The sequence below is a fragment of the Cupressus sempervirens genome, chromosome 1 (genome assembly GCF_028749045.1).
Source record: "Cupressus sempervirens isolate cs-2001-9-10 chromosome 1, ASM2874904v1, whole genome shotgun sequence".
Classification (NCBI taxonomy): Eukaryota; Viridiplantae; Streptophyta; class Pinopsida; order Cupressales; family Cupressaceae; genus Cupressus; species Cupressus sempervirens.
This window is the reverse complement of record NC_143118.1, coordinates 696,112,658-696,256,836: the sequence shown is the minus strand read 5'-3', so window position 1 is coordinate 696,256,836 and position 144,179 is coordinate 696,112,658. Positions and strand designations below refer to the sequence as shown.

General features: G+C 35.9%; 1 protein-coding gene and 1 pseudogene across 2 annotated transcripts; one reads left to right on the top strand and one right to left on the bottom strand.

Annotated features, from left to right (window-relative positions):
- The first annotated feature begins 31,365 nt into the window (after positions 1-31,365).
- LOC149579850 (small nuclear ribonucleoprotein SmD1a-like) lies at positions 31,366-87,706 on the top strand. Of its 2 annotated transcripts, none has more exons than XM_089787299.1 (4): positions 31,366-31,726; positions 31,885-31,961; positions 87,090-87,281; positions 87,371-87,706. In XM_089787299.1, the coding sequence occupies exons 1-4, from the start codon at positions 31,713-31,715 to the stop codon at positions 87,430-87,432; spliced, it is 345 nt and encodes a 114-aa protein (XP_089643425.1). In that variant the 5' UTR covers positions 31,366-31,712; the 3' UTR covers positions 87,433-87,706. The 2 variants fall into 2 exon arrangements, with proteins under 2 accessions (XP_089643425.1, XP_089643436.1); XM_089787310.1 differs by having other exon boundaries at positions 31,369-31,759.
- Positions 84,743-85,391, bottom strand: LOC149579851 (putative inositol oxygenase pseudogene; annotated as a pseudogene).
- Positions 87,707-144,179: the final 56,473 nt, after the last annotated feature.

Sequence of the window (144,179 nt, the reverse complement as noted above, 5' to 3'; positions counted from 1 at the left end):
CTCATGTATCTTGGTGGACTATACTTTCTAACAATTGGTATCAGAGCGTTAGGTCCTTGAAGGAAAATCTTAACAATTTAAGGAGATTAATGGAGAGTCATTTTAGAAAATAAAGTCCTAAGTTTGATGGAGTTAACTACAATAGTTGGAAAGAGAAGTTGAAGACGTGTCTGCTATTCATGGGTCCATGATATTGGTTGATCACTAAAAATGGGAAGATTGTAGTTGAAGAAAACAAGCTTGAAGAATGTACTGAAGCTAAAAGAGATTTGTTCATGTGTAACATGCTTGCTAGAGAAGAACTTTTGTCATCTCTTCTTTGAAATGAGTACAATTGGGTAAAATCCTTGAGGTTATCTTGTGAAATTTGGAAAGCTTTGGAATCTACTTTTGAAGCTAATAAACATGCTAAAAGGATTAGACTATATAATTGGATATGTTTATTTCAAGAAGCTAAAATGATAGAAGATGAATCTCTAAGAAGTTATATTGTTAGAATATCATAAATTATTGTAGGAATCAAGGCTTGTGAAGGAACTAAGGAAGAAGATAAGATTATATGGAAAATCTTGAAAACTTTGACATCACCATTCAAGCAGACATCGTAGATGATTGAGCAAGTGATAACTTGTGCTGAGAAGTACTCTAGAGAGACTTTTTTGAAGATTGGAAGCAACATAAATAAGTTTGAGATAGTATGGAGATTTTCCTAGAGTGGAGACTACCTTAAGCACAGTGAGTGTTTGACCTACTCTATCTAGGAGTGCAAGCACTAGTGGAGATTTTACTAGCAACAATAGATTAAGATCTGAAGAAGATAAAAATATTGAAGAAGGAATCACCAAGTTGTGAGAAGAGAACCAAATAGTAAGAAAACCTTTAAATGTTGGACTTGTCATGAATTTAGTCATTGTGCTTCTAAATACTCTAAAAGAGTAAAGAAGTACAAAAAGAATTTCAAGTCTAGAAAACCTAGAGAATGTTTGCATGCAAATGATGATGATGATGAACTAGATGAAAGAGTTATGAGTGAAAGTGATGATGAGGTAGGATTTGTTGCTATAAAAGAAGAAAGCCCTAAAAAAGAAGTTAGAGAAGAGAGAGCCCTAGTGTCACAAGTTGAGAAGAAATCTAATTAGATCATATATAGTGGTTGTTCACATCACATTACTAGTGATATGAATAAATGTGTTGAGTTCAACAATTGTAATGGAGGAATTGTTAGAGTTGGAAACAATGTGGCTTGTCATATGAAGGGAATATGATGTATAATTCTTGATGGTAAAAGTAACACAAATGATGTGTATGTTATTGATGGACTAAAACATAATCTTCTAAGTGTTGGGTAGCTAGTTGATAAGGGATATCAATTATAGTTCACAGAGAAGACATGTATCATCAATGATAAGAATTGTAAGATGATTGGCACTGGTACAAGATCAAGAAGTAATGTTTTTCAGCTAAATCCTATAGAAATGACATGCCTAGTTGCTAAGGTTGACAACAGTTGGTTATGACATTAAAAGGTTTTGTCAAAAAAAATTTGATAATATTATGAAAATAAGCACTAGATTTGCAATAAGAGATTTGCCTAAAATTGTGAAGCCTACTACTGTTGTATGCAAGGAATGTGTTATGGGTAAACAAAAGAAAAGATCTTTTCCTAGCAAGAAGTTTACTACACTAACGAAGTTGGAGATCGTTCACATAGATTTGAGTGGTCCCACAAAGACAAGAGGATTTTGTGGTGAAAGGTATTTCATCATTCTTATTAGTGATTTTACTAGGATGATGTGGGTAGCATTTCTTAAAGAAAAGTTTGAAGCATTTGAGAAGTTTAATTTGTTCAAAAATAGAGTTGAAAATGAACCTGATTGAAGATTAAATGTCTAAGATTTGATAGAGGTGGAGAATTTACTTCAAATGAGTTTAAGACTTTTTGTGAAGTAAATGGTATTAAAAGACAACTTTTAGCTCCTAAAACATATTAGAAGAATGGTATAGTTGAAAGAATAAACATGTCTATAATAGGATAAAAAAGAGCTATGATGTTTGAAAATAATGTATCAACGACACTCTAGAGAGAAGCAATTAATACAACATTGTATACAATGAATAGAGTACATATAAAAAAAGGTACAAATAAGACTCCTTATGAATTATGGTTTGGACATGCACCATCACTGAAGTATTTTAGAATTTTTTGAAGCAAGTGTTACATTAAGAGAGATGATGATATTGGTAAGTTTGATTCAAGAAGCGATGAAGGTATGTTCCTTGGTAATTCATTGAAAAGAAAAGCCTATAGATGTTTTAATCAGAGGACTAAGACTATTTTCAAGAAAGAATACTCAATTACAATTTTGATGAAGAAGCTAATCCTAAACTAACCACGAAAATGTTGAATTATTTTATGAAACTAAAAATGATTTGCATAAGAAGATTCAAGTTGTGGAATAGAGAGAGGAACCAAGATCTGAACCAAGAACATAAGCAAGAGTTGAAACAACAACACCAAATAATAATTTGACAAAGAATCACCCTATTGAACAAATTATTGTAAGCAAAGACAAAGGAGTCTTGAAAAGAAACAAGGTAAATGAAGAGTTGTGTCTAATTTCTCAAGTATAGCCTAAAAGAACATATAAAGCTAGCAAATATGACTTATGGATTCAAGCTATGAGAGAAGAGTTAGATCAAATTGAGAAGAATGATACGTGGGAATTGATTCCTAGACCTAAGGACAATGACATTGTAGGAACTAAATTGCATTTTCAAAAATAAAATGAATGAACAAGGTGGCATTGTGAGAAATAAAGCAAGGCTAGTTTGCAAAAGATATTCTCAACAAGAAGGTATTGATTATGAGGAAAGATTCACACTAGTTGCTATAATAGAAGCAGTCAAAATGTTTTTGGTTTATGCACCTAACAAGAAATTCAAAGTGTATCATATCGATGTGAAGTCAACATTTATGAATGTAGAACTTGAAGAAGTTCACATTGAGTAGCCTGAAGGATTTCCTTTGACAAAATAAGTATATATGGTATGTAAGTTGAAGAAAGCATTGTATGGTTTGAAGAAAGCACCTAGAGCTTGGTATGCGAGGTTGGATAAATATTTTGCAAAATTGGTATTTGCTAAAGGTACTACAAACAATAACTTGTATTTGAAATAAATCAAGAATGCTTTGTTGGTTATTAAAGTATTTGTGGATGATACTACTTTGGAGAATATGATAGAGCTTGGTATGCGAGGTTGGATAAATATTTTGCAAAATTGGGATTTGCTAAAGGTACTACAAACAATAACTTGTATTTGAAATAAATCAAGAATGCTTTGTTGGTTATTAAAGTATTTGTGGATGATACTACTTTGGAGAATATGATGAAGCAAGTGAATCTTTTGCTAATGAAATGAAAAAAAAAATTGAGATGAGCATGGTTGGTGAGATGAAGTATTTCTTGGTTTTACATATTATATAGAATAATGAAGGTATTTTCATTTCTTAGACTAAGTATTTGAAAGATTTGGTTTGGAAAGTTGGGCGAATGCACCAAGTTGTGGTGCAAAAAAGATGTCACTTTTTTTCTTCTTCAAAATTTACAATAGCACGTATGCACTATAGCACGCATGCACTATGGCCTGGGTATAGGCTTGTTAAGCCTAGGCCATAGCACCTGTGTGCTATGGAAACATGGATTTCTCAATAGTGCATGCGCACTATGAAAAAATGGATTTCTCAATAGCGCATATGCACTATTGGAAATCACATACAAAATAGAAACCCCATCCTCTCTCTCTGCATCCTATCCCGTACTCTTTTCCTCCTCCCTCTCCCCCCCACTCCCTCTCTCTCCCTCCCTCTATCATCCACCACTCTATGTCCCCCCCCCTTTCTCTCTCTCTTTATTAACATCCTATCCCACATACTCTTTGAACCCCCATTCCCCCCCCCCTCTCTCTCTCTCTCTCTCTCTCTCTCTCTCTCTCTCTCTCTCTCTCTCTCTCTCTCTCTCTCTCTCTCTCCCCCCTTCCCTCTCTATTCCCCTCTCTCCATTTCTCCCTCCCTCTCTCCCTACTTCATCCCCCCCTCTCTCTCCCTCCCTCCCTCCCTCCCTCCCTACCCCATCCTCTCTCTCTTTCTTTGCATCCTATCTCATACTCTTTCCCTCATCCCCCCTCTCTCTCTCACCTCTCTCTCTCTCTCCCACCCTCTCACATCCCCTACTATGTGTCTCTGCCTCTCTTTCTATGCATTGTATCCCATATACCCTTTGATCCCCCATCCTCTACTCCCTCTCTCTCTCTCTCTCCCCCTATCCCACTCTCATCCCCTACTCTGTGTCCCTCTCTCTCTTTCTATGCATCCTATTCCATGCACTCTTTGAACCCCCATCCTCTACTCCCTATCAATCTCACACTCTCTCTTTCCTATCCACTACTCTCTCTCTCTCTCTCTCTCCCCATCCCCTACTCTATGTCCCTCTCTCTTTCTATGAATCCTATCCCATGTACACTTTGAACTCCCATCCCCTACTCTCTCTCTCTCTCTCTCTCTCTCTCTCTCGCTCCTTCCCTCCCTTGCTCCCTCCCTCCTTCCCTCTCCATTTCTCCCTCCCTCCCTCCCTACCCCATCCTCTCTCTCTCTCTCTCTCTCTCTCTCTCTCTCTCTCTCTCTCTCTCTCTCTCTTCCTCTCCCTCTCTCTCTCCCCCTCCCTCCCTCTCCCTCTATCATCCAATACTTTATCGCTCTATCTCTCTCTCCCCCCTCTCTCCTTACCCCCATCCTCTCTCTCTTTCTTTGCATCCTATCTCGTACTCTTTCCCTCATCCCCCCCCCTCTCTCTCTCTCTCTCTCTCTCTCTCTCTCTCTCTCTCTCTCTCTCTCTCTCTCTCTCCCCCTCTCCCAACCCCTAATCTGTGTCCCTTTCTCTCTTTCTATTAATCCTATCACGTGTACTCTTTGAACTCCCATCCTCTACTCCCTATCAATCTCTCTCTCTCTCTCTCTCTCTCTCTCTCCCCCTCTCCCTCATTCTCTCTCCCCCCCTCTCTATCTCCCTCTCCCTCTCCCTCTCCCTTCCTCTCTCTCCCACTCCCTCTATCATCCAATACTTTGTGTGTGTGTGCCGGCATCCTATTCCATGTATGCTTTGAACCACCATTCCTCTCTATCTCTCTCTCACCTCTCTATCTCTCTATCCCAATCCCACCCTCTCACATCCCCTACTGTGTGTCTCTCCCTCTCTTTCTATGCATCGTATCCCATGTACCCTTTGATCCCCCATCCTCTACTCCCTATCAATCTCTCTCTCTCTTTCTCGCCTCTCTATCTCTCTATCCCAATCCCACCCTCTCGCATCCCCTACTATGTGTCCCTCCCTCTCTTTCTATACATCGTATCCCATGTACCCTTTGATCTCGCATCCTCTACTCCCTCTCTCTCTCTCTCTCTCTCTCTCTCTCCCTCCCCCCCCTCTATGCCACTCCCATCCCCTACTCTGTGTCCCTCTCTCTTTCTATGCATCCTATTCCATATACTCTTTGAACTACCATTCATCTTTCTCTCTCTCCCTCCCTCCCTCTGTCTCTCCCCATTTCTCCCTCCCTACCCCATCCTCTCTCTCTCTCTCTCTCTCTCTCTCTCTCTCTCTCTCTCTATGTCCCTCTCTCTTTCTATGCATCCTATTCCACGTACACTTTGAACTCCCATCCTGTTCTCTCTCTCTCTCTCTCTCTCTCTCTCTCTCTCTCTCTCTCTCTCTCTCTCTCTCTCCCCCCCCCCCCCCATTCCCTTCTGTCTTTCTATTATTCTTTGTCACTCTACATCATATCCCCTACTCTCTCCCCAACCTCTAATCTCTCTCTCACTCTTTACCCTCTCTACCTCTCTCCTTCTCTCTCTCTCCTTATACATCCTCTCTATTAAAATTGAAGGCTTAAATAGTGCGTACACATTATTTAAGTCTTCAATTTAAAAAAGGTTTAAATAGCGCATACGCACTATTTAAGCCTTGAATTTAAAAATGGTTTGAATAGCACACTAGCACTATGGCACGTACGCACTATCTAAAGCATTGGATACTTTTAAGTCTAAGGCTTGAATTTTCCTTCGGGATCCAACCCAAAAGGTTTGGAGGCTCTAAACTAGTCTGAGACATGTTTTGCAGCAAACATACAAAAATGCTTTTTTTTTCTTCTGTGCTCTCCTTCAAGTTTTCCTGTAGTTGAGAATCGATAAAATCAGGTTACATAGTATTATAGATCTTTGTGTTAGCATATATAACCGTATAATTTATTTCAAATTTATATTATTTCAAGCCTTTCAACTATAATTTCTTTTGAATGTATGTCCAATTTCTCTCAAAAACCAACATGTGCTAATTGGGGCGTAGATTTTAGCTCGTTCATTGAATTTTGCAAAAAGTTCATTTTTTTAAAACTAGACTCCATTCTACACACTTTGAAAAAAAGAATTTTTTAATTTTGGATTAGTTTTCAATAATTTATAGGGGAAGCACACATATATTTCACGTTTTTGGGATGTGTCCACTTACAAAATTCATAAATAAAAAATAGGCATTATAAAATTACCTGAAAATATTGGGATAAACTACACGGTGTTAGGTAACTTTTGACCAGAGCAATTAAAGAATTTCAAAATGAAAGTTAAAATTTTAGGGGTGCCACACTTTGCACTATGTTATGTTTTTTCTAAAAAAATAGTACCTCTTTTTGTGGCCCCCTTTTTTGAGGGCCTAAAACTAAACCATTTTGAAAAAAAAAAGCAGTTTAGAAACTAGATTCAAAGGACTGCTACTTTTGTTTTTGTTACATCTTAAAATTTTGAGCGTAACTATCTTCACACTCCTGTCGAAGTTCAAAAATTGTTGATTTCAAAAAAAGGTGTTCGCTTATACCCCCCTTTTGGCATCACAACTTGGTGCACTTACCCAATTGTAAACCTGTTGGTACACCTGTGGTAATTGGTCATAAATTATCTAGCAAATATGAGACACCTACTATTGAGCATAAGAAGTACAAATTCATGATTGGAAGTTTGTAATATTTGACTCATACAAGATCAAACATAGCTAATGTAGTTGACATTATTGCAAGATTTCGAGTTGATCCCAAAGAAGCACATTATGCAGCAATAAAAGGGATTTTCATATATTTGAAGGGTTCACTTGATTTTGGGTTTTGGTATAATAGATAAAATGACTTTATGTGCATATATTGATGTGGATTTCGCAAGCATTACGGATAACAGAAAGAGTACAATTGGTGGAGCATTTTTCTTAGGAGGAAGATTAGTTTCTTGGATAAGAAAGAAATAACATTGCATTTCACAAAGTACAACAAAAGTAGACTATGTAGCAACAACAAATAATTGCAATCAAATAAAATGGGTGCAATAAATGTTGATGGATATTGGAGTTGAGTTTACTAAACCTATGTCATACATTGTGATAACACAAGTACAATAAGTATCTCTAGGAATCATGTATTACATTCTAAGACAAAGCACATATCTATTTAGTATCATGTTTCAAGACAGAAGGTTGTAGAGAAAGATATTAGACTAGAGTATGTTAGTACAAAGGAACAAATAGTAGATATATTTACAAAGCCTTTATCGAAGGATACATCTGAGTGTTTTAGAGGTATGCTTGGGGTTATGCCCCTGCCTACTTCAGAGTAGATGATGCAGAGATTGCATCAATCCAATGGTACAAAGTACTATTATTTATTTGGATTGAATGTTGATGCTTCCTATATGGTGGAGTATATGTGTTTAAACAAAGTAATGAAGGACTCTTGGTAATTGGTATTTCAATAGTGTCTTTGGACACTTGAGCTTGATGAAGATATTTTTGCAGTAGATTGACATAATGATGCATTTATCATTGATGTTAATGGGGGAGAGTCGTACATGAAAAACATTTAATGGAGAGAGTATTGATGTCAATGGGGGAGAGATGTTTCTATGAATGATTAATTTTATAGATGAAGAGGATTTGAAAAGAAGATAACTACAACAATGGAGCAATTACAATAGAGTGATATGTTTGGAATTCTTGGAACTTAGATGTTTTCCATCTACGTTGTCATCAATGCCAAAGGGGAAGATTGTTAGCATGAATGTTGATGATATTCCTACAGGGGAGTATCTTAGCATTGTTGAAAACACTTGAGAGTTTGTTATAGTGGTTACATGTTGTATTCATGGCAGTATTTGTCATTGATGTCAACATATTGAGAAGACTGACAACGTAGCAGACAAATATTGAATTAACACCAAAAAAGGATTGAAGATAAGGTCAAGTGCAGTTGAGAACATGTCATATAGAGTGTCCTGATGCTATGGCTAAGAGTGCATGCAGAAATTTGAAGACTGGTAACTATTATTCAAGATTTACATAAGATAGTATACAAACAGAGTTCCTAAGAAGTGGTTTTTGGTAATAAGAGTATATCTCCTAACTAGGATAAAATCTGGCTATGCGCACTTGCATAAAGATAGAAAACAACTTGGTGATGATGTCAGTGAGCGTGATAAGTCTGAGGCCGTATATTTGAAATATTTGTGAAGATTGTGAGCCGACAGTGTTATGTAATTATGAAAAGATATAAGTAATGTGTATTGTTTTATCTTAATGTGGTCCTCTTGTAAATTAGGAAAGCCTCAAGGTCATCTCAATGGATTAATTTGAGGACTTGGTATAAAGGAAATTTATTTTCCTTGTGATTAATAAACTTGTAAGTATTGTGTTGAAGAGAGAAAGCAAATTGTAAATGTGAATTGTATGCGAGTAAGACATCTAAGGAATTATTGTGATGCAAGTTTGTGGATATGGTATTGAGATGTGAGAAGTATTTGGTGTAGCAGATGCACAATGGATGAGCACAGTGATCACATTCAGCAGAGAGTGGTAGTGGATAGTTGTTCATTTTCTATTATTCTGAAAGCAATAATACAGAGGCCAGTTGGACAGTGAGTTTGGTGACCTTTCCCTTGAAGCTGTTTGGATAGTGGGTCCTTTTGCCTTGTACAACTCCTAATAGGGTTGGAATATCTTGGTGGAGTTTACTTTCTAACATGCTCTTAATCGAGCTCGCTTCAAAAGAATGAAAAAGTGACAACATGTTACTTGGTGGTTTTTTTTCCTTCCAAATTGGGTTTCTACAATAAATCCTAATGTCATGCTTGTGTGGATGTTGTTTTCATGTGTTATTCTATTTATTGTTATATGTTTTTGTAATTCAGCTAACACTAAAATAAAGAGTTGGGTGATGATATGAATAAGTTGAAATATAGATGATTAGCTATATTTGACGAAGTGGATTTATGAGATTGATTAAGTTGTTTGAAGTTATTAAAATTTGAATTGATACATCTAGACCCGAGGATATCTGATTCATCCCCACCCCCCCTAGTTATTCTAATCATTCTAACAACTGATATTAGAGCTTTGGTTCTTGCAAGGAAAGTTTGAAGGGATTCAAGATAAAGATCAAGATGTATAAGAGAGAGGTAACCAAGCTGAACAAAGAGAACTTCCCAACAAGACAATGCTTGATGAGATTGCATCTATTTGGCATTGGAGATTATGCATTATACTACCTGGATAATTAATACATAGAAGTACCTAGACCCATGACAATTGAGCAAATAAAAGAGAAGCAGGAGCATAATCAAATGATGATAGGTCTAACAGCTTCCCTAAGTTATGTTGAGTTTGGTAATGTGAAGAATTGCACCACTACAAAGAAAATGTGGGATAAGTTAACACAAATTCATGGAGGAGATAGAAATATGTTAAGGGCTAAAGCTGAAAGCTTGAGAGGCAAGTTTGATGACATGAGAATGAAAGAAAGAAAAACTATTGCTCAGTATTGTGGTCAAATCAAAAAAGTGGTGGATACAATTAGAGGTTCTCAAGGTGACATAACTAAAGAGACTAAAATCAATAAGGTATTCATAATTTTACTTCCTGTTTATGCTATCTGCAATACAAGAACTGAGATGTACACTTGGTAATGACCTAACTTTAGATAGTCTAGTTGGTAGACTCACTGCATTTGAGTTGTCAAAATTTGATAATTATACGCCTTCTAGTGTTGAATGTTATTTCATGTCTCAACTAACCCTTGATGGATCTAAAAGGAAAACAAGTTCAAAGAGTAAGCTTGTGAACAGTGATAGTGAATCAAATGATGATCTTAAAGATCTAGGAGCATTAATAGCAAGAAGATTACCAAGAGGAGAATACAAATACAAAGATAAACTTCCTATAATTTGCTTTACATGCAATAAAGTTGGTCAAACTATTGCAAGGTGTCCTGATAGAGATGGAAAGGAGGAAATTATAAACAACAGATACCAAGGAAGGAGAGACAACATGGACAACGAATGTAACAAAGACTACAAAGGAAAAAGTAAGAAATCTTGTTATATTGCTAAAGAAGATGGTTCTGAAAGTGATTCTGATGAACATGACAAAGAAGTTGTTTATGTTGCAATGAAAGATGAATATGATGAAGATGAAAAGATTGAGAAAACTACTCTATTTCACATGTTAGCAAGAATGATAAATGAACAATTGATAGTGTTTTTTCACATCATATGACTAGTGATACAAGTAATCTTGAAAAACTAGAACACTATAACGAAAGTTGTGATAAGTCTAAAAATAATGCACCATGTTATGTGAAAGGTAAAAAAATTATCATGCCGAATATCAAGATTAAATGTGATAATTCATATTGGGTTGATGGACTAAAATAAAATATGTTAAGTGTGGCACATCTGAATAGTTCAGATTACCAAGTTGAATTTTAAAATAAGAAGGCAAAAATATATGATGCTAATGGTGAACTGATTGGAAGCAAAGAGAAAACAAGAGGTAACTTGTTCTATCTAGGCCTATCTAAAAATGCAAGTTTATTTGCACAATTTAAAGATGTTTGGTTATGGCATAAGAGGTTGTGTCACGTGATCTTTGATAATTTGGTAAATATTAGTAAGATAAAAAGAGTAAGAGGATTACCAAGATTTGATAAAAATTGATAAAGTGATGTACAAACAATGTAAAATGGGAAAAATGGTAAAGTCTAGTTTCAAGAGCAAGACCTATTGTTCTGATGACATTTTGGAGTTAGTTCATACTAATTTATGTGCTCCTATTGGAGTGCAAAGTTATTATTTTGATAATTACTTTATCTTATTTGTTGATGATTTCTCTAGAATGATGGTTATGATGTTTCTCAAAGAAAAATCTAATGCTTTTCAAATGTTTAAGTGGTATTTGGCTAGAGTTGAAAAGGAAATAGGTAAAAATATGAAATGCTTGAGATCAAATAGAGGAGGTGAATTTAGATCAGAGAAGTTCAATACATTTTGCAATGACAAAGGAATCAAAAGATAAATGTTTGCACCAAGGACTCCACCACAAAATGGGATAGCAAAAAGAAGAAATAGATGAATCATGGACTGTGCAAGAACATTGATGATGGAGAATAATGTTTCACAAAAGTATTGGAGAGAAGTTGTAAGTACTATTATTTATACACTTAACTGAGTTCAAGTCAAGAAACGTACAAACAAAACCCCTTTTGAACTGTGGTATGGCTATGCACCTAATGTCAATGGGTAAAGGCACAAACTTATGTCACCCTTTGGGATATCTTGAGGGGTTACGACTGAAAGGGTTTCAGTCATAACCCTATCAGTCGCACGTATGTGGCGCTTTCCCGAGTCGACGTGGCAACAAAAATTACAACTGAAACCCTTTTGACCAAAAGGGTTATAATTGAAATGGTACAAGGCAATATATTTGCCAAAATCACTTTTGGGAGGTCATTTTCACTATTGTAGTTTCTGAATTTTGTGGAGTGGATTAGGGTGTTCCGACTGTAAGTGGTAGGTGGTTTTTTTTTTTGGTTTTGTTAAGTTGTTTTTAGTTATTACATGTTAGTATTAGTTGAATTAACTGTATTTTAAGCATTTTACTAGTTAGTTATTTAGATTAATTAATTTTTTTGTATAGTTAAATCATGTGTTAGATAGAGTACAAAGTATGCACATTAGCAAATTAAATCTAAAGTCAATTTTAATTTAATTAACCATAGGTATCGATTTTACATCTAGATAACTATTATATTTTTAAATTAATATCTACTTAATCATAGATATAGATTTTACATCAAACTTAGAAAACTCAAGTTTAGACCTAGATAACTAAATTAATTACATTTCATAAAACATTAGCAAAGTAAACCTATATAGTTACTACATTTTTAAGGTATCTAGAACTAACATGTAGTGAAACATTAGGTAGAACTGAACTAGAATAACTTCTAGTTGTTCAAACTTGGAAACTTAAAATTTAACCAATTTAAAAATAAATTAAAATTAAAAAAATAATTAAAAACTAATAATAATAATAAATAAAATAAATTTTTTTAAAAATATATATTATATATAATTATATATATATGAAACTTAGACCTATAGCTAGAAATTAGTTACATTTTAGAAAATATTAACATAGTAACCCTATGTACTTTAACATGTAGTCAAAAATTAGGTAGAAAGTTAACTAGAATAACTTTGTTTCAAAAAAAATAAAATTATCACACATACATGTGCATATTTTTTGTTCACATACATGCGCTATACATCAAGTTGATACATATATATACATATACATATACATATACATATATATACATATACATACACATACACATATACATATACATATATAACATGTGTGTTAAATAAAATGGTCTATGTTTTTTAGTTATTCAACTTTGTACATGGGTAAAAGCACAAACTTGTGTCACCCTTTGGGATATCTTGAGGGGTGACAACTGAAAGGGTTTCGGTCGTAACCCTATCAGTTGTACATACTTGGCACTTTCTTGGGTCGATGTGGCAGCCAAGGTTATGGCCGAAACCCTTTCAATCAAAAGGGTTACGACTGAAATGATACAAGGTAATATATATACGCCAAAATCACTTTTGGAAGGTCATTTTTACTGTTGTGGTTTCCAAATTTTGTGGAGTGGGTTAGTGTGTTTTGGTCATAAGTGGTAGGTGTTTTTTAGTTTTATTTTTGTTTATTTTTGTTTGTTTTGTTAATTTATTTTTAGTTATTACATGTTAGTATTAGTTAAATTAATTGTGTTTTAAGTGTTTTACAAGTTATTTATATTAGTTAAATTTTTTATATCGTTAAATCATATGTTAGATAGAGTACAAAGTATGTACATTAGAAAATTAAATCTAAAGTCAATTTTAATTTAATAAACCATAGGTATACATTTTACATCTCGATAACTATAGTATTTTTTAATTAAATATCTACTTAATCATAGATATAGATTTTACATCAAACTTAGAAAACTCAAGTTTAGACCTAGATAACTAAATTAATTACATTTCAAAAACCATTAACATAGTAAACCTATATAGTTATTAATATATATCGAACATTTTAAAGATATCTAGAACTAACATGTAGTGAAACATTAGGTAGAACTAAACTAGAATAACTTCTAGTTGTTCAAACTTGGAAACTTAAAATTTAACCTATATATATATATATATATATATATAAAACAAGCCTACATCTACATGAGACTTAGTAAACTTGTTCAGGCCTATAGCTAGAAATTAGGTTACATTTTAGAAAATATTAACATAGTAAACCTATGTACTTTAACATGTAGTCAAAAATTAGGTAGGAAGTCAACTAGAATAACTTTGTTTCAAATTATTTTTTTATCACACATACATGTGCATTTTTTTGTTTACATACATGAGCTATACATCAAGTTGATATATATAACATGTGTGTTAAATAAAATGGTCTATATTTTTAGTTGTTCAACTTTGTACATATATATACATACATGTTTTATATTAAATTTAACTTATATCATCATTGCATATCATATATTATGGCATCTAATACTGGTGGTGCACCTACATCCTTAGGGGAGGCTAGCGTTTAGGGAGGCAGTCGTAGTGTTCAGTATGGTACAACATGTAGATCGACATCATCTACTGAGGAGAGAGAGCATTTATTTAGAGATACAGTTGATAGGCTATCTCATGCTATTGACCTCCTAGATTCTACACGTTTAGCTTCTATCACCCTCCCTAATAGGGAGAAGATTATTGCCATGAGAGACGAGTTGTGTTGTATGATTCAGACGATTGATTCATACAACCCATATGATGATATTAGTACTAAGACTTTTTACTCTTCTCTTTATTGTAGCGTCACTGGCACTATGAAGTATAGACAGATTGATACAGAGGTCTCCATCACTATGGTGAAGAGCATGTTTCCATTTTATATAGATAGGTCTAGGGTTAGAGGTTATTCAACTATGAAGTGTATAGATCAGCTTGTTGCACCATTTATATATCCTCGTTGGTTAGCTGCACATCATAGGTGGCCACAGAAGGATGAGTTTCCTCTCTATTTCTACAAATGGTTGTTTGCAGAATTTCATTCACATCATGATGTGGATTATATAGATTTTCTAGGTCATGCTGGACAGGGCCTCGGTAGACTATCATAGAGATTTAGACCTGTGGACACCCCTGTGCCCATTAATTAATAAGCAATGGTGGATCCAAACCTTTTGGTCATGTCGAGAGCTCCATAAATGGTTGTTGCAGGTATAACTATTCCAGATGATATAGTAAGGACTCAGATCTATTCTAGCATTGCCACGGTTGCTACACAGTTATAGGAAATGTCTTCAAATCGATGTGGTAGATATATATTACAATCTCATGGTACCATTCCGACAGCCACATCCTCTAGCACATGAGTTGATAATGTGATGGGATAGTAGATATACCATCTCCACTAGATGTTTCTGCTATATTAGATATGGATGCATTGCATCGTATGGCATCCTATTTAGCATATGATCTTCTTGGTTCATATTAGGCATTATCAATAGTCATAGGGATTCCTCTTAGTGACATTCGTAGATAGATCAACCATATTCTCTCATGCACAATAGGATCACAGGGTCACAAAGACAGAAGGATATTCCTGCACCTTCTACAACACTTGCTCCTACACAGGGCTCTATAACACCCCCCCCCCCCCCCCCCAATCTACTCAGGATCATGTAGCGCCTCCTACAAAACCCCCTCATACCTAGACCCCCACGGTACGATGACATCTATTTACCACTATACTTTCAAATGAGACAATCAACTTGGACTAGGTTGTTTTATCACTACATGATTAAGATATTAGTAAGATTGGTAGAGCATTACATGATGCTACAATAAATATACTTATATGTTTAAATTTATTTGTTACTGTAAAATTACACTTATAATTTTAACGTACTTGAGCTTAAATAGATGTAGCTAGAGACATACATATATTCTTGATTCAATCTAACTTGTGTACATACATGTGTGCTATAGGGTCTTAGTGACAATATGTTGCATTTTGGCAATCTTTAGACCACGACAGATCCTACATGACATGAGTCATAGGTATGTTACAATTTATATATATTTGATATATACATGTGATATAATCTATGTACGCAATTTTATACCTCTAGATTTAAAATAAATTTATTTCATTTGACACAGGGTTCAAACCTAGATCATAGAGCCTTCTGGGGTCATGGATTAGGAGGAAGTGTGGTTGATCTACATGTATATGTAGTGAGCTTGTCTTATTTTAGATGTCTATTTCACTGATGTTGAGACATTTTATATGGTATTTTAGATACATTTTACATGGGTACTGTTACCTTTCGCTCACCCGCCAAAGGTTTAAATTTTAAATGCTCAACTCGTCTAACGGCTAGCCGTGGAAATATTATTTTTTATGCCAAGATCGGACCTTATGATGTATTTTGCAGCCCGCAGGATCTTCTCTGTCAAATTTCAGCAAGATCGACGGTCGGCGCGATCTCGTCATTAGAGATGCACGGGAAATAGCGTCAGCGACATCACGCCCAATTGACGCGTGTCTGGTGGGTCCGGCGAGCGGGCTACAACGAAGGGCGGGTCGGGAAAGTTTTTCAGCGCCACAGGCGCTATGTCGCTATCGCACGCCGGCCGAAAAATCTCCATGGCGACATAGCGCCTGACGGAGATGCTCATGTTGGAGGGCGACACGTTTCCATGGACCGAAAGTTTCAAAACACGGCAAGGCGCCATGGCGCCAATGGAAAACCAATGCATTTTTCGATGGCGAGATAGCGCCCAATCGGAAAATCCACCATGGCGAGGAAGGGTCAGGCAAATGGGTCCCGTCGGTACTCTGCAACGCAATTTGCCAGCCCGGCGTCAAGATGGCGAATCAGATGTAGCCACGTATTCATCAGTGGGGTCAAGGCGATACGGACCCTCCGAGTTGGTGCTTTGTCAGACCAAGGAGGTGTCTCATTGGGCCAATAAAGAGCGACCACGTCCTCCAAGTCAGAGTTCAGTCAGCGTCACCGGTACATGGAAGGGTAAGATCTCCACCGTCAGATCAATCCAGATCAGCGGATGGCGCCATCTCGCTATGGCAAAGATGCACGGGTTTTAACATGGCGACATAGCGACCATCCGCCACGTGTCGGCGAGAATCAGGTCTTACCCATCGGCGTCAGGAGAACGAATCAAATGTCGACACGCGTTCAGCAAGCCCAGTAGTTTCGAGAGGAATGACGAGTCTTCACGATCGTCGGATCCGCAGGGATCTACGGTTGGCGCTATCTCGCCATCGAGAATTGCCCGAGAGTTAACGTTAGCGACATAGCGCCCAAGCGCCACGTGTCTTGATGGAACCAGGTTTCACGCAGCTGGCGTGGTAAGGATTAAGCGATCGTCAAACCAATAGGGAAGTGCCACATGTGCCGCGGGCCCAGTGACTTACAAGGGAAGGGAGTTGCGGAACTCCATGATCGTTGGATCGAGGCCGATCGACGGTAGGTGCCATCGCGCTATGGCGAAGATGTGCGAAGGTTATGTTGGCGACATAGCGCCCGGTCGAAAAGTGTGACGGCAAGCAAGTTTACGACGGGCCAATTTTGCGGTGGGAAGAGGTCAGGCAGTCGAAAAGTTTAGAAATGCTGGTGGGGCGCCATGGCGCCATCGAAAAACTCACGAGTTTTTCATTGGCGACATAGCGCCCAAACGAAAAACAGATCATGACAGACTCTCAGGCCTGGTGGGACCGAAGGACGGAACAGGTGGGATGAGCTATCTAACGTCGTGGCCTCGTGATTGGTTAGGGTGGTACCTCATCTACCACGGTGGCATTTCAGAATATGCCACGTTTGCATCAAAGGGTGAGATGGCAGTTGGGCGCTATCTCGCTATGGGAAGGTTGCCTCAATTTCCCCATAGCGACATAGCGCCTTAGTACCATGTGCCAGGTCAGTGGGGCCAAGTGTTAGGGAATTCACCAGAATGGCGCTACGTCAGGCCAATGAAGGACTGCCACATATGCCAGATCAGAACATAGACATGAGGTGGCACTAGATCTTCAACGCAACCAGCACGTTGAAGGGGCGAGTTCTACACCGTCAGATCTGCGAAGATCAGCGGCGGGCGCTATCTCGCCATGGAGAAACCGCACGAATTTTGTGATAGCGAGTTAGCGCCCATGCGCCATGTGTCCTCGTGGGCCTGGATTTGGATGCGCAGTTAACATCACAGTTACGATTGACAGTTAAGTTGCCAAGTCAATGATACAGTCTGGTTGGGGCATCGCAGTCACAGTTTGGTACCACCACAGATAGAGATAACTGTTGGGCGCTATGTCGCTATTAGGAACTTCAAGGCATGGTGCCCATAGTGACATAGCGCCCAGTCAAACATAAAGGTGTGGTCAGCACATGAAGAGGACTGCCAAGGTGGCAAAGGGGAGGAAAGTGATTTCCCCACGTGGCCTTTTTTGACCTTGCTGTTTCGTGAACCAGAAAGGATAGAAATCATTTATTTATTTTGTCGTGGATATGATTTCATAATCAATTGCCACCAACTCAGAGTGAATATCAGGTGCAGAGGGACACTCCATCTATCCAGTTGATCCATCTACCATGTCAGGGAATGTTGTGGCGTCGTTTCTATCTTCTCCAGGCTCTTTCTCAGAAAGATATGAGATTTCTTGGTATGCAAGCCAGGATTCAATTAGATCTTCGATTGGATTCTCAAGATGGAAAGTTAATGCCAGTAGGTAAGAAGTGAGTGTGACACAGAAATCTTTAATTATGGCTGATCTATAAAGGCAATTTGGTGACTTGTTCTTAGGGTCGACTCTTCCTGATCTTCTCTGCTACTGCTTGTAGACTTGCAGCGTAGAATCCCTGTGTCTCTGAGCTACATAGCATCCTGTGTCATTCTCTTTAGTGGTCAATGTGTATGTGCTTCATTTTGCCTCTCATTGATGCATTATTGAGATTAGCGGTCCACATACTGTACCTATCTTTGGCCTATTGGATAATATACAAGTGAAATCTTCTTTTCCTGGTGTCATTCAGTTGGTTTTCTGATCTGTATGTGATTATTGATCGATATAAGTCTGGACGTGTATGACTTTTGTATGTTACCCTAGTTTTGTAGTGCATATATGGGCAGGAACGAGTCTGAACACTCTATTTTGGTGCATCACCGCCTTAGATTAGACTAGGTAGATTTGCTTTAACGCTCTCTTTCTCCCTTTCCCTTCCGAGAATAGATAGGTGTGCCCTGACAGTAAGAGGAAGCCGGCCTTCTCTGGAGACTCAACCTCGTAGTTCAAGTCCCACAGCTTGGAGGTTGTTTCTATGTTTCACTAGGTTGTCCTCGCGCACAGGCCTTGGACAAGGGTGCAAACCTAAGTGACGACAGGTACATCATTTCATAGATGTGTTATTTTGTAGATGTACATGTTATGTTCATGTTTATGTTCACATGTTCATGTTGAATGTATCTTATTTATGCATACAAAGGAAGGACATCATCTCTCAAACATTCTTTGACATATTTTCACATTTGAAAATTCCTGCTTGAATGTTTGAAATAATTCATTTTGTGTTATATCTATAAAATGTTTTGGATGTTCAATTTTTGCTCCTATCTCTTGATCTTTAATTTGAATAGTATCACATCTATTGGAAGAAACACGAGAGGATGTGGTCTAAAATTCAATAACTTGTCTTTTTACATCTTCAGAAATTCTTTCTTTTCAAGGAACTCTACAAATATTCACCCAATTATTCTCAATGTTTTCATCTAACATATTTCTCCTCCTAATGTATTTTTGAACAATTCTTCTAGATATAGGTAGTAAATCAGAAATCACACGTACTTGTTTTCTATGTGTCAACTTTATACTAGATATAGTAGTCATCAACGCTCTATGTGCAGTGCTCAAATCACCTCCTCAAGTTGTGTTGTCAATTTTGTTATATGCAGTTTGAAAATTTTCAAGTATTGTTTTATTAACATTATGCGTATGGTTTTTCCTATTATCAATACCCAACAACTCCAAAACAGGTCTCATATATTTTCTCCTAAATAATTTGACAAATAATTGTGTCTTTCCACATATACTTTTATTTTTTAAATATTCATCCCACATGTTTTGGAAATGCCCTTCAGCAATGTTCTCTTTTATCATATGATTAGATGGAATTTAACTAAAAAGTAGGTCCTCATCCAAATCCATCAAATTTCCTACACTTAATAAATTGTTTCTATCATTAGAACTACCAATTTGTTCATCTTCTTGAATCTCATCATCTTCATGAATCTTGTCCTCTTCATGAATCTCATCTTTTTCATGAACTTTAGTAGGTTGGTTTTGATTACGTTTTGTATGACCTTTCATTTTGTCATCTCTAGTTCTATCATATTTCTTTGATCTAGCCTTTTTATTACCCATTGAATACTTTGATCTATAGAAAAATATTTTAATTTAGATTCCACTAGAAATATAATTCAATGCTTCAATATAGAGTATAAAAATAACTAGGTGAAATAATATACCTTATTGACGATTCTTTGTAGTTGTCATTAAACTCCACGAAACAATTGATAAATATGACTTCAACAAATATTTATTTCTAAATATGCTACTTTATATTTCATAATTTGTACTATATTTATTATAAAATGAAAAAAAAAATTATATGAAACCACCAATATGATTGCTACTGGTTTTTTTGGGTCGATACGACTGAAACTATTACGACCAAAACTATTACGGCCAAAAGTGTTTCAACTGTAACTATCTATGTGGCATCCTAAGTGGCAGCCACATAAGCAAAAATGCAACTTCTCCAAACTTTTCACTTTCAAGGCTGATTTCTCCATACAAAATGAAGTTTCTTCAAAAACTAAAAATACCTTTTTGTAGATGTTGGAGTCAAGATTATGGTCATATAAATTTTGTAGTATTTTAAGTAGTTATAGTATGTTATAATTTTAAAATATTACAAGTAGGTATTTTAAGATTTAAGAAGATGTGTGTTCAAAAAAGAAAAGAAAAATAGTAAATAATGTTCAAAAAATAAAAAAATTATGTGTACCTCTAGAGGAGAGAGCCATTTTCAAGGATATGTAATTTAAAAATAAATAAATGTAGATTTGATAAGAAAAGTTTGGCAGAAAAACAAAATTGTCAATTTCTGATAAGTTCGACTTTGATCACTTATAACTTGAAAAATATAAGTCCAAAATCAATTTTTTCTTTTTTGTCCACTAGGTATATGTGTCAACTATAACATATTACAAAATGAGACCAAAGTATGATTGTTTGCATATATTTGTTTGATAGGAACGAAACTCTATATTTTCAACATTTTTAAAAAATTAGAAAATATACTTTAAAAATCAAATAAATGATAAAATTTTCACTAATTTTTTAAAATAAAACTTGTAGGCATAAACTTCATCCAATTTTACAAATTTATTAGTTTACACCATCTTCATATTCTAAACACAAATGCCCCTTTTATGTCATTAAAGTTGAACACTTTAAGTTCTCATATCCATTTCCTTTATAAAAGGTGACACAGGTTTGTACTTTTACCCCAATTATTTCAACAATTGTGGAAGCAAGTATTAGATATTGAAAGATTCAAGAAAATGAAAACTTGATGCAAAGAGTGATGGAGGTATATTCCTAGGATATTCCACTAAAAGCAAGACATACAAGTGTATGCATTATAACAATAACAAAATTGTGGAAAGTGTGAACGTTAGAGTTGATGAATTTGCAGAAAAAAATGAAGAAGATTGGAAAAAGGAGCCCGAAGATCACAAAAAATTTGTATGAACAAGAGATAGAGGAAGTTGAGTTACATCAAGAAACACCTAGAGAAAATGAGAAAGTTGGACCAAGTGATATACAACAAGAAGGAAGATCTGAATTTGTTTTAGCAAAATATGTGAGAAGAAACTGTACACCTGATCATACCATTGCAAACAAAGATTTGGGAGTTATGACAAGAAGCAAGTTGAAGAATGATACATGTCTACTATGTGAGTTTGAGCCTAAAATTGTTAAAGAAGCATTGGAGAATGAAGATTGGATTAAAGTGATGAATGGGGAAATTGATCAAATAAAGAAGAAAAAAACATGGACATTGGTACACAAGCCAAAGGATGAAGATGTGATTGGAACCAAGTGGGTATTCATAAACAAGTTGAATGAGAAAGGTGAAGTCACAAGGAACAAATCAAGATTAGTTTGCAAGGGATATGCACAATAGGAAGGAATCGACTATGGAGAGACATTTTCTCCAGTTGGAAGGAGTACGAACATTACTTGTATATGCTTCTTACAAAGGATTCAAGGTATATCATCAAATGGATGTCAAATCTGTATTTTTTAATGGAACCTTGGAAGAAGAAGTCTACATTGAACAACTTAATTTATTGAACCTGATAAGAAGGACATGGCATGTAAAATGCATAGAGAATTGTACGATTTCAAAAAGCCTCTAGAGCATGGTATGAAAGGTTACTTGCCTATTTGGTGAAAATTGGTTTTGTATGAACTAATGATAATAACAATATGTACTTGAAAAGTGAATATGAGGATATGATATTGTTAGCTAAATATTTGTTGATGATATCATATTTGGAGGACAAGATTTGATGTGCAAATAATTTGCTAATGAGATGAAGAAAGAACTTGAGATGTCAATGTTTAGAAAGATAAAAGTCTTTGTTGATTTGCAAGCTTATTGGATGAGGATATGTATATACATTACATAATCAAATTATATCAAGGAGATATTGAAAACCTTTAGAATAGAAGATTCAAGACCAATTGGAACACCTATGACTACTGGACACAAACTCTCAAAGAATGATGATTTTGCTAAAGTTAATCAGACATTGTAGAGGTCAATGATTGGAAAATTGCAATATGTTGTTCATAGAAGACTTGACCTTGCATTCATTGTTGAAATTGTTGTAAGATTTTATGCTAATCCTTGGGAGAATCACATGATAGCTGTGAAAAGGATATTGAGATATCTTAAAGGAACATAAGACTATGGTTTATGGTATAAGAAGAGTGACAAGTTTGAACTAAAAGTTTACACAGATGTTGATTGGGCTGGAAACATTGATGATAGAAAGAGTACAAGTGGAGGTGCTTTCTTTCTAGGTAGCAAATTGATTTCATGGACAAGAAGCAAAATTGTATTTCACAATCCATTACAGAAGCTAAATATGCTGCAACAATAGTTAATTGTTCAAACATAGTGTGGATCAATCAATTGTTGAAAGGTATGAAGGAAGAGATTACTGAACCTATGGTGATGTATTGTGTTAACAAAAGTGCTATATATACTATTATACACACAAAAGCAAAACACATTGCAATCAAGTATCATTACTTAAGGGAACTTGTGCAAGACAAATAAGTAAGATTCAAATATGTGAATACAAAGGAACATATAGTTGATATATTCACTAAGACACACCTAAGGATTCATATGTGTATCTAAGAGGTAAGTTAGGGGTCATTCCACTGTCTAAAGCAAACTATGAAGAGATGCAACAATGCATCAATTATTATGATCAAAATATTACAGATTGATGCAAGAGATCATTTAGGAGCTACCTAAAGATGTGGAAAAAATGTCTTTGGCATTGTTTTCAAAGAGGGAGATGTTGTGCCAAGTTACCATCCAATACTAGTTACAAGTATAGGGAGATGAATGTCAAGTTACCATCCAATATGAGAGATATGTCAAAGAGGGAGCCAATACAGTTGGTATTACAATTCGTGTTAGGATGAAGAATCTCAATTGGTATCTTAGAGGAAGAAGTGTAAAGAAGAAAAGAGGGAGCATATCAGAGATCTACATGAATGAGAATCAGAATGAAACTAAGGATATTAATGAACATTTGATATAGATCACAGAGGGAGATGACAGTGAAAAATCTAGAGAACACTTTTGGCCATTGCATGGTAACTAAAGGTGTTGCCATCAATGCCAAAGAGGGTAATTGTTGGAACTATAATTGGAATAATTGTTATGTTGTCATTGATGTCAAACCTTACTAGTAAGACATTTGCTAATAGTGTAGAGTGCCTCATAATCAGCATCATGATATGTCATACACCTAGGCACATGTCCACCAGATATGGGTTATCCTCCATTAAGCACGGAAGTAAGTGCGGTGATGAGAGGATAAGCCTACAAGGGTGTGACACACAAATTAGTGTTGTAGACACCATGTGCTAAAATAGAATTGCGTACTCCTGGGTTGTCAACACGACAACTCAAAAAGGTGCGCAAACTCCTAAGTGTTTCACAAAATAAAATAATAAAATAATAAAATAATGACCTAAGTAAACTTAAGTAAGTGTAAATAGTGAATACGTATTTACACCAACACCCCCCCTTAAGTGCAACTTAGGGGAATGCACTTAAGCTTATGAAAACTGGTATGAAATGAATAATGGGTCCTGACTACTAGGGCATGTGAGGTGCCCATGTACATAATGAAAATGAAATCTCTTGTAAAGCGGAGAAAGAGGGAAAACCTCATGGAAAAAACCCTCCCCCAAAAAGAGAGATGAATAGGGATGTATGGATGGATGGAGTAATCAAGAGCCCCCCATTACGAGAGACATCCAGTATATACAAAAGTGAAGAATGAGAGAAGGAAGAGAGACATAATAGGCTCCCCCCCCGCAAAAGAAGAATGCCAGGCAGTGAAAGCTGCTCCAAGAAAGAAGTTGGTCCAAGAATGCAGAATGGTGTTCCTCCCCTTAGGAAGAAACAATGCCAAAGGTACAATCCTGAAGATGTATGCTGGCCCTAAAACCTGCTCAAGTATCCTTGTGCTAATGCTCACCCCTTCCAACTGTGTTAAAAAGAATGAATGCAGATCTGGCAAAGATGTATATTGAACCTGTTCCAATGAACCATTTGTCTCCTCAACTGACAAAGAGACCTTCTCCAATTGATGTTCATAAGGATCCATAATCACACCAACCTGTAAAGATTGATCATGTAGAGAATGGACATGAGGGTCAGAGTGAGCCCTCGCAACAACTGTAGAAGGATCACCTTCGTCAATGAGAAGATGCAAGTCCTCAATTTTGTCTCCCAAGTCAACTGAAGCTGGAGCTAGAAGACAAGATGTACCATGTAGTGTTGGACCTTTCACTGTGGCTATATAAGCACGTGGACTAAACTGATGATGTGACCTCTCACTGCAACTGTTGATAGAACCCCACGTGTCTAAATCTATTGAAGCATTATAGCTGGTGTCACTATGAGTTTCCACTGTCTATGAAGTGTAGAGAGGATTAGAGGATAAGCTAGGTGAACTTTCCTCAAAGTGAACATCCTTCGACACAAAAATGTCATGAGTCTTTGGATCCATAAGTCTGTAAGCCTTAACATTGTCTTCATATCTGATGAAAGTACAAGGCCTGGGTGATAGTGCCTTACAACCCCTAGAAGATAGGTTAGCCCATGTTGGACAACTGAAGACTCTTAGGTGACTCACAACTAGTTTCTACCGCACCACGCCTCAAAAGGAGTCTTCCCGTCTAAGGCATTATGAGGAGACCTATTAAGTATGTGAGTAGCATTGCTAATGGCTTCAACTTCAAGTGTAGGATTGATAGGCTTGGCTTTTATCATGCAACTTGCCATGGGTTTGAGAGTCCTAATCCTCGTAGCTACAACATCTATCTTGTGCGGACTGAATGTTGGTGGATTCTAAAGATCAATTCCCTAAAGTCTGCAAAAGTCCTTAAGTCTTCTGTCTACATATTTGTTTTTACTGTCCACCCTTAGTACCTTGATGGCTTTCCTTGACTTGTGCTCAACATGAGTCTTAAAGTCTTGAAGCTTATGAACCACTTCATTCTTGTGATGAAGGAAGTAGACCCAAGCGAATCTTGAAAAGTCATCAACAAATGTGACAATGTAGCGGCCTTGGCTAACTGAAGTCACTGCAAAGGGTTATGCTAAAACCATGTGAACCAACTGAAGAACAACTAGAGCTCTAGAAGACTTCGCTTTATCGTACTTCTTCTTGAGATTCATATCCACTGAACGTGATCAACATTCTGCCTTAGAAAATTTAATTTTATGTAGACCTTTGACCATATGTTTTGAGCAAAGTTGCTGAAGATGGCAGAAGTCAAGGTGACCAAACCACTCATGCCATAAGTTGATGTGTGAAGTAGAGTGAGTCAACAAGGCTTGAGAAGGTGACTTAGGCACAAAGTGGGAGAAGGAATAAAGCCTCTTGTCATCATTGAATTTTCCCACTACAACCAATGAATCATGTCTTAGACTTCGCACCATCACTGAATCTGGAAGGAACTCAACTTTATGACCATCTCCAAGGTGAGTGATTTGGTAAACTGATAGGAGATTAGAGCTAAGGTTTGGAATGTAGAGAACATCTTTGAATTCCCCATTTTCCATTTCCATATGTCCTTTCCCTTTAACTTCCATTTTGGTATCATCTCCCATGAAGATGTGTGGTACCTTTGACTGCTTTAATGAAGAAAAATCTCCCTTTGAAGAACCCATGTGATAGGAGGCACCTAAGTCAAGTATCCATTCCGAAGAAGAACTTGTGTTGGCCATAAGTGCTTGCCATTTACCCTTTGAAGAGGTTGGAGTTGAATCATTGGAAGTACTTGGCACTTGAATCTTGTTCTTCTTGAGTAGGTTTTCTAACTCATCGATTATTTTCATCTCGTAATGATGCTCATCATGATTTGGCTTTTTGCAGTATGCACAAAAAAGTTTGTCTTTCTTTTCATTACTTCCCTTCTTGTTGGAAGAAGAACTGCCTTGCTATGAGGAGGATTGTTGTGTCTCAGATTATGATTTCTGCTTCCACTGCTTCTTGTTGTTGTTGCTTTTCCCTCCATGACTTGATTGGTGCTCATCACTAGCCACCAAGGCTTTGGTCTCTGATGACATGAGAAGTCATAAATCCATCAAGTGAGATTGTTCAACAATCAACATATCTATAAATGCATCAAATGTAGGCTTCTAGTAAGTAGATCCCATTATCAACCTATGAGTATTACAACTCGAAACAAAGGAAGCGTACTCTGAAGGTAGCCTCTTCAGGAAGTGATGAATCAACTTATCATCCTTCATGGGATTTCCACAATCTTTAAGAAGTGCCCTATACTTATTTGCTTTGTTGATGTAATCTTGAATTGTGTCACAGTTCTTTGGATCCAAGAGAAGTAGACCGTCTTCAAGTTGAAATCCCTTTTCTTCATCCACCTTACCATACAATGATTTAAGTTTATCCCAAGCTGCTTTGGATTCTGTATAATTGGTAATGTGAAAGAAGAGATTTGCATGAACATAACTCTTGATAGTTCCTAAAGTTTGTTGGTCTTGTCTTTTCCATTCAATGAGTTATTTAGCATCAATAGGTTAGGTAATTGTACCATCAACATAAAGACTATATCCTTTTTCCATTAATCTACTCTATGCAATATCTTTCCATATAGAATAGTTGTGTGAAGTTAAAGGCAGACATTTAAAACCCATGATGTAGAAAATGAAAAGAGCACAAAAGAGAGACACAAGAACATAGTACACCCCCCCCCTTTTCACTCAATCAAAAGACCCCCCCAAAAAAGATGCTTTTGGCACTTTATAAGTAGTGTGTTTACAATGGGCCACTTGTCAAAATGAACAAAGTGGACTTTCTAATTTTGCTTTTACAATAGCCTTATGAGGCTCAAATATGTCACTAAGCACTGTATCTTAGATTTACAACAATTATGAAAAGTAATCAAAGATTTACAATGCAAAAGAAGCCCTAGTTCTGAAAGTGAGAATTTTGTCCACCCAATCCTAGAATCTAACTTTAGATCTAAAAAGTAGACGAAAAAATATGCACTTTCAAAAAAAATGAAACCTAAAAAAGTGAACAAATGTGCCCGTACAAAGCGTTTGAATTTGCAAAATGTAGGATTATGCAGATACAATCACCAACAAATGTAATTTCTACAAAATCTGTGCACCAAAACTAGAAAACAACACCACCACAAATTTTTTTTGGAAATCCTACCCAATTTCAAAAAAATTGCACTTGAATTGGAGTCCAGATGTCCAAGTTATGGGCTCGCAAAGTCAGGCTGCCAATTTGAAAAGCAATCTGGAGAGGGGTCTGGAAGAAAAACTATGAGCTTAAATTTGACGGTCAAATGACCGTCACAGTAGTTAAAAAGGCCTGGGAATGACTGTTAGACAGTCGTCAAATTTAACTTAGTGCATGGATGACGTCAGCGAAAAAACACCAATTCGAGTGACGTGGTAGGCTAATGTGGCTGTATAGACGTATGGATATAGGCATGGAAAAATCGTACGACAGGTGGCACAAAATGTTCGAATTCCACGTGGCATGTGGCAGTTCCAAAGTGCAATTGGATGAGTCCACGTGTCAAAAGTTGTTCACGTGGTCGCTTGTGTGGAATGCTTTGAACTCACCGCATATCCAAGGTAGATTGGTGTCCGTTGAGTTGGAAATGTGGAAGTTATGCAGGAGAGGACGCATGTCCTGTATTATGGACGCCACAGGACGCGGGCAGGAAGTTTCAAATGGTGTCGGGAAACTTGAAATCCACGGTGCTCGGAATAGAGTCTTCAACCACTAGTTTTTATGTAGTTGCCGACGAACTGGAAAATGTGGCCGAAAATGCAATAGCAGTTGCCGCCAAACTCTGTGTGTTGAATAATTGAGGTTTAATCATAAAAAATCGTGCATCGACATCGAGATTTATAAAACAGTGCCAGATTTCCTACAATGTGCGTGGGCCATGGGAAAATCTCTGTCGCCAAGGTAGATTGCGTGTTAGAAACTTATCAACACCAATGGTGTTCAAATTTGATTAATCCTACATGGGTGGGAAGTCTGCACCTGCGAGTGTATAAAACAGATACACTGTAGCTTTTAAAACAAAGAGGCCGCCGGGTTGTAGGAGGAAGTGGCCGCCAGTGAGTCTGGTACTCTAGTAAAGGTGTTCGGTCTGCCGAAAAATGTATAGTTCGAAGCTAGACTTTGCATTGCAGATTTAAAATTTTTCTCCTACAAACAAATAATATTGTGCAGGACTGAGATCTGATAGCTCGGTTCTACAAAAAAAATTCTCTGTCGAGAATTTTTTTTCACAAATTCTGATGAAATTGTAGAGAAATAAAAAATACAAAATATAGATCTGAAAATGAATTAATAAGATCTACAAATGACCATACCTAAACTGCAAATTGGGGCCTTTGGGATCTAATTTGCAATTTTTTTTTGCCTCGCGGTCGACTTTGGGCCAAGGTAGCGAGTTTATAATCGATCTTCATCGAATCAACATGCTGAATGCAATGGCTAGGTTAGATATGGCTTTGGATGCTCCCAATTTTTGGAGTACTCCGGATTTGGGCTGAGGTGCTAAAGTAATAGTGGTCTTGAATGGCTATGTGATGAGAAAATCTCCAAGCTCTGATACCATGTAAGAATTTGCCTAAGGGCAAAATTCACCCAGGAACTAAGAACTCAAACACAAGCACAACTGTAGACCAGAAAGAGAGTATGATCAGAATGATGATATATTTATTCAATATGCATTGTATAAGTACACTAGGAGTGCCTGTATATAAAGGCCTTTGAGATACATCTAGAATGCCTCGTAATCGGCATCATGATATGTCATACAACTAGGCATATGGCTACCAGATATAAGTTATCCTCCATTAAGCACGGAAGTAAGTGCAGTGATGAGAGGATAAGCCTACAAGGGTGTGACACACAAATCAGTGTTGTAGACACCATGTGCTAAAATAGAGTTGCGTATCATGTGTTGTCAACATGACAACTCAAAAAGGTGCTCAAACTCCTAAGTGTCTCACAAAATAAAATAATAAAATAATGCAAAATAATAAAATAATGCATTAAACCTAAGTAAACTTAAGTAAGTGTAAATAGTGAATACGTATTTACACCAACAATTTTGAAGACCTCTAACAAGGTCGCTCCTTATTGGGTAATTAAATCCTTTAACAGGGTCACACCTAACATTGCATTTTGTAACCTTTAACATGGTTGGCTCTTAATGGAACTTACTTTAGAAGAGTGAAAAAGTGGTAGCATCTTACTTGGTGGTTTTTTCCAAATTAGGTTTCCACATTAAATCTCGGTGTCATAATTGTGTGAACGCTATTTTCATGTGTTGTGCTATTTACTATTATATGTTTCTGCAATTCAACTAACACTAAAACATAGAGTTGTGTGATGATATGAATAAGTTGAATTACCAATGATTAGCTCTATTGACCAAGTGGACTTATGAGATTGATTAAGTTGTTTGAAGTTGTTAAAAGTTGAATCGGTATATCTGGACTAAGGATAACTAATTCACCCCCACTCGCTCCCCACCCACTCTTAATTATTTTAATCATTCTAACAAGCTCAAGAGATGAGAAGTTAAAGATAGAGGGGTAAAGAAGGTGAAGAGATAAGTAATAAAAATTTGGGACAGATAAAGCTATATATATATATATATATATATATATCAAATAAAGCTATTTAGTTTTTTTTAAAATTAATTTAAATAATATAATCAATATCATGATTATATATAATAATTTTTAATACATAAAATATATAATAAATATAGTTTTGTAAATTTAACATCTTCTATTAATAATATTTTTAGTATTTAAATCATACAAGCAATCCAATAATGAGTTATTGGTTGTTACTACGGAGAACTCAGAGAAATGATCTAATGACTACAAACAATGCAATATCTACTATTTATAATGAGTACTTAAAGGCTAGTAAAATTAATTTATTTTCAAATTTTATTTCTCTCCAAATTTACTTTTACTTATCTCCCCATCTTGGTGAACTTCCTATATATTTTCCTCTTCTTTCTTATCTATTCTCTATCTTTTGCTCCCCACTATTCTTCTATCCATATTCCTTCCTAACTCTCTTTATTAAAAAGATAAATCAAGAGGAAGAGCCTAGTTTTGTAGACCATTTAAAAGTTTTTTTTGTTGATTAGTAACAATTTTTTTTTTTGATTGAAACATTGGGATCACATCTGGGGGACCCCATCCCCTTGGTAGAACATTAGATTTCCAATATCCATTATGCAGACAATACACAAAAGCCTAATTTGCTCTATATTCACACCGAATCAAACCTCGATCCTAGATCGTCAACAACGAAGCCATATATATCTCCTTATATCTCCCCAATAAATCCCTTATCTCTATGATCTCCTCATATCTCGCATCAACTCCCTTATATCTCCCGATACCTACCTTATCGCTCCAATCTCCTTATATGTCCCTCGTCTCCCATTATTGACAGCTAAGAGTGCAGTTTGAGCGGTGTGTAGGATCTGTGAACTAGAGAATCAAATGACTACACCTCCACGAGAAAACACCATGGGTGGACAGGTTGGCAATAGGTCCACCACACATCAACACCGACTCAACCTTGTTCACAAGGCACAAAACACACAACAATGCACGCTATCGAATAAATGCACACGGGCATCAACACCCTCAGAAACGCAAGAAAGAAGAACACCGCCAAAATTCGAAACAAAGACTTCATACTACCGAAGCTCATGACATTACCATCATACTGCGGGTCATCCCCGACCATTTAAAAGTTTTATTAATGTTTAAATCCTTCCATTTAATTTTTTTACTAAGACATATTTAGATATTTCAAAAGAGACTAATAAATAATTTGAAACTCTCACACTCTATACAAATTTCTTCCTTAAAAAATCCAAATTTTCTTCTTGACTTACCTCCAATATATTTTGGAACCTAGGCCTTGCACACCAAGGTCGGTTTGCAAGTTTTTATTGCTTTTCATCGGGTAGTTGGTTCCGGTTCGGCTGAATCCTCCGCGGCTCCGTCCCGGCCATTTTTCCTATCTTTATTCGGATCACTTCCACAGTTGTGGAAAGGAATTTTGGTGAAAACTACATTTCGCCATTCCAGTTATCATAATAGCGAAACTTCTGCGTAAATATAGGGAATGCCCCTGCCTTGCAATTGTCTGTATCATTGATTTATTAGATAAGTTGTTCTAACTACTTATGAGCGTCTTTACATTTGGAGTTTATACCTGCATCGTTAGAACAACATCAGCTGCTTAAGAACTCTTGCAGAGCGTCGTAACATTTGCAACCATGAAGCTTGTACGGTATGCTCAAGGATACTAGAGGCTTCATTCTTTGTGGGTTTCTTTTTCCTCATTTTATCGGGGAAAAAATGATTTTGACGTGGTCACTTATATGCATCATTCACTGTCTATTTATATGCATCTGATCGTCCCGTTTCATTTGGATTCCATTTTTGTAGGTTTCTAATGAAGTTGAACAATGAAACAGTCAACATTGAACTCAAGAATGGAACTGTAGTCCATGGGACCATTACAGGTTTGATTCCCAATCCTTTGCTTCTTTTTTAGGATATGCTGTAGAGGTTGAATTATTTTGACTTGCTGAGATATAGGGTTTAGGATTTAGCAACAAACGCACGATATTTTTTGGGCCATTTTAGGGTTCAGGATTTAGCAACGAATCTTTGAGAAAACTATGGAAATTTGCAAAAATTGCTAAAAATTGGTCTTAAATCTTATTCATTATATGCTAAAAGGAGTTAGAGTTGATTGGAAATGGTATGGTTTGTGTAAACTTGGATGCATTTAATACAAGACAAAATGGTTTTAGAACAAGAGAGAATCTTGAAAACTTACTTGTGAATCCGAATTTGCTTGAAAAAACTCTTTGAATCCACTCCAAATCCACTCCAAATTGATTTAGATGGCTGCAAATGTTGGCTTTTTCCTCCTAAAGCTTCCTGCCCTTTCAAAAATTGCTCTACTAATGAAAGAAACCAATAATGGGTGCTTGCTGGGCCATCACAGCCCAGGGCCATCACAGTCCAATATACTGGTGCGAGTGATATTCTATCAGAATCCGTGATAAGATCATCAAATATCACCAATATTTTGCAGATATATGGGTGATAACTTGGCGATAAATTGCTAAATCATAGGCAGCAATATCTTGGGGTCAATTATTGCCTGGCCTAATTTTTCGCAATAAGAAAATTTATCGCCTATATATCAGCAATACGTTGATCTATGACTACAGGCCACAATGGAGGTAGTGCTTAACCTAATTTTAGAATTTAGGTTCTGTTTTCTAAAACTCTATTACTTTCATGATTTTACAGAGACGTGCCCATGTGTTAATGTTTTATAGCATTGTTCAGATAAAACATAGAATGTAAACCTAAAAGACATCTCCTTGACTAAAATGATATTTATAATTATGTAGATATATTAAATATATTAATATATATATATATACACACATATATTTGTATATATATATACACACACATATATTTGTATATATATACACACACACATATATTTGTATATATATATATATATATATATATATATACATAATTGTATATATATATACACATATATTTGCATATATATATATACATATATTTGTATAGATATATACACATATATTTGCATATATATATACATATATTTGAAAATATATATATATATATATATATATATATATATATGTATGTATATATATATATATATATGTATATATATAATCTATAATCACATCAAGTTCCTTGTATATTAATAAGGCTTATCATTCATTTATTATTATCTACCTTGTCTAATGAGTGGTATTATCTTGTGTTATACCGATAGGTTTTGTTTGAGGAGATGTGCCTCTTTGGAAAGTATAGGTTCATGTATTTTAACCATATATTTAAAGGGAGTAAGAACCCTTCTTTGAAACACACATAATATCAAAGTGCTATTACGAAGTGGGGTTCTAAGTGTAAGGTTTTAGTTCATACAAAAATCTAAATTTATAAATCTAATCAAACTTAACATGGTATTAGAGCCGGTCTAAGAGACGATTCAAATTAGATTTATTTAATCGGTGCACTCAAACATTAGTAAACCCTACTTATCAAAATGATAAGCGGAATGAGGATTAAAGATAGACTCGAAGGTGCTTCAAATTTTGAAGCATGGAAATTGTGTATAATGATGATATTAAGAAAACAAAAGTTAACAATGATTGTGGAAAATCCTCTGAAAAATAAGAAGATTGATGAATGGGAAACTAACAACACTAAAGCAATGGAATTATTAGTTGATGGAGTAAAAGATCATCTACTACCTATTATCACAAAATTAGACTCTACATATGATATGTTCAAAGCTCTAGAAGACATTTTTGAGATCAACAACACTAGCAGGATTCTCACTTTAAAAAATCAACTCAATAATATAAAAATGAAGAAAGGAGAGTCCATCACATCATACTTTATGAGGATAACAGAGTTAAGAAACCAACTATTAACAATTGGTCACAACTTTGATAGCAAAGAGTTAATTATGGTATCATTAAATGGGCTTTCTTTTTCATGGGAAAACTTTAGACAAGGAATAGGTGCTCGTTCTGAACCCCCAAAATTTGATCGACTAAAAGCTGATTGCATTCAAGAAGAGTGTAATAAAAAAATTAAAGGAATTGACACAGAGTCCACAAATGAAGACATTCAAGCTCTCACCGCAAACTTAAAAAGGAAAAAGGGAAAGAATGATAAACAACCATTCAAGAATCAAAACGATTTTTCTCATGTACAATGTTTTAGATGTGACAAATATGGTCACACTGCAGCAAGATGTCCTAACATAATCAAACATCAAGCTTCTTTTGCTGAAATCAGAAATTCAAACTTGGATTCAGAGAATCTTCCATTCTAAAAGAACCTCAAAGATTTTGTAAAATTCTAGAGTAAGAGGGAGTTCTTTATTATTTGCACCAAGCCTCTAGCAAAGTAAAATTGGATCACTTCCAAAGTAAACTTGGTATGCTGAAATTAATGAGAAGAGTCTCAGGATATTTATTGTATTGTTGAATTACTTATTAATAAAAGTTATTTCATATGGGCCCTCTGTACATCATGAGGAAGTGACGATTTCCAAATGATTATCACTTGTATTTGTAGGAGTTATTGAAAGGTGACGATCTTACAATAACTTAATTTTCTATTATGATGGATGTCTTACGATGTCTATGCAGATCATGATAGATTATGGTGACTGTTTATATGGTACGCATTATGAGAATGTGTGTGCACATACCTTATAAACATTTTTGAGTACTTGGGTGAATGTTATGCAAATTGATGTTCAAGAGGCCATTACTCATAGTACTTGGTGAATATCTTGCAAACTGGACATTCAGGAGGCCATTACTCAAAGGCACCTAGTGAATGTCAAATTAGTTGACATTCAAATGTTGAATGAGTCGACACTCAAATATCAAACGAGTTGGCATTCAATAAACTGGGAAGTCAAATGAGTTGACATTCCAAAAACCATTTTTACATTAAGATAATATGTTATTCATATTGTGTATGAATCATGTTGAATGAGTCGACATTCAAATATCAGATGAGTTGATATTCAAAGTCAAATGAGTTGACATTTGCCAAATGAGTTGGCATTCAATAAACTGGGAAGTCAAATGAGTTGACATTCCAGAAACCATTTTTACATTAAGATAATATGTTATTCATATTGTGTGTGAATCATGTTTAGCCTCTCTAGCTAAGAGGTAGTGTTAATGTTTTATAGCATCAGTCAGATAAAACATAGAATGTAAACCTAAAGGACATCTCTTTCACTAAAATGATATATATATATATATATATATATATATATATATATATATATATTTGTGTGTGTGTGTGTGTATATATATATATATATACATACACACTAATATATATTAATATATAAAATAATCTATAATCACATCAAGTTTCTTGTATATTAATAAGGCTTATCATTCATTTATTATTATCTACCTTGTCTAATGAGCGGTATTATCTTGTGTTATACCGATAGGTTTTGTTTGATGAGATGTGCCTTTTTGGAAAGTATAGGTTCACGTATTTTAACCATATATTTAAGGGGAGCAAGAACCCTTCTTTGAAACACACATAATATCAAAGTGCTATTACAAAGTGGGGTTCTAAGTGTAAGGTTTTAATTCATACAAAAATCTAAATTTATAAATCTAATCAAACTTCAACATCATGGGGATCTGGGTGTTGTTTCAGAGATGGGATCTATATTCCTGACTGACATGTATGTTATTCCTGTTGGTTCTTGTTTGGTATATGTTTCTATCTGTTAGCAAATTGTACTACAAAAATAAAGTTGTGGACTTGAGTCTGAGGCAACATATCGTCAAAATGATTGTGTAATAAAGTTGGGCATGTGGGCCCATTGTTTTGATTGTGCTGATGATGTGAGAATAAGTACACTACTTGCTGATCGTGCAAGCCAATAAACAAATGGTATCCAAGGTGAAATATACATAAATGTCAACAAGTGGCACATTTAGTGAGGCAATGTGGAAATAATGGTTAAGGGTGGAAGCAATGAATTGAGGTGGAATGCATGTGTGAAGAAGCAGAAGCAATGAATTGAGGTGGAATGCATGTGTGAAGAAGCACACTTTGCTAAGTGTCAAGTAATTATTATGAATATGTTTGGGAGTGATCGGGTATATTTGGCCAAATGCTTGGATGCAAATGATAATTTTTGGAGATTTAGCCTTTAACATACATTTTTGATTCCCTTCACTTATAAGAGAAAAAATCTCAAGGAAAACTCAAAAAGCTTCAAAAGCGCATTTTACTTCATCTTTTCCTTGTCCAACTTGCAAAGGGGAAATTTATTTTGGACAAGAAAAAACTAAAAGCGCAAACCATTTATAGGTTTAGAATGTGACGAATCTGTGAATTTGAGGCCACTTGGCCTGGACAGTAGTGCTGGCTGCCAACTGTGCAAGCTTTGTCTTCTTGCATAAAGATCAGAGAAAAACAGATTGCTGCCAACTGTGCAATTTTATCTTTGTGCAGAAAATTAGATATTTGTTTTGTATCTTCTACCAACTTCTAGAAAGGGACCAAATTAGTTTGTTTACTTGCTTTGCAGTGCAAACCCTTGTAACACTTTCTAGAAAGGGGTCAAATCAGATTGTTTACTTGCATTGCGCGATAAGTTAATGAATCAACCCAAGTAGTTATATATACTACTATGTTTTTTGTTATGCTGAACACGTCTAGGTGAAGGGAGGAAACTCAGACAAATCACCTCTGCTGGATGAAGGTGTAATGCCCCCTTATTGGGACTCCCCTAATTTTTGCCCTAGAATTACAAATTGTTTTGAAATAAGAATTGTTAAGACAGAGATGTAAGCTTACCAATAAAAATGTCTTTTAGCAAGGTATATCCTGAGTAGGTTGGTAATCACCAAAAGGGAATAAGTGCATATATACAGCTGAGTACATATTGTTATTGTAACATAATTTGGGTTTAGCATTATAAATTGATGATACAAAAGATATACCCTAACTTAGAGATTAGATAACAATTTCCAATGCATATGAATAAAATTACTTATGGCATCTAATGTCTAATGGACTATCCTTCACAAATAGTGCCTTTGCCTTTATATGATGTAACCCATCCCCTTTCCACTGTAGGTCTTACTCCTTTACCTTGGTACGATGTAATCCATGTCTATTCCACCACTAACCTTATTCCTTGCCTTTTTATGATGTAGAATGGTCCTTTCCATTGTAGGCCTCACCTATGTTGTGAGGTATTAATCTAACTTGAGCTGAAAATATAAATACTCTGAGTACATTCAAAACAAGTAAATGGTTGTTTGTTGACAAAGGAATGAGTTTGCATCCTCTTGTCTTGCAAATATGGAGCAGTGCCCATAGTCTTCCTTCAAGAACATTTAGATCTCTTTGTAAAAGTTTTCTGCCCTGTTTATAATAAATAAAACAATGGTAATTGCTGTCCAAACAAATTGCCATATTTTCTTGGCAAATACTAATCGCCACTTCTCATTATTAATCACTGCTAATCATTAAATAATGAATTGATGCATGGAATGTTATAATCATGGTCCTAACAATTTCTTTGTTGTTGCATGTTTCTTAATCTCTAGTATGTAATAATTATACCTATCTCTCACCACTTTGTTCACAAATAATTTATGCATTCATAGATATTAATTTTGCCATTAGAATCATTGTTTTCAATCCATAGAAACTTAGTCTCTTAAGTAGTTAACATCAAAGTCCCCTATATATGAGTCATTTATAATTTTTTTGTATGAAACTTCAACATGATCAACTCCTTCGATGACAAGTACATCCTTTAACTCGACAAGTTCACAAAGATTGCTCTTTTCCATGCAATTAGGAAATTCGTGCAACTATTTAGCTTTCTTTGCTATTACATCCTTAAGAATTTTGAATTTATTTATGTTGACTCTTCTTTGGATTTCCAGCATGAATTGATCGAATGCGTCTAGGGATGACAAATCCCCAAATTTGAGAATAGCCTCCCATCCAGTGTGAACCGATGAAGCTTGCCTTGATATATCCCTTGAATGATCACTTGATGCTCATCGCTTGTTTAATACACTATCTATCTAATGGCAATGATCGATAATTTATAATTAGCTATTGCTTCCCTTGATGTAATGTTATGCAGTGATTGTATTTTTGATCTCCTTAATGGATCTTATTGGATTGTCTTTTATATTTCTTTGCTTGGTGATTGATTATTTGTGTATGTCTTCTATGTCACTGACAATTTGATATTAATCTTTCTTAAAATATCTTTGCTTCTAATCTAATTTTTTTCTTTTGCATCCTCCTTGTCCATTGAATGAATGATTACAAATTTCTTTTATTCCATGCACCTGAGTAAGGAGTCACGAAGGGAAATACGTGTTTTGTGACTCTTGTAATTGCAACATTTCCTTGCAATTGTATCCTTTATGATCAACTGCTAATCTCCAATTTGTTATATTGGGCCACTTAATTCTATTAGAATATTGTTATGTTTCTTTAATGGTCATCTTAGTATTTAGTTTTTAGATAACATAGAAATTGTTCTATTAACTTTTTTGAAAGTCTCTATTTCTTTCTTAGTTATTCTCTATGTAAAGGAGACTATGTCTCCATTTGTAATTAGTAGTTTATTAATAATATACTATTGTAACATGGCATTAAAGTGAGTTGATGAGCTTCTTTAAGATTTGGCAAGCTTTAAGGCAAGAGCCTACAACGCAATGGTAAATTATGAGCCTCTCATCGGAGAGGTCTTGGGTTTGAATCTACTCTAGATTAACACACAATAATAATTAATCTTAACAATAATAATAAATGAATAATACATAATCTAGGCTTCGGCCTACCTATAAAAAAAAGATTTGGCAATTTTTAAAAGAAAAAATTGTAGCCCTTTTTGTCCTATAATTTATTCCAGAAATTTTTAATCTTTTTTACAAAAAACAATTTTGTAAATTTGTTGGCATATTCACAGATTTTTTTTTGGCTGAAAATTGCGAACCTGGTCGAAGGTTTTGGTTGCACGATTTCTTGGTTTGAGCAAAGGTCTGCAAATTTCGTGGATTGCATGTACTTGCATGTGCTGTTCTACCATGCAAAGTCTGGTGTTTTGTCTCTTGAAGGTTTTTATGTAGGGTTTTATAAAATTTTCCCTTAAAAATCTATTGGTGGGTTTACAATTTTGTCTCGAAAAAGAATTATTGGTGGGTTTTCATAATTTTTTCCCATAAAAGTTTCAAGAAAGGTTTTCATTATTTTTTCTTGAAAATATTTTTTCGCCCCAAATTTTTTTATGTTTAGTTCTTGATTTTATCGTCAATAATTGTTTCTAGGTTTTGTAATTTGCAAGTGGCATGAGATTCCTTCGAGGGTTTTTACTAATTTTTTTGGGGAAAATGATGATTTGTAATCTTGGGTTTGGCCATTTTTTCTTAAAAAATGGTGTCTTTTTGTGGTCTGTTTTGGGTCATCATGCTCATCTGCATAAGTTTGGATGATTGCTGATTTTTTTTCTTCAAATATTGTCACTTTTTGTAACTTTTTTGGGGTGTCATGGTCATCTGCAAAAGTTTGGAGGGTTTGCCTATTTTTCCTCAAAATGTTGGCAGCTATTTTCTATGTGTGTTTGGCTATAGGGAGGGACAACTTTGTTATCCAACATCAGGTTGGACGTTTTGTGATGATTACAGGTCAATGGTTTTGCAGATTTTGAGAGGGTTAGTGGCAGACTCATCTTAGCGGTAGAGTTAGTGACAAGCTCTTGTCTTTTTGTTGCAAGGCATTCTGAAGAAGGGGGCAACCTTCTTGTTTTTTTGGACGGATTTGGCTTCTCTTGATCAATGACATTCTATATATCTAGTGAGGGTCACAACATTAGCAAAATGTTTTGAAGAATAAATAACCGCAAGACATGTATAGTCTTCTGCAGGGTAGTTAGACAATTACCATTAAGTGAGGGTGTTATAATATTGTAATGTTTCTATAATTGTCATCTTAGTTAATGTTTAGTTTTTAAACTATTTTATTCCAAGTTTTTGGAAGAGGGGGACAAGGAAATGGGTTTGGAGATGATTTTTTTTCCCCAAAGTAGGGTATGACAATAGGGATAGCTGTAATGTCCCTTCTATTGTAGTTAGTTTGGAATGAGTAATGCCTGTAAAAGACATGTTAGAGTAAAATAATAACAATTCTAACTATAATATTCTACTCTAGACCTTAAGAATGTCTCCAAATTAGGTTTGCTAACCCTTAGTTATTCCATCGTCTTCTCTGGAGTGTACCCCTTAAGGTTTCTTTTTGGATGGGACATCTTCTATCCAAGAGCATTCACATATGCATATGTTGACATCATTAAAATATTCCAGCCATTATATTGTTCTCATCTAGCCATTTACATCCTTTCGCACTATCACTATCAACCATTTATATGAGGGTTATACTTACCTTTCGCACTGGCACTATGAGGCTAGCCACTTATACGAGGTTTGTATTGACTTCTTGCATTAACACTATTAGCCATTTATACGAGGGTTGTACTAACCTCAGGATTGACACTTAGGATTCTACTAATCACAGCTTAGCCATTTATATAGAGATGATCCCAATCCCTACACTTGCACTCAACTATTTATATAGAGTTGAGTACAAGCCCTACACTGGCACTATGAGAATTTGATCTATTATTTCTGCATATTCAATTAATGAACATAATTTCAAATTTAAATGACCATTAAATATCATTATTTTTGAATTAATTTAAATTTCCATGTATATGTGCTTATATATACATACGTGCGCGCACATACACACATATGCAAATATATTTATATAGGCGATCATGTATTTATTGACATATTATATAATAATGTAAATACAACTTTGATTATATAACATGCCTTATACACATACTTTTATAATGCCTCTACTACCTTTTAGAGCTGCTTTTCTTCTTTTCTTCTCATGTTAAATATATGTCAAGAGGTATGCAATTATATCTATTTTGCTATCTTATTCTATTTCCTCCTTTTGATACAATTCTCCTTCTTTGTTTCTTATTCAATGGTAATTTATAAATCTTGTTTCATTTTTCATCAATGTCCTCATGAAAAGTCACAACTCTTCATAATCACAATCCTTTTGAAAAGTCATAACACTTCATATTTACAAAATTTTCAAAGAGAACCATTCATAGTTACAAGCTTTTCAAAGTGTAATGCTCCGCCTGGAGATCCTTGGAAACAAGGATGAAATACAAGCCAAGATTTTTTTTTTTTACAAGTATGAATACACATGACAACATCATACAGGGATCACAAAGATTGCAACAGAAGACTTCACCCCAATCCCGGCAACCAACGAATCTCTAAATGCCACTACCAAACTGACACACACAACCAAAGCCAACAACGACAATGCACATGATGAGGGCTCAAGAAACGACCACTCATCAACAAAACACCAAGCTGGAGTAGAATGCAGAAATTTGGAATTTGGCCAAGCCTAAAATTTGAAGCCTTGAAAATTGGCTAAGTTTGGATTTCTGAAGCCCTGAAATTTCCTAGAATCCTTAACTTGTCTCCGAGAGGTCTGAAACCTATCTGAAAAGATTTGTCGCATATATTAAAATATATCCTAAGTATAAATTAAATATTTAAACGATATATTTTAAACCCCTAGGAAATCTGTTTTGGACTAGGAAGGTGTAAAAACCAAAAGGGTGTCCAAAACCAACTTCCGAACTTTCATCCGACAAGCCTAGGTAGCCCTTGTTTCTCGCGCGAGAAAGAAAACTGGTCTCGAGTTTCGTGCGAGATCTTTCACCGCTGCGCGCGAGAAAGTGCGCAGCTTTGCGCGAGGACTACTGAGCATCGTGCGAGGTCTTTCACTCTCGCGCAAGGATTCCCTGCGCATCTTGTGAAGATTTACATTCTCGCGTGAAGAAGTGTATTCTCTCACGCGAAGAAATACATTCTCGCGCGAGGAACTACCTTCCCACGCGAGAAAACAAATCAGCGCGACAACAAAACGCAAACGAAAAGCTTAAAAACAAGGAAACCTCCACACCGGGGAGTACCGGATCCACGCAAATCGAGGAATGAACACTCGAGAGCAACAATAGAAAGGAAAGAGGAACATCTAACCATCTAAACCAAAACAGTAATGAACATATTGAAAACAGTATCGCAGTGAACATAAGCAACATTGCAATGAATTGAACAAACAAACTAAGCACGCGGTTCCTCCCAACCGTCAATAGCATCATAAGACCATCGTGGGTCCTAGCCATCCCCCACGTGTAACATCCCAAGCCACCGACCAAATCGTCAATACTTTTGTAATAGGGACATCACTACTAAAACATGCAACAATATAAGCATAAGGAAATCTAACATGCTAGTAGCAAAGCATAAGATAATCCTACAGTAGATAACATCACTTATCACATGCTAAACATCAATAAGCAATAGATATGCTACTATAGCAATTCACATCATCTAATCATATGCTAAACATCATAATATGGGAATGTGTCAAATGAACTAACATCATCTAAACATGATATCCAAGCATTCCAATGAAAGCATAAATCACAAGAAAGCATACTCCGGAACCCGAAGTACCAAGTGAAAACATCTAGCAACGGTCGCACTAGGACAAAAGATCATCTCTATACATTGGTCCCTAGCAGTGGTGAAGGTAGTTACGCCTCCCAACCACGTGGAACCCGTAGGTCCACACCCGCCGTGCTGATGGAGATAAAGATCCAACCACAAACACAAATAAAGTACAACATCCATGGCTAACACTCATGCTAGACAATATGATGGCTGAACCAAGAACCTAAGACAATGCAAGGAGTAAAGGTCCTGGTTAGACACTCAAAAGGCTACTAAGTAGGGGCTGACATCCTGGAGATTCGCTTGGCATCCAAAAGCCCAAGCTCGGATCACGTGTGGCAACACTCTCAAGGGACTCCCTTGGAACCATTACAAGAATGAAGATCTTTTCATTATCTTATGTTTTATTAACACTAATAGATTTTAATTTAGTTAACTTCCTATCCTTCGTCAACCTTCGGCGCCATAAACACCGAGCTGCGAGGTAGAAGCCCCCTCCAGATGCTACCCTACCCTACCCATGCTCATCCTACGACAAGTGCCCGTGGGCATGCATACTCCCATCCCAACCCCAATGATCAGAACTTCCAGAAAAGACATGGAAGGTCGAGACCCGCAAGTCCTCCGACAAACGTATGCGCACATACTCGTGTGTGGCGCACCACCATCACGAAGATCATAACACAAGGACAGGATGAGAACACAATGCAAAGAAAACACCCAACCGAAAGCAACACAGGAAGGACGGATTCTACATGAATCCCAAAGCCAACAAAACCATACATCATGAAATCACTCAACCGACCTCAATCTGGGGGAATGGATTCTACATGAATCCCAATGATGCAACAAGACCAAAAGTCATGAACTCACTCCACCGGCCTCAATCCGAGAGTGTGGATTCTACACGAATCCTAGCGCTCATGAAATAAAATCAAAGGTCTGAAAGAAACAATAACACTAGGTATGAAATCACTCAACCAAATGCAACGTCGGGAGTACGGATGCAACACGCATCCCAATGCAACATAAAAATGCAGAAGTGGTTTGATTGATATCCAAACAGATCATCCAAGTCCATGACCCACATTGTGTCGGGAAAATTTGAGAAAATAGGGCGGCATGCAAAACGAGGTAAAAATCTCAAATTTTAGAAAAATTCCAAAATTAAAACCCATTTGGCCTTTGGGTTCAAAAATCCCAAAAATCCAAAAATAAATGGAATCGGACACCGTATGCAAAAATGGTCAGCATAACGGCCCAAAAACCCAAACCCTCATCCCGAAAAACAGGGAAATCTTTGTAGCCGCCCAACTGGGTAGAACTAACATACAGAAACAGAGGGGAACACTAGTTCTCAGCCTCCAAACAAATGACTACCAAAAACAGAAGCAGAAACGAAGCAGAAACAATAAAACAGAAAAGGCCTACCTCACAGCCAAAAGGGCAAAACGGGAATTTGAACCATAAAATAAATATCCCGCAGAAGTAGCTGAAAATCGTGGCAATCCAAGGTTTCTCCGAGCTGGATCCAACGAGCCCAACCTCGTGACGATTCCACGCCCGTAGCTCCCACAACGAACAAAACAATAAATCCTCATGAAGAGGATTTTGGGTTTTACTCACCAACTTTCTAATTCAAAAGTGATAAGTGAGGAATTAAATTCCTTTTTGGATACTTATTCACACTTTTCGGGTAAATAATCGATTAGGGCATTTAACCAACCAACCTAGTTAAACTCCGAATTGACCCAAACGAAAACGGACTATTCCTATAAATAGGAATTCATCTATGGCAAAGCTGCCAGGAATTAAAATAAATCAATTAAAAAGCCCGAAAACCCAAAAACACAGAAATCTCCTTAATGACTTTCGCGACAATGCGAACGTCTAAATGCACAGACACGCTTACTGGTCTAATCACATAATGCAAATGAGTTCGGATTTAATAATCACCGAAAGGTTTAAATTAAACATTTAATTAAGGATACGTCGACCATATAAGGATGACATTGGTAAAATATGAAAGGCTGAATCACTAACTCCATGTGCCACTGCCAGGGATATAAATCCTGCACACTAAACAACACGATCAAGTGCAATTGCATATAATAACATAGCCGAAGCAATAAATGCATTAAATCACCTAATTTAACCATTTATTTAATTATATTAAAATAATCTATTTACATCACTCACGTTCGCATAAAGCATAACAACGCAGGAATGAAGTAAATAACCATAGCATTAAATCCATCACCTAATATAATCAGAGGTATGTCCAAATACTAGATAACCAGAGATCATCATAAAACACATTGTCATCTCAAAATGGCATCGTCATGCAATATGATCAACTGAACAACATAGCAGTCTAAAATCTATGATACTGGAATCAAGGTGAAACATTTGACCCTGAGGGCATCTCAAATGTAAAGCATTACACAAGAACAGATATCCAAAGAATCCAACATGAACAATCCATTCTAATTACTTAAGCATTTAATAATGATTGTATAAACAACATTAAAAAGGCACTTAAAACACATAAGCGAACATAGCCATAAACATGACTAACCATTGCTACAGGAACCTAGTCCAGTGTAGCATGTTAATAGTACATAGTGCAATCTTTGCACACATCTCAAGATAATCACGGAACAACCTCATGATACCAAATCGATCCTGGTAACCACTGGCACAAACCTCAGTGAACCATAAATCACATCATAATCTCATAGATCAGTCAAAAGCATAATCAAAGCAACTGATACAAAAACATAAATCCAAACACCTCGACGGTGTAGACCACTCAGGGTCACAATCATGATCCATCACAACAAAAGATCAACAAGGTTGCATCCATCAGGATGACTTACAGAAGTCAAATGAGAGAGGCACTACACAAAGAGTCACATGCTTTCACCATTTCAACGTTTTGAAAACGTCCCTTATTTTGTTCTCATTCTTTTTTTCTTCCGTTAATCCTTCTTTTTTCCCTATCCTCTCTTCTTTTTCCTTTTCCTTCCAAACGAACTCCCCTTCCTTTTATATCTTAAGTTAAATGAGTTACATCTCTTGATTATATATCTCTTGACTTTTCATTAGACTTAGTTAATTTATATTAGTCTATATTTTATTATTTATATACTTATTTATTTTATATTTATATTTATTTATTATTAAATCCCATTTAAAAAGGTACCATACTTTCTGCAATATTCTCTCTTGTAGTTAGTTTTATTTATTCATTCATTCATTGTAATTTTTTATTGTTAGTTGTTGTAAATCTTATATTATTGATAATATTAATTTTCTTTTTTTTTGATCAATGAACGACCAAGGCCTTGATAAATTTTATTAAACTTAAAAAGGAATACAATAGCTGAACTCCGTTCAAACGGGCACTGGTAGGAAAGAACGGAGAAGAAAACCTCCAGTCTAGCCCGGGACAGATGTCCTATATTATTACAGATTGAAAGGGGCATACCCCAGTGAGTATATCAAATATTTACAAAGTATGAGGGAACGATACCCTTATGAACATTTACATCAAAATTGCATCATGTAGAATTAGTTGAGCTTTGTTTGTTTAGGGGACGAGCATTTCCCTTACGTAGATAATCTTCCACAACGAGTAGGCCTTCTTCTAAGAGAACTCAAATATCACGTTAGCCTTCAAAATAAACCAAATTATATAATATCTGCCATACTGGCTTTCCTATGAGGTGTGATTACCAAGCCTTAGGAGTCGCACTAAAACAATGAAAAATTTCTAACTAAACTAAACCTAAGAAACTTCAATGAATATCAAAGAACTAACCCCTATAAAAATCAAAACACCTAAATTGATCAAATCATATTAGACAGGAACTAAGAGACCAAAACTAATTAACATAAGGGCCACAAGATATCAACCCATATTCAGAGATCGAATGACCAAACAGGATAAAATAGAGTAGAATGAAACAAGAAACTAACTCTATCTAAGATAAATACATAACTGCCTATTATCCATAACAGTTAAAGGAGAAGAATTGACCTTTCTACCATAACCATACTTCCTAACCTCCATTTGCTGCATCGAATCTAATTGACAGATAAGACACCATCCTGTAACTATATGTCCATTACATATGAGATTAGTACATTGCTATAAGCATCTGTAAACTTGGAGCTTGAAACAAAGTACTAGACACTAAGAGAACCAAAATTAACCCTGGACGATATGTACAAAACCAAAACAGCATAGTATTAGCCCAAGAGCTAAAAGTGGACGACAGAGGGCTAAAACAACTTCCATGACACCCTACCTCGGGAAAACCATGACAACATTAGGAATGTCATTAGGGTTTCCAGCTTGAAAGTTGGTGGGAAGTTCAAATTTAGCTTTGAGCCTGCTAGTCTTCTCCTCATTAAGAATGCAAAAGATCAAGGCCTCCAAATTTTTGAACGAAACCCTCGGATGGATGTACGCATTGAAGACATTGAGGTATTCTGTGAGCCAATCCCTATTGGCTTCTGTCACTATGCCCCTCTAGTGCAGGAGAAACCGGATACTCGCCTCCATTTTTGGCCATTGAATGCAAAAGGCGAGGCTCTCCAAGATAATAAGGGAAGGACGACAATAGGACATGTCTAGCCTAGGGGAGCTTGGGGGATACACCATATATTTTTCAGGAAGCGGAATTTCTTGCTATCAATGCTCCTAACCACATGCTCCAAACCCTTTCTCCATGTTAATAATATTTTCTTATCTAATTATTATTAAAATTCTACCTTAAAATGGGGACATGACAATCACTATATAAAATGTAGGGAAAATTTAAACTATATAGGGAAATTTTAAATATTCATATGAAATCATGGATAGAGCATGCTTATATACATTATAAAACTTTAACCTTAGTTACCGATTCGGGCATGTGACTCAGATCCGTGGATTTGCGATTTGTTTTTTCCCAATTAGGATTCATGAGTGTGTGTGTATATATATATATATATAGTTTTAGAACTATGTATATATCTTTCAGTTTTTAGTATATATAATGCATAAAAGGGTCATTTTAAGATTAGAAAGCAAAACAAATATTTTAAAAAGTCATATTAAATAACTTAGACCCACTTAAAATCGTCGATCCTTGAGGATTCATGGTTGGATTCGTGCAAATTTGGGCAGGATCCTTGTTTTACACAGTGGATTCATCCGGATTCGTGGGCCATGAATTCAGATGAATCCACTGTGTAAAACAAGGATCCTGCCTGTATCTGCACGAATGCCACAAATCCGGATGAATCCACTCTGTAAAACAAGGATCCTGCCCGAATCTGCACGAATCCAGGCACAAATCCGAATCTAGATTGAATCTGAATCCAGATCCAGCCTCTAGGGCACGAATCCGGTAACTAAGACTTTAACACATAATTTTTATGTTGAATAATTTAAATTGAGAGTTTGCTTGAGAGTCAAAGTTAAACACGTTATCAAATTCAAGCATTGATTTGTTGGGCAGCCATGGGGACATGTTTCTAGATTTTTTTCAAGTTTTTAGGACATCCCCATTTCTTGGACGAGTCGAATAATGTTGGAACTGCATCTTTATTTTTAATTTTGATAGATAATGGGCTGAAGCCTAAGTTATTTATTATTTACATGTTTGTAGATTTTTTTCAAGTTTTTAGGACATCCCCATTTCTTGGATGAGTCAAATAATGTTGGAACTGCATCTTTATTTTTAATTTTGATAGATAATGGGCTGAAGCCCAAGTTATTTATTATTATGTATTGAGATTAATTATTATTATGTGTTATAGTTGAGTATACTCGAACCCAAGACCTCCCAGATGCGAGGCTCACAATTTACCGTTGTGTTATAGGCTATTGCTTGTTAGAAATGCATCTTTGGGTAACATTGTTTTATATAAAATGGAAATTTCCTTGTTAGCTTTTTAGAAAGTTTCTATTTCTTTCTTAGTTATTCTGTATATAAAGAGACTGCGTCTCCATTTGTAATTACTTGTTTATGAATAATCAAATACTGTGACACATGCATGTTAATAGGTTGTCAACACTTAATATTGTTCTTCACCTAGAGTCGTCTCTTTTGGTTGATGTGTTATGAAATTATATTATTTGTTATTATTTACTCACTTATTCATTTTTATATTATTGTTTATTAGCATTATGTTATTATTAATTATTATTTATATTACAATTTAATTTAAATGTTTAATTATAATAATATTTTTTTTATCTTTTATATAATTATAATGGTATTTTATTATGTAATTCTATTATTGTTATTTATCTTTAACCCTAATTAGTGAGGGGACATTAAAAAAGGGACAAAACCTCCACGAATCACCTCTTCTGTTTGGGTGAAGGGATGAAACCCTACACATCACCTCTATTGCCTGAATGAAGCGATGAAATCCCCACAAATCACCTCTAATAATATTGTAGTTCAAACACAATACTGAGTTTTATACAATTTCTAAGTTCAACTGTTGTTGTTAAGAGAATATATGTCAGCTTTCTATGAATAAATCGGTTCCAAAAATTGCACCATCTAGTGAATCTATGTAAGCATTGTTGCTTTTTTGGATGATCTATAAGAAATTTGGAGTTTAGTTGGTGCAGGAGCATCCTAGGGTTTTACTCCAAGCCCTAGTTAATTTTCATGCTCGTGATTGAGGAGTGGATCACATCGAATAAGTACATTGAGGGCCTCAGGCTCATTTATATGATATTCGCAAGTTCGCAGCCAAACAAGCAGTTTAGTTCTTTAATCATGTGAAGTTGCGCAAACAGTTAAGTCTTTGGTTCGCATGATCACAGCAGTCAGTAAGATGTAGCATGGAAGACGTGCGAAGTGGCGAAATAGGTTAGAACAGAGGTTAGTGCATGATCGCGATCTTCAAAGGTTAACATCAAATGAGACATGCGAAAACAATTAAAATGGAAGCTAAGTGCATGTTCGCAACTTGAAAAGACTAACAACTTAGGAAGCCTGCGAAGTAGCGATAAACAAAAAAGAAACTATTTTGCATCGTCGCAAGCAGAAAATGTTAAGTTAGGCCAGTAGCAGCGAAATAGCGATCAAAAGGCAAAGAGACAATTCGCAACCTCACAGCACGTAAGAGTCAAGGCAGGATAACCGTGGTGAAGATGCGCTTAAGGCATTGCAACATTGGAAGGTTGAAATGCTAGTTAAGGAAAGCAGTAGCAAAGTCGCACAAGTCAATTTTCGCATGATCGCAAGGTCAAGTAAACAGTCAAATGAGAGTGATACGAAGTCGCGACCATTGTTTGTAGCATCGCAACGATGAAGTAGACAGTTAGAGGATAAGTTGCAAAGGTGCGAAAACATTAAGAAGACAGCCAAGCGTAGCATCGCAACTTGGAATGCAATCAAAGTAGAAAGAGGTGTGATGGAGCAATAAGGACTTGTTTGCAATGTCGCAGCCGGAAAAGTTAAAAGAGAAAAAGAGAATACATAGAGTCAGAAAAGGACACGTCATCCATGAAGCAGTTACAAACGAAGAAAGAATTTGTAGAGTTGAAGAAGATGGTTGAAGCCAAATCTTGATGATTTGTTGAACGAGCTGGCATGAAGGTAAAAGCTGAAGGTCCTCGGATGGCATAGGGAGTTAGAGAGTTGGAGAATTAGTGGTGGAAGAATTGTAGAAGCTAGCAGAGCGTAAATTTCAGTAGATAGAGTTTTCTTGAATGTAATGTAATTTTCAAAATTCAATTGAAGATATTTCCAGTGTGTTAATCAATTTTAGTCTGCAATTTGTTTTTTGTTGGTAGAGCTTAGTAGAGTAGAATTTTTTTACGTAGGAGTAGCTCAATAAATGGATTCTTCTTGATCTTTGTGTTCAATCAAATGGACTATTGGAATCAAGAAGAATCCTCTGTACATATGTTCTTTTCTTTTATGTTTGTGCGTGTGGTGGAGCTAGCTCTGAGTTCAAGCAAGGCCTAGGCGAGCAAGGCATGTCTCAGTTAGGAAACTTGCAGAGAGAGGAGAAGAGAGTAGAGAGAGCATGATTGATCTTTATCAGTCATGAGAAGAAATTGTGGTTTGATAGTAATTTCGTTGGGTATGAAGCCTTGAGAAAGGGAAGAGATTAGTTCCTCTAGTACTAGGGTCAGGTAGTAACCCTAGGGGCTCAAGAGTGAGTCTAAGGAGTTCTAGAAGAGAGTAGAACCCAGGGTGGAAGGCGACCCTCCCCATCAGATTGGTATCAGAGCCATAAGATTTGTGGCTTGTGTGGTATGCTGTATATTCTAGATTCAAGCGGGTCTTCAAAGATGGTGACCAATGCTGAATTGGCTAAGGAAGTAGATGAACAAAAGAAACTCCTAGAAGAGAAGACCAGGATCCTTGATGAGGCCATAGAGGAGATGAAAGACAAGTTAAAGGAGATGGAAGATGCCGCCGAAGCAAAAGAAGATGAATACCTTACCAAAGGTAAGGAGGAGGTAGATTTGGAGGATGAAATACCTGAGCCAGATCCTCCACTTGGTGAAGGAGAACCATTCATCAGAGCCCTCAAGGCATTTGGAGGAAAGAGCCTAGAAAATGTCTCATTGTTCCATGGCAAGATGGACACTCAGGTAGTCCTAGAATGGATAGATAGTATGGAAAACTACTTTGAATGTGAAGGGACAATAGAGGCACAAAATGTGAGATTTGCAAAATTTAGATTGAAAGGACAAGCATTAACTTGGTGGAATTTGGTGCAAGAGGAGAGGGAAAGTGAAGGGAAGAAACCAATAGCCAGTTGGTGTTGGCAAAGATAAAAGAGACCTATTCGCTAGAGGATTATGAGATTCAGTTACACAAGCATAGGCAAAATCTCAAGTAGAAGGATCTTGATGTGGCTACCTATACTGAGGAGTTTCAAAAGTTGGCTCTAAGGTCGAGGGTACAAGAGGCAGAGAGCATCGAGGTGGCAAGGTATCTAAATGGCCTTAAGTGGTCTATTCAAGATGAATTGAGTTTGTTTAGTCTCACCACATTGCAAAGCTGTTTTCAAATGGCTAGGAAAGTGGAAGATAAGTTGAAAAAAAAAGGAGACTCAAGTTCCAAGAACAGAGGCAGAGGCAGAGACTTCAGAGGAGGCTCAAGAGGAGGTTCTAATGGAAGGACTAATGAGCAAAGAAACTATGGAGATTCCAAGTGGAATGAACAAACTAGTGAAAATAGTCAGAGAGGTGGCTCTAATAGAGGAAGAGGACCCAATAATAGTGGCAGAGGTAGAAATGGGAACAACAATAGCAGAGGCTCACACTTTAGCAATATGAAATGTTACAACTGTGGCAAGTTGGGCCATCTTGCCTACAAATATCCTGAGAAGGCATCAACATCATCCTATGGAGAGAAAAAAATCAACTACATCCAAGAGGAGAACAATCCCAGAGTAGGTGAAGTGGATCTTGATGTAGAAAAAAGTGAGAACCTCATGTTGAGGAGAGTCCTAGTTAAAGGCCCTGTAAAGGAGGAACCCAAGAAGAGAAGAGCATTATTTAGAAACACTTGCAAAATATCAGGCAAGGTGTGCAAGGTGATTATAGACTCAAGTCTATTGACAATGTCATGTCAGAGGAAGCACTACAAAAACTTGGATTAGCAAAAATGCCACGTGTGTCCTTATAGAGTGACTTGGTTGAACAAAGGGTAGAACATCCTAGTGAATGAACAAGTATGAGCAAATATCACTATTGGAAAGTATCAAGACAAGATCTTATGTGACGTACTCCCCATGGATGCTTGTCATTTGTTGTTGGGAAGACCTCAACAGTATGACAGGGAGGCAGGACATCATGGGAAGGAGAATAAATATTCTTTCAAGAAGGATGGAGTCACTTATAGGATACAGTCCATAGTGGAAGAAGAAAAGACAGAGAAGGCTACTGCCAAAATACTTTTGGTGAGTGGGAAAGAATTCCTAAAAGACCTGAAAGAAGAAGTTGGGTTTGTTGTCATGCTGAAGCCCAAAGAAGAAGAGGTGAAGAAACGTAATGTTTTACCAAAGGAGGTACAAGCTTTGTTGGATTAGTTTAGGGATATCATTAGTGATGGTACACCATCCACACTACTCCCACACAGAGCAATAAGTCATCAGATAAACTTTGTGCCAGGAGCGTCATTGCCAAACAAAGCTGCTTACAAGATGACTCTTGAACAAAACAAGGAGATTGCCAAGCAGATTCAAGAACTGCTAGATTGATCAAAGAGAGCATTAGTCCATGTGTAGTACCAGTTGTGCTAGCACCAAAGAAAGGAGGTAATTGGAGATTCTATACTGATTCTAGAGCAATAAATAAGATAACCATAAGATACAGGTTTCCTATTCCTAGAATAGAAGATTTGATGGATTGTTTAGGTAGTGCACAATATTTTTCCAAGATTGATTTAAAAAATGGGTACTACCAAATTAGAATGAAGGAAGGTGATGAGTGGAAGACAACCTACAAAACCACTGAAGGGTTATATGAATGGTTGGTCATGCCATTTGGTCTCTCAAATGCACCAAGCACATTTATGAGACTAATGAATGAAGTATTGGAACATTATATAGGTAATTTTGTGGTAGTTTACCTTGATGACATTCTAGTTTACAGCAAGAGTAAGGAAGAGCACCTCAAACATTTGGAAATTGTTTTGAGAAGGTTGCAAGAAGAAAAGCTGACCATTAACCTTGAGAAATGTGAGTTCATGAAAGAAGAACTAGTCTACCTTGGATTTGTGGTGTCACAGGGTAGTTTGAAGATGGATGAAGACAAGGTCAAAGCAATTTTAACTTGGCCTATACCAAAGACAGGTACAACTGTCAGAAGTTTTCATGGTTTGGCACAGTTTTATAAGAAGTTCATCAAGAGCTTCAGTGAGATATGTAGTCCTATTATGGATACTAGTAATGAAGACAAAGTTTGTGTGGACGAAAAGGGCGGATGAAGGATTTGAAAGATTGAAGAAAGAGGTAGCTACTAAACCTATCTTGGTGCTACCTAGCTTTGAGAAACTATTTACAGTGGAGTGTGATGCAAGCAACATTGCTGTTGGAGCAGTTTTAAGTCATGAAGGAAGACCTGTTGCATTTTTAAGTGAAAGATGAATGAAGCCAAATCAAGGTATTCTTCTTATGATCTTGAATTGTATGCATTAGTGCAAGCACTTAGAAAATGGAGACATTATTGTTGCCCAAGGAATTTGTGGTCTTCACAGACAATTAGGCCTTAAGCTTCATCAATTCACACAAGAAACTAAGTTTGAGGCACAAAAAATGGATGGAATTTTTGCAGTCCTATACTTTCACTATTAAGCACAGGAAGGGTATCAGTAACAAAGTAGCAGATGCTTTAAGCAAAAGATTGCTGACAGTACAGGAGATTCAATTGAAAAGCATTGGAGTAGAGGAATTCAAAGATCTTTTGACCTTGAGGCCACTTGTCCTAGACGACAGTGCTGGCTGCCAACTATGCAAGCTTTGTCGTCATGCAAAAAGATAAGAGAAAAATCATATTGTTGCTATTTGTGGAATTTTATCTTCTTGCAAATTTTTTTTTTTTTTGTATCTATTATTTATTTTTGTTTTGTATCTTCTACCAATTTCTAGGAAGGGGCCAAATCAGATAGTTTACTTGGCTTGTACGGAAAGTTAATGAATCCTTCTACTGTCTTCTAGAATGGGGCAGAATTAGATTGTTTAGTTGCCTTGCACAACAAGTTAACAAATCACTCTAAGTGTGTGTATATATAGACACACTAAGATTCCGATGCATCTGGGTTTTGGGCAGATGGGGTTGCTGATGCACAATGATGCGCGGATGCTTTTGGAGCCTGCACGGATTGGAACAGGAAGCGCATTCCCTTCTTGTGGATGTGCACGGGATGCTTGGGAAAGCATCCAGAGAGAATCAGGAGAGCATCCGTGCGAATCTGCAGAGCATCCGACTTGTTTGAGTGTGTAGTCACTTAAGTGACTTAATAAACCATGTGTTTAATAACTATTTTTATTATATTTTTTCTCCTTTTTGCCCCAAAACCCTAAAACGGCCCTAATATAGGCAATTCATTGCTCATTCTTCTCATTTGTGAATCTTGAGCCTTGACTCTTGATTGATCAACATTGAACCATGAACTATTTTTTGATTTTGTAATTTGAATTGCATTGTAATCTTGAACTTGAGTAATTTACTAATTAGACATTACTGTTATTTCAATTTGAATATGCTAATTCTATGGAATGGTTTATTTTTATATATCTTGTATTTCTTTGCATGCATAAATTATAGTGTGTATATATATATATATATTAAAAAATATATATATTTATATATAGACGCACCCAAACGCTTCCATGCATCCGCACAACAGCACCCCGCACCAGCACCAGCGTCAGCATCTGAACCAGCATTGGTAACTTAGTATATACATATGTCATATATGCATACATACTTTGCTATGTTTTTTTGTTATGCTGAATATGGTTGTTGCTATTGAGTATGTTTGGGTGAAGGGACGAAACCCCCACGAATTACCTCAGCTATTTTGCTGAAGGGGTGAAAACCCCACGAATAACCTCTGCTGTTTGGGTGAAGGGATGAGACCCCTATGAATCACCTTTGCTGTTTGGTTGAAGGGATGAAACCCTCACAAATCACCTCTACTGTTGTAGTTCGAACTCAATATTGAGTTTTGTGAATCTGTAAGCTCAATTGCTGCTGTGAAAATAATTAATGTCAGTTTTTTATGAATAAATCGATTTCATAATTTTTGCAGCTTTTTAGTGATTTTTTGAAAGCACAATTGAATGTTTGAATGATTTAAATGAAATTTGAATTTTAGTAGAAGTGAATGTTTATTTCTTTAATCTATATTGTGTAAGCAGTATGTTTTTGAATTTTATTGAGAAAAACAGAGATTTTTTTGTTTTTGAAAAGTGGCTTCTTTAATTAATTAATTTTTTCGTACAAGGTGACTATTATTTGTACTCTAGTCCTTTTTAAAGCAAGGGAGAGCTAAGATGTTTCTTTGCCTTTATGAAGAGAGCTTTTCTAGATGGAGTTGTTGAGGGAAATACCTTGGCAAAGAAGGAAGCTACCATTTGAAAAGTTGAATTACTATTTTAAAAGATATGTTGAGTAAGAAGGAGGTTACCATTTGAAAAGTTGAATTACTATTTTAAAAGATATGTTGAGTATCAAGAGATATCACTTCTTTGTGATGAAGTACACAATATTGCAAGCAATAAATGTTGAGGTGGTGCCCACTCATCTCTAGCCAATTAAGCAATTCCAAGAAGACATGTCCAAGTTCATCCAAATTAACTTATACACAAGTAGATATGTGGAAGTCATTTAATGCAATGCTACAATTAATTTTCTTATTGGTTCATTCTGTTGGCAGTGTGCTAGCATTCCTCATAGGGCTTGTTGGTTTAGCCACCTCCTGTGGATTCTATAACTATAGTGGCTGTATTGGGCATTGAAAGGTTGATATTTTGGTCTAATGATAATCATTACTTATAACACATTCTTGAAAGGATATGTACTTAAAATTTGTAATCTCCTAATTAGGGTTTTTATTGAATAATGTTGGTTGTTGATTTAGAATCAATGTGGGCCCTTCATTGTAATTGGGAAGCTTATATAAACGCTTGGCCTTCACATCTGTAAATCAAATAGTATTAGGAGCAAGCAAGTAGTAGTAGCATCAGGAAGAGGAGATCATAGATTGGTGCCAACATTCTGTTGAAATTAATATACAATTTTCATTGCAGATAAGGTGGAGTTTTATGTGTTGTTTCAACATCATTATGTTGAATTTAATATACTTTTCATTGCAGATAAGGTGGAATTTTGTGTGTTGTTACAACATTATTATGTTGAAGTTAATATACAATTTTCATTGCAGATATGGTGGAATTTTGTGTATTTTTTCAGCATTTTGCATGGTTTCTACTTCTGAAAGTTTATTCAATGTTCAGTGGTTTTAATGGAGAAATGTGGAGATGCTTGATGAATTCCTTGTTTCATACTATTTGTGGTTTGTTGATTAGAAATTCAAGTGTATGGTTGGTCTGAACCCACTTCAGTGCTAGTTAGATTGTGGATGTTCATTTGGATTGTGCCAACATTGGGTATTTGGGTGAATGTCACAATATGAAAATCCTTTGTTACCTTTGGAGATTGCACCAAATCTGTGTAGTTGTTTCCTTATGGAGAAAGGAAGCTTCTCAAGGAATCCATGTGTGAAAACATATCCACTCATCAGTTTACTTAGGTTTTAGATAAGATTTCAACAAATCCTCATCTTTTTTGAAATCTGATTTAGTTTTGTGTTCCAAACGCTTTGAGGGAAAAGAGTTGTAGATATCCAGGAACAATTATGTAAGTCCTTTTGTGAGTTACCAACAATATCACATCAATTCACTAAGTCTATATCCCACAAAAGTCACATGTTCACAGTGTAAACCTTGGGATTGTCTTATCACACAATTTCACAGTGTTTAGCATTTTAGGTTTCCTTATTCAAGAGAGGATAGAATACTTTTTATTTTGTTTGTGTTAATGAATGTCACAAAACATGCATCAATGGGACCCATCATGTCTCTTCCTCCGAATTCTAATATATTTATGGAGTATTACTGTGTTATTAAGTCTATGAATATAATCTGGGGTCTAATCCTAAGTGTATATATGGATATTTTGATATTTGTGTATATTGTTATGACTGCAGGATTCAAGTCTCAAGGTCCATCATCGTAGAGCATTTTAACTAGTGAGATGTGTTACCCATGAATGGTCCACATTTGTTTTTACATATGGTCATTACTAAGAGGTAAGTGTTGAACGAGATTAGTGCCTTTAAGAGGTTCCTTTTTCAATTTAATCTCTCTCGGTCTCCTTGTTAAGTCCTTCGGTTGAACAGACCTGCGAACTTGAACATTGAACACCTTGTTCGGTGTTCAAGGTTCAAGGTTCACCGGACACCTTGGTCATTTTAAGGAGGTCAGTCGTGTTTGGAAACTAAAACTCAGCGCTAGGATGAAACATGAACATTGAACACACTTGTTCATTTGTTCATGTTCAAAGTTCAAAAGCTCGTTTTTTCAGGGCAAGTCATGAGAGTAGTTTCCAATATTTTGCAACCTTGAATGTGAACGTTAAACAGCTTGATAGTTCAATCGTTTATGTTCACCCAGTCATAAAGGTGAGCACTTCTGACGCCATGTGTCTTTTAGGCAGCTCAACAGCTACGCAGGTCGCCAAATCTACGGAGAAGATCCGCATTAATGAGGAGTTAAGGTTAATAATTAAAAGGTATGTGGCGGTGCGTGCAGAACTTGGGTGAGTAGTTAATGATCGTAACTTCTGTCTTGTCACTAGTCGTGTCATCCGTATGAATCATTCAAGTCCAGGCTTTACATTTTAAAAAGCAACCTGCCTTGTTTTCATTCCCTACAATTTCTGCTTTTGGGTTAATGGTTTGTCTCGTCTGGGCTTGCGCGGCAATAGTTTGAGTTTTAGCTTCCTGGAATTTTGCATACATTAAGTCTAGTGAGTTCTTAGTCCTTCGCTTTTAAGGTGTCTTTCCTTCTGCATTTCTTTTAAGCTTTTTTTTGTATCTTTCGTTTCGATTTAACCCTCTCATGGCTACCCTTTTCCGTCCAAAGCTCCCTAACAAAATTAGAGTCCGTAATAAGTAGCGTTCTCCTTGACATGGAAGACACCTTCCTTGCCAATGAAGACACAAACAAACTGCTAGCTAGGTTCGCAAATCCGCCACCCGATTCCATATCCCAAAAAGTCATAGATAGCGGTCTATTGCAGGGGTTCGCATTCCTAGAGGCTTTCCCTTGTCCTGAGTTAGTCCTAGCTTGTAGGGATAGATACGATGCTACTGAGAAATGTATTCACACTTTTAATGGTGAAGTCGTGGTATACGTGAGCAGGGTTGCTGTTATGGGCACTCTGAGAATCCCTCCTAGGTAAGTGTATGAAGATTGGACCATCAGTTCCTCCTATGCTCAATTTTCCACCAATGTTAGAGAACTGAACAACAATATCGTCAAGAGTTGGGTTTTCAAGTCTGAAAGAGGAGGTTCTCATCTTGCTAAATCTTTGACCAGAGAGCATATGATCCCGGAGATTAAAGATGTTATCACATTGCTAAATAGGGTAAAAGGAAATCCTCATGCCTTCTATTGGGAAAATTGGATGTATTTCTTTGTTTAGACTATCCTAGGGGAAGATAAATTCATTGATTAGGCGGATATGATAGCAACTAGGTTGTAGGAAGAGCTCTCCCAATCCTTTGGAACCATCGACTTTTACATGACCTCTTAGTTGTTCTACATCCTGGCGTGTGGCAAAGAGTGGAAAGGCCTTCCACATTCAGATTGGAACCCAAGTATGCCCATCTATGAATACTACCCCCTCTTACAGAAGAGCAAAAGCCTTGACGGTTTCAAGATATTATAGGGCACATTCCTAGCCAAAATGGTGTTCGAGTTACAAGGGAGAGAAAATATGAGATTGACTAAAGAGGCCACTCGATTGATATTTATGCTAGTTACTTCGCCCAATTTCCACGGTTCACATATCTCAGAGTTGGAGGTTATGAAGGTAAACCATTGAGACTTCCCCGTTATTGTCTAGACCGTATGGTGTTAATTGAAGTGTGCAGGCAGTTGGCTGAGGTTGAAAAAAGTTGTAAGGTGAGGAAAGGTTCAGGATATAATTTTCTCGTTGAGTTTGGGCATTACAAGTGTAAAACCATTCAAGACGCTCTCAAACTCAAAACAGAGATCCAAGTCCCTGAACTTGCTAACCTACTCCCCTAGGTTAAGTTTCGACAGCCAGGAATTTTCCATGAAGTTTTCTGAAGTTACTTCTTCTATTGCACATGTTCCCCATTTAGAGGATTTTTGTGCCAATAGTCAAACCAATTTTGAAGTCAGGAGAAAGCTCTGGTCTAGGTTAACTCTTGCACAAATTAAGGAATTTAATCTCCCATTTGATACTTCAGGGGTGATCGAGAAGGATGAAGAAGTAGTAGACCCTGTCTACATTGAGAAGGTTGAAGCCTATCCCTTACCAGAAATTGATTGGTTAGTTCCCGAAAAAGACGATTTACATGCGAGAACTTCACTTGTCTTAGCCCGAACAGGGCAATAGCTCACAAACCAAAGGCATTCAAGAATAAGGGCTTGTGATGTTCAAAGGATTCAAGCTTGTTCAAGTTCACCTGTGATTGTTTCTAGTTCTAACCAAATTGTTATTTCACCCATTGCAGGTAAGTCGAGGCGTAGGGCTGAACCTAAATACCTTGTTCAAGGTTCAGTTCACCTCCCTGTGTCTGTCAAGTGGACACGTTCTTGCAGTCGAAGGAAATAGGAACAATCAAAGAAACAGAGCGTGTCCTGCGATGAAACTGCGGCTATAGAGTTGGACGTGGTGGAAGATCAAGAAGAAACATGGGAATCTCTCACTAGTGGAATGGAGTAGGCTGGTCAGCAAGTCATAGAAGGCACTATCACATCAGGTGCTATGGCTCTCAGTCCTACGCCCGCACTGCAGACCCCTCCCCCTAAGGATAATCATCCGGTTCCTAATTGGTTCGAATTGTCTGTGAGCAAGAAGAGAAGTTTAGTACCAGCAACCCTTCCAGTTGGAGACATGGTCAGCAAATGTCTGGGAAAGACCCCTAAAACCAAAAAGCCCAAGATAGAGACCTTATTGAACATCGATGACGAAACAGGGCAGTGGGTGGCTGAGGTGATGAAACCAACAACTGGGAAAAGCATAGAGGAGATTTAGCCTTAGGCCTATACCACAGAGAAATCCATCCTCGGTCCTGCTTCAAGGGCTATTGACATGAAAATCTGGAGCGCAGGGAACTCGCGGATCTCCTAGGGAATATGGAAAGACCAGAGGGACAAGCAAGAAATGAAGCAATCCCTGCGGAAGATTCAAAATGGGACATTACCCTAAAATGGCAACATACATTTTTTAATGGCCTTAATGTGCATTTCCTGTGCTAATATATTTAAGAAGCATTTGTATTCCATTCAGTCCCTAGAGTAAGAAGTGTAATAACATGGTTTCTATCTTTGTGCACTCCGCCTCTTGTAAGGCCATCAAACTAGCTGGTTCTAAGCTTAACAATGAGTGTTTGAGTTGATGGACATAGAAATAATGGCAGCACACTGCTGCAATGGCTACAGTCCAAACTCACTTCAAATGATATGTTTTTGAACATATAGCACAATGTTGAGTGTTTGTGGCAACCCAGGCACAACAGCTTTGAAAGCTTGGGCCAGCTTCAACACCCGAGTGACCTCTAGAGAAGGCTGGTTACTATCTTCTCTATTCTAGTCTTAATTCTTAATGAACATCTCCTAAGAAAAAGTGTATAAAAACAAAAGAGCGGTTGCCTCAATATAGAGATTAGAAAACTCCGTAAAGAAAACTAGAAAACACAAGAACACAGCGTACAGAAAACGTAGAACCACAAGCTCAACTAACATCTCATATTGTAATTGTGAGGAGGAGGTTCTGGGGGCTCCGATGTGCACTTGTGCTGTCCGGAGATTTTACTCAATCACAATAATGTGACTCTAGTGGAGGGCAAATAGAAGGTGTAGGTCTTTAGATATGACTATTGGATGCCTGCAGAGCATGCTTAACCTCTGCAAGGAAATTGGGACTGAAAACGGGCAGAAAAATAAGGTCTAGGGCACCTAATACTTCTTTGTAGAGCACACCCTTTCGAAAAGTGTAAATGTACATTTATGCTCCACTCAAAATGCAGAGGTTTATCTATAGCCATCGATTTTACAAGGAGAACCAAACCTTATAGTAAGTTGATAGAGGCCTCTACAGAATGATTCCCACTTGACATTCTATGTGCTCCATGTTATTTTACTGAAATCCCAGGGAATTGAAATATTCACTACGCAGATTACAACAATGTTTACTTTCTATTTGCATGAAGCTTTCCAACTTTCTGTAGACTACTTGTGTTTGAGAATTTGTGGTAGCATTGGAAACCTATACCATGAAGTCTGACATTTCTCCCTATAAGAAAAATGGCAGTACCAGAAGCTAACAATTTTATCTATGAATAAGAATGCTTCAGTCTTCTATTTCGTTCAATACACATTACGTATTTATAGGATTTCCATATCCTATTTTATAGGAAACTCCCTAAACAACATTTGTAATTATATTTAGTTGTTTTATTAAACAACTCAATATTTGTACCACTAATATAATAAGGCTATAAGCTTTTAAACAAACTTTAAACAAACCTAAGAGATATTGTAATATATGCACCCTATAAATGATGCAATATTCCTTGCATCATTCTCTAAATGCGGAAAGTGGACAAACAATACTTTATGACTGCACTCAGTAATGCATCATATGTATGAGTAGGGACTGTCATCTAATCCTGACAAGTGATAGTGGAACTAGTTTCACTATGCTCACTATACTTTCATCCAAGGAATAGGGCAAATACATGTTCCCAATGGAATCGAGGATAGGGACTAATACATGTACCCAAGGTAGTACATCATGTTCAGATAGGTACAAACACATCTATTCAAAATCAAGGTTTTGAACATTGAGACACACATCTGCTCACAACAATTATGATTGGGGACAAACATGGTCAATCATGATCACCAACTCCTGTGACTTGGGACAAACACTTCTAATCACTGACACCATCTTATGAATGGGGACAAACACATATATTCACACACAACCAAGATTTGTGGCTGGGGACATGCACATCCAACCAAAAACACAAAGTTTGAGGACAAACACATCTATTCACACACAACCAAGAGCTGTTATTGGGGACATACACATCCAACCACGAATACAAAGTTTGAGAACACCATGTCCTCATTGTCGTATTTGTAGCCACCATTATAGATCATTGCCACTTTGATCACATATGATATGAGATGAGTGTCGCTGCCACATGCATAGTGATCCTGACTTTAGTCATTTTGGCACAGATAGTTTTGTCACTAATGCAATTTCACTACCGCTTTGGTAGTGATTGGCTAGAGATCATTGAATGTCCAAATGCGTGCGATTTTTCTGTTCATAATAGGCTCTCGTGGTAGGATGATTTACGGAAAACCTCCTTGGGGACTTGCATGGTATAATTTTAATGTTTTTGAATGATTTTGCCTTTAAGCTTCTAGATTCTACTTCTTTTGAGAATTTAAAAAATAGTAAAAAGATCAAGGGTTGAGGAAGATATTTCTAGTTGTCAACTAGACCTATGAAATAATCCTACAAAATTTGAAGACAAGGCTGCAAAAAACTGGAATTTGAAACTTATTCTTGCTTCGACAAATTCAACTTCACAAGAATGATGCAATCTTCTAATGTGTTCTAAGGATTTTCATATCACAAATAAACTACAACATTTGAACAATAAATATAGTAATAGAAATTAAGCATTCTATCACAAATTCAAACTGACTTTTCACAATAGTTGAAAATCATCCAACAATCAAAAGTATGAACATTTTAATCTCACAATAATTGTTTCATTGAATCCTTCATTCAATTTAACAACTTGAAAATAAAATCTACTCTAAGTGAGACGAGAAACCATGCAATTTGCAAAAGATATTTAAGTCACCAACAATTGAACAATGAATTTACTTAAGTGTTTATGCAACATTCTCTTCGAATCTCTCCTTCACAAATGAGAAAGGGTGGTCTTATATAGGAGTTCAAAAATAGACGAAGGACTCAGATCAAACTTTTTGATGTTTGGTAGCTTCAGTCGGATAAACCTATGAATATATATAATTATATATGAGATATGATTTATATATGTGTGTTCATTATATATGAGATATAAGTTTATCATTATATGGGAGACATTAATAGTATTTTATATATATATATATATATATATATATATATATATATATATATTGATAGGTATATATATTTATATAGAACTATAATTAAATTTGTTATTATATTTATTATCTAATTAACAAATAGACATGTCCCAAATAGACATGTCCGATGAAGGGACATGTCGCTTCATAGCTTATGCTTATTATAAATAAGAGTTTGCTGCCATTTGGAACACACATACCTAACATGGCAGTGCTTAGTACATTTGCAACATCCTCCAAAAATCAACATGGTATCAAAGCAAATTCGAACACTTGGGATAACAATTCAAGCAAACTGATTTTTTAAAATCTCCATTATCAGTTAATTAAATTATTTCTTGGAGATTATGAAAGACGCTTTCAGTATGGAGAAATCATTATTAAGGCTAGAGTTCAAATAATTGAATTGTCTGTTTACAAGAATCATGGATTTAAAATATGCCACCTTATGTTATTGAGTCTAGATTAGAGAGAAAGTATTTGATTTTGGGATTCCATCGTGACTAGAACATACAGATTGAAGCATTTGTGATATTTATGATCTCTAAGAAGAATCATTGAATTCAATCCCATAAGGTTGACAATTGACATACGATGTTCTTCATTAGCTTTGGCGACTCATCTCATCGACTTGGTATTCTTAGCTATCAAGTCTGTGCACCCACCTTTAACCACGTGGTGAGTGATTGGAGACTAACTAGCTTCGACTCAATTTTTTTCCTCTTTAGCGGTAACATGGAAGAATGCTTGTCTCAAATACGAGAAATGATATTACTCTGTGTCCTTGGACCACATTGTTGTTTTTGTGAGGACTAGCTTTTTGCATGGCTACTTCAAATTTAGTCTCATTTCATGGGGATGATGTCATCTTTTTTATATTTTTGTTTGCATTGCTGATTTATCAAGAATGTTGCTTTCGATGGGGATGATGTCTTTTGATGTTGGAGAAGTCGTTAGTCATCATCTTGAGTCGGGATGTGTATAGAAGCTTGCAAGTTTTAAAAAATCTCTAGCTTGCAATTCAAGTTGACAATGAGACATACATCATGAAACATGGAGGCACCGTGATGAATGATTTTTATAGACTCATAGATTAATCTACAACTTTGTGTAGTTCACACATAGGTAGCAGTGAAACTACTGTCGTATTGCCAAGGATGCAATTTTTGGGTCGCATGACTATAGTAGGAATAAATATATAGGTGGGCGATAAATTAAAAGTTTATAAATGATAATCTCTTTAGATTATCAAACACATGAATTTACACAAAATAGAAAAGCTGGCGGGGATAAGAAGTGATTTTTTGGTTGGACTTGCAATAAATTTCAAGCAAATGACGTGGAGTGTAGTATGAAAGGTGGTACGAGCGGAGCCCAACTAGTAATTATTGTCGGGTCCCATTATGAGAAAACACATAACTTGGCAAGTGGTTTATGAGAATTTGGCGCCCTCTCTCCCCTACTCTCTTCTGTATTTACATTGGCGAGCTTGAGTCCTTCCTCCGCAACTGCTCACTTCCTGATGATGGCTGCTACCTACACCAGATTTTGATATCCCTTTTGCTCTTTGTCGATGATGCAGGTCTCTTCTCTTCTCTTATCTTATCTTATAGTCAATATTGTTTGAAGTCACTATGCTCCGTGATAGCACGATCCAGTAACTGCTTCCGCATCGGTACTCATCTACTCAGCTCATTACTGCCTTTTTCACACCATTATCTCCTTTGCGTGGGGTGAAAAGGCCTTCTAGCTCCACTAGATCTACTAGGCATTCTAGATGCATCAGGTCTCGGACCAGCTATTTGCATCAGTGACACTCCTCTACTAGTGGCCACTTACAAGGCAGGGCCTTTACTTATTGACATACTTATCATTCAGTGATTGACTTCTTTTCGTCTAGAAAGGACTCCTAGTCTCTTTCTTGGCCTCCTCTCTGGTTCTTTGTTTGCTTTATCTTGTTGTTGTTGTATTTTTCCCCGGACACCTTTGTGTGCTCCTACTGTTGTCAGCCTCATTGTTGTAATTATTCAGTCCCATACACCCTTTGTTGGTCTTTTGTTGGACATTAATATCATTATCTTATCTTATCTTATCTTGGCTTCCTCCCCAGAGGGGTCTAGAGGCTACTTGTTGGGTTGGCCTCTTGTTTTTCGCGGCAACTTGTCATGGATCTTGGCAAGACTCAGGTGATGGTCTTCATCTATTTCAAGACTTCACACTTACATTTCTACTTTTAGGGGGATGAGATTGAGATTACTTCCTCATGTACGTATTTGGGGGTTAAGCTCTTTGGATCCCATTTCAATCTGAGACTGCCATGCAGCCCTGGGTCAATTTGGGGCTTGTTTCCTTAGCTATGCTAGAGAGATGATGCTTCAGACATCACTTTCACGATACCAGGATAAAGATGTCCCTTCTGGAATCTTTGGTTAGATCGATTTTCCTTTACAACTCAATTATTTGGGGGTCCTCTCTCCTTTAGTCTGATTGGGCTTCGGTGTAGAGTCCAAGCCTTCTTTCTTCGACACATAATCGGATGTCATCGGTTCACCCCCCCCTAGTATCATCTTGGCTGAGTTTGGTGCCCATCCTCTCAGGCTTGTGACTATGTTTGATTTGGTTTGGTACCTCCATCGACTTTGGGTTTTTGTGGATTCCTCTGAGGGTCGCCATAGATATTCTTACCTAGCCTATTACTCTTTCAAGGCCGTTGCGGGGTTCAATTTGGCTGGCAGAGCTTGCTCTTGGTTTTCCCAAGTCTCTGCTCTTCTTGGTTCAATTAGGATCTCGATGGATTGCCTTTCCCCCTTTTAGTTCTCTCTAGATGCTCCCACTCACCTTCTTCCCTCTCGGTAGGAGCTAAATGAGCATGTTAGGACCGACATCTACAAACAATGTATCATCATGTCGTGGAAAAACCCTGGCGGGGGGGGGGGGGGGGACTTTGCTTGAGGATGACTTTTTATGCTGAGCACTATATGGATCTCCAGGACGGGGTCATTGTGCACCCTCTACATCTCCTTGGGATCCTTTCAGGTGGGCTCTCATCGATTACGTGTATATATTGATCATCTGATTGAGAGAGAGGTTAAAACTTGCCGTTTCTGCTCACTTGGGATGGTGCAGACGGAGACCCATTTTATCTTTTGTTGCCCTATTTATTATGAGATTTAGGGGAGGTTCTACTGCTTTTTTAGGGTGTGCAAGAGCCTATCCTCCTTTAGTTACACCGACCAATGATGCCTTGCCCTCTACCTCTAGGAGGTCACGCAATTACATGATCACGCCCTCGAGCTTTAGTCCCTGCTGAGATAGGCTTCAAACCAGCTCATCACCTCTTTCTTCACCCTCGGGTCCCTTGCCTAGGGAGTGAGGAGGTCGCTCGACCTTTCCTCGGGTCATACTAGACCTATGAGATATCACAGAGTGTTCACTCAGCATCATCACCTCACCTCTAGTGGTTTCTTGAGACGGTTTGGGGCTACCACACACCTCCGACTTAGACTGTATCCTTCAGTTCTGGACTACTTCTCACTTGTGAGGAGTTCCTAGATTCTCTTGCTCTTCTGTCTTTTCACTTTTCTGTTTTGTTGTTCTTTCTGCAAACACCATTTGATGCTCCCTCTATTGGCTATGGCCTTATTTGTACGCTTTTTTAGTCCCTTCGACCCATTTGTGGTCTCTTATTGGACATTAATAAATTTATCGTATCTTATCTACAAGTTCCTTATGTCGATCCCTTTTGCTTTCTTCTAGAATTTTCATGTATAGGCAGACTTGATCATGCCTTGAGGAACTTCCTTCTTGAGAAAACTTGGATATGAGACAAGTAATTTTCCAACATTCAGTGCCTTCCCAAATAAGTCATGTTGATGTGTGTTTTGTGACCTACCAATAGTAGAATAAAATATTGAGATATCCTATCCTCTTTTGATCACAATCGCGTGTATGCTAAGATTGTGAAAGATCAACAATTGATTCCAAGGTTCCTTTTTGGCCAGTTCTTTACTATGGAAAAGCTCAATGGTTGATGTGATGCATTAATACCAGGAGGGGCATTATATTATTTTTCTCAAGTTGACTTCAAACAATATTGACTATTGGAGCTTTCAAATGACATTGCAATAAGAGTTCTTTTTATGGGGGTTTTCAAAAATATGTAGAAACTTGAAGAGAGTAGTAGGTGGAGGAATTCTATTCTACCCTTCAGAACTAGAAAGATGAACACTGCTACAATGAAGTCTACCAAATTGTGTTTTGCCAAATTCAACAACTACACAAAGTTGGTCCAATTTTCAAGGGGCGTGCAAAAGATTCTCATATCCTGATGAACACCATCATAATGACCAATATGCATCAAAGACAGAAGTATCCACATAAAGGCTTAGAACAAATCTTACACAGTTCTTAAGAATAATTTACAAACAAAAGGTATGAGCAAGGTGACTTTACCAACAATATTATCAACCATATTCATCAAAACACTTGAAAGCAAATCTATTCTAAGTGAGGGAACAAAGAGAACATGCAAGCACTACATTAAGAAATCACCAAACTTCAATGACAACTTTATTAGCTTAGTAGCTCTTAAGCAATAAGCTCCTTTATTGCATGGGCAAAATCCTCAATTTTTTAACAACCAGCTTCTTAGAGGCATGCTCCAGATCCAATTTTGTCACATTGTATTCATCTACAACAATTTGGTCCTTAGTTTTGTTGAGTGTCCTTAGTCAGGGCTACCTCTCACCTGCACCTCTTGGCAATACGCTTCCCTTTTCCTTGTTTAACATTTTCTGGCAAAATTTACCCCTCTTTGATTCACTCTTGATGACTACCTTGGTATAGCATTGCACAACGACAAACAACCCATCTATTTATAAGTTATGCTATCTTCAGACACCTTCAATATGCTAATTTGATGCTTAACCCACCATTTGGCAAGTTTCCCAATTGATGTAGATATTGAATCAGGTTTCGTTAATTCCTTCTTGGACCAATCATACGGTTTAATGCTCCTCTCTTCCACCTCATATCTGGTTTGGATCACGATTATATCTTCCTCAACTTGATTTGGTACTTGGGTGATTTTGCACGCTTTGATCATGTTGAGTGACAATCTAGAAAACATACTCCTTTTGATCTAGTACTCTTCTACAATGTTGGCCCAAAAGTCTTCAAGCTGTACATTGTGTTGGTATTTTACACAAGACACCACTTTGATCCAATTGTAGGGATCATAAACCACTCTTGTCAGTTAAAGCGCCCAATGATAGAAATGGAGCTCATCTGCTGATTTTTTGTTTGCCTATAGGTGGGGGCACATTTCAACTTCATCTCCTATGGCGATTGGGAATCCAAGTTCCAACTTTCTCTCTCTTTTGAATCTTATCATATATGCATACATGAGTAGTGGGGCCTCTTTGGAGGATTCAAGTGTCCGCAATTTATTGATCAGCACCTATGAGTGCATAAATACCATGAAAACAAATTTCCTTCTTTGCAACATTTTCCTTTGTTGCCATGAAATGACACTCCTAAGCGTATGTGAAAGTGAGAGGTAGATTTTGTACCTCTAGTTGCACTTGAAGGTACACCCAAGTTTTCAAAAATTTATCTATGCTTTCAAGAAGTCTTTGGTGTGTATACTACTATGTACTGAATTGAAAGATTCCATAATTTGAAGAGCATGTCAATGGCTTTCATTGTAAAGTATGACAAAGATTTCAAATATTTGCATCAAATTTAAGTGTTCTCTCCCTTTACTGATTTGCGCATATTGTTGCATTCCAAACATAATGATTTCCTCACTTCTAATGCAACCTTGGCCTTTGATTTTCGAGTGCCTTTTAGTTTCTCATTGAACATGTGATATAAATTGAGCTCCATTAGTGGACTCTGCCTTGTTTATGGAACCCACGCTGATTAGTATATTAGCTCTTGAAGATAAATTTTCATGTTTTCAAGCTTTTTTGGTGATTAGCTTGACCAACATTTCACTATTGATGCTCTCTTGTCTGGACTCGCCTTGCATAGCTCTCCCATCTTGGTTCATTGCATTGCTTTCCCAACTTGGCTCATTGCATTCGCTCTCAATGTTGGAGCTCACCCAACGATTTTACATGCACCCCTATATAAGTTATTTGATCAGTTCTCAAACCTTCGTAGAAATGAGCAATGCACTGTGCTCTGATCCCATCTCAATATTTTCCACTCTTTGAGTTACCCTTTTTCTTTTTTATCTTGTTTTGGGATATCCATTTTCTCATTCCTGATCAATGTTCACTTGTCCTACTAGAAATAGCAAGTCTGTTCAAAAGTGGAATTATGGCAATTTGAGTCTTACTAAAAACAAATGATTTTAAAAAATAGGACACCCTAAAGATAGGAACCACTTCATAACTCAAAATTAAGCCAATTAGAAACCTACTTAAAATATAAATTCCTAAAAAATAGTAACCTCACCAAGTGACCTGAAATTTCTCTGGCTCGTAATTGAAAGGGCTTTCAACTCAATACTTCTCCAAAATCACAATTCTTAATCAGTAAAGTTGTTAAAATGGAAGCATTAAAAAGGATGGGATCCAAATGATAAGGTTGTAGCTTCTGTCGGATTGATTTTGACATGAGATATGTTACATCTCAATTTTCGACCCAATTTAAAATGTTCATATAGCCGTTGAGGTTCACATAAAGTTAGTTGACAGTTAAATTTGTTATAATCCTGCAAAATGGTAAGATGGTTAGTCGTGATAATTTCATATGAAGATAACATGCTAGATGATTATTTATCATGAATTCATGGAATTAAAAAGGCGTTTAGCTGTTATGATTAATAATTTGTTATAGTAATATGATTTAATTGCGGAGAATTTCCTTGCAGGGAGCATGTCAAAGGGGTGGAAGTATTGTCAGAAAAGAATTGGGCACAGGAGCATCACCATCACTGGGCAAATGGGTATAAATTGTGAATCACCATGGTCAACGACCTAGCGACTGCATAACAGGATACACACATTAGACACGCATGAGCTATTAAGTAAACATTTAAAATATTAATCATTTAAACTTAATTAATGCGTACCTCAAATGGCTTTTGGTTGACTTTTCCACCACATCATTATAATACATATTTATGTACATAGACAGATATAAATTAAAGGTGACATCATAGTATTATTTTTATATAAGATTTTATTTATTTAATACGTACATTTGAATGCATGTACAAGAAGATAAAATAAATTTTCCAAGATGAAACATGTATTTAGATGTACATATTTAAAAGGTACGACCTTGGGTAAACATTTACTATGTACCATCTTAATAAAAATATATTTACGTGCAAGTAAATAAATTTGATTATAATATTTTTTGATTCATATCCTTCAAATTCTTTTCTTTGATTATTCAATTCTTTACTTGAAACTGAAATGCACACTTGGCATATTATATCGGCGTCCAAGAAGGCAAAACCTTTTCTTTATGAGTTACGGCTTCTTGGGAGCCTTGGAGAAATCGAATGCCTCTATATATTTGGGAGCCGTGAGAAACCGAGGACATGAATTGATTTTCTCTCCCCATTCTATTTTCGACTTATCTTTGTAATATTTGTCACGTCTGTACCTTCTCTTTTCTACCTCTGCTGAAAGTTGTGATTATTAATCACTTAGAGCTGTGCATTTGGAATTTCTCCAGTGGAAGAACTAGATTGTTAGCACCCAGCCAAGGCTCTTCCTTCTTTCAACAACCAGTTTATGTGATCGACTTTCCATAATCGATTGATATGTATATATATTTTCCTTATCAATTTATTACTGCATTTATACTTCAGCAGTAAGGTATATTTCCATGAAAAACTGAACTTCATCTTGTTTGGTGTCACTGAATAGTTTCTCAGTAAGCCAGTTATTCCCTTGCTAAGCCAAGATCAATTGTTCATGTCAAGTCTATAAATCTTTAATTCTTATTGCTGTATGACAGAATCGAATTGTAATGCAGCAAGTCTTAATATTATTTTCCTCAAGTTATAAAAGCTGATTATATATAGGAACATGTAATTTTCATACACTAGTTGAGTATCAGCAGAATGAGTTGGTTTACTCTGAGATATAAACACCTCAGACTCACCTGACTGTATGGCCAAGGAAAAGGGTGAAGAGGTAAGAGAGAGGAATCTGTAATAGCATAGAAAACAAAATCATATGTGACATAACAATTATTTATTATTTAAAAGGAATCATTTAATAGCTCATGCATGTCTAATTTATTCTTTGTTGTCAAGTCGAGTGGTGTGATTAAATACCAGGATGCTCAATGGCTAACAAGGTGTTCCATGTCTATTCCGGGTAGGGAGGGCCTTTCTAGTTAAAGAAAGTGTGGGGATAAGCTTAAGGTCCGTGGTTGGGAGGTTAAACCCCATGACAATGTTTCCCCTCTCTACGAGATGTCATGACGTGCATCAGATAAAGATAAGTTGAGCATTCAAACATTTATTGGTAATAGGTATTATTACTTTTATGATATTTATACAAGTAGAAGATATGATGGATTAATTTATATCGTTGAATTTAGTTATTTCTTTTAATGAAAGCGACCTTTCTCGTCAATGTAATTGGTAACCATTTAGATCGGTTGACCTTCCAACTGAATATAGAATATGCTTATAGGCTTGTTGTTTCAGTGTTTCATTTATAAGAATAATGATTATGAGTATATCTTGTAATCTTATGTTATTACCACAATTAGCAATAGGAAGAAAATGAATGGAACAAAGGTATTTAATGCCCTAAATGATACAATGATATTTGATGTCCTAAATGATACAGTGGTATCTGATGCCCCAAATGATACAGTGGTATCTGACGCCCCAAATGATACAGTGGTATCTGATGCCCTAAATGATCCAATGATAATAGATGCCTAAATGATCCAATAATAATATATGCCTTAAATGATATAAGTGGTATTCAATGCTCTAAATGATACAGTGGTATCTGACGCCCCAAATGATATAGTGGTATCTGATGCCCAAAATGATCCAATAGTAATGGATGCCCTAATTGATACAGTGGTATCTGATGCCCTAAATAATCCAATAGTAATGGATGCCCTAATTGATATAGTGGTATTTGATGGTAATTGTCAATTGATTTTGATATAGTGGTATTGCATGATAATCGTCATTTGATCCTAAGTGGTATTTGTGGATTAACCTGGGTGTTTGTAGAAGCATCCCTAGATTGATTTTGATTTCAAATTCCATAGTATGTAGATTTTAATGTCCATAGTAAATTCATTGATGGTGTTTTCAATTGTTAACTATGAAATTTTCATTTAATTGACTATAACTGTTAATCTCATTCACTTGAACGTAACTGATACAACTCTCTTCCTATGAAAATGAAGTAATAACTGTATTTCTTTGATATGTTAGTTGTTAGTTAACCCCCGGGAAAAGTGGTTGTTACAAGATACCTTATTGATGGTAAATAATCTTTAAGATAAATATCTTTTATGTATATATATATATATATATATATATATATATATATATATATATATATATATATATATATATATATTATATGTAATATAATATATTATATATATTATACATTATACATTGTTATATAATAATATAATAATGTATATTTTATAATAATATATTACATATATGGTTAACATATTAATATTACATATATGCTTAAGATGAATTACATATATGGTTATTTATATTACTATTATATTAATATGTTAACTAGCATTGTTTAACCGTAGAGACATGTCTCCTCCTCTCATATTTATAAGCCTTCATTTGCATTTGGAACATAGTCAATACAATGGCAATTGTTAGTACATTTGTAGCCATCTTAGAATTCAACTTGGTATCAGAGCAGGCTCCCTACTAGGCCTGTCAGATTTTAGAGATATTTCATGGTTAATGGAAAGGGATGAAAATTGTTTTGGTCTGGTTAATTGAACATGAGGAATAGTTTCAAGCAAAATGCTTCTGTAACATATATATTTCTAATCAAAGAAGATATGCTGAATGCATGAATTAAAGATATACTTATTGATAGCATTCCCAATATATGTAGGTGGAAGACATAGTTACAGCGAACAGTGTATGTGTATTGCAGATAGGATAAGTTCCAGATCTGTAGTGAACTGTAAATAAAATTGAAATGATACACAAAAATTGGTGTAATCGATGAAAAATATGATTTAAAGGAGGAGGTTGAAAAATGCATTCAGAGTTTCTTGTCGAATTACAGAGTTAAACATGAACACAGACCAGTATAATCATATTGACGTTGGCATCAAACATTTAGAAAGTAACGTGTTTCATAAAATGTACCAAATGCAATGTGTCATAAACTGTATCAAACACTCGGGAGTTAAGGTGGCATGCAGTCAAACAGGGCATCGGACGGATAACATTGACCAGAGCACAAAGATCATATTTAGAGAATGTCTCAAGTCTCGATCGATTCATCCGAGTGCATGACGAGATCACAATTTTGACACAAAATGGACCCAGCATCTGCCAATAACGAAGTTGAGAAAACAAAATAGATCGTTAACTGAGAAAGAGAAGTGTTAGCAAGTGGGTTACATGCCACACAGGAACGATATTTCTTGAAGTATAGGAAGGATCGAACGAAGGAAGAAATCGATATCGGTTTATGCAGCCAGTCACATGGCATCTATTTAACCATATTACTACGAAGAGAACTACAAATAGAGGGAAAGCATAAGTGTAGGAGGATCAAATCATCACCAAGACTGGGAAATTAATTTCTAGGCTGAACAGACATCAATCCCCTCTCACAAACTATGGTAAGTTAAATAAATAAGGTAATATACTTTGTTAAATAAGGTAATATATGAATGTCATTCTTATTATTTATTTTAAATATTTTATTAAACAAGGTATGATATATATTTCAAATTCTTGTTTCCATTATTATTAATTATTTGAAGATGTTGTTGTATAGTTGCATATATATAAAAATGTATATTTATATATATATATTTGAGATAGGGATTAACTTAAAGTCATTTATGATTAATAATTAATTAGATTATTTCTTAGTATGGTTACAACGTTTTTAGATAATTGGTGTAATCAAAGGAAAATTTATACAATATTATTATCGAAAAGATAATTTTAATCTATTTAAATGGAATATATGTATATACTATATATGTTAAAATTACAGATTTTATCTATGTTTTATTGAAAAGATCTTATTTTGAGAATTGCACAAGTCTCTCTCTTATTTGTATTTCAATATTTTTTATAAGAGCTACGTGCTTTGATCTTTTCCTTCCAGAACTTTATTACAGGAAAAAGAGGAAGATTGAGAATCAGAGGGAGGTTGATATTTCAGGTAACCTTGAAAGAGAGGGAGAAGACTGAGGATGTTATTTAGTTAATCTTCAGTGATCTCAGTCTTATTGATTAAGAGGGAGTATGACACTTCTTTGAAGGCATTGCGGGAGCTTAGAAGATTAATATTCAGAGGGAGTCTAGAAATACATGTGTGTGACTGCATGATTTTGATGGGCCTACTCTTGAGTGCATCATGAGTAAGTTTTGAGTTATCACTAGAAAATCAAAAGATTGATATCAGACTTAGAATGAGTGTGACAGGAATCCTTGGGGGAAGAGAGTCTCTAATGGAGTAACCACTAGACTTGACTTCCCAAGATCATTGTTCAGAGGGAGAATATTTTCTTTGAGGTGCAATCCTTTGTGAATGATATCTTCTCTACGAGGAGAAGTTCTAAGTGAAACTCCTTGTAATGCATTCTTCTCAGTGAGAGGAAATTAAGGTGAAAACCTTTGTACCACCCTCTGGCTGGGTTCATGGTGGTTACTACTTTAAATATGATATGTAATGAAAGGTGACGATCTTTCATTGACATATATAAACAAAAGGTAACCATTATCAGATGATGATCTTATAAATGGTAGACTTGTTATCATGACAAACTTCATTAAGTTGTTGTCCCAGAGTGCTGAAAATCATGATAACAAACTGACATAAGGTAACCATTGTAAGGTGGCGATCTTATAAATGGTAGACCTGTTATCATGGTTCTTTGGGCCGGATTTTGCCGGACACCATGATAACCAACTTCTTATGGTTGTTTGGGCCGGATCTTGCCGGACACCATAGTTACTACTATAGACCGCACTTAAGGTGGGGTTTTAAAAGTTATGAAAATTGCTTCAATTGTGTGTTATGAAAGGTAAGAAATTTAGCTTCATAGTGAATTGAATATCATATTGAGATGATATCTCTTCTTATTCTTGAGAACATAATGTGTTCTATAAATCCTCCCTAGCTAAGAGGGAGTGTTAAGGTTGTAGCCTTAGGCAGATTGATTTTGACATTAGATACCTTATTGATGGTAAATAATTTTGGATAAATATCTTATATATATATATATATATATATATATATATATATATATATATATATATATATAGATATATGTAATATAATATATATTATACATTATGCATTATTATATAATAATATAATTATGTATATTATATATTATTATATAATAATATATTACATATATGCTTAAGATGAGTTACATATATGGTTGTTTATATTACTATTATATTAATATGTTAACTAGTGTTGTTTAATTGTAAAGACATGTCTCCTTTCATATTTATAAGCTTTCATTTGCATTTGGAGCACAATCAATACAATGGAAATTGTTAGTACATTTGCAGCCATCTTAGAATTCAACACCAAAGACATCATTTTTTACTTAAATCAATAGAAACTCGAGAAATTGACAAAAGAGTTGCCGAGAAACCAAACCTAATAAGGGCCAAGCGAACTGAAGAAGGCACGGGGTCCCATTTCTGATGGGTGATGTGTGGAAAAGTCACAACAGGTCGGAGTTCAATTGGCAATGAGGATTCTTCCAAATCTTAATGTAGGGTTGAGAATTTCCAAGCTTGACAAGGTGAACTTGGTGTTGACTTTGGGTATTTTGAGTTTGGAGGGCATAATACATACATAAAATTTAACAATTAAGTATAATTGTATAAGTCACATGTTTTTGTTTCTTATATATATATATAGTTAAAATGTTTGAGAGTGGTTTCATATCTCTAGGAGTTATAGTGGGAATTCTAGATTTGACAAATTTTTAAAATCTTTCAGACAAGCAAACTTCAGTAATCAACATGCTTCCATGAGTGTTCTTCCCTATGGCTTTTCTCGACTTTTCCTGACTTTTCCAAGATTTCTAATAAACTTGATATTGGAACAAGTATTTTCCAAGAGTTTTCATAACTTTTAGTTTTCCTGTATTGGAATCAAGAATCTTCACAACTTTCCATTCTTTTTCCATGAAACCCTAGATGAATTTGGCGTTGAAAACAAGAATTTTACGCTAGGGTGATTTCTCACTTTTCATATCTCTAGGAGTTATAGTGGGAATTCTAGATTTGACAAATTTCTAAAATCTTTCAGATAGGCAAACTTCAGTAATCAACATGCTTCCATGAGTGTTCTTCCCTATGGCTTTTCCTGAGTTTTCCTAACTTTTCCAAGATTTCTAATAAACTTGATATTGGAACAAGTATTTTCCTAGAGTTTTCATATCTTTTAGTTTTCCTGTATTGGAATCAAGAATCTTCACAACTTTGTCATGTCCCCTTTTTCAAATAATTAAAAATAATTAACTTTGCTAAGGTAGGCAGGCTCCAAAAAGGTGAAGTTTCGGCAAAAGGGGCTAATTTTTGGAAACCAATGGACTAATAAATAAAAATTATTATTAAATTATATTTTATTAACCCCTCTTGGACGTGAGTTAGGGTTATGCCCTCTTTTAAGGGGTTTTGAAGGCATTTTGGGCTCATTCAGGAACCTGATTTTTGCTCATTTCTTTGTTGTTCTTCAGAGGCTGCCAAACTTGTGGAGAAGGAGACCCAAGAACGGGAGTTTGCAGGGTTCCAAGAAGGCTAAGGACGGGAGTTTGAAGCCATTCCATGTGCATGCTCATACAGAGTTTGCCTTTGTGTTGAACAGTGTAGATTTGTGAGTTTTCGGGTGTGTTTTTTGTAAGAGTTTGGTGTTTCAGGTTGAGTATTTCATATCAGTTTGGGTTGCTGCTGTATTTCAGACTTTAAGATGTTAAAATAGAGCTGAATATATGTATTTGGCTATGATTATACTTCTGTGATAGATTATTAGTGTTTTTGTGGTGTTTCCGGCTATTTTGTGTTGTTTTCGGGAGCTCGGTGAGCATTGTTTTTGTCCTCCGTTTGAGAGCTGTAGTGTAAATGTTATATACAGATCTGGAAATGTCATTTTGTAAGCTGTTATGTTGCTGAAATTTTTATAAAAATGTCCACTTTCAAATTTATTAATAATATGTGAAGCTGTGAGTTTTTGGCACTATTTTCGGCATACCCGATTTGGGGTTTATTGAGAAATTGGTGGATCTTTGAAATATTGGTTGTTTGATCTTAAAGATCTGATTAGAGGCTTGAAATATCATATAAAATCAGAAAAGGGACATTTCAGTGGTATCAGAGTTATGCTCTTGCCAGCCTAAGGGTTTGTAAAAGTTTGCATGTTAGTTTTGACAACTACCCAAATCTTGCATGTCATAATTTATGGTTGCATGTTGCTTCTAATCAGTTGCATGTCAAAATTTATGGTCGCATGCAATTAAGTGAAAGAGAAAAAAGATATTTGCAGTGAGAAAAGAATAAAGAAATTTTGATCAAACCTCCAGTTGAAAGTAAAAGTACAAAATCCAAGTAAGGGAAAAGTATGGCTGATCCAGATGAGATGGCAAAGAAATTCTTCCAAGACATCCAAAATACTCAGAAGCAAACAGTGGATAGTTTGGCAAAAACTAGAGAGGCTTTGCAAATATTGACAGAAAAACTACAAGGAGTTACATCTATTAATGAGAAAGGGAGCACTTCAGAGGAGTCAAGAAATCTGAAATTCACACAATCTTAATCAACCAAAACTATTTTCTTGCCTGCAGATGAGCCACCAGTACCGAATCCAACTATTAATCCCATGGAAGAGGTTACAGGTAACTTGATTGCATTAAGAGCTACTTACAATGGCTTAGATGATGACTTTCGCAGTTCGGTTCCTTTTAGAGAATATGTGGATATGATGAACACTTTGATGCCCAAAAAAGAGAACAGGAGGGAGCATGACATAAGTGGAAGAGAGCTCAAAAATAAAATAAGCAAGTTTACAGCACCTACTTTTGATGGAACAAATAAAATTTCAGCTAGAGCATGGCTACAAAAATTACAGACTTTCTTCACACTTAACCCCATGGAGAGTGATGCTCTTCAATTTGCAAGTCTACACTTGGAAGATGCAGCCTATGATTGGTGGTATCACGGAATGACTACTCAAGGTCATGATCAGGTAACTACATTTGATGATTTCAGTCAAAATTGATAGATAGATTTGACCTCAAGGATGATGAAGAGTACTTTAAAGAACTATCAAAGTCGAAGCAAACCAAATCAGTTAATGAGTATATAGAAGAGTTTCAAAAAGTGGCTGTTATGGTACCTGATATGAGTGAAAAGAGGATTGTTTATTTTTTTCTTGATGGTTTAGAAGATTCTGTTAAGGGTTTGGTTAAGGCTTTCTCACCCTCAACCTTACAGGAAGCTATCAAAAGAAGCTTGCAATTTGAAACTTGCGTGCGTATGAAACCAGTCACTAATCAAAAACCCCCAAATCTTTGGCAACATAAGGGAAATTTTCAAAAAAAGACTTTCCCAACACTACCACCAAAAGATGTGATAAATTTGGCAAAAACGAAGGTAGATGAAGAGACTAGGAGTGAATTACGAAGGAAAAAGCTTTGTTTTACTTGTAGAGAACCATGGGTTTCAGGACACAGATGTTTCGGGAAAGGTCAAGTGCACTATATTGAAGTTGCTTCAGAATCTGATTCAGATGAGCATGAAGAATTTCATGACACTAAGGAGGAGGTAGAAGAAGAGAAAGAAAAAGAAATCAGCAAGGATGACACTTTAGCAGCATTATCAGGAGTCCCAAGATACCATCCCTTTCGAATTCGAGGGGTACTAGCAGGGCAAAGGTTGACAATTCTTCTTGATAGTGGGGCAACTCACAACTTTATTGATGAGGGATTTGTCATGAAAAGAGGGCTTAAAGTAGAAGATTTTGAGGGATTCAATGTTACTGTAGCTGATGGATTCACTATGCCTTGCACACGAGTGGTGAAACAACTCAAGATGACCTTAGAAGATTATGAGTTATGTGATGACTTTTGTGTGGTTGGTATTGGGGAGACAGATCTTGTATTAGGTGTTCAATGGTTGCACTCTATTGGAGGCTATTACATGAACCATCAAACTATGGAGTTTAAATTTCATTCCAATGGGAAAGAAGTCATATTAAGAGGCTTATCGAATGGAGCACCTAAGGCGGTCTCTGCAAAGAGGATGGAGAGGACTTTTCGAAGAGGACAAGTAGCATGGGCACCAGGAGTCATAATCCATCCAACAAGCTCTCCAAAGAATCGAGGTAATTTCCATTTTGAAATTCAAAATATTCTTGATAAGCATAGTATAGTTTTCAATGACTTGCCTCCAAGATTACCACCAGATAGAGGTTTTGAGCATGTTATAGAGTTAGAACAGGGTGCCAAACCAGTTATAACAACCCCATACCGTCATCCAAGAGGTTATAAGGAAGAAATTGAAAAAACTATTAAAGAACTCCTGGACATGGGATTCATAAGGCCTAGCTCTAGTCCGTTTGCATCATCTGTGGTACTTGTCAAGAAGAAGGATGGTACAATGAGAATGTGTATAGACTACAGGGCTCTAAACAAGAAGACCATAAAAAATAGGTATCCCATACCACACATAGATGAACTCATTGATGAGTTACATGGTGCTGTATACTTCTCAAAAATTGACTTAAGATCAGGGTACCATCAAATCCGAATGAGGAGTGAAGATGTGGAAAAGACTGCTTTCAGATGTCACTATGGGCACTTTGAATTTTTTGTTATGCCATTTGGCCTCACTAATGCACCTGCAACATTCCAATCTTGTATGAATAAGGTATTCAGCCAGCATCTTCGAAAATATGTTTTGGTATTTTTTGATGATATCTTGATTTACAGTAAAACATGGGAAGAGCATCTAAAACACATAGACACTGTTTTGGGAATCTTGGAGCAGCAATCCTTCTATGCTAAGCTATCTAAATGTGAGTTTGGTTTGACAGAGATCCTATATTTGGGACATATTATAAGTTCTAAAGGAGTACAGGTTGATCAACAAAAAATTCTGGCAATTTTGGATTGGCCTCGACCTACTAATCTTACACAGTTGAGAGGTTTCTTCGGGTTGTGTAGCTACTATAGGAGATTTGCCAAAGGATTTTCTCAACTTGCTGCCCCCTTGACTGATTTGACAAAGAAAAGAGCTTTTGTTTGGACAGAAGAGGCACAAAAAACATTTGATAAGCTTAAGGAGGTAATGAGTTCATGCCCTGTGCTTGCAATTCCAGATTTCTCTTTACCTTTTGTTGTTGAATGTGATGCTTCTGGAGAAGGTATAGGGGCTGTCCTAACTCAAAGGGGACATCCAATAGCATTTGAGAGTAGAAAATTAAATCAATCAGAGAAAGGTTACTCCATCTATGATAAGGAAATGTTGGCAATCATGCATGCACTTCATAAGTTTAGACAATATTTGTTACGTGGGAGATTCATTGTAAAGACAGACCATAATAGCCTCACGTTCTTCTTGAAACAAAGGGATTTGAATGATCGTCAACAAAAATGGGTAAGCAAATTGCAAGCTTATGATTTTGATATTGAATACATGAAAGGAAAGAATAATGTGGTTGTTGATGCTCTCTCACGAAAGCCCACTTTGTGTTCCCTAACATCTATCTCTGCTGATTGGAAAGTCTCCATAATTTCAGAGTATGCTAAAGATTCCTTTGCCACCAAGATTTTGGATAAGTTAGTGGATGATAACAGGTACAAGGTTGTTGATGAATTGATTTATTACAAAAATAGGATCTTTTTAGTGCCAAGATCAAAAACTAAGGAGAGGATATTGAGGGCCTTTCATGACACACCTTTGGCTGGTCATCAGGGATACTTAAAGACATACAGGCAAATTCGAGAGCGGTTTTCATGAAAAGGTATGAAGGAGGATGTTCTTAAATACATTAAGGAATGTATGGTATGCCAACAAAGCAATAGTGAGCAAAATTTTCCTGCAGGGTTGTTACAGCCACTTCCTATTCTTGAACAAAAATGCGAAAGTATTTTCATGGACTTCATCACTGGGTTGCCCAAGGTTCAAGGTAAGGATTGCATATATGTGGTGGTAGATAGACTAACTAAGTATGCACATTTCTTTCCTATCACATCTGATTTCAAGGCATCACAAGTGGCCGAATTGTTCTTCAAGGAAATTTTTAGATTACATGGCTTGCCTAGAAACATTGTTAGTGATCGAGACAGTAGATTCCTCAGCTCTTTTTGGAAGGAGCTCTTTCATTTGGCAGGAACTGAACTCACTCCCAATACTAGCTATCACCCTCAAACAGATGGACAAACAGAGATAGTTAATAAATGGATACAGGGATATTTGAGGAACTATGTTTCAAATCAACAACATGCTTGGGTGAAATGGTTACACTTAGGGGAGTATTGTTACAATACATCTCATCACATGTCTATTGGTATGCCTCCTTTTCGTGCTCTTTATGGTTATGATGCCCTTTCCTTCGTTGATCTAATACTTTTTGATAGCAGAGTACCTGCAGCAAGTGATTTCGTCAAGCAAAGCCAAGACATAATAAAGTCTCTCAAAGATAATCTACAACATGCACAAAACCAACAAAAGTTATATCCTGATAGGAAAAAAATTGAAAGATTTTTTGAGGTGGGAGATTTGGTATTTGTTAGGTTGCAGCCATATAAGCAAAGCACCTTGAAGAGGAGTGGGGCAGAGAAACTCAAGCCAAGGTTCTATGGGCCTTATAAGATCATCAAGAAGGTAGGAGAGGTAGCTTATGAATTGGAGCTCCCACCAAACAGTAAAATACATAATATTTTCCATGTATCTTGCCTGAAGAAGGTTCTAGGCCAGCAAACCATAGTATCTACAGAATTACCACCTCTTTATGATGAAGGGAAATTAGTTTTGATACCAGAAGAGATTTTGGATACAAGAGAGAAAAGATTGAGAAACAGGAGCGTCATAGAGCATTTGGTCAAATGGAAAGGATTACCACTAGAGGATGCAACTTGGGAAGGAGCACATATTCTTGAGAATTCCAACCTTCATTGCTTGAGGACAAGCAATATTTGGGAGGGGAGGACTTGTCATGTCCCCTTTTTCAAATAATTAAAAATAATAAACTTTGCTAAGGCAGGCAGGCTCCAAAAAGGTGAAGTTTCGGCAAAAGGGGCTAATCTTTAGAAACCAATGGACTAATAAATAAAAATTATTATTAAATTATATTTTATTAACCCCTCTTGGACGTGAGTTAGGGTTATGCCCTCTTTTAAGGGGTTTTGGAGGCATTTTGGGCTCATTCCAGAACTTGATTTTTGCTCATTTCTTTGTTATTCTTCAGATGCTGCCAAACCTGTGGAGAAGGAGACCCAAGAATGGGAGTTTGCAGGTTTCCAAGAAGGCTAAGGACGGGAGTTTGAAGCCATTCCATGTGCATGCTCATACAGAGTTTGCCTTTGTGCTGAACAGTGCAGATTTGTGAGTTTTCGGGTGTGTTTTTTGTAAGAGTTTGGTGTTTCAGGTTGAGTATTTCATATTAGTTTGGGTTGCTGCTGTATTTTAGACTTTAAGATGTTAAAATAGAGCTGAATATATGTATTTGGGTATGATTATACTTCTGTGATAGATTATTAGTGTTTTTGTGGTGTTTCCGGCTATTTTGTATTGTTTTCGGGAGCTCGGTGAGCATTGTTTTTGTCCTCCGTTTGGAAGCTGTTATGTAAATGTTATACAGCTCTGGAAATGTCATTTTGTAGATTGTTATGATGCTGAAATTTTTATAAAAATGTCCACTTTCAGATTTATTAATAATATGTGAAGTTGTGAGTTTTTGGCACTATTTCCGGCATACCCGATTTGGGGTTTATTGAGAAATTGGTGGATCTTTGAAATATTGGTTGTTTGATCTTAAAGATCTGATTAGAGGCTTGAAATATCATATAAAATCAGAAAAGGGACATTTCAAACTTTCCATTCGTTTTTCATGAAATCCTAGATGAATTTGGCATTGAAAACAAGAATTTTACGCTAGGGTCATCTCTCACTTTTCTTAGTCACAAACGTAACCTTTGGCCTTTCCAAAATAAAAACTTCTAAAAATCGAAAATAAAAAAAAAACAAAAAAAACAGAAGCTAAAAGCGGGTGAAAAAAAGAAAATCCCAATTGTCTTAGAAGTGTCAAAATGATTTTTTTGAAAAAGCAAACAAGCAACTTTTTGTAAACAGTAATTAGAATTGACCTCAAGCAATGTTGATCTTCATCCCTTGGCCCTTCTAAACACCTCCATGGCATCAGAATACACATTTACTTATGCTTTCCCCCTTTCACTTTTTAAGAATACTTCTGAACTTGGCAAGAGACTGGAGACTAAATTTGATACACTTATACAAAACTTCAAAAGCAAAAAACTGAGGGTCCCCATTTGCAATGAGGTGATGTCTGCTTACGTCACAACACAGTGCTTCCATCTTCCAGTTATTTTGCTACATAGCAATTTTTTTCTTTTGAGGCTCATTTTATCAGTTGTGAGGAAATAATATACACCCCCTCCCACCCAACATGAACTCTTCTACAAACTATAAGAGTGTCGGGTACCATGGATCATGCACTCCAAATACACTTTTAAATTTTTTACATACATTGTTTTGGTGACACCACAATTAAAGTCTCATTCATTAACAATGGATGAATGGACTCTCTAATGATGCATCTTGACTTTGAGTTGCTTTGACAACATACAACACTTTGAAGCACTAAACTAGCAATAAGTATATTATAGTATCCCACCACTATAAAACTATCAGAAAGCTAAATGAAAAAACTATCATATTTGTTTTGCAGCACCATCGTCATCATCACAGACCCACATTTAGCAGAATGAACTCTGAACTTTGTGTTGTGTTTGGGGTTGTAATCTGGGTTGCCCTTAAAATACTGGTTGTGAACTATGGGTTCATTGAAGGCACATCCAACAGGGAAATAATTGCCTAAAACAGCCCATTGAGGCTCAGCTACAAAATGAGGAAGTCATAGCACTTTACCCAGATTATGACTGAGGCCAGTCAAATTTGCAAACTATAATTTTTGTGAATGGCTTCTGCTGTTTGGAGGAGACACTCTATTTGGGGCTTCTCAAGGTCAGCATTACAAATTCATTCAGCAATTCAGAGCACTTCCAAATAGTAATTAGAGCTTGGCAAAGCTTACCATATTTATCACACTCGTGTAAAACAAAATCATTAGTTTGGTCAATGTGTTGACTCTTTGCAAAATTCTTTTGCAATTGCTCATCTTTTACATGATCTCTGAAGGCATGGCCAAATGCTTTGCTGTGCTTTTGGAGTTTCCTCAGTATCACAAAGCTGCCATTTAAATGCCGTGCTTTTGGAGTTTCCTCAGCATTGACACCATTAGACTCCTCGTTGCTAATAGCTGATAAGGGCACACTTATCTCCATGGGATTGAGTTTCTGGAGATGAAGACTTACATTTTCTGTGACTTAACTATTTGGTGCTGTGTACAGCATACCTCATATGATAACAAATGAAAATAAATATGAATGCATATTGTTCCCAATGGTGCTACATAAGTCTTGCGACTCCTTTGCAATGCCTCTTTTCACATCTCAGATTATTAGCAAACAGAATCAAAGAAATATAAAATATAGATGCATATGGCCTCACATACGCTCATAATAATTTTCTCATATTCAGGTGAGAGAACAGTCTCACCAACCTATTTCATTAGACCTGCTCTGATACCATATAAGAAATATGGCAGTCATAGTAGCTAACAATCTAATGCATGACTCCCAATGCTTCAATTTTCTAACAATTTTATTCATTAATATTGAATAACAATACTTCAGTTTTCTATTTTTGTCAATACACATATTTGTAGGATTTCCATATCCTAATTTTATAGGAAACTCAGTATACAACTTCCCTAACTAAATTGAGTTGTTTTACTTTTAACAAGTCAATATTTGTAACACTAATATAATAAGCTATTAAACAATCTTGAACATACTTAAAAAATAATTATTATATACACCCTATAAACTGAGTTAGTGATGCTGATGTGGGTGCGGAGTGCTGATGTGCAATTTTTTTTTTGGGAGATTTTGGATGGATTTGGGTGCGGCCATATATATATATATATATATAATTCAGAATCATAAGGATTCTCAAAAAAATCCACATTCTCATCATCATCAATTAAATGCATGCTAAAATTGACATCTAAAAGGCCTTTTGGCTGCGGATGCTTTCTAGATGGGCCCGGATGCTTCCTGGATTCTCCCACGAAGCACATCCTGGGCCTGTGGGTTCTTGCCGGATGCGCTGTAGCAAATCCACCAAGAAGCACATCCAGCAAGAACCCACAGGCCCAGGATGTGCTTCCTGGGAGAATCTGTGTAGCATCCTAACACACCCAAGCATTCGGACAGATTAGAACCAACATCCGACCATAGAAGCGCATCCAGCAAGAACCCACAGGCCCAGGATGTGCTTCCTGGGAGAATCTGTGCAGCATCCTAATGCGTTAAAGCATCCAGACGCATCAGAACCAACATCTGACCATTTCAGCAGAGAATTGGTATCTAAGCCTATAAATGATGCAATATTCCCAACATCCCATCTTTTATTAGATATTGAGATGATGTCTTCAATCTGCCATGGACTGTGCCAGCTTTCCCTCGTGTTAGGTGTGCTGTCTTGTATTAGTCATACAAACAATTATTCAATCCTGGCAATCTATCACTTTTTATTGGCCCAGAGGTGGGGAAACAATAATGCTTGCAAACAATTTACCAAAGGGGTTCCCTGTTACTAATTAGTTTGATTTCATCTTCCTGGAAGCTGTTTTTTTTTAATCTTTACATTTTGTGTAGCCTATTTCATTGCAGTCATTTAAGTTTTGAGTTAATTATTGTGACAATATTTGAAAATGTTGTTTAGAAACCTAATAATTCCAGATCATTGAAATTATAGTTCTGCATCCTTGAACTAGTTTAGACTGCAAAATATGACATCAGGCTATGGCATAGACATAAGATATTTATTTTTTCTCTTTTGGTTCCTTGAACCAATGATAGTTGTAAATTGGCAATGACCCCCTGTCGTAACTTATGCCGCATTTGTATCATGAACAGGGGTTGACATAAGCATGAACACACACTTGAAGACAGTTAAACTAACACTTAAGGGGAAAGCTCCTGTAACACTTGACCATCTCAGTATCAGGGGAAATAATATTCGGTACTATATTTTGCCTGATAGTTTGAACTTGGAAGCGCTGCTGGTGGAGGATACACCAAGAATCAAGGCAAAGAAGGCAACTGCTGGTATGACTTTTATTTTCAGTTAGGATCGAGTACATTTTATATGATTTATGTTGTCTTTAGTTTTTTGTGATCCTTTATATTGTTTTCAGGCAAACCTATTGGTCGTGGGCGTGGACGAGGAAGGGGCCGGGGCCGTGGCCGTGGGCGGTAATTGTATATATGTATTTGAGAGTTTCGATGGAGTATTTGGTTGTACAATATTGTGGCAAGCACCCTATAACATTATTGAGCTAATGTGTTGCATTCTATGTTGCTGTTTTGAGTATATTCTTGGGGTGTGGAAATTTTTAGGAGTTAAAGGTTTTACTCCTTTTTTGGTCCTTAGATCACTATGACATGTCCAAGTTTCTTGCATGCTGTTACTAATGTTTTGGGACACAATTTTCTTCTGATGACAATATTTTATAGTGCCAGTTTTTGCTAAAGTGAAGTCTCACAATTTTTTGGTTGTTTGGTGATTTATATATATATTTAATTAATATGTAATAATAAGTACATTACATTCAAAATATGTGACTGTTACGAACGGCTATTTTGCCATTAAAGGCCTGCTAGTTCTATTCATCTATCCCTTCCTACACTTGTCTACTATCACATACACATGATTAATCATGATTCCAAACAAACAAAATGGGCTGTACCCATAACACGGCATATCATTGCTGGAGATCTAAATAAGCCCTTGCAGTTACCAAATTTGGGCTGAATACAACTATACTTCGCAAATCTAATTACTAGGCTACAAAACAGTTCAACCCCAATTCTAAACTAGTCCTCCAAGACCTTCATCATGGTATCTCTGCTCTCAACCCTGATAAAAATGCCACTCCTCGTGTCCAATTGCTGCTTCCCGGGCTTCCTTTCCTTCAGCAGCTTCTCCTCTGTGGACTGGCCCTTCACATCCTTTTTCTTTCCGCCTCTCTTCCACAAATTTGGCTTCTCATTGTTAAGACTTTGCTCTTCCTCTTTCAATCTTAGAAAAACCTGTGATTCTTCCCATCCTCCATGAGCCTCTGCCATTCTTTTCTCCTTGAGTGTGGTGGTACTCCAAAAGAAAAAGGTTTTGTGTAATGACCCGTAATAGGGTCATACTTAATTTTCTTTAAAAATTGTCAATTAGGGTTTGGATTGTATTTGGCACATACTAAGAGAATTCCAACTTCCTATCATCATCCTATTTAGAAATAATTATTGAGATATAATACATACTCAAGCCTCAATTCCTTAATCCTCTCCTAATTGCTAACCCTAAGGCGGATGGTAGAATTACTGCCACTTGAATACGAAAATGATCAATTTAAAGCTTCCTCATGATTTTCATCCATATTGGGACTCTTTTTCCCTAATATGATCTACTCTTTCCCGTATGCAAACAACTCCCTATCCGCTTAGTTGTGTTAAAGAGTTATTAAATAATTAACTTAGTATATATTATTATATTTATAAAAAATATATGTTAGATGTAAAGTTTCTTAATAAGCATCCAAGTTCATACTACATTTAGCACTTATGTGTTTTTGTCTTGATTCCTTAGTCTCTCCTAATCTCACCCTAAGGAGAGCATTGATTTACTTCTTGTAGGGTGCTCGACACCAATCCATTTTCTCTACTTTGCCTCTCCCACACAACACCATCTATCAACTCCTTGGATTAGAATGAGAGAGTAAGGAAGCAAACTATAAACATCCTAATTCTTTTGAATTACAAAATATTTATGCATATAAATATAATTATTATTACATAGGTATTTCCTGTGTAATAGATTATATTTCATATGCATGCGCATATGTCTATGCACATAATATCAATACCATCTATCTATTCATGATATATGCCTATATATATATATATATAAACACAATTATTATTCTATATCAATTCTTCTATTCCTTAATTCTTTTATACCTACATTGTTAAAGTATAGTTTATTAATATTAGTTCTTATAAAATCTGTGTCCTTACCTATATCCCTTGAACAAGGGTTGCGTCTATTTCATAAGGATGCCAATGTAAATAGTATACTATTTGATGTCAAATATGATATTGTAGATTGAGATTTGTATTGATTAATATTAGTATAATTATAGATTAATATTATCTATATATTAGCATTGTAGATTAATATATCAATATTACGTTGATTAATATTATTGATCTTAAGTAATAATTTTGATCAAGATAATTAGTTAGTGATTGGAATATTAATTTTATACTTTACTATTAATAGTAATATAATTATTTATCTATGATATTGATTAACTAATACAGATTCATATATTTATGGATACACGGAATTTAAATATTGAGGCGTGGATCTAAAAGAATTATATATATATATATATATATATATATATATATATAGAGAGAGAGAGAGAGAGAGAGAGAGAGAGAGAGAGAGAGAGAGAGATGGTAATGGCTTATGACAGTTTGAAGCTATGTTTTGTACCTTCGATTGGCCTCTATTGTCCACCCTTTGCTAACAAACCAACTCCTACCATACCAATTATTGAGATCATCTCACCAAGGCATTTTGGTTTTGCACATTGTCTCATCACTCAAAGCACCTCCTCCCTAGTTCCCAATTGCAATGCCCAAGCAAGAAAAGTAGAGTAAATGTTTAAATTTGTTCTTGGTTGGAAGTTCGTGGTCACAAATTCCTCTCCAAAAATGATTTCCACATAGTTCCAAAAGCAAGGATCATCTATATTGAAATTCCCGCTTATATGCCTAAGGCTCACATTGACTCAGAACAGTTGAAGTTTCTTGCACATGTTTGGGGAAACATTTACTTCCATTTCCTCTTTCTACTACCTGCAACAACATTGAATGACTCAACCAAATGCCCTGTCAAATCCAATTGTTTTGCTATAAGCATCACGCTCCCCAACCTCCCTCCTTTCTAGATTCATCTAGTTCCTTCAAGTAAGCCTTTTAATCTTTTGACATCACATTTACGTGTGAATCATTGATGAAATCAATGAAGCTTCAAAGTTCATGTGGGCTTAGTCCTTTACTCTCCATAATGCTTTCTCATTACTATCAAACTTCTAATATGGGTCTTTTGCCAATAAAGGCCCACTAGTGCTATTCATCCACCCCTTTCTATACTTATCTGCTATCCCATATACAAGATTAATCATGATTCCATACAAACAAAATGGGTTGTACCCATAACAAGACATATTGTTGCTAGAGATCTAAATAAAACTTTATTGTTACCAAATTTGGGCTGAATACAAATATACTCTGCAAATCTAATTAACAGGCTACAAAACATACCAACCCTGATTCCTAAACTAGTTCTCCAAGACCTTCATCATTGTGTCTCTTCTCTCGACTGTGATAAACATGTCGCCCTGCGTGTCCAATCTCTGCTACCCGAGCCTCCTTTGCTTTGACAACTCCTCTCTGGATTGACCCTTTTTATCCTTTTTCTTCCCGCCTCTCTTGTCCACCTTCAACTTCTCATCGTAAAGACCTTACTTTGCCTTTGTTGATCTCAAGAAAAACCAATAATTCTTCCCATCCTCCACGAGCCTCTGCCATTCTCTTATTCTTGAGCTTGGTGGCACTCCAAACCAAAATGGGTTTAAAGTTGTGATTTGTGCCTTCCACTGCCCTCCACGGTCCATCCCTTGCCAACAAACCAACTCCTAGTTGTGTCATCCTGATAATTGAGGTCTTCCCGCCAACCCACTGTGGTTCCACACTGTAGTGTGGGAAATGTGAATCAAGGGGGTAAAGCCTAAGTTCATCACATAACCCATGTACACGTATGTTTTTTGATTGTATTGAATTGTAAGTGTGTGTTATGGAAAGGGGAGATAAGCAAATAGGAACCTTTCAATCCCAATTTTAAGGAACTAGTTCTAGCAAGATTAATACTAACCAAATGAACAAGGGGCATTAATACAAAACTAGATCTAATTGAATAGGGGAAAATAGACAAAATTTCTTAAGATTTTTAATATGCATGTATGCTAAATAAAGATGCGTTGAATTAACAAAGGGGGGAACAAGAACTCACCTTTAAAGTCCATTTTCTACTTGCTATAATGATCAAAATGAAGGAAACCTTTAGATTTGGGACTAAAACTGTGCGATAGACGAAACCCAAAAATCTTTTAGTGACTTGTCAGGGGCAAATTGGTACATCAGGGGTGCAATGCAACCTTGATTGATTGCGTTTGATGTTGATTACGATTTCATAGTTCTAAAGAAAGTTGAAAAGAGTACTCTGATTTGCAACCTGTTCGTTGATCTTAGATCCGCAACTTGCAATTAAAAAAAGGGTTTTGTTGTTGATGGGAGGTTTGCCTTGGTCAAACCCCAGTTCAAGAATTAACCTTGAATTGAAATAGCACAAATGTAAGTAAATGTACGAACTCACCTTAAAAATATGGATCTCTTGAATTGAATGCAATGTGCTCGTCTCCACCAATGAATTTGGACCAAGAAGATGAAGATGAAAGGATGTGGCAAATGTACCAAAGGACCTTGAAGAAGATCTTTCCATATAAACTCCTTTAATTGCTTGAATGCTTGAATGCTTGATCTTGAATGGAATGCTTGAATGGATGCTTGAAGGCTTGAAGTTGAATGCAAGAGCACTTGAGAGCTAGAGCTTGTGGATGCTTGAGTATTTGATGAGTAGATATGAAAAATGGAGGAAATGGAAGGGCTTAAATAGAGATCGGAATCAACTAACTCTCACAGGCCAATTGTCATAGGAGTTTGTATCTGATTGTCAAAATATGGGACCCAGAGAAAAAGGGGCCAGTGCACAAATCTCAGGGACAATCTGGGGACCCCAAAAAAGTTCTCAAAATTTGGAAATCATGTCCAAATTATGAGGAAACCTTATTATAGTGCCAGGATTGGATTCCAAGTAGAAATGTGGATGGAAAGGAAGGACCTAGGGGAAATATATGCTACCTGGAGCTTATCACCATGAAATAGGAGCTTTAAAGAGGATCTATTAGGTTTTAGCCTAATTCCACCTTGGAGAGAGGACAAAAAAGAGAAAGAAATGAAAGAGTGGGAGAACATGATGAACTTACATTAAATAGGTGCTAAACCTTCATTAAATTGGAGTGCTTCCAATTTAAGACGATACATTTAGCACCCACTTTAGTGAGAGGATTGTCTCGATCCAAACTCTTGGTAAAGTAGAGCACTAAGCATAAGGTACTGTTATTATGATCTAGGAGAGAAATAATCAAGCCCCCAAGGGTTTGAGACTTTGCTAACTTCCGAATTATAACGAGAGAGAGATCGCTGGCAAAAAAGAAAAGATGATTATCTTGTCCAATAGAGTGGTCACCCTACTGCGAATCATCAAAGGAGTTGTTGCAAAAGATGACATTGAAATAGTCTAACATGGTGGTAACCTACTAGTCGACCCATCGGAAGACCCGTCCATAGATCAACATTCTACGTATTACCATGGTAAGGTTTAGAAAAGGATGTGTTACCCATATATGAGACTTAAACAAATGTTATGCATAGCCCATATATGAGATTTAACATGTGCACATGTGAAGGAAAAAGAGACCTAATGTCAAGGATGCTCACTTCCTAGATTGAATGTGCACATAGAGAATTCTTTAGGATTGTGCATAATCCATAAAGAGATTCATGAAATATGGCCTTGAAAGAAAAAGGACGAAGTAGTAATTTATAGCTTTGATGCTAAATTAGGAAGAATACTAAGCATCTAAGGCTAAAGTACCCTAAGCTAGACTCAGAATCCATGTTTACTACCCCATGATTGGAATGTGCAAATGAGCAGAGCGTATACCCCCACGTTAAAGTCATTGCTAACACTTTGACACGGGTGATGACTTTAATAGACTATACATACAATGGTCAAAATACGTTTCCACTACAAGATGCCCCTAGTAGCGAACAAATCAAGGGAAATAAAAACATAACATGCAAGAGCACAGAAGGGATCTAATAATCCGGGGTTTAGTATGATCATACGATAAAATGTAAGTATTATATCAAGTATGACATGTCATCATTCCCCAAAAGAAGTAGAACTACAACACAATGGAAGAAATACACATACGAGTTACAAAGAAGAATCCTTTTGAATCATCATCATGGAGACCAAAAAGAATTGGTACTACCATGTCGCAAATCCAAGCAGACTATACAAGGACACAAGTATGAACAATAACACATGTACAACATAACATAGAACAATAGATAAAAGAAGCAAGATACAAATAGAAGAATGTGACAACATGACAATTTCTTTATCGTCATGTGCCATCAAAGCGACAAGGGTTGTTTAAAGAAATCTGAACATACATTTAGGAAACAAGATATGGGCGAAGCACAAAACAACAAGAAAACACAAAAAAAGGTATTATGCTAGAGCACTCACTTCAAGTATGCTTCCTGCCTCCCCTATCTCGCTCAATAGAAATAAGAGAAGGTGGATAACTTGCAAGAGGATCTATGTCCAACATAGCAGGAACAATAGCTAAATCCAAAGGACTCTTGTTAGAGTAACTATGCTTAGGTGTAGATGTAAGTGTAAGTTGTGTAGAAATCATGTTAGGTAAATCAACATTAATATCAATAACCTCATGCTCATCATCTAAAGTATCTTCCTCATCTAAATTAATAGTGACATAATCCAAACTAGGAATATGCATATCGTTAACCTCTTCAACAGACATAAGCTGATGAGAAGCATCCATATGAGCTTTAACATGAGCTTGTAAATTCTTTCGATGTTCTTGAGCATGTTGGTTACACTAAGTTTTAGTTGAAATTTGTTGTGAAGATGAAGGAGGATCAACAAGCATAGGTCCCTCTCCTTTTGATGACACAAGAGGTGGAACAACAAAAGGTTGAGATGTAGAAGAAGGATGCACCATAGGTGGAACCTTACTTGAAGAAGGAGCCTCACTAGGAGTGTCGAGAGATACAAGAGGTAGCTGACCACTAGAAATAGAAGAATCTGAAGAAATAGGTGGTGAAGTTGAAGGAAAAAGACCATGAGGCTTACTCAACTCAAAAATCTTTTGACATTTATATTCTTGATACAAACGAAACATAAAGTCCAGATGAGTAGGAGGTGTAGTAGGAAGAGAAGGCCAAAAGAAGTCAAGAGTAGCACAATGTTGAGGCTTAGCAGGATGATAAAGACTACGATTGATCGTCTTAATCTCACCACCATAAGGAAATTTGATGCATTGATGAATGAGAGAAGCAATAACATGCATAGCAATTAACCAAGGTAAGCCAAGCTTCACTTGAAACTGATCAGAAGTAGGAATGACCACAAAGGTAGTATTCACCACTTTACCACAGAGCTCAACATAAAAAGAGATGGAATCTTCTGGAGGATACGAGAAATCATTACAAGTCTAAATCCAAGTATTAGTTGAGTCATAAAACTCATGATGTTTCCTCTTATTATAAAGATGTTCTTCAATGGCGATGTTAACCATAGAAGTAGGATCAACAAGACACCAAATGAAGGATGTTTAGCAATCCGAGTAGCAATATAGAGAGAACCATCCAGAGACTTAAACTTATCAACATCAGTGAACGAGATAGTAAGGGCTCTAGTACACTTACGTTTTGGCTTAGTTTGATCACTAGATGTAGAGGGAATTTCTTCCTTAGATGAAGGTGGAGGTTGAACTACATGTTCCACAACAACATTCACTTCAAGAGGAATAGAAGAAGGATGTTGAACAATAGTGTTTGTGGTATACTAAGGTAAAGGACTAGTATAAATTTGAAGATTTTGATTAGGAGGTGCCACTTATTCATTCCCATTATCTTGACTCTCAACATATAAAACATTAGTATTAATCAAACCCTGAAACTTATGTTTCAAAGAGTAATAGGCTTTAGTGCCATGTCTAGGATGACGATGAAATTGACAAAAAGAATGAAGATTGAAATGTGGACTTGATGTAGTAGAAGGAAAAGGTGGTTCAACAAGAGGAAGCGTAATCATATTAGCACTAACCAATGTAGTCATAATGGAATGCAAAGACTCAGAGAGAGGAGTAAACTTATGGTTCAACCAAAAACTAAAGGAAGAAGTAGTGACACTTTGAGAGGCAACAATTACTTGATCATCTACTGTATTCGTCGTTTTGTTGATCTTGACATAGATGTTAGGTTTGATGAATTTGTTAGGATTAGGTGTGACACCACTCTTATCAACTGACACAAGAGCAATTGGAGTAGTGCTCTTAAACCGATTCCCTTGTAGCTAATACCGATGAAGCATTGCACAAAGTTTTGAAAAAGAGGTAAACTCAGTAAGCATAATCTTATCTCTAATATCATTTCGTACATTTAGAATAAACATATGTTGTATATCAATACCAAGCACACGATAAGAAATCTAAGCATGCAAATGCTTAAATCTACCAATAAATTCAACCACTTTCTATTTAGGACCTTGTTTACAATGCATCAAATTAGTCAAAGAAGCAAAAGGACTAATATTATTTTGAAATTGTTGTATGAAGGCATTAGCAAGTTTTTGAAATGAATCAATAGAATAAGGTGGCAAAGATCAATACCATTGCAAAGCTTTGTCATTGAAAGTGCGAGCAAACAACTTAGCTTAAATCCTATGGTCATGAGCATAGTTACTACATTGAACTTGGAAAGTCTTAAGATGTGTTACAGGTTCACCTTTACCATTATAAGTATCAAGGTGAGGTATATCAGTTTGTAAAGGAGCAACAATACAGATAATGTCAAGAGAGAAAGGACTACCCATATCACAGCTAGGAACATTGAACTTAGATTAAGTGAAGGAAGCAAGTTGTTGTTGTAAAGAAGACATTGCGTGAGCCAAACTAAGGATAGTGGAATCATTAGAAGGGACATATGGAGCAAATATATTCGATACGCTAGGCAAAGTGTACGTATTACCTCAAATGGAAGAAACTACAGGAGGAACACTAGGAACCACAGTAGAAAGATTAAGATAAGTGAAAGGAACACTATTATATGAAGGCTGTGAGGTTGGCAATGAAACAAGAACACTCATAGGTAAGGACAGAATATGAAGAGCACTAAGAGGATTAGATACTTGCACAAAAGTAGTAATGACAGGAGGAACATAAGTGGGACTGCTAGAGATAGGCACAAAGATAGGCAAAGCAAGCTCAAGAGTAGAAAGAGGAGGAGGTAATATGACTTCAGAAGCAACTTGAGTTGAACGTTTAACATGAGTATGGACAAGATGAGTAAGACGACACAAAAGATTAACACCATGTTCATCATTACATATCACTTTCTTAATAACATCAAAAGTAACACTAGTTTCAATGTTGTGATTTTCTTGTGATTTTCTTGTAAAAGGCAATCATGCATTTTATCAATCTCACTAGCAAGCTTATCAACTTGTTTAGGGGGAACTCTTAAGGCCTCATCCTCATCATGAGATGAGTGAGGAGAGTCAAACTCCATAGAAGGGTTAGCATCATGAGAAACCATAGGGTCACTAATGTTTCGAAGGAGAGGAGAAGAAGAATCTGAATAAAAAAGAGCAATGAGTCTATGACTTCTCCTAATGGGAATGCTATAAGTAAGACTAAGACTCATAAACTCATACACCAAAGAAGGCAAGAAGACCCTTATAATATGAACTCCAGATAAATAGATTGGAAATCATGCAATGAATAATGTAAAGGATGATTTAACACCACAAAATAAAGAGTTGACGCAATCGGGCTCACCATTAGATGTGGGGTGGGAAATGTGAATAAAGTGGGTAAAGCCTAAGCTCATCACATAACCCATGTACATATGTTTTTTTATTGTATTGAATTGTGAGTGCGTGTTATGGAAAGGGGAGAAAAGGAAATAGCAACCTTTTAATCCCAATTCTAAGGAACTAGGTCTACTAAGATTAATGCTAACCAGATGAACAAGGATCACTAATACAAAACTAGATCTAGGAGAATAGAGGAAAGATACCAAAAAATCCCTAAGATCCTTAATATGCATGTATACTAAATAAAATGTGCTTAATTGACAAAAATGAGAGCATAAGATGAAGTTTGAAGTTTGTTTTCTGTTTGCTGTAATGATCAAAATGAGAGGAAACATTCAAATTTAGGCCTAAGATTGCACAACAGGCGAAAACCATAAATCTAATAGTTATTTGTCAGGGGTGAACTGGTGCATCAGTGGAATACTGGTGCATCACGGGTGTAGTGCGACCCTGATAGAATGTGTCTGATGTTGATTCAGATTTCATAGTTCCAAAGAAAGTTGAAAATGGTACTTCGATTTGTAACCTTTTTGTTGATCCAAGATTCACAACTTGCAATAAAAAGGGGTTTTTGTTGTTGATTAAGGGGTTTCCTTGGCCAAACCCCAGTTTAGGAATTAACCTCAAATTGAAATAATTGAATTAACATGAATGCAAAGTAAATGTACAAATTCACCTTACAAAGCCAAATCTCTTAAAATCAAATGCAATGTGCTCCTCTCCACCAACGGATTTGGACCAAGAAGATGAAGATGAATGAATGTGGAAGATGTACCAATGGACCTTGAAGAAGATCTTGCTAGATAAACTCCTTCAATTGCTTGAATGCTTGAATCCTTGATATTAAATGGGAAGCTTGAAGGCTTGAACTTTAATGCAAGAGCACTTGAGAGCTTGAGCTTGTGGATGCTTGAGCATTTGAAGAGTAGATATGAAAAATGGAGGAAATGAAAGGGCTTAAGTAGAGATCAAAATCAACTAACTCCCACAAGCTGATTGTTATAGGAGTTTTTACTTGATTGTCAAAATACGAGACCTAGAGAAAGAGGGGCCAAAATAGGGCGGGGCACATTAGGAGTGCAATGTAGCCTTGATTGCCAAATGCAAAAACCCCGGGGACAATCTAGGGACCCCAAAACAAGTCCCAAAATTCGAAAATCATGCCTAGATTGTGAGAAATCCCTATTTCAATGCTAGTATTGGATTCCAAGTAGAAAGGTGGATGGAAATGAAGGACCTAGGGGAGATAGATTCTAGCTTGAGCTTGTCTCCTTAAAAATAGGAGCTTTAAAGAAGATCTATTAGGTTTCACCCCAATTCCACCTAGGATAAATAATGGAAAAATGGAAAAACAAATGAAAGAGGGGAAGATCATGGTGAACTCACATTAAATAGGTGCTAAACCTTCATTGAATTGAAGTGCTTCCAATTTAAGATGGTACACACTCATTGTCTCAAAATGCCTTCTCCTTAGTTCCCAATTGCAATGCCCAAACAAAGAAAGTAGAGAAATGTCTAAATTTGTTCTTGGTTGTAATTTTGTAGTCACAAATTCCTCTCCAAAAATAACCTCCTTATAGTGCTAAAAGCAATGACCATCTATCGTGAAAATCCTTCTTATCCGCCTGAGGCTCAAATTGCCTCTAAAGGCTTGAAGTTCGTTGCACATGTTGAGGGGAAAATTGCCTCGAATTCCTATTTCTTTCTACTTCTTGCAACAACATTGAATGACACTCAATCAAATGCCTTGTCAAACCCAACTGTCCTGTTATAAACATCTCACACATCAACCTTTGTCCTTTCTAGATTCATCTAGTTCCTTTTAGTAAGCCTTTAATCATCTGGCATCACATTTACTTGTGAATCATTGATGTTATCAATGAAGCTTCAAATTTCATGCTGCCTCAGTCCTTTAATCTCCGCCAAATCTTGCAAATCATTGTCGAGGGACAAATTTGCTAAATGCTTGAGAATGTAGACTTTCCATATGGTATAAACCAAGCATTACCTAACTCTCTAATTTGAATGAGGAAATGGACCAAAGCATCCTAGTCTAGTGAGAACAATTGAGAAGGTGATCAAAAGTCTTGAGGAAGGGTACTCGAACACATACAATAAGACAAAGAAATAACAATAGATTGCAAGCATAAGAAATTGGCTTCTTATTATCTCCACAAAATTGGAATTACAATATTTAGAAATATGACATGCAAAGCCACATGTGCATTTTCCTCACAATATTATGTAAACTAGAGCCACTATCTACCTCCTCCAAAATTGTCTTAGACAACCCTACATAACTTATATATGCAAATTTTCTCCGTCCAAGATAGTTATAAAAGTTATAACCCTAAACTTTGAGGCCGACCAACCTTAACATATTGATGGAGTATAAGGTAGGTTTGTCCCCAAAGGAGATGACCAAGCCCCCAACAAATACAACATACCAGAAGTATAACAATAGGCATTTGCAAATAAATCACTTATCAAGAAGAGATCTTCATATACACAACTAGATATTGATTGATTACACAACTCACATACAAAATGATAAGCAATATGTTGGGGTGTAAGGCCTTCCTAATTTTGGCCAATGACATTCCAGATTAAAGATTAAAACTTGCTACTCAAGAGCTTCCTTCAAGTATCTACTCAATGACCACTCAATGCTACCATCTAAGACTCAAGGACATTACATACATAGCTATCATGACACACAGGTCGACTTAGAGTTCATAGTCTGCAATAACAGGAAATGTGCTATACAATATAGGACTGACCCTCAAATAATTAATGACTAGATACGTAATACATTACAAAAAATTATGCGATCTCAGGTATAGGTCCACATGTCAACCAACTGCCTAGACACAAGAGCGCGTAAGCTAACTCTTAAATATAGAATCTTGCCAAATTAAATACCATGCATTATATGAAGAGAAACATAAGAAAACAACACCTAAGAAGATGGAAGTATAAGTTATGCTAGTTGTAACATTAAATTCTACAAAATCAATAATAAGAAATCAACACTCGAGATAATGTTTCATGATATGCCCACAATATGAAGCCAAGCTCACAGAATCTTGAAAGAACAAACAAGAATTCACCAAATCAAATTGTCAGACAGATAACTAGAAAATAGAATACAACTGATGCAGGAGCATCCTGGGTTGTCTTGTTATCCTGCTCATTTTTGTTCATTCTGCAATTTCGTCATGTGCCTAGCAGTTCCTTCATGTGCCTAGTAGTCCTTCATGTGCCAAGTTACCCAGTGTATGCCGAGTGACTCTTCATGTGCCGATTTACCCAGTGTATGCAGAGTATTTCTTCATGTGCCGAGTTACCCAGTGTATGCCAAGTATTAGTATTTGGACATGATTTCTGCGAGCTGACTTGCAGGATTTATTTCGATTGCAACATTTATGTTAAGGTCTTTTCTTGGGATGTGTCCAGACTGTTGTTGGGTCAGCCTTCCTTTTATGTAATGTTCTAGAATAATTTGTAAGCCGTTTTGGCAAGTATATATAGAGTGTTTAGGCTTAGAGTTAGGCAAGTTTTAAGAAGAAGATTGGAGAGCATAATTGAAAGTGCGAATTTGTAGTTGGATCTTTGAATGTGAATGTATTTGTAATTGGCCGTAACCCAGAAGGCCTTACATCTGGGCATGTATGTTGAATATTTTAAGAATCAATAAAAGTATTTTTCCTCCTTTGGTTGTCGTCCCTTGTGTTTGCTTTCGTTGTGTTAACTCTTGCAGGGTGGTTTGGATAGTTGGGTGAGCCTTTGGCCCTAGTTATTCACCCTTTGCTTGTGTCAGTTGGTATCAGAGCTTGAGGTTCGTCCTTGTGGAGATTAGATCGTGTAGAACCTTGATTTGGATTTGGTTGTAAGGTGGCAGATTTATGGATTTGACCTATAACTTGCAGAGGGTTATGATCTTGTAGGAACCTAATTTGTAAAGATGGTTCGTGGTAGAAGAAATGCTGATGATGCTATATTGGATCAGTTGAGACAAATTGCAGCCATATTAGATGCCGTGGAGATAACCCAGAGGAGAGGAGCACATCTTGATGATGTAAGTGATGATGAAGCAGCAACACCAAACCATAATCCAGAACCTGAAGAAGATCAAGATGAGGAAAGATTGTTGCGAGTGTCGTCTAGGTAAAATTCAAAGCCTGTTGTAGAAGTTGTTCCTTATGCTGGAAAATTGGACACTAATGCTGTGTTGGATTGGATCTCTGATATGGAGAAGTTCTTTGAGTATGAAAACACTCTTGATAAAAGAAAGGTGAAGATTGCGGTCACTAGGTTGAAAGGTCATGCATCACTATGGTGGGAGCACTTGCAAACGGATAGACAAAGGAGAGGAAAGGAGAAGATCATAACTTGGCCAAAGATGCTGAACAAGGTAAAGAACAAATTCCTTCCTGCTAATTACCAAGTTAGCTTGTTGAGAAAGATGCAAAATTTGAAACAAAAGGACATAACTGTGAAAGAATATATTGAGGAATTCTATAGATTGGACATCACATCTGGACATGTGGATGATGATGTTGAGAAAATTGCAAAGTACATTAATGGATTGAGATCTAGAATACAAGATGAAATAAGTTTTGTGAAGTTGGAAAGTGTAGAAGAAGCATATCAATATGCCTTGAAAGTTGAGGAGATCTTGACAAAGAAGCATGAACAAAGACAAAGAGGTAGAGGTGGTATATTTTAGAGAGGCAGAGGTAGATCTTGTGGAGAAAGTGGCAGATCTGATAGTTCTATGCAGGATAAAGGCAAATCTGAATGGAAGAATGATGACAAAGGCAAGACCGAATGGAAAAGTGGTAATACTTACCGAGGAAGAGGTAATTCCTATTCTAGGGGTGGATTTCATGGTAATTGTTTTAGATGTGGTAAAGAGAGACATAGATTTTTTGAATGTAGATCATCTGAAAGTAGGCAAGGTAACAAAAATGCTGTGATTCAAGGAGATGATGAGGGTTCACCAAGTGGACTTGAGGTTGGAGAAAATCTGATGGTGAGAAGAACCTTATGTAATAAGGGAAGTGATGAGGAGCCTGTTTTAAGCAGAGTCTTTTCAAAGCAAGATGTAAGATGGCTGGAAAATGCTACAAAGTGATCATTGATAGTGGAAGTTCTACAAATCTGGCATCAGAAGAGCTGGTTACCAAGTTGCAGCTGCAGAGGCTGAAACATCCCAAACCTTTTCATGTTTCATGGATCAAAGATGAGCATTAGATATTGGTAAGTGAGTAATGCCTTGTGAAGTTCAAAATTGGACATTACATTGATGAAGTTTTGTGTGATATTATGCCCATGGATTGTTGTCATATCTTGTTGGGTAGACCATGGCAATATGATAGATACGCTATGCATGATGGAAGATTGAATCAATACACTCTTTGGGTGAACGGGAAGAAACAATCATTGTTGCCTTTGATTGAAAGTCCAGATGAGGTTAATTGTACTGCTGTAAAAATTTGTATGGTTAATGGGAAACAATTTGAAGAGGAAATGAAAAGGAATCGAGTTTGTTTTGCCATAGTTCCTAGAGGACTGAACGTTGGTAGTAATGACCGAGCAACAGAAGCTAGTAATGACTGAGTGACAACAGATAGTGATAGCCAAGTACCAGTAGAAATTATAGAGTTGCTGAATGAGTATAAAGATATTATTCCTGATGATATTCCTGATGGTTTACCTCGAGTAAGAAGTATAAGTCATTATATGGATTTGATTCTTGGAGCTAGTTTGCCAAACAAAGCACCATATAGATTGACACCTACATAGAATGAAGAACTTAACAGACAAGTGCATGAGTTGTTGCAGAAAGATTTGATCAGAGAAAACTTGAGTCCATGTGCTATACCTATTGTATTAGCACCTAAAAAGAATGAAGAATGGAGGAATGTGTACTGATTCCAGAGCTATTAACAAGATAATAGTGAAATATAGGTTTCCTATGCCAAGGATGGATGACATAATGGATTGTTTGAGTGGAGCAAAGTATTTTACCAAGATTGATTTGAAGAGTGGCTATCATCAGATCAAAATCAGAGAAGGTGATGAATGGAAGACTGCTTTCAAGACAAAAGATGGTTTGTATGAATGGTTGGTTATGCCTTTTGGTTTGACTAATGCACCTAGTATTTTCATGAGGTTGATGAATGAAGTCCTGAAAAGATTTTTGGATAAGTTTGTGATTGTTTATTTGGATGATATTATGATATTCAACAAGATTAAGGAAGAACATCTTGAGCATATTAGACAAGTATTGTAGAGGTTGAAAGAGGAAAAGTTGCTGATTAATCTGAAAAAGTGTTCTTTTATGCAAGAGGAGATTGTGTATTTGGGATTTGTGATTTCAGCTGATGGATTTAAGATGGACCCTGAGAAGGTTAAAGAAATTTTGGAATGGCCTACACCTGAGAATGTGGGTGAGGTAAGATCATTTCATGGTTTGGCTAGTTTTTACAGAAAGTTTATAAAAATTTTTAGTGTTGTTTGTAATGCTATGACTGAGACAATGAGGGGAGATAAAATGAAATTCAAGTGGACACATGGAGCTGATAAGAGTTTTGAGACTTTGAAACTAAATGTTGCTGAATTACCTGTATTAGCTTTACCTGATTTTAACAAAGTATTTCAAGTGGAATGTGATGCAAGTGGTAATGCAATAGGAGTTGTACTAAGTCAAGAAGGTAAGCCTGTTGCTTTCGTTAGTGAAAAGTTGAATGATGCTAAAAGGAAGTATTCTGTGTATGATCAAGAATTTTATGTAATTGTTCAAGCATTGAAGAAGTGGAGACATTATTTGATTCCTAAGGAGTTTGTGTTGTATACCAAATTTGACAGATCATATAAGTAAGTATGATGAGTATTTCTTTCAAGAAGATATGTTGTTCAAAGGTATTCAATTGTGTATTTCTAGAAGTTCTATGAGGTTGAATCTGATTAAGGAAAAGCATACTGGTGGATTGGCTGAACATTTTAGAATTGATAAGACATTGAGCTTGCTGAAAGAGAAGTATTATCGGCCACAAATGCATAAGGATGTTCATAAATTTGTAGAGAGTTGTGGAGTTCGTCAAGTTGCAAAAGGGGTGAGTCAAAATACTAGTTTGTATACACCTATTATTGTTCACGAGAAACCTTGGACTGATATCAATATGGATTTTATTCTTGGATTACTTAAGACAATGAAGGGGTATGATTCCATATTTGTTGTAGTGGACAGATTTTCTAATATGGCTCATTTCATACCATGTAAGAAGACATCAGATGCTGAGCATGTTGCTGAACTTTTCATTAATAAGATTGTGAGATTGCATGAATCACCAAGAAGTATTATTTCTAATAGAGATAGTAAGTTTGTGGGTTATTTTTGGAAGACTTTGTGTAAGAAGATGGTTACTGAGCTGAAGTTTAGTTCTACAGTCCATCCACAAATAGATTGGCAGTCAGAGGTTGTGAATAGAAGTTTGGGCAATTTGCTAAGATGTTTAGTTGGGAATAAACCAAGTAATTGGGAGATGGTATTGGCACAAGCTGAATTTGCATATAATAATTCTGTGAATAGGAGTATAGGGAAGACATCTTTTGAGATTGTTGCTGGAATGCATCTTAGAGGTATATCAAATTTGAGAGATGTTGCTGGTGAAGAAAAGAGAAGTGCTACAGGAGAAAAAATTGTTGATTTTATGGAGTCTTTGTAGAAGGAAGTGAAGTTAGAGGTTGGAACAAAGTAATCAGAAGTACAAGGAGAATGCTGATCAGTCTAGAAGACACCATGAATTTCAAGTTGGTGATGAGGTGATGGTTCATTTGAAGAAAAAAAGATTCCCAACTGGAACATACAGTAAGCTGAAGATGAGGAAATTTTGACCTTGTAAGATCTTGAAAAAGTTTCACAATGGTAATGCTTATGAAGTTGAGTTACCTAATGACATGGATATATCTCTTATATTCAATATTGTTGATTTGTATAAGTATCATGAGTTAGAGGATGAAGTTGTTGTATCAGATGATTATCCTAAGATGCAGATTGAAGAAGTTCAACAGATATTGGATCAGAGAGTTGGCAAGAGCACAAGAGGAAAAGATTACTATGAATATTTCTTGAAGTCGAAGAATAGACCTATTGAAGATGCTTCATGGATTTCTCAATTTGAGTTGGATTCAGCTCAGGTTGTGACATCTCAATGATTTAGGAGAATCATTTCTTTCAACCTCGGTTGTCTGATGCAAGAGCATCTTGGGTTTCCTTGTTATCTTGCTCATTTTTGTTCATTTTGCAATTCATTCATGTGCCTAGCAGTCCTTCATGTGCCGAGTTAACCAGTGTATGTCGAGTGTTTCTTTATGTGCCGAGTTACCTAGTGTATGTTGAGTGTCAGTATTTGGACGTGATTTCAGCGAGCCAAGTTGCGGGATTTATTTTGATCGTGACATTTATGTTAAGATCTTTTCTTGGGATGTGTCTAGACCGTTGTTGGGTCGACCTTCCTCTTATGTAATGTTCTAGAATAATCTGTAAGCCGTTTTGACAAGTATATATAGAGTGTTTAGGCTTAGAGTTAGGCAATTTTTAAGAAGAAGATTGGAGAGTAGAACTAAAAGTGCGAATTTGCAGTTGGATCTTTTAATGTGGATGTATTTGCAATTGGCCGTAACCCAGAAGGCCTTACAGGTGGGCATGTATGTTGAATATTTTAAGAATCAATAAAAGTATTTGTCCTCCTTTGGTTGTTGTCCCTTGTGTTTGCTTTCGTTGTGTTAACTCTTGCAGGGTGGTTTGGATAGCTGGGTGAGCCTTTGGCCCTAGTTATTCACCCTTTGCTTACGTCAACAAAAAATATCTTTTTGGGGGAAGGACTTTTCCAGACGTGGCTGCTTTTGAATCCGTATTACATGGTGCTATCCCTCATGCCATTTCATCCGAGCCTTCTCATGTTTTGCCTGTAAGTGTTTTAAAGCCTATTAGGGTTTCTTTAGACTCAGAAACAATTGAAGATATTTTCCATACAGTAGAAGAGCTTTCTTCTTTTGCAACTATTTTTCGCTTTCGGGATTTTTGGCCCTCTCTTGCTGATCTACACTCCTGGATCTTTAAGCATTGGGAACCACTTATAGACAATAATGTCCACATCTTTTTGTCTACAAAAGACTTCTTTATAGCTAAGTTTGAAAGTCCTAATAACAGGAAGACTATTTGGTGTCATAATAGTTTTTTTTGGCAGGGCAGATATCCACTTATGGCCAAATCGTGGCATATGGATTTTGATCCACTTTCGGAGTCCTTTAACAAGTTCCCTATCTGGGTTCGGCTTCCGAATCTCCCAATGCATCTTTGGCAAGATTCTGTTTTTGAAACAATTGGAAATGCTATTGGTGATTTTTTATATGTGGATTCTGATACTTCGAATATTTTCCATTCGACGTGTGCATGAATTCTTGTAGAGTTGGATGTTTCTAAGGGCCTTCCGAAGGCGATTTGCTTGGATTCCCTAAAGGTTTCTTGAACTCAAATGTTGGATTTTGAAGGCATCCCTTTTCATTGCAGGAATTGTCACATGACAGGTCACATTGCTACTCGTTGTGTTGCCGGGAAGACCAAATCAAGGCGACCACCTTCTTGGTGGTTAGGGGCCTCTTCAGAGCACTATACGGTGAAAAAATCCTTGGTTGCTCCTGTGGATTCTTTGGCTGAGGTCTCTTCTAGCGATCATTCGGTGCCCGTGGTAGAGGAGGATGTCACCTCTTCGGTCTCTAGCCCTTTATCGGATGCTCTTCCTGGGGGCCAGTCGTCCTCTGATTCTCCTAGGGAGATTGTTGTGGCTTTTGCATCCCTTGGGTTGCACTGTTCTATTTCTTTAGAGGCTTGGGTTGCTGAGGTTGCGAAGGTTGAGGACAGTTGGATTGCGGTTAAAAGAAAATATGAACCTCCGGTCATGCAAGGGAGACTTTAAATTAAAAGGAAAATCATAAGTTCCCTTGTTCTGACTGGTTTTTTTGTGATGGTGTGCTGGTTGTGGTACTGATACGCTGGTTATTGGTTTGGGAAGTTTCTCTGGTTGCTTTGCTTACCAGTTTGTTTACTTTCTAGGTTCCAGTGTATTCTCTGGTTGCTTTTTCTTGTCATATCTGTTGGTTTCAGGTCCTTGTAAAACCTGGTTTAGATGTTTAGTTAGTTTCAGGTCCTTTCAACCTGGTAGTGCTTCATGGTTTATCCTTCTTTTTGATGTAAAGGGTTTTGGGGCCCCTTCAAACCTTGCTTTTACCTTAATCTAACACAAATATATTTTTGGGTAATGCAAGATTGCCAATAGCCCAAGCATGATCTTGCATCAAACACCCAAAGTGACAAAATGCTGTTGCATAAGGAATTCTAAATATCTAAGATAATTCAGTGCATAAATCCCACTCTCATTCTTAATCTACAAATCCTCTTCATCAATCAACATAGAGGCACACCAAACTTCACTGCTACAACCAACTATTCCATTAGATAGATCTTAGATCTATTGCTAGTGCTACAACTTCCATGATCAAATGAATAATACTTGCAACATACCTTCGTTTGATTAGAAGATTTCTTCCCATTTACTATGTATTAATGATTCAATGCCTAACATGTCTCCCTTTTTGGTCCTTATCTCTTCATACTGTTTGTTAACATGATCATGCAAACTAGTTTTTTGACCATTGTTACTTCGAATATCTCAATTATAAATAATCTTTTATTACCTTTATTCTTAATCATTGAATCATATAACTTCAAGTCAAAATGTCTTTCATTCGTAGTAACCTTAACCACAGGTATCACTATCCTTAAATTGAAAGTCTTGAAAACATAGGTTCTTTGCTTTGACATCTTCCTCATCCTTCAAAGGAATCAAAAGAAACTTCCTTCCATCATTCTCAATGATAACAATATCCTTTCTGCCATCATGTATAGCCCCTTTATCAAATTGCCACGGTCTTCCAAGTAAAACATGACAAGCACTCATGTACTTCATCCTTAAAAGGTCCAATACTGAAATTAACCAAGCACTATTCTCTAATGTGCATCTAATGCTAATCTTGAAATCAACTAATACCATAAAGAGTAAGATCTTTTAACCTTTGCAAACCAAGTTTCCTTACCATCTCTTCAAAACAAGATTAGCAATATTGCCTCCATCCATAATAACTTTAGAACATTTACCTCCAAACTTCCAAATAGTTCGGAATGAGTTCCTTCTTTGCACTGATTCTACATTTCTTCTCATTAAAAGAGATTGTCCAACTTTTGGTGAAGCCAAATCGACATCAAAAGATTCCACTTTCTACTCTTCTTGTACTACAAAGTTTTGTTTGTCAACTTTCACACTAGGACATTCAAAAGGTTGGTGTCCATCCTTATCGCATTTAAAACAATTCTCTTTGCATACAAACTTCTTATTAGAAACAACTTTCTTACGCTTATCTACTTTAGTCACTTGTTTACCTTGCTTTTTTCTTGACTTTTCTTCAAAATTCAATGCATATTGATAATCTTCAACTAAACTAAGTTTTAACGTACTCAATTCATCTTGAACATTGAATTTCAAACCATTAACATACCTTGCAACGTTTTCCTTAGAAAATTCATGATTTGTTAAGTAGGAGATAATTTCCACAGCAAGTCAAATTATGATATTGTTATGAAGATTTAACTGTGTGAGTTTTGAGTCAAGCTCATTGACCCATGTTTCATGAGTAGTGATTCAACATGAATCCATCTCTCATGAGAATAAATGGAACACTTAGCACTCATTGGATCTAGGTGATGCTCACAAGGGTGAAGCACTGAGACTTCTCGGGAGGTCACCCATCCCAGTACTACCCCAGCCTGAACGCGCTTAACTACGAAGTTTCCTCCATGGTTAAATCCAAAGCTTGTAACCCCATTTGCAAAACCTTCACTAAGTGTTGTGCCTTATGAACCATTTATTAGAATGCCCCTTAAGGTTTTGCAAATGGGGTTACAAGCTTTGGGTTTAACCATGGAGGAATCTCCGTAGTTAGGCACGCTCAGGCTGGAGTAGTACGGGGATGGGTGACCTCCCGGGAAGTCCCAGTGCTTCACCCTTGTGAGCATCACCTAGATCCAATGAGTGCTAAGTGTTCCATTTATTCTCATGAGAGATGGATTCATGTTGAATCACTACTCATGAAACATGGGTCAATGAGTTTGACTCAAAACTCACACAATTAAATCTTCATAGCAATATCATAATTTCACTTGTTGTGGAAATTATCTCCTACTTATCAATTGATGAGCTTAAGGGGCATTCTAATGAATGGTTCATAAGGCACAACACTTGATGAAGGTTTTGCAAATGGGGTTACAAGCTTTGGGTTTAACCATGGAGGAAACTTCGTAGTTAAGCGCACTCAGGCTGGAGTAGTACTGGGATGGGTGACCTCCCGGGAAGTCCCAGTGCTTCACCCTTGTGAGCATCACCTAGATCCAATGAGTGCTAAGTGTTCCATTTATTCTCATGAGAGATGGATTCATGTTGAATCACTACTCATGAAACATGGGTCAATGAGTTTGACTCAAAACTCACCCAGTTAAATCTTCATAGCAATATCATAAAGATTCATGATGTTCATATCTGATTTGTATCTTGTAAAATTCTTTAGTAAAATTCTTTATAGACATATCATGCTGCTTCAAGTTCTGCAGTTTCTTAAACTATTCAAGTTCATAGTCTTTAGGAATGAATCTATCCTTCAATCTAGAAACCATGGGTTTCTATCTACTAATCTTAAGTTTCTTAGTATCTTCTCTTCCCTTTTGTAATTCTTTCCACGATAAGGCAACATGGTCTTTCAACTTAGTTTGTGGTAACCTAACTCTTTGTGATCTACGATATTTTCAAGCTCAACGTAATCCTCAAGTTCATTAATTCAATCTATCAGTATCTAAAGAACCAAAATAATTTGAAACTTCCATTTTGTGACTTTTACCACCTTGTGCCATAGCTTTCAATGATCTTTTTTCTTCTGTAGGGATCTCTACTGCAAGTACTTAAAGATCTTCAGTAGCTTCAACAGTCCTTTTTTGTTTCAATATTTCTTCTCAAACCATTCAAGACATTTCAGATCTCATTCCTCATCTTTGCGTTGAATTCTTCAAACATATGTTCCAACCTTCTAGATTTCATTCTTTTAGGCAACATAGAGAATAACAACAAGGTGCAACTTCCTCAAACTTTGGTGTTTTTTCCACTAACAAGAATCAACATGTCTAACATAATTCCAACAAAACTTGAACAAGTCCTCTGCAATTGTGAGCTAGAACCATGATCCGCCACATCAAAACCAGGAATTCAAGTCTTCATAAGCTCACCAAACTCAGATCAATAATCATCACATCTTACCACTATATGATAAGTCACCAACAAGATCAATATTCACTCAACAAGGTCAACCATGCTCTGATACCATTTGATGCAATACAATGCAGATGTGTCCCAAAAGGAGATGACCAAGCCTCCAACAAATACAACACAAACTTAATAAGATGCAACTGCAAATAACTCACGTATCAACAAGTGATCTTCATATACACAACTAAATACTGATTGGTTGCACAAGTTGCATACAAAATGATAAACAATATATCGGGTTGTAAGGCCTTCCCCATTGTGACCAATTACATTCTAGATTATAGACCAAAACTCACTACTCTCACGCTTCCTCCAAGTCTCTACTCAATGACCACTCCATGGTACCTTCTAAGACTCGAGGACATTACATGTATAGCTATCATGATGCACATGTCAGTTAGAGTTCACAATATCCAATAATAGGAAAGATGATGTACAATGTAGGACTGACCCTCAAATAGTTAATGACTAGATACATAATACATTACAAAACATTATGTGGTGTCAGGTATAGGTCCACACATCAACCAACTGCCTAGATCCAAGAGTTTGTAAGCTAAATCATAAATATAGAACCTCACCATATTAAATACTAGACATCGTATGAAGAACAACATAACAAATCAACACTTGAGAAGATGAATCATAACTTCCACTAGTTTTAACATTAAATTCTGTGCACTTAGGATAATGGTGCATAAAAAGTCCACAACATAAAGCCAAGCTTGCAGAATCTGGAAAGAACAAACAAGTATTCCCAGAATAAAATTGTGAGACTAATAATTGGATGAAAAAAACAAAAAAATATCTTTTTGGGCGATGTAAGATTTCCAATAACCCAAGGATGCTCCTGCATTAGATATTATTATTTACATTTTATTACGTTAGAGTAGGCCCCAACAAGTTTTCAGAACTTAAAATAAATTTTGAAAGAATTTCATTTTCTTTGATTTTATGTAGCACAACTTTTAGAGACCATAACTTATTGGTAGTTGCTTTGATTGACTATTATGATTGATCTCTACAATGTCAGATTCACACAAATTCCAATTAATTGAGGTTTAACCCTTTTTCGAAGCCTCTAAAGCCTTCAAAATCGAGTTCAAAGATTTTATACCCTATTGCCAATGCTGAAAAATTTCAATATCTTCAAAAATAGACTTGATCTTGCAATGAAACTTTATTGACAAACTTATATATCCAAAGCGAATCTTTAAGGAAGAAATCAGAACATTCTGAGCTCTAATGACCAACTTACAAAAAATATCATACTTTCATAAATAACAACTCTGGATTGAGATAACCCTTATGAAAAAGATAAACCATAAACATTTTTGGGTGATGCAAGTTTGCCCTTCCACCCAGGATGCTCCTGTATCAAGTCTCCTCTTCCTTCCTAAGTTCAGGGTCAATTTCAAAGTTGACATTTACAATGACATCAATATCATTTTTGTGACGGTTGTTTATTTCATCTTCTTCTTCATGCTCTTCATCAGGTAGGAAAGAGGGCCTTGTTTAGCTTGCATCTAACATTCTTGGTGGTAATTGTTATTCTTGGATTGTTAAGTGTTCATATCTTTTCCATTTTTACTCATATTATGGATTGCTTCAAGGAGGATTTGACTTGGCTCACTTCTTTTGGTAATAGCTTTAGTATTCCTTTTATTTTGTTCCATGAGATCCTCAGTAGTTAGAGTTGTTTGTGCTATGAATTCTCTCAATTCATTGCTCATTTGGCTGTTCATGGTGGTGGAAAGTTTCCTCCTTTCTCTTTCTAATGCTCCTTGAATCCTCTTGTGATTTTGCATTAACTACTTTCCACAAGATGGTAGGAAAGATGCTCTGATGCCACTTATAATGCCCCCTTTTTTATATTTTCGCTTTAATTGCTTCCAATTCCCAATTTGGATTTTGAATTGTACTTATAAGAAACACCTTATAATATTTCCCTTGAATATCGTCTAATATAGCTATTTAATAATATAATATTTGTTATTCTTATTCAAATATCCCTCCACTATATCTTAAGATCTAATTGAATTAATGCTTAATTATTCTTATCAACCTTCATATATGCATAGGTATTATCTCCTAATGTTTTTATTCCCCTTGGAAATAATACTCCAATTAATAAATATCTTATCCTTTGCTTCTTCGTTCCTTGTAAACACCTCAATTTCACTAAGTGTGATATGTTAAACCTTTATTGGTCTTTATTAGCACTCATTCATATTCACGCATTCAACTTTATACCTGTTGGTATCTATGATTCCCGATTGAGATAATACACATGGAGCATATTTATGATAAGGTTAGAATTAAAGTTTGCACATAGAATTTGAATATCATTTTAGTTGTTATGCGGTCTCCTTTATAGTCCCCCTCATGATGGTACTTTATTCCCTTATTTACACATTCTCACTTCCTCTTCTTATTAACTACGATGCCACATTTATATGTACTGAGGTATCCCAAAAGATCAAACACATCATTTACTGAGGCCCCCCTAACCAAGAAGGGCATCTATGTTAATGTAATTGGATTATCTTATAATAACACAGTTACTTTAATATGATTTGAAGAATCATTTTATTGTAATATGATTTGCAGTTATGATTATATTTGAATATTTATAGTATTTAACATGCTTTGTATTTGATATGATATATATATATGACTTATTATTATTTTTCCAATTTCTTTATGTTTGATCGTTGTGATCATTTACTATTTACTCTTCCATTTTTTGTCATTTGGAAATGTAATGATCTCGTTATTCATTCAATATTATTATCTTGGTAGGGTAATAATATATTTGAACAGTATTAGTAATTGTCACTCATGAGGTGGATGAAAGATGATATATATATATATATATATATATATATATATATATATATATATATATATATATATGACATTATTATTTTTCCAAATTCTTTATTTTTGATCGTTGTGATCATTTACTATCTACTCTTCCATTTTTTGTCATTTGGAAATGTAATGATCTCGTTATTCATTCAATATTATTATCTTGCTAGGGTAACAATATGTTCGAACAATATTAGTAATTGTCACTCATGAGGTGGATCAAGGATGATATGTGTGTGTGTGTGTGTGTGTGTGTGTGTGTCTATATATATATATATATATATATATATATATATAATGACTTATTATTATTTTTCCAATTTCTTTATGTTTGATCATTGTGATCATTTACTATCTACTCTTCCATTTTTTGTCATTTGGAAATGTAATGATCTCGTTATTCATTCAATATTATTATCTTGCTAGGGTAACAATATATTCGAACAGTATTAGTAATTGTCACTCATGAGGTGGATCAAAGATGATATATATATATAAAATGACTTATTATTATTTTTCCAATTTCTTTATGTTTGATCGTTGTGATCATTTACTATCTACTCTTCCATTTTTTTCATTTGGAAATGTAATGATCTCGTTATTCATTCAATATTATTATCTTGCTAGGGTAACAATATATTCGAACAATATTAGTAATTGTCACTCATATGAGGTGGATCAAAGATGATATTTATAAAGTTATATTATAGTTACACACAAATGTACACACAAACGCACACACACACATGCACACACACACAGAGACAAACGATTTATTATTGCTTTTCCAATTTCTTTATGTTTGATCGTTGTGATCATTTACTATCTACTCTTCCATTTTTTGTCATTTGGAAATGTAATGATCTCATTATTCATTCAATATTATTATCTTGCTAGGGTAACAATATATTCAAACAATATTAGTAATTGTCATTCATATGAGGTGGATCAGAGATGATATTTTAGTCATATCTTATGTTATTATTTTATATTTATTTAATGTTTGGACTATTTTAAATGTGGGGTTTAGTTTTAAGAGGGACATGATGACAATCCACTATCATTTACCCAACCAAATGGAGCTAACATAGCAGATGGATTGGTCTTATGATTAACGGTTTAAAATATGCACCATTAAGTAACTTTTAATTGACCAATAATGTAACTTTTTGGACCAATCAAGATGTGTTCACCAAAAAGAAACTAAATCAAATATCCCAAAATGAGTTGCATGCCCGTAGGAATTCCCAATAGTCCTTGTGCACTTCATCGTTATATAATACCCATCATGAGGTCTAAGATATCACCCTACAAAAATTGCTGCCCGTTTTGACTTAGTGTACCTTGGGAACACTTAGGTTTGACATGTGCCATAGAGTTTTGCATGATAAATGAAAAAAATGAGGTCTCTACTAGCATTTAATTGGACAAATGGAGATAACTATTGATACAAAAGTCTACACCCATGCTTGATGTGTTATCTTTGGGTGACCACGTGTAACATGGAAACAACCTCCAAGTGTGGGACTTGCAATTTGACGTTTTATCTCTAGAGAAGGTTGACTTCCTTACTATAAGGATGCACTTAAACTAAACTTTGAGGGAAAAGGGAGAAGGAAAGAATAAAACTAAATGTTGAAAGGGAAATGGGGGTGATGCACCATATTGAAATATAGTTACTACCTCTACCTATGACTGCACTAAACATCAATGAAATACACAATCTACACTAGTCTTAACTCTAATCTATCTTTCATGGAATCACATGTAGGTTTGGAATTGATCAAATGCTAAAAGGAAAAATATTTTCACTATGCAAAAATTATCAATAGTTTAAACATAGAACGCAAATTCGAGAAAATGGAAAAGAAACATTCAAGCAAGGCAATAAGCATGCACAAATGAATGAATGGTAAGAAAAGGTAAGAAACATAGATTTCATTAATGGAAGGCAAAGGAATACAGTTGCAGAGCATGATGCTGCTGCAAAGTGCAAACAAAGAAGAACCAAAAAATTATTTAGAAGATTTCTTTTTAAAGAGTTCAAGCATAACTCAAATGTAACTTTGAATTTCAAACTCCAACTATGGCGGAGATAGACTACATAAGAGCAATAAAGAAAAAATTAGAAAGAAATTTGATCGTGTATGCAACTTACCCGTTTGAAGTGACAAGAAAAGCCCAAATAAATGCATCCAACAAATGAAAAGATAAATCTTACAGATTTGATCCTTACAAGAAATAAAGAGGCATGGAGAATCATTGGCATCGTGTAACAAGGTCCCAAAAGTTGCTTAACATTAAAGATCACCAGTGGAAGTGTATTGTAGATGCAAGCAATTTGATTGTGTCATTGTCAAAGAATGCGAGGAAGGATAACACAAAGAGTTAACCCACTTTCATACACTTGTAGAGTTGATTTAATTGGAAAAGATTTCATTTGCCCAAAAAAGAGGCGAACCATTGATGAAGACCCTTCCATTTGAAATGGAAGGCTCATTTGCTACAAAAATCTCCAAATGAATGATTATAACACAACTGTTGATGATGAAACTTTAAAATCTAATAGTTGACACATTTCCTAATGAATGGTGGAAGAAACAGCAAAACATTTCACTATTTTGCAAGCTACAAAAAATGACTCATGCGAAATAGCGAAATGGGTTAACACAAAAGTTAACCTTTCACCATGATCGAGTCCACTTGGTAAACCATAGAAAGAGCATTTCATTGAGAACCCCATAGCATAAAATTGAGCCACTTGGTGAAAGAACACCAAGACAAAAAATTAAGCAACTCGATGAAATGTTTACCACAATTCCAAATGTGTTAACTCATTGCAAGAATCCAAACCATTGAAGATCTCTCATATTAGTTGTCTGTGATGAGACGAATGGGGGCAAAAAAACCAATATTTTTGGTGACTCAAAGGGGATGCTTGCTTGCTAAGCATAAGATTAATGACCTTATGCAAGCCATTGGGCATAGAGTCACCGACAAAGAATGACATGTTAGGCCACCTTTAACATCACAAAAATATGCAACCTACAAAAAGGAAAAAAGCTTTAGATAGCTCCAAGATAAGAGAACAACTATGCACATGCATTTCTTGGAAAGTTGGAAAAAACTTCGCTACTATGTACAAGTATTTACAAACAAAATAAATCAAACAAAGCCATTGTCTGACTTGTTGAAATAGTTGCCCTTCCTTATAAGTTGATTGTTACTTTCATGCATGTGAATAACTAGATATAGAAAAAAGTATGACAAACATACTGCTGCTCTTTGGAACACCTTCCCAATGCCGAGCAAAATGATGGTCTCTAACACTAGTACTTTGTCTTCTTTAACAATACTTGCTCCTTGTGATCTTCACCCTCATGCTCTAAATTGAGCATGACTTGGGGCAACTTGATTTTTTGCAGAGCTAGATGTCTTATTGAGCATCGTCTTGATGGTGTTGGGTGTGAGGATTCACCCTTGACCATGTTGTTGTGCTCTGCAGCCTCCAAATCCTTATGAACGACATGTATTGGCTTTGATGATGTGGTTGGTAATGTGCTCTCCTTTTGTTGCTCCCACAACACAAATTCCTCCTCCATTGGCAACTCCTCATGTATTTCGTTTTGAAAAAGGGCGGGAGTGCTCTTCCTAAAGCTAGAAAACATTCTCTTTGGAGGCTCTTGTGCTTCAGTTGCTTGCACTTGAACAAGCTTAAGCATCATCTCTTCATTTGCAATAGCCATCCTTGTACAAGGTCCTCAAATCGGGCTTGAAGAACCTCCCACTTAGGAGAGTGGATGAGAGTGCTAAAATCATATTCATTCTCATAATATGGGGCCAGTAATAGGTATCTCTTTGAAGATGATCCATGTTAAAGCATTTAAGTAAGAGACTTCATAGAAAGACTAAAGAAACATAAAAGATCAAAACTATATTAATGCATACCAACCGTGTAACTTCTTGAAGCCATTAGATTTTTAATTTAGTCACCATGGTGTTTGATGAATGCATCCAAAGGCTGATGAAACTAAGAATAACACCCAAATTCTCAATGAATAAAGATTGAACTTGCTAACCAACAAACTTATGATATTGAAATCTTGTCCAATCGGACATGCCAAAAACTATTCACACAAAAGTTTGCACCCATGTTTGACATGTTATCTCTAGGTCAAAATTCTGTAACATGGAAACAACATTAGAGTGAGGGATTGACACTCTGAGGTTGAATGTATGGATAAGGCCAGCCTAACAATCACGATGCACCTAAAGTAAACTTTGAGGGAAAAGGGAGAAGAAAAGAATGGAAGTGAATGTTGAAAGGGAAAGGGGGGCGATGCATCGGATTGAAACACATTTACTAACTCTGCCTATGACTGTAGTAAACATCATTGAAACACCTAAAATACACCAGTCTTAACTCCAATTTATCTTCCAAGGAATCACATGTAGGCTTGAAATTGATCAAATGCTGAAAGGAAAGATATTTTCACTATGCAAATATTATCAACAGGTTAAACACAACATACAAATGTGAGAAAATGGAAAATAAACATTATAACCAAGGCAATAAATCTGCACAAATTAATGAATGACAAGAAGAGGAAAGAAAAAAATATTTCATTAATGGAAGGCAAAGGAATTTAGTTGCAGAGCATAATGTAGCCACAAATGCAAACGAAGAAGAACCCATAAGTTATGTACAAGATTGGTTTTTAAAGAGTTCAAGCATAGCTCAAATGTGTTGAAAAAGAAGATTGTTGAAACCTATCATGGGAATAATCATTATTTTGTCATTGATGTCAAACCTACTATTTGTTGGTAAGACATTTCTTAACTTTGGTCAGAATGCTATCATTTGATTGATTGATGAAGAGGATTTGAAAAGAAAGGATAACAAGAGTACCCAGAGAAAGGTTGAGTTATATGGTGTATAAAAGGCACACTAAGACCAAGTAAGACTTTGATGATATAGTGTATTGTTTATCTCGGCTACAATGAAATGATACTTCAACAAAGACAAGAAGAAGACTATACAATAAGAAGATGTCTGCAGAGCCTGACCAAACAAATAATGCAACCTGAACATTTAGTTCAGGCTGGGTAGAAAGATGGTCATGACCAAGCAAAACAATATGTGTCGAGCAACAACAAAATTCAGTATGTGCCGAGCGTCAGAAAATGGAAGTATTGACCAAGCAAAGATTTAGTATGTGTTGAGCAACCTAGTGTTGATCGAGCATCAGAAGACAATTATTATTGAGTGACAACAAAAAGAGTTTGAACAAAGATTTGACGAATCTGAGCTGACAAAGTTGATTTCTTGAATTATGTGAAGCATGTTGAAGATAAGCTTGATGAGCTAGTGGTACAAAATTCAAGATAAACTATTTTGAGACGAATTTAATGAGGATTGTGAGGGAAGTTTCTAGAGGGAACAAAATGGAAAGATGGGAAGATTCAATGAATCTAACCTAACCCTAAGACCGACGATTGTGATTAAGCAGAAAATGATCAAAATTCTCTATATAAGGAGACACAAGGCCAGAAGCAAAGTAAGAGCGATAGAGAGAATTCCAAGTCCAAGTTGGGAGGTGTTGCTTCATGTGGTGGCCGAAGGAATTAATTTGCAGTTGGCATACTAATCAAGAAGGCGTAATATGGTGAAGGATTGAAGGGTGAACACGCAATCAAAGACAAAGGGAAATGAATGCGAAGTAGAATGGAGAGCATAATGTGCGATCTAGAATTTGCAAGTGAGTTGTTTTATTATTAGATTAAGTCCTACTATTACTTTCTAACAATTGTATCAATTTGGATCAATCCTTTGGATTAAGGTTGACCTAACAGTCATGAGTAAATCCTTTAATTGGGTGACATTCTAATGGAATGTTCTAAAGTCCTCTAATAAGGCTCACTCCTAATAGGGTGATTGAAATCCTTTAATCAAGGTCACATTTAATTGTGTGTATTGCAACCTTTAACATGGTTGGCTCGTTACAGAGCTCACTTCATAAGAGTAAAAATTGGTAACATGTTATTGGTGGTTTTTCCCAAATTGGGTTTCCACATTAAATTCTTGTGTCTAAATTTGTGTGATTGAATTAGTGATATTTCATGTTTACATTTCTACGAAGTTCATTTGACCTAGGAAAACAATATACAAAGGTTTGAGATATTGGATGATCTAATCAATGCATGCACATATATTTGTTGAGTACTAAAAAAGTTTTATTTGTACATTTGGACTTTGAATAACTGATTCACCCCTCCTCTTAGTTATTCTAAATTATTCCAACAATTAGTATTAGAGCTCTTGGTGCTTGTGAGGAAATAGTTTGAAGGTACTTAAAGCTAAAGATCAAGATGTACGGAAATGAGGTGCCCAAGCTAAACAAGGACAATTTTCTTGCATGACAAAGTTTGATGAGGGTGCATCTAGGTGGACTTGGAGATTTTTCACAGTCAACTATAAGTACTGCATATGTAGAAGTAGTTGGAGCCCCTACTACGCAATAATTGAAAGAAAAGAAAAAAAGACAATCAGGCAATGTTGGAGATTGCATCTCCCCTAAGCTATTCAGAGTTTGATGACATCAAAGAATGTACTAATGCTAAAGAAATTTGGGATGCTCTACAAAAAATCTATGGAGGAGAAAAGAATGTGCTGAGTGCCAAGGAAAAATGTCTAAGAGGAAAATTTGATGATATGAAAATTCAAGAAGGTGAAACTATAGCTCAGTATTGTGGAAGAATCAAAGATGTTGTAAATGCAATTATAGGATCACATGGAATTATTGAGGATGAGACTGTGATCAATAAAGTATTAAGAACCCTATTGCCTATCTATGCTATTAGAGTCTTGGCTATACAAGAATTGAGGTGTACTCTTGGTAGTGATCTGACCCTTGAAGAACTGGTTGGTAGACTTACAGCTTTTGAACTTAAATTTTTTAATAATTTCAATTTTGAGAATGTTGACTCTTCTTCCAAAGCTAAATTGACACTCAAAGAACCTAAAGATAAGAGAAAGAAAAGGGTCAAACATGTTGCTAGTGACAGTAAAATAGGTGATGAAGATCTAGAAGAACTTGAAGCACTTCTGGGTAGGAAATTTTACAAAGGCAAAGGAAAACACAAAGGTAAGTTACCTATCATATGCTTTAATTGTAATGAAGTTGGTCATATTGCAACAAGATGTCTTGAGAAGAAAAACAATTTAAATGAAGACAAGTAGACAAGTAGAAAAGATGAAAGTAACAAAGGTTATAAGGACAAGGGAAAGAAAGCTTGTTACATTGCTGAAAACGAATCTAATGATGAATTAGATGATCATGATGATGAAGTTGTCTATGTTGCTATGAAAGATGATTCTGATGAAGATGAGACAACTGCACTAGTATCTTATGTAGCTAGAAGTGAGAGATGGATCATTGACGCTGGATGTTCTCATCAAATGACTGGTGACAAAAGTAAGTTCATAACTCTTGAGCATTATAATGGAAATAATGTTAGATTTGGTAATGATGCACCTTGTCTAATAAAAGGTAAAAGAACAATAAGATTGACATAGAAGATCATGTGTGACAATGCTTACAATGTGGAAGGACTAACCATAATCTATTGAGTGTGTCACAATTGAATAGTTCAGGATGAAAATTTGAATTTGGAAATAGGAAGGCCAAGATCTATGACACAGATGGAAAACTTATTGGAAGTGGTGATCAAACAAGAGGTAATCTGTTTTATCTTGACATGAATGAAACTACTTGTCTTGTTGTACAATTTGATGCTGTGTGGCTATGGCACAAATGGTTATGTCATGTAAATCTTGACAAGTTGGTTAGGATCAGTAAAATGAAAAGAGTCAGAGGCTTGTCAAAATCAAAGAAACTTGATAATGTGATTTGCAAACAATGTATTTTAGGCAAGATGACTAAATTTACTTTTAAGAGTAAGACTCATACTTCAAAAGAAATTCTGGAATTAGTTCATATTGGTCTATGTGAACCAATTAATACACAAAGCTACTAAGGTGACAAGTATTTTATTCTATTTGTTGATGATTACTTTAGAATGATGACAGTGATATTTTTGAGAGAAAAATCTGATGCTTTTCAAATGTTTAAGTGGTATATGGCAAGAGTTAAAAAGGATACTGGTAGAAGTTTAAAATGTCTAAGATCTGACAGAGGTGGAGAGTTTACATCAAATGAATTCAACAATTTTTGGAATGATAGAGGAATCAAAAGACAAACATCTGCGCCGAGGACCGCTTGACAAAATGGGATAAATGAAAGGAGAAACAAATTTGTGATGGATTGTGCAAGAACACTGATGACAGAGAAGAATGTTTCTTTAAAATACTGGAGAGAAGCTGTCAGTAAGCTATCTATACCTTGAACCGAGTACAAGTCAAGAAAGGTACGAATTTCACAACTTTTGAATTATGATATGGATACTCACTCAATGTCAAATATTTTAAGGTATTTGGAAGCAAGTGTTACCTTCTAAAGGACAACAGAGATGGAAAATTTGAGGCAAAAAGTGAGGAAAGTATATTCCACAAGAAGTAAAGCTTATAAGTGTTTAAATACTAACACTAACAAAGTTGTGAAAAGTGCAAATGTAAAAGTTTATGAATATACAGAAATACATGAAGATGAACAAAAAGGAACTTGAAGATTACAAAACCTTTGTCTACTACTATGAAGACATGTCTAATGATACTGAGAATCAAGCTGCTAATCAACAAGAATTAGTGATTGTCAAGTCACATACAATGGATGCCGAGTTGCATTGAGGAACCGAGTTTCATTCAAGAATTGAGTTACATTCAGGAGCCAAGGCACATTCTGATGCCGAGATCAGTTTATAGGAAAGGAATGCCGATTTACTTGATAGAGAAGTACAAAATGAACTAGAGATAAAACTTCATGAATGTCCTATTGTTGAAGAAAGAAGAACAAAGCCAAGATTAGCAAAATATGTTAGAAGACATCATCACGCTGAATAAATCATTGGAGAAAAATAGGATGGACCGATGAAAAGGAACAGATTAAGAAATGAAACATGTTTGTTAAGCATACGTAAACCTAAATTAGTGAAGGATGCACTAGATACACATTCTGATGCTGAGATCAGTTTACAGGAAAGGAATGCCGAGTTACTTGACAGAGACTTACTCAGTGAACCTGAGATTGAACTTCATGAACAACCTATTGTTGAAGAAAGAAGAATAGAGCCAAGATTATCAAAATATATCAGAAGACATCATCCTAGTGGACAAATCATTAGAGAAAAAGAGGATGGACCAATGAAAATGAATAGATTAAGAAATGAAACATGTTTGTTAAGGATACATGAACCTAAAATAGTGAATGTTGCACTAGAGAATGAAGATTGGATTCAATCCATGAATGAAGAAATTGACCATATTGAGAAGAACAAAACCTGGACACTAGTACCCAAACCAGAGAACAAGAATCTTATGGGAACAAAGTGGGTATATAGAAACAAATTGAATGAAAATGGCGAAGTAATAAGGAATAAGGAAAGATTAGTTTGCAAAGGTTATGCACAAGAAGAGGGAATTGATTATGGAGAGACATTTTTCCTAGTTGCAAGATTGGACTGAGTAAGAACTCTGCTTACTTATTCTGCTTATAAAGGATTTAAAGTTTATCAAATGGATGTTAAGTCAACATTTCTAAATGGTATACTGAAAGAGGAGGTTTACATTGAACAACCTAAAGGATTTGTTGATCCAAACAATAAAAAAATGGTGTAGATTACATAAAGCTTTATATGGTTTAAAGCAAGCTCCCAGAGCATGGTATGAAAGACACAATTATCTTGTAAAGATTGGTTTTGAGAAGATTGATGACAACAACAAACTGTATTTGAAAACTAAAAGAGGCAAAGGAATTTTAATAGCTTAAAAATTTGTTGATGATATCATATTTGGAGGATAGAATGCATTATGTAAGACACTTGCAAATGAAATGATGAAATAATTTGAGATGTCCATGTTTGGAGAAATAAAGTTCTTTGTTGGATTACAAGTATATTAGATGAAATATGGTATTTATATTACTTAGTCCAAGTATGCAAAGGAAATCTTGAAGACTTTTAGTATGGAAGATTCAAGACCAGTTAGTATTCCCATGGTGACATGACATAAACTATTCAATACTGATGATTCTCCAGAGGTAAAACAAATATTTTGCAGGTCTATGATTGGAAAGTTACAATATGTAGTTCATAGTAGACCTAATATTGGACTAGTTGTTGGGATTGTTGCAAGATTTTTTGCAAATCCTAAAGAGAATCACTTAATGGCTATTAAAAGGATTATGAGATACTTGAAAGGGACAAAGGACTATGGTCTATACAACAAGAAGAATGACAAGTTTTATTTGAGAGCCTATACAGATGCTGATTGGGTTGGAAACATTGATGACAAGAAAAACACAAGTGGTGGAGCATTTTTCCTAGGATAAAGATTAGTTTCCTAGACTAGTAAGAAATAGAATTGTATTTCACAATCTACTGCTAAAGCTAAATATGTGGCTACTGCAGTGAATTGTACAAATGTGGTATGCATCAAACAGTTACTCAAAGGAATGAAAGAAGAAATCACTAAACCCGTGGTAATCTACTATGACAATATAAGTGCTATAAACATATCTAAGAACCCTGTGATGCACACAAAGAAAAGACACATTGCTATCAAATATCATTATTTGAGAGAATTGGTTCAAGATAAAAAAGTGAGAATGAAATATGCGAATAAAAAGGAACAAATAGTTGATATAATTACAAAGGCTTTACCTAAGGATGCACATGAATATCTTAGAGGTAAGCTAGGGGTGATACCCCTATCTCAAGCTACTTAAGAAGTAATAGTTGTGCCTTGCATCAAACGAGTTGAATGACATACTTTACAATTTGATACAGTGGATCTTACTTTAGGAACTGCCTAAAGTAGAGAAGGAATTGAAACAAAAGATTTATAGTTACAAGCAAGGTAATAGAGGGAGAACCTTATCAAGGAAAACCTGAATTGTTGATATCTACATGAATAGATGATAAGTCTTTGGCTTTTTTGTCAAAGAGGAAGAGTTTTATTAGATAAAGAGGGAGAGTTAAAGAGGAAAAGTTTACATTGAATATCTTGAAGAGCGAGTTTATTTGAAGAAGAAGAGAGATTGCAAAACAAACACTAACCTATACAGAGGACGAACAAATACTCATAGAGGGAGAGATTTTATGAAAAGGTATTAAGTTTCTTTTTGATACTGTTGTTGGTATTTGTTTTCCATTAATGCCAAAGAGGGAGATTGTTGAAAAAGAAAATTGTTGAAACTTATCATGGAAACAATCATTATTTGTTCACTGATGTCAAACCTGCTACTTGCTAGTAAGACGATAGCTAACTTTGGTCAGAATGCTATCATTTGATTGATTGATTAAGAGGATTTGAAAAGAAAGGATAACAAGAGTACCTAGAGAAAGGTTGAGTTATATGGCGTATAAAAGGAGCACTAAGACCAAATAAGACTTTGATGATATAGTGTATTGTTTATCTACTCAAGGCTATAATGAAAGGATACTTAAGCAAATACAAGAAGAAGACTACACAATCAGAAGATGTGTGCCAAGCCTGACTCAACAAAAAGTGCAAGCCGAACATTTAGTTCATGCCGAGCAAAAAGATGGTTATGATCAAGCAAAATAGTATGTGTCGAGCACCAAAAAAATTCAGTATGTGCTGAGCGTCAAAAAATGGCAGTATTGACCTAGCAAAGATTTAGTATATGTTGAGCAACTTAGTGTTGATCGAGCATTAGAAGACAATTATTTCTGAGTAACAACAAAAAGAGTTTGAACAAAGATTTGACGAACTTGAGCTCACAAAGTTAATTTCTTGAATTACGTGAAGCATGTTGAAGATAAGCTTGATGAGATAGTGACACATAATTCAAGATAAACTATTTGGAGATGAATTTAATGAGGATTGTGAGAGAAGTTTCTAGATGGAACAACATAGGAAGATGGGAAGATTCAATGAATCTAACCCAACCCGAAGATGGATGATTGTGATTAAGTGGCAAAAGATTAAATTTCTCTATAGAAGGAGACACACGACCAGAAGAAAAGTGAGAGCAATAGAGAGAAGTCCAAGTCCAAGTCTAGAGGTGTTGCTTCATGTGGTGGCCGAAGGAATGAATTTGCAATTGACATACTAAGCAAGAAGGCTTAAGATGGTGAAGGCTTCAAGGGTGAACAAGCAATTAGAGACAAAAGGAAATGAATGCAAGCAAAATGGAGAGCTAAATGTGAGATCTAGAATCTACAAGTGAGTTGTTATTATCAGATCAAGTCCTATTGTTACTTTCTAACAATTGTATTAGTTTGGATAAATCTTTTGGATTAAGGTTGACGTAATAGTCATGAGTAAATCCTTTAACTGAGTGACAATCTGATGGAATTTTCTAAAGTCCTCTAACAAGGCTCACTCCTAATAGGGTGATTGAAATCCTATAATTAAGGTCACATTTATCAGTGTGTATTGTAACTTTTAACATGGTTGGTTTCTCATAGAGCTCACTTTAGAAGAGTGAAAATTGGTAGCATGTTACTGGTGGTTTTTACCAAATTGGGTTTCCACATTAAATCCTTGAGTCAAAATTTGTGATATTTCATGTTTACATTTTTGCAAAGTTCATTTGACCTAGGATAACAATATACAAAGGTTTGAGATATTGGATGATCTAATCAATGCATGCACATATATTTGCTGAGTACTGAAAAGTTCTATTTGTACATTTGGACCTTGGATAACTGATTCACCCCCCCTCTCAGTTATTATAAATTATTCGAACAAAATGTAACTTTGAAGTGCAAAGTCTAACCATATTGGAGTTAGATTGCAGAAGAGAAATAAAGAAAAAATGAGAAAGAACACTTATCATGTATTGGTGCAGGAGCATCCAGTGGTGTAAAGGCAAACCTATATCACCCAAAAAAAATATGCTTAGTGTTAGTTTCTATTTAAAGTGTTTTCATTTCTGGATACCCATTTGGGTCAAATAAAGATTCCAACTCTCATAGTTCCACTATTAGTTTTTTGGGTTAGAGTTTTTGAGCATCTTGGGATACATGTCAATGTAGAAAATGGGTTTTTTGTAATAGAGCCATAATTATGATGAGTTAGAGGGTGTAAGTTGGACAGATTATTATATTTGTAATTTAAAACACTTAAGAAAAAGAACAAGGTCAAAAGGCTTTATGGTTTGAAAGTTATTGTAATTTTAAGTTGCCTGGAGACCTCCTAAGAGTGCTTCTGAGTCAGATTTGAAGCATTAAAAAAACTCGTATAGGCTCGAAAAATGAGGGAAAAGAAAAGCTAGTCCATAGGGCTATAGCACACTTCAAGAGCTTTCTGAAAATGTAAACAATTCATCAATCAGAGTCCCAGATCAAAAGTTATGCCTCCCAGAAGTTGGACTACCATTTTTGGATTCTTCTAATTTTACATCTGCTTCTAACATGATTTTTAGAACCTTCTATTTTGGCGGTGGATTCCAAATGACATATTCTAGAATGTATTCCTAACCCTAAATCTAATTGGGGTTTATTTAAGAACATTTCTGGCATTGTAAAGGTAGTTCTTGGTGGAGTTTGAGAGAAGGTACCGTGAGGAGGATTTTCTCTCCAGGATTTGACCATTGTAAGCCCATAGGGCATGTATTTGGGTCTGTTCACATGTATTGAATGTAGTAACATATTTTATTGATAATAATATTCCCCTTTTCCCCTGTTGCATTCGTTCTGGTTGTGGTTTGTGTCTTCATCAAGTGGTATAAGAGCAGGTTTTCCTGAGTGTGTAGATAGAGTGTCAACTGTGGGGTAGTTTGCACCAGGACTATGTGGTTGTGGGTTTGAGAGAAGAAGATGCCTCCATGAAGGGAGCGCAGTGGAAGGGCCAGAGTTATTACACCCGAGGTTAGAGCCCTCCAGAGACAAGTCCAAGCATTGCAAGAGGAGATCCGTAGAGGGATGAATGTTGCCGCAGGTGATGAAAGGGAGGAAGAAACCGAAGAAGAAGGAAATATTTGACCAGAAGGGGAAGGAGATGGAGAAGTCCTAAACCAAGCAGAGGAGAGGCTTTTTAAAGCCATTGCTAAGCTTGGAAAAAGACCTAAAATTGATGTGGGTATGTTTTCAGGAAGTCTAAACCCGGATGAGTTGATCAACTGGATCAATGAACTAGAGGAATATTTTGAGTATGAGGATATCGGGGATGTAGATAGGGTTAAGTTTGCGAAGGCTAAAATGAAAGGCCATGCCAAAATCTGGTGGCAAGAGGTTCAGCTGGAAAGAAATAGAAGAGGAAAGGAAAAAATCACAAGATGGGATCACATGGGGGACAAACTAAAGAAGCAGTTCATTCCTGTTGATTACGAGCTTGGTTTTTCAAGAAAATGCAAGGGTTAAAGAAAGAAGGAAAATTTGTCTAAGAATATACAGAGGAATTTTACTGAGTTCTTATTAGGGCAGGGCATGCATGAGCAAACAAGGAGAAGGTTTCCTGTTACCTTAGTGGATTAAGACCTAGCATTTGGGAGGAGTTAAGTCTGGTTAGAATGACTACCATTGAAGAGGCATACTTGTTTGCCCTGTGAGTTGAGGAGAAACTAAACAAAAGGTTTGATGTAAGGTAAAGAGGGTGCGGTCAAGGAGGAAGGGGTGGTGGCAGGTCATTTGGAGGCTGAAATGAGAACTTGAGGAAAAATGAAGATGTGAGTACTAGCCGAAACTAGAGGAATGAGGGTTTCGACCGCTCCTATGATCAAAACTTTGGAGGTCAGCGAGGAAGAGGTAGAGGACATGGACAAGGCCCTGGAAGAGGAGGCTTCCGTGGTACCTACTTTCATTTCAATGAAGAAGGTCATCGTGCCTTTGAATGCCCTCAACGCCAAGGAAGGACAGATAAGGGAGGTGATGGACAAGCAAGGGTTGCTCATGTGGATGACGATGCCCAATCATCACATTTAGAGGATGCAGAAAGAGGAGAGGTTCTAGTAAATGAAAGGGTCTTACTAACTGAACCTGGACAAAGGAGGAAGCACTGACAACTTGGTGTCAGAAGAGATGGTTTCAAAGCTAAGGCTCAAGAGGGATAAACACCCCCAATCTTATCAGATTGCTTGGGTGAAGGATGATCATAAGGTTCTGGTAAGTGAACAAGTTACGGTGAAGTTCAAGATTGGGAGTTACCATGATGAGGTTCTCTGTGACATCATTCCAATGGATGTATGCCATTTATTGCTGGGAAGGCCATGGCAATTTGATAGACATGCTATACATGATTGTCATGCGAATACATACTGTTTGACAAAGGATGGAGTTCACCACAAACTGAAGCCCTTGACAAAGGAAGGTGAAAAGGTATGGAATAGTGCTAGGGTATGTCTTGTTGATTGAAGAATTTTTTTGGATGGCATGAAACATCAACGTATGTGTTATGCTTTGATTCCTAGAAAAGATAAGGAAGGAAGTAATGAAATTCCATTTGAAGTTTCAGGCCTATTAAGTGAGTATGGAGATGTCATCTCTGATAATGTTCCAGAAGGGTTGCCACTAGTAAGGAAAATCAATCATCAAATAGATTTAATCCTTGGAGCTAGTTTACCTAACAAGGTTGCTCATAGGATGAATCCTACTGAAACTGAGGAGCTAAGAAAACAAGTTCAAGAGTTGTTGAGGAAATGTTTGATTCAGGGGAGCCTGAGTCCATGTGCAATACCTGCAGTGCTGGCACCAAAGAAGGATGGAGAGTGGAGACTGTGTACAAACTCTTAGGCTATAAATAGAATAACCATCAAGTATCAGTGCCCTTTGCCAAGAATGGATGATCTTATGGACTGTTTGAGTGGAGCTCAGTACTTCACAAAGTTAGATCTCAAGAGTGGCTATCACCAGATGCCGATACGAGAGGGAGATGAGTGGAAGACTACATTCAAGACCAAGGAGGGCCTATATGACTGGTTAGTTATTCCTTTTGGATTGACCAACGCACCAAGTACCTTCATGCGGCTTATGAATGAGGTACATTTGTTATTGTCTATCTGGATGATATTTCAATTTTTAGCAAGTCTTTGGATGAACATTTATTGCACATTTGTAGTGTCCTTGAAAGGTTGAGGGAAGAGGAATTGTTGATTAATTTGAAGAAGTGTGGCTTTGTCAAAAAGAAGTTAGTCTATTTGGGTTTTTTTGTATCAGCTGAGGGTCTCGAAATGGATCCAGAGAAGGTAAAGGCCTTCCTGGAATGGCCTACTCCAAGGTTTGCTATTGAGGTGGGGTCATTCCATGGTCTGGTTAGTTTTTACAGGAGGTTCATTAGAAATTTCAGCGGCATATGTGTACCCCTGATTGGAACAATGAGGGGGGATAGAAGAGAGTTCAAGTGGACTGTAGGAGCTGCAAGGAGTTTTGAATTATTGAAGAAGAAGGTGATAGAGCAACCTATGTTGGCACTTCCTGATTTCAATAAAGTGTTCCAAGTAGATTGCGATGCTAGTGGTAGTGCTATTGGGGCTGTATTGAGCCAAGAAGGTAAGCCTATTGCCTATTTTAGTGAAAAATTGAATGATGCAAAGAAGAAGTATTTTGTTTATGATCAAGAGTTCTATGCAATATTTCAAGCCTTAAAGAAATGGATGCATTATTTATTGCCAAAAGAATTTTTCTTGTATATTGATGATTAGGCATTGCAATACCTAAATAGCCAAGGTATATTGTAGCAGAGACATTTGAAATGGGTAGATTTCATGCAAAGCTATACATTTGTGTTGAAACATACAAGTGGAAGGTCTAATAGGGTAGCAGATGCATTGAGTAGGAGACATTTGTTGTTGACAGTAATGTAGGTTGAAGTGGTTGGGTTTGATGAACTCAAGAATTTGTATCTTGAGGATCCTAATTTTGCTGAAGCATGAAGGCTTGTAAAGAACTTATTACTCTAGATAGGACCAAGTGGCTAAATTATTTGATTCAGGATGGTAAGTCATTCAAGGGCAGTCAATTATGTATTCCAAGGAGTTCTATAAGGGAGAATTTGATCAAGGAGAAATTCACTGGAGGAATGGCATGACACTTTGGTTGGGATAAGACTATTGCCATTATTATAGAACATTATTTTTTGCCTAAATTGTCACAAGATGTGAAGAAGTTTGTGCAGAGTTGTCAAGTATGTCAAGCAGCCAAAGGATTTAGTCACAATACTGGACTTTATCAGCCATTGCTTGTTCCATCAAAGTCTTGGGAGGACATAAGTATGGATTTTGTTCTTGGATTGCCGAGGACACAAAGGGGTAATGACTCAGTATTTGTGGTGGTTGATAGGTTCTCCAAGATGACACATTTCATTCCATGCCACAAGACTCATGATGCAATACATATTGTAGATTTGTTTTTCAGAGAAGTGGTGAGACTACATGGTCTCCCAAAGAGTATTGTTTTTGACAGAGATACTAAATTTGTGGAGTATTTCTAGAGGACTTTGTGGAAGGAGTTGAGGACATTATTGAAGCTCAGTTCTACGCATCATCCGTAGATTGACGGACAAACATAAGTGGTGAATAGAAGTCTGGGCAATTTGCTGAGGTGTTTAGTGGAGATAAGCCCAAGGGATGAGATTTAATTCTACCACAAGCAGAACTTTCTTACAATAATTCTGTAAATAGGAATACTGGTAGATCACCATTCCAAATTATGTATGGTAATAGTCCAAGGACTACACTAGAGCTGAGAAAGATGGAGCAAGGGGAGAGGACAAGTGCTAAGGCAGAATAATTTGCTAAACATGTCAAGAATCTATATGAGGAGGTACATGCACATATTCCCAAGATGAACCAACAGTATAAGGCTAGGGGAGATCAGAAGAGGAGATATAAAGAGTTCCAAGTAGGGGATCTGGTTATGGTATACTTGAGGAAGGAACGTTTTCCAATGGGTACCTACAACAAGCTGAAGATGAAGCAATTTGGTCCCGGCAAAATTTTGAAGAAACATGACTCATGAAATGCATATGAGGTGGAGTTGCTAGATGGGATTCACATTTCTCCTATCTTCAATATTGGAGACTTAATAGAATATCATGATGATGGTGTAGATGAGGGGTTGATGCTGGAGCCATGTCCAATTCCTACTTCGGTGAAGGAAGAGATTGAAGACATTTTGGATAGACGTGTGGGCCGGAGTACCAAAAACAGACAGTATGAAGAATACCTGGTGAAGTGGAAATGACGACCAATAGAAGACTCAACTTGGATATCTGCAACAGAGGTTGCCCATTTGGGTTTTCCTCTACTAGCATCTACCTTGGGTGTCTAATGCAGGAGCATCCAGTGGTGTAAGGGCAATCTTGTATCACAGAAAAAAAATATGCTTAGTGTTAGTTTCTATTTAAAGTGTTTTCATTTCTGGATACCCATTTGGGTCAAATAAAGATTCCAACTCTCATAGTTCCACTATTGGTTTTTTAGGTTAGAGTTTTTGAGCACCTTGGGATACATGTCAATGTAGAAAATGAGTTATTTTTTAATAGAGGCATAATTATGCAGGAGCATCCTAGGTGAGAGCAATCTTGCATCGCCCAAAAAAATTTCCTTTTTATTTCTTTAATAAGGGTTGTCTTAGTGCAGAGTTATTGTTTCTAGAGGCTTGCTACTTAATAAGTTAGCCATATGAGCTCAGAATGTCCTAATTTTAGAGGTGGATGTTCATCTTGGATATATCAACCTACTAGTTGATGCTCAATGCAATATCATGAGTATTTTTGATTTATTGCTGATTTTTGGTGTGCAATTTTGGTATAAAAACTTCAAGGTCACTGTTGAAGGCCTAAACGTGCTCAGATGAGGCCCAAAAACTCAATAGATGGATGCTTGTGATGATTCAAGCTTGTTAATCAGAAGGTTAGGGTTTTGAAAAGTGGTTATAATAGCCAATTAGAGCATTGGTTCGACAGTTATGGCCTTCCGAAGCTGGGCCGACCAAAAATTGCAAAATAAATGTCAAAAATGTATTTGGTCGACTCTATATGTATTGTTAGGGTCTGTCGGCCCTAGGTATTAAGTTTGAGTGTTTAGAACCTTCATGGGCAACATAAAATTGCCTATTCAATAAATACCTATACATTGTCTAGGACAACTCTAGGTGATATTTCACAGCTTTGTCTTGCAGATTACTCTAATTAAGGTGCCCATGTGGGTTAGTATATTGTAATTTTGAATTTTGTAATTCCCCATTTATGATGATAATAAGAAGCCCATATTTTGTTTTTGTAAATTGCTATTATTTCTTTGTTTCTGTTATGTGTTTATGGTATGAAGGGGATCACTGTTCATCAATAGGAATTTCCAACATGGTCCCTTTATTCTTCATAAGTCTCCAATACCCATCACAAGGTCCAAGATGTCACCCTCCAAAAATTGCTTCCCGATTTAGTGTACCTGGGGAACACTTAAATTCGACATGCACCATAACGTCTTTTATGGTAAATGAATGAAACAAGAGCCCCACTAGTATTTGCATGACCAAATGGAGATAATAGAGTAGATAGATTGGTCTCACGATGATTATTTTGAAAGATGCACCATTGAGAAACTTTCAACTTACAAACAATTGCAACTTTTTACACCAATCAAGATGGGGTTACAAAAAAACCAAGTGAAGTCTCCCAAAATTGAGCTACATCTTTGTAGACATTCATAACATGGTCCTTATGCTCTTTATGGTTCTTTGATACTCATCATGAGGTCCAAGATATTGTCCTCCAAACAAAACTGCTTGATTTGACTTAGTGGACCTTGGGAACATTTAAGTTTGTCATAAGCCGAAGTGTTCATTGTGTGAAATGAATGAAACAAGGTCCCCATTAGCATTTACCTAGTCAAACAAAGCTAACGAAGTAGACAGATTGGTCCCAGGATGAATGGTTTGAAAGTTGCACTATTGAGAAACTTTAAACTGAACAATAATGCAACCTTTTTGACCAATAAAGATGGGGTCACCAATAAGAAGCTTAGTGGAGTATTCCAACTTTGATCTACATGCCCATAGAAATTTCCAACACGGTCCTTGTGCAATTTATGGCTCTCTGATACCCATCACTAGGTTTGAGACATCGAGCCCTCCAAAAATTGCCACCTCATTTGACTTAGTGCATGTTGCAAATACTTATATTTGACATGCATCTGAGAACTATTCATGCTAAATTAACAAAATGAGTTCCCCACTAGCATTTACTCATCTAAACGAAGCTAACATAGTAGCTGGATTGGTCCCAAGATGAATAGTTTGAAAGATGCATTGTTGAGCATCTTTCAATTGACCAACAATTCAACTTTTTGCACTAATTACGATAGGATCACCAAAAGGAAACCAAGTGGAGTATCCCAAAAACTAGCTACATAACCAGAGGAATTTCCAAGGCTATCCTTGTGCACTTCATATTTCTCCAACACCCATCACAGGGTTTGAGATATCACCCTCCAAAAATTACTACTCAATTTTGTTCAGTTTTCATGGATTGCTAGAAATGTACCTATATTACCTTCTTGGTATATACTTTCCAAAAACAATGATCTTATATTTATATAGAGAAAGAATCAAGAATAGACATGTCCCTTCATGAGACATGTCTATTCATTAACATAATGATAATTATAATAGTTACATACATACATACATACATACATATGCATAGAAATATACATATACGTATAAACCATCGTATTAATTTCTCTAATATAGTGATACATGAATGTATAAATATATTATCTCTCTCTCTCTCTCTCTCTCTCACACACACACACACAAACACACACTCACTCACTCTTTTACACACACTTACACACACTTTAGTCTTATAGTTTATCCAACTAAAGCTACCAAACATCAACACTCCTTCTTAGCTAGGAATGATAACTACATGATAATATTACAACATTGGTAATATTAGGAATGATAAATTTTAAGGATATCTTTGATCAAAAGATATCCTTTATTAGTTCTTGCCTTTGGTAGGAAACTAATGGAATCATGAGGTTCCATATTAGTTACATTAATTTAAAAATTTGAAAATATATTAATGTTTGCAAAAGCTATATTAATTTGCATGTTTTTTTGAAATAGAAAAATACAATTTTTTGAAAATTGTATTAGCCCATGATTAAAAAGGCAATGAAAAAATTCAATTTTCTCCAACAAAAATACAAATATTTTCTAGCAACTCTATTAATGAATGCATTAATAACAACTTTATCTTTTCCACATTTGTGACAAGTGGATTAACTTTAAAAAATAAAATTCATTTTAATCTTTCACCTCACAAATGAATGTCTAATCAATATTAATTATCCCTATCTGTTTTATTTACAAGTTCAAATATAGAGTTAAATATTTTATGTTTCTTATTTTAAATATATTTATTATTAGTTTTACATTGATGTTTACTTTTGTAATTTGTAAAATGTTATTAAAATATAGATATTTTAATCAAATATAGAGTTAAATGCTTTATATTTCTTATTTTAAATACATTAGTTTATGAAAAAGAAGTCATATGAATTTATAGAGTTAAATGTTTTTTAAGTTGTATAATTTAGATATTTTAATCAAATATAGAGTTAAATGTTTAATATTTCTTATTTTAAATATATTTATTATTAGTTTTACATTGATGTTTATTTTTATAATTTGTGAAATGTTATTTCTTTAAGTTTACACTATATTTTACTACCTATCTTACCAAGTTCAAATATGGAGTTAAATGTTTTTTATTTCTTATATATATATATATATATATATATCTTGTTACATACACACATACACACATATTTAAACCAATGTATGTATGGTTGGATGAATTTTAGGAAGACAACTCATATTTCATAAATTGAAAGTCAACAAATTAAATAAATAAAATAGAAAGAAGAGGCTCTATTCTAAAGAAAAAACTTTCAAATTAAACAAAATGAGCACACAAAAGCCCTACCTCTAGAGCGAGGAGACGAAAATGGATAGAATGATTGAGAAGATATATATTTGGATGCCTATTAACAATCTACTTTTCTATGGATAAAAGTAATGTGATGAGAGGATCATCTATTTTCTATCTACAAACTTTGGATTACGAATTGTACAAAATTCCTTTTGAAAACATTACCATGAAATTTTAAATCCTTATAATGCTGACACCATTGATTAATTGTTATAAAATAACTAAATTAGCTTCTTTTCATGAAATGGAGATACGTAAATCAATGCTTGTATTTGATTCTTTTTCATGTACACAAATAGTTCATTTCCACTGAGTTGTTGTAAGGAACATCTCTCAATGTAATTAATGCATGCAAATTAATTGGCCTTCAACACCTCTTCGATTTTTTTTAGAAATACAAGAGAAAAACTATATTACTTCATAAACTACCAATTTTATCAAAAGCTAATGAGGGGTAAGAATACTTAAAAAAATATCAATTTTATCAAAAGCTACTAAGGTGTAACAACTTTGCGAGAAATAAGAAACAATCTAAAACAAAGTCATATGAGAACACAAGTCAGTCAACCATAAAAAACATGAAGGCATGAACTTTGGCACATGCGCCTTTTGTTTTGATATCATGAGTATTGGCCTCCTAAATATTAACATATAATATTCACCAAATACTCTAAATAATGGTTTGTAGAATATCAACACATGATTTTCACCATTTTGAAATCACATGAGTATTGGCCTTCTAGAATATCAACAAATGATATTCACCAAATTCTCTGAGTAACATTTTGGTATCACATTTGAAACCATGAGTATTGGTCTTCTAGAATATCAACATTTTGGTATCACTATTATATGTTTGCACTTTAGTTACATAATTATCCAATTGAAGCTACCAATCATTAACATATTTTATTTAATGCACCTTGCACACACTTAGATCTGGCATGTGCCATAGCATTCTTCATGTAAAATAAATAAAATGTGGTCCCTACTAGCATTATCTAGCCAAATAGAGCTAATAAAGATGACATATTGGTCCTATGATGAATGATTTGAAATGTGCACCATTAAGAAACTTTTAACTAACCAATAATTGTAACTTTTTGCACCAATCGATATGGGGTCACAAAAAAGAAAGCAAGTGTAGTCCCAAATTAGAGCTACATGCTCACAAACATTTCAAGTACAGTCTTTTTATACTTCTAAATTCTTTGATACCCATCATGTGGTTTGAGACATTACCCTCCAAAAATTGCATCCTAATTTGACTTACTGCACCTTGAGAACACTTAGGTCCGACATACATCAGAGTCTTCTTCATACTAAATGAGTCAAAGGTCCCCGCTAGCATTTACTTGACCAAACAAAGCTAATGGAGTAGATGGATTGGTCCCACAATGAACGGTTTGAAAAGGTGCATGGATAGTGCTATGGTGAATGAATGGCGAATCAACTTTCTTTTGAATCTAGAAGTGTATGTAAAGTCCATTTTGAGAAAGTCAACAAATCATTAGATTGGATAATATAAGTATACATTAAATCTTGAATTTAATTTAAGATAAATCAACAAATAATTAGATTAGACAGTAATATTTTTCTCTTTATATTGGTGATATTAATTTGTTTATTTACAACTTAGCTCCTAGGGACACTGGTATGGAAGAGCTAAGGAGAGAAAACCTTTGGTCGCGCCCAAAAAATATAATAAAATATAAATGTCACATCGAATCCTTTATGTAATTACATTCAATTCAATGAACCACCTGAATCTTCTCTGCCCTTTATTGTCTCAAGTATTGCCTTGTGTTTCCACTCATGATCCTCCAAAGAGTCCTATTGTGTAGTTTTCGTCCACATTTGATCAAGTAGATATTGATACAATGAAAATGTTGGAATAATGAAGAATCTTCCTATATGTTTGTTAATCCTTGAACAACCACAAGTTAGGGTTCTTCATACCATAACATCTAAGCCATGTAACAGTTACGACCTCTACTCTTATAGGGTATTCTAAATCTTCACCATCTATAACCAAGTGATATAATTTCTTTTTTCCCCAACAACACAAATAATATTTTGTCCCCTCTTCATTATCTTTAGGTGCAATAACTACAAAAATATGACTTACACTGATAGAAACATAATGTGCCCATTAATTTACCAAATAGTTAGCTCAAAGTAAAGTTTTACATATTAATTTGACATTGATATATTACCTAGTTGCACCATATCAAACAAGAGGTCAAAGTCAGTGGATGTTTCCATATCTATCATTTCTAGTCTTTGTGAGGGATGATAGGTGTCAATTAGGATCAAAAGTCGTATATGCCATTTATCAGTCCATTTAGTCAAATCAAACCTATCCTAATATTCCTTTACACATGATGGGCAAAAATATGCCATTTATCATGTGTGGATATTGCATGAACCTGCATTAGAGCTTATAAACAAGCAGCTCACTCGGTCCTGTTAGTATACACAATTTTTCATATGTTGCAATGCTAGTTTCATCTATCAACCAAAAAATCTACAAATCATAGACTCACCTTCTTTACTTGGACCGAATGTAGTGTTACACTATTGGATGATACTTCTAACTTCTAACAATGTTGCTCCATCTTTGTACTTTAATTCTTTATGAGCGAAGTCTTTTTTGATATACACACCTGCGTAATCACACTCTTCCTTTCCATGACCAACCTCTATAATTTTTTACATATATTGAATATCAATGATCTTATGCATCCTTTTCAACCAATAAAACATCCAAACATTCTTGAATTACAATGCACAAATATTTGGCCAGATGATGTGTTTATGATATGATATGCCCTTGTTATCCAAATCATCATAAACTAGTTGAAATTAACCATTTAAAAAGAAGTAGAATGTGAGCAATCATCACTAATGTAAAAATGATACTCCCTCAAAATCTTCCTAGCCTCCTTTGTACTAGCGAGTGAATACATGAATGTTATATGAACAAATACAAAAAACTATTGTGAAGTATAATACTTTTCTTGCACCTCATTTTGTGGTTGTTGTATGTAGTTCTTTGTAAAGTCTACAACTAAAACAATAGTATCTAGTATAAATTTTTCCTTGCACAACTTGAATTGCAAATCGAGCCATTGATACCTACTTGTATTCCTTGCATACTTGTAAATATTTTTTTCATGGAAAATGCTCATGAACTCATATACTAGTCTTTTTAATCACGAAATTACATATTTTACCCTCATTTTCATCTTTTAGAGAATATATCACAATCTTATATTTTCTAAAATCTATTATTCCATTTCCAATTGCATGCGCACTATCCATATGTCGAAAAGTTAAATGAAAACTTGTAAATCTTTTGACTATCCTCTTGGGTGGTTCCTCAAATTGTTGGTTGGAAATTCAATGAGCATGCCTAATCAATGCTGAGATCTCCAACATAATTTGGCCAATGAATGAGAATGATATTCAAGGATAAAATTCTCATGCTCTTTAGGCTCTACAAAACTTAGGTGGGTGAACCTATAGCTTAACCTTCAGGATTAATTCAAGGCTTTTCGTTGCATATTTTCTAATGGAAAAATTGGGCGATTTATCTTGGAATTGCGAGCGGTTCACAAGACAAATCAAAATTGAAACTAAATATATCTTGAAATTCTTTAAAGGTAATTGTAAATATTAATGATAATGATTCAATGATATATATCTGAATAAGGTAAGGAACTTCACCAACTACAAAGGCATATCAACTTAAATGAAACAAGAAAGATCAATTCTCTATTCAATTGTGGGGAAATAGTGTTAAGGTCATAGCTTATGTTGGATGGATTTTGACTTTAGATACCTTGTTGATGGTAAATATCTTATATACATAATATGTATTATATATGTAATATAATATATATTATACATTATATATTATCATATAATAATATAATAATATATATTATATATTATTATAGAATAATATATTACATACATGGTTAACATATTAATATCACATATATGCTTAAGATGAGTAATATTTATGGTTATTTATAGTACTATTATATTAATATGTTAACTAGCGATGTTTAACTGTAGAGACATGTCTCTTCGTGAGACATGTCTCCTCCTCTCATATTTATGAGTCCTCAAATATGCATTTGGAAGATCATCAATAACAATGGCTATGATTCTACATTTGCAGAAACGATCGTAAAATTAACATGGTATCAGAGCCTAACGACAAATGTAATGGAATAGAAGATGATTCAAAATAGAATGCACGTGCCTATGAAAACTGCAAAGAAAATAATAGTGATTGGTCTAGAGGGCATTGAAGGATTGAACAACGTCTTCTACATCTAGTTACCAAGGTACCAAGGATGCTACAACATTGATAAGTGTGAGCCTTGTTCTTATCTTTTGAAACAAAAAGATTAGAGACCATCCTTGAAGAATGGATTGATTTCGGAATCCCCCCACCCATCAGTCAGAAGATGGTAATGGGAGTTTGAGAATTGCGTATGTAGGGATAATGGTTATCCCCACTCTGATGGTACAATTTGAGAACTAAGAGATCAACATAAATTACTATATATATTCATATTTTATGAGCATTCAATCTGAAATAAAGTACAAATGAATCACCAACTTATGTTGGACCCCTCAAAATATTTGCTACATTGGAATAAAGGTTATATCTTTATAACTATCAGCAAGTTTTCATTACTACGAAGGATTTAGATAGTTAGACATCTTTAAAATAATTTTCCATTATAAACTAAGGTGAATATATTGTGTTGGCATGAGACATTCATTTGTTGTGTGGTATGTGAGACCAACAAATTCAATTCTAGTAGGGGCTCCGGTGCAAGAACTCTTTCAAAACTACACATGGTAGTGCATACTAAAGTTTTGAGGAAAGAAGACATTTATTTTGTAACCTATTCAAGAGGCATGCGTATTTGGAAAGATTTATTGTGAATTTTCGAACACCAAAGTAAAGGGCACGTCAAACAAGGCATCAGGTGGAATAGCGACATGACCCTCATGTACAATATAAGACTAAATAGCCAAACTCAAGTCCTTGAAGTTGTTCTCACAAATGCAACATAATCAACAACAAAGTAGGGAAACAACACGTATTATATCGAGACCATGGAAAGGAAATGACAAATTGGTGCAAATCTTCTATGCTATGAATGACTTGACAATCAACTCGCCCAAGTCTCCAAGCAATAACATCTATGATAAATTTTGGAGAAGCAATGTCGTCTTGAAGCATGTGAATGAGGGGGTTAGGATTCTCGCTACCTGACAGATTTATATGAATTTAATCTTCTCATGGATTAGACACTCAATGCCAATCCTATTTCCAAGCGGTGAAAGGGATTTTCCAAGCGGTGAAAGGGCATGAAAATAACTAAGACATGTAATCCAAATTCTACCACCCATGATTTAGTCTTCTTATTTGGAAATACAAATAGACCGAAGACATATAAGAAATACAAGGGGGACCTATCTTCAAGGTTGTAAGGAAACTCAGGTGCGGAAATAGCTTCCTACACTAATCTCATAGGGAAAGTATGGTGCAAATCCTTTTAAAAATCTTCTACACTTACAGATTCAATATCATGTAAACAACAATATTGTAGCCAACCATGCATATAGAAAATAGATAGAGAAAGAACACATAACACAAAGATTTGCCAGTGGGAAAAAACCTTTCAGTAAAACAACCCCACCCCTCCAGAACCTGCACAATGTATTATCTTCAACACAAGATTACAATACACTTGCAATGCAAGTTCAACATCAACAATAGAAGACTCCAACAACACCTCGGTACCTGCAAACTTTCATCTATCACACTATTGCATTTCAACATGCAATACCCATTTTATGAACATCTTAAGACCTAACCAAATGCCCACAAAAGAGTTGGGAATTTTTCATGGCTCAACCACCAAGAACCATGCACAATGCCACATGTACATGCAATACCAAGAAAAGGGCATCCATCCCTTGAATAGGTAATGATAGCTTGTCATAGAATCTGCCAAAAATAGCGATCACAAGAGAAGTGTAAGGGAATCCGTCATACCAACCTATTTTTGGCAGATTCTCTTACACACACCAACCACTCATTCTTGGGTGCCAAAATAGGCCTCATGTCATAAGATGCTCTTACACCTGTCATAGCTCATTCCTTAAATAGCTCTTACGCGTCATAGGAATCCGTCATAACCATTTCAGCCATGATCTCCTTCACACACTTCAAGATGCCGACACATGTAAGTGATCAACATGCCAACTAGACATGTACACTCACATTTACATATTATTTGCAAAAATACATTTTACAAAACAAATAATAATAAGAATAGGAATTATACAAGGTTGAGACACCTTATTCCTAACATTCTCCCACTTGTCGAATACCTTGTAAGAGAAACATGAACATAACAGGAACTAACCGCTATAGGCCGAAACACCCATAGACTCTGAACACCATCTAAACTTCTCAGTGCCCACTGGTTTCATTAATGCATCTGCAACATTCTTCACAGTATCTACCTTCTCCAAATTTACCTTTCCATCTTCCACCATATCTCTCACAAAGTGAAATTGCACATCAATGTGCTTCGTTCTGGCATGGAGAGTTGGATTCTTCGCAAGGAAAATAACACTCTGACTGTCACACCAAATAGTAATCTGTTCTGCATCAACACCAACATCAGAACACAATCTCTTAAGCCAAATGGCTTCCTTACAAGCATGAGTAGCAGCCATGTACTCAGCTTCTGTAGTGGACAAAGCAACCATAGGTTGTCGCTTACTCATCCAACTGATGGCACCACCAAACATAGTGAACACATAAGCACTGGTGGATCTCCTGCGATCAATATAACCTGCCCAATCTGAATCCACAAACCCATGAATACAAACTGAATGCGGAAATCCAGAAGAGTTACCATGATAACATATGGAGTAATTTGATGTACCCCTCAAATATCTAAATACTTGCTTAACTGCATCCCAATGTACCCGTCCAGGGTTAGCCATAAATTGACTCAGGACTCCCATTGCTTGGGCAATGTCTGGTCTAGTACAGACCATAGCATACATAAGACTGCCAATTGCACTAGCATAAGGCACTCTACTCATGTCCTCCACCTCACTAGAAGATTTTGGACAATCATCTACAGATAACTTTGTTCCCACAGGAATAGGAACACATAGTGGTCTACAATCTGCCATGCTAAACTTGTCCAACACAGACTTCACATACTTACTTTGACTTAACCAAATTTTTCTGTTAGACCTGTCTCTACTGATTTCCATACCCAAGATGTACCTCGCTGCCCCAAGATCTTTCATCTCAAACTGTGCTGACAGCTGAGATTTAAAATTAGAAATCATACCCTTACCCTTCCCAAACAACAACATATCATCAACATATAATGCAACAATAAGAAGGCGATCATTTTCAACTCTGACATAAACACAATGATCTGATTTCGATCTTACAAATCCAATTGACAACACAAAGGCATCAAACTTAAGGTACCACATCCTAGGAGATTGCTTCAAACCATATAGAGATTTCTTCAATCTACAAACAAAGGATTCTTTACCTTTAACAATGTAGTGCTCAGGCTGTGACATATAAATCTCTTCCTCCAAATCACCATGAAGGAAAGCTCTCTTCACATCCATCTGTTCTATCGCTAAATCATATGATGCAGCAAGAGATAACATAAATCTAATGGATGTCAACTTTGCAACATGAGAGAATATTTCACCATAATCTATTCCTTCTACCTGTGAATACCCCTTTGCAACCAATCTAGCTTTGTACCTTTCAACACTGCCATCTGCACAGAGTTTCTTCTTGAACGCCCATTTACAGCCAACCGATTTTCTCCCTTTAGGAAAAGGTACAAGGTCCCATGTTTTTTTTTTCTCTAATGAAGCCATCTCATCATCCATAGCCTCAATCCAGGAACCTGCATCTTCCATGCCCAAAGCCTCTTTCACAGATCTAGGCTCATCAGTGTTAGTAATCAAAGCAAAAGCACAACTGGAATCTAACATAGAATAACCAAACCTTTCTAGTTGCTTTCTTTCTCTCATGGATCTCCTCAAGGGCTGAGGTTGAGGTTGTTCTTCCTCTTCTTCTGAACTTTCAGAGCTGCTAGAGCTCTCCTCATCATTAGACCGAACATGGTCTCTCTGTTTAGTCTTCTCAGGGGTAGGAGGCAACTGAACAACATATTTTTTCTTTTCTTTTTCATTTGGCTGTAGCACAATAGGAGAAGATGTTAGCTCTCTAAAAATAACATTTTTGCTATACAACACCTTACTAGTCACAGGATCCCAAAGCTTGTATCCTTTCACATCAGCACTGTACCTGATGGAAAATTTTTTAACAACTTTGTTTTCCAACTTAGATCTTTTCTCCTTTGGAACATATGCATAAGCTTCACAACCAAAAACACGAAGATGTCTAATTGAAGGCTTCTTACCAGACCACACCTCCATGGGTGTCTTACCAACAAGAGCTGATATAGGAGATCTGTTAACCATATAGCAAGCAGTGGCCACAACTTCGGCCCAAAACCTTTGTTCTAAACCAGCTCCACTAAGCATACTGTTAGCCTTCTCCATCAGTGTCCTGTTCATTCTCTCTGCAACTCCATTTTGCTCCGGGGTATAAGGAGTTGTCTTATGCCTCTCGATACCTTGTTCTTTAC

Coding starts and splice junctions, on each gene's coding strand:
- LOC149579850 (XM_089787299.1), top strand. Junction 31,962..87,089: donor AGTCCATGGGACCATTACAG/GTTTGATTCCCA, acceptor TATCATGAACAG/GGGTTGACATAAGCATGAAC. Junction 87,282..87,370: donor GGCAAAGAAGGCAACTGCTG/GTATGACTTTTA, acceptor TATTGTTTTCAG/GCAAACCTATTGGTCGTGGG.